This window comes from Coturnix japonica, chromosome 2, assembly GCF_054131305.1.
Source record: "Coturnix japonica strain WE chromosome 2, WE-NBRP24, whole genome shotgun sequence".
NCBI lineage: Eukaryota > Metazoa > Chordata > Aves > Galliformes > Phasianidae > Coturnix > Coturnix japonica.
In genome coordinates, this window is record NC_140664.1 from 35,677,271 (window position 1) to 35,821,449 (window position 144,179).

The window sequence follows — 144,179 nt, forward strand, 5'->3', positions numbered from 1 at the left end:
TACTGCTCAGCTCTCCAGCCTGTCCAGGTCTTGCTGAATGGCAGCACAGCCTTCAGGCATGTCAGCCAACCCTCCCAACTTTGTATCATCAGCAAACTTGCTGAGGGTAGCTGCTATCCCCTTGCCAAGATCATTGATGAAGATGTTGAACAAGACTGGACCCAGCACTGACCCTTGGGGAACACAGCTAGTTATAGGTCTCCAACCAGATTCTGCACCACCAACGACAACCCTCTGAGCTCTGCCAGTCATACAGTCAGCTCACCTCACTGTTCACTCATCCTCACTGTCACTCTCTGACACTCGTCCTCACAGTCACTCATCCTCACTGTTCACTTCCTCAGCTTTGTTATAAGGATGTTGTGGGAGATAGTATCAAATGCCTTGCTGAAAGCAAGGTAGACTGCATCCACCACTCTCCCCCATCCACCCAGCCAGTGACATCATAGAAGGCTGTATTATGATCATCTACATCACCTCTATCAACACCATGCTGCTAAACTGTGTGTGTATTTGCAGATTAGAGCTGTTTTCTGTATTCTAGTAAGTTACTGATTTCTACATCACTTGCTTATTTGTCAATACAGCCAGTTATTTTTCAGGTTTTTCTTTACTAATCCCTGTGATTTGATGTCCATGGGTGATCAAAAAACTTTCCTATGTAATACAGGGGAGAGTGGAAGGTGGAAGATAAGTTTTATTTTACTTCACTTGTTTCTGCCTTTTAAGACTAAGTTCTTAATGTGTTTCTTTGTTCTGTTTTAGTGCTTTATTTATTTATTTTTTTTAAAATGTGAGATCTGGTTGGGTTGCCATTAGCCTAGGGAAAGAGGAGCTAATTGTAACTATCTGTACTGGAGAATTGACTGTGAAGACAGGAAGAAAAGATTATAGTGGATCAGATAACTTATGGTTTGTGTTAAAGGTGGCTCACAGCTGAGGGAATGTTGAGTAACTTTAATGGCATGAGCTAGCTCTTTCTGTAGGATTGTTGATTGATATCTGAGGTGGTGAATGTGTCAATGGCAGCTCAGCAGGAACAGTGAGCATCTTACTCTCAGCTGAAAGTGAAGATAAAGGAGCAATGTTAGGAATAACCCAAGAAGCCCTGTAAGTTAAGACTTTCAGGATTTGTAAGTCTAGTCTAATAGAGCAGGTCCTCAGGAAGACATTAAAACCTATAGACCAAATCTATTTCTTGGTCAATGAAGTATGACCCTATTATGGCTGGTGGAGCTGTGCCTGCTGACAACTGTAGTGCCAGCTAGTCATTAGAAATATTAACATTATATTTTATGCTCTGAGAAAACACTATGTAATCATTATCTGTGCATACAGAATATCTCTAGCTGTGCTTTCTTATGAATACTTTAAGTAGCTCATGCTGTCCAAGTTGAGAGATAAAGAAAAGTCAGGGGTCTTTTTCTTTGAACGTAATTACTTCTTTGTGAAATTCTGGTATCATTATCTGCTGACCTAGACAAGTAGCAGACAAATAAAAATAGCTTAGTGAATTACCACAGCCTGCAAATCTTGTACCTTCTCAATTAGTCCATTTCTAAATTTCAGAATGTATCCCTTCCTCCTTCTGTCCAAAGTCATGAGACGGATCCCTCCCACTGGTAACTGACTGAGTCTTGAGGAACTTTAGTGATCTCAAGTGGGAAGAAAAAAGCCACATAAGGCATTCCTGCAAAGAGAAGTTATAAGACAGTGTGAAAGATAGCTCAGCAGTGGAGCTAGGATGCAGCTTCTGAAATAATAAAGCATATTCATTTTCTGCCTTTGAGACTTACTATAAAGTATACTTGATGGTGTTAGCAACTCAAGGAAGGGGAAGAATTCAAAAATGTTGAATTGTGAAAAGACTTTTTTTAATTCCTACTGTAAATCTATTAATCCATTGTCTTCCATCCATCTATTATGTGCAGAGGAATAAACCTGCCTGAATACAGAGTGAAATGAAGATCAGCTTATCCTTTTAAAAAGGATTCAGTGATGGCAACTTCTCAGCTCCCCCAGGTAATCTGCTCAGTGCAATCTATTCTCATAGTTTTTTTGCTATTATTTTAAATACATGAGTTATTTTCCTGCCCTGAACTGGATGCTGAAGACATCACTTTCTGCTATGATGAGCTATTCCGTGTCTGAATACTTTAGTACTGTTTCCGTAGACTTTTATATGTTCTCAGGAACTTAATGGCTTAAACTAAATAGTGTACTTCTTCTTCTATTAAAGATTAGTTTCATAAATCCCTCAATGGCTTTGTTTTAGCATGAGAATTTGAAATAGATTTAAGTAGGGTGTTAGGGAAAAGTAATCCACTTGCAGGACCAAAAGTAAGCTATGAAACTACAGTATGTATAATTAGAGATTCACCTGTTGAAATATGATCAGAACTTCTGAAAGACTTGAGTGCTCTTCTGACTACTGAAACTCAAAGACTGTAAGGAACATAAGGAAAAACAGGTAGTTACAGCAACTAAACTGCAGAATTATTTAAGTTTCATCTTGAACAAAAATAAAAATACAACAGAATGATGTCAGTTAAAGATGTCTGAGTAAGCTAGCGGGTTTGGCTTGTGAAAAGTACTGTGTCAGGGTTCACTGAAGGAAACTACAAAGAGTATCATAAATCAGTTGGGGAGTCAGACTCGATTATGACCACTCCTGTCTGGGATTGCTTTGCTTGTGGAATCTGAGAATGACTTTTGGTTCCTTTAAGATTAGCTGTCTAGGATGTCAGGATTTGTTCCTTAACTTTAGGAAACACGATTATGACCCCATCAGTATGGGGTTTTGTTCCATGGCTGTAACATCTATGCTGAAACTTTGAAACTTAAGTTGCAAAATGAAGAAAGGTGGGGAGGAAGACAAATTTCAATCCAAACTAGGTTTCAACATTTTTTAGTATTGTTATCTTTTATATTCTTTTTACTTTCCCTTTCCCCTGTTGACTGAATGTTCATCCATATCCACCTGTATAATAAGCCAACAAACGTGCATGCACTGTGGAATTCACCTTGTTCCCATGAATAGTTCTTCAAGAGAGAAGGACTCGATGGCATCAGATGTGACATGAATTAAAATCCAATGCCACAGTCCTGAGAGAAGAAATCTTATTTCTCCAAAACATGATAAATGGACCCTGGCAGAGCAGCCATTCTCCTTTCCCTTCCCCAGTAAAAATCATAGTGCATAATATAGACACTTTATCCTCTTTATTATGCATAAGCCTCATAGAACTGTGGAACTTGAAGTAGTAGGGTCACATAAAGCTCCATAATTGGAGGGAAAAAAAAAAGCCTCCTTCAAAATTGGATCAGGTTGATCAGCACCTTCCCCTGTGTTTTGAATATCTCAGGGATGAAGACTCTGTAGTCTTGCTAGGCACTTGTTCTGGTGCTCAATCACCTTCACTGTGGATAACTCCTTCCTTATATCAAATTGAGTTGTTATCTGTTCTATCTTGCATCCTATTCTTCTGTATACCTCTCTGAGGAGTCTTGCTCTGGTTTTTTTGGGGGAGGCAAAGGCTGAGATTACATTCTGCAACTTGTGTTAGGACTAAGCGTGTGGATTTTATCACTGTGTCTGTACCTTATGCTATAGATTAGAAAGGAATGAGTTACTGGAGATTATCCAGGTGGCACGTAGCAGTGTGACTTATAAGAACAAAAGCTACAACTGTTGGCATGTTGACACTTCTCTGGTCTTCTGTTTCAAGATGACACAATAGAACCACCTAGTCAGTTCAGTTGTATCATGCCCAATAACCTTTGACTGCAATTCATCCTGGAATGACTTCTGGTTGGATGGGACATTTAAGATTCTCTTCTTCCGCCTTCCTTGCCATAGGCAGGGACATCTCATTCTAGGCCAGGTTGCTCAAAGCCCTGTCCAGTCTGTGGCCTTGAGTCCTTCCAGGGAGATGGCATGGCATTCATAACCTCGCTGGGCCAAGCTGTTCCAGCGTCTCACCACAGCCATGGTAAATTATTTCATCCTAATATCCAGTCTAACTCTACCCTCTTCCAGTTTAAGGCTGTTTCCCATTGTCCTGTTGCTATCTATCTGCCCTTATAAAAAGTCCTTTCCCAGCTTTCCTGTAGGTTCCCTTTGTTTACTGGAAGGCCACTATAAGGTCTCCTCGGAGCTTTCTCCTAGTAAGAAGGGTTGTATTGAGCAAGTACAGTCCTTCATTTACTGTCAGTCTTGCACAAGATCCAAAAAAACTAGATCAAATTTTTAGCTTTGACATGCGAGATATCAAAGTCAAGTTATACTCTTTGCTTTTACTGTTTTCAGAATGAAAGCTCCTTGGGTAAGCTGTCTGAACTTTAGAAACTCAGAATATTGCTGAGCTTTTTAAGATTTCTGGCTTCCGTGTAGCAATCTTCCTTTTTTGCTGACAAGAACAGTTGCATTCTTTTACTTTTTCCTTCTGTCAAACTTATTGTCACATACAAGCTTGCTCTCTTAAATTTTCTTATTTGCTGTTAGTTTGACTAGCTCACTACTAAAATTGCTAACTATTTAATTATAGGACTGAATTAGGATAATGTTTAAAAATTACATTTTAAGATAAATTTTGTTACTGAGATGCAGTAATAATCTGGTAATATCAGACCAAAAAGGCCATAAACTTGTTAAAAGGAAGCATCATCACTTACAAAAGTGTTATTCATTAGTTGATAACACACCACACTTTCTTCAATATATTCTATAAATATACGTAGCATGCTGTTTATGTTGAATCATCTCATGTCTTTCACAGATGGTGCCCTCAGTTTAGGTTTTCATACTTATCTTTTTATTTTTGCTTTATTCCAAGTATGTCTACGTTAACTGAGGGTGTGATATTGCACATCAGAATGATTCCAGCACTTCTGTTGTAGAGGTGTTGTTAAGAAACTTTGGGGATTGTGGTAGAGGAGCTGCAAAGTCTTCACCCAAAGCAACTGCTGAGCAGTTGGTATCATGGACTGCAGCATCCGCAGCTGTGGGGAAAATGTCTTTGCCATTTTGTTTTCTGCTTCATGCCCTCAGTCTGACTAAGATGAACTTTGTTGAAATGATAAGATGAAAATTTCTAACAGTCAGGTAGGTCAGCCCTTATAATGAGGGAACAAGGAGTTAATTGTAATCTGTTGTAACTTTTTGGTGCTCTGATAACAAGTTTTCTGAAAATCTGGTGACCTCCCTCTCCACCATACATCTATTTACTCTGAGATCTTGGAATGTCTCAGTAAACATATGCTTAATTGTTCCTGTGTACTAAAGTATTTCTGTGACACTTCTTGTGATCTCTTGCATGTGATTTGGAATTTGAGAGTAAAGGGAAATGTCTTTCCTTTAGAGCATTTTTTCTTTTGCACTAAACAGCAATAAAAATGATTAAAACAGTAGTCATGGTGATGCGAGCTGTTTATTCAGAGGCTTATAACAGTACTTGGTCATTGTCAAATAGAGTTTTCCACAGAGACCGAGTGTAAAGAGCTGCTTATTGTTGCATGACTTGTAGCTATTAAAACCACTAAGCCAAAGTTTTATTTTAGCATACTTATAAGTGATATTTTTTAACATGTCAAGGTTTATTCAGAAATGCAATTTACTCACTGGCCATTTAGCACATGTACCCAGCTTTTACTTCTGTACTCATGCTTTTTATCTTCCTGATGACAGAAACAATCTCTTAAATAACTTTACTATGATTTAGATGGAGGAGAAGCAAAGGAGGCTGCTTGTTCTTGCTCAATAATGCAACTAACAGAGCTAATCTCAAAATGCATTACCATTCTTCTTGCTTCATCGCACTCTTCACTGAAAAATATCTAAAGGTCTGAGACTCAAAATACCAATGCAAAAATCCTATTGACAGAAAATCAGTATTGATTTTTCATCAGTTTGGCTATTCCATTCGAGTAACTACTTCTCAGGACAATGTTTTGAATAAAGTACATTCTAAGAATGTACTAACCAGTACATTCTAAGAACAGATTTATAAAGACTTTAAAGATATATATATATATTTTTTTCCTTTTTGGAAAAGAGAGAGGTAACTAGTGGGCACTATTTAGGGGTATAAAGTGCAACAGCATGTAACAACATCAGTCCTTCCTTTATAATATAGACATACTGTCTTTAGAGATATCTGTTGCCCACCCTGAAACCTGAAATAAATGGGACCATGCATTCACCTTCAGCTATGAAAGTGTAGAAGCACTTTTAAGGGGTCTATGCTGAAGAAAACCAGGGCTCAGCATCTGCCTTGTTTTGACACCTGTGTCCTGAGATCAAGATAAATGCATATTTGCAGAACAAGATTATTAGAAGACAAGTAACACAGAGATTCTTATAGAAAACTTGGATAAATTCCCTTCCCTTCTCTTTTTTTTTTTTTTTGTCACTTCTAGTGTTGTTGTTTTTTTAACCTCCCCCCATATAGCAAATGGTCAATGTAAAACCAATGCTTTCTTTGTTTTGTCACCCAAGCAAAGTGTACAGCTTTCATAAAACAACATCCTGTATTGTTTCTGCCTTGCCAGGCAAATAAAGTGAAAATAAAACAAATAGTGACAGCAGTATCTGTCTTTAAAATACAAATGTATAAAAACAAATAAATCTATGCTGCCAGACCTACAATGTTGTTGGGAGCAAGGTGATGTGATTAACTGCTCAGAGGAGGCTCTGAGGTAGAGCAATCCATACACATCACTTTAAAGAGCACACAGCTGTGTTTCTGAGGCCTTTACTGTGTAACTGCATTCCTCCTTTTCTAGCAATACTTTAGTACAGATTCTGCAGCTTCTGATCTCCTTATATTGAGCCACTGGGAGAGCTGGTCAGTTATATGTTGGGACCTTATTTAGAAAACAGATAGGTTAATTATAGACATAGAACAACCAAAAAGCTCTTTTGTTGCATGATTTTAGGTATTGCTGTACTTTTGATTTTATATTCACAGCACTGGTGAGAATTAATTGGGCTCCTATTGCCGAGTTTCCCCATGAATTTTGGAAAGGGCTCTGGTTCTTATTACCTGTTAAAAGACTGAATTTCCATACTTCATTTAATTTCTGTTTTCTGTATGATATGTCTCTGAAAACACAAAATTACATTCCTTGAAGTAGGCTCTGGAAACACAAAGGGAAAGACTATGAGGTGAGTTTCCCTTTATGTGAGAGCCTGGAAGCTTCTTCAGGCTCTTTTGTTGTTACACCTTCAGAAACTGCTTTGCTGGCAGGCATGGTCCCCACTATTTGAAATGAAAGAGGCAAAGTAGGGGCTCTGAGTTCCTGATGTAGCTATGTAGTCATTTTTGCACCTGTCTGTTTTCCACACAAGGTAGCATGTGTCCTTGTTTGTCCCTGGAAAAAGCTGAAGTCTCGGAAAAGCAGAAGGCATTAACTGGAAGAAGAAAGATTCATAACGAAAATTAGAGCAAGATCTATGTCACTACATGTCTCCAGCACATACAGTCCTCTGTCTGGAGATCAAAACATTGCATGGTTAAGCATTGTAATAACTGGAGGAATTCTTTTTTAAATAAGTGTTCTGTGACTGTTTGGGCCTGAAGATGAATAAAATCTTCTGTCTGCAGAAAACTTGATCGATGTGAAACTCAGGGAGTTGGGCAGAAAAGCAAATATCACTTACTGCATGCTATGATGAAGCCACTTTGTGTGTAATCATCTTTTTTTCACTCTTGATGTAGCCAAGTTATCAGTCTGGTAGAGACTGCTGAACCCTTCATGCCTTTCCCTCACCTCCTCTTTCCTATTACTTACCCCTTGTCAAAGTGTTCAAATGAAATACTTCCAAGCTTTTTCAACCACCAACATCTGGCGTTTGGTACAGAAAAATTTTTGTTCCCCTTCCAGAGGCAAAACCTGTCATCTGTTCTGAGGCCTGGCCAGCTCTCGCCTTAGGGCTGCTGCTTGGCCTTCATCGTCCATAGCCACAATGTGTTTATCACTGTGTTCAGGCTGCTAAAAGCATTGCTGGAATGAGGAGCACTGACAGTAAGCATATGCTATTCAAATCAGGAGGCATGAAGAATTTGCTTATGTACTTCTCAGCCAAGACAGTGGCTATTTGTGGACAGAATCTTCCCCTCATGCTGTTTTTTTTCTCCCTACTTTTATCAGGAAATCCAAACTCAGAGATGCTAAAAACAATCTAGAGATTTATTCTTTGGAAAAATCAATGTATAGGTGAACAGGAACGGAAAGGACTAGGAGCAAACAGGACAATGAAAACAAGTTATCACTCAGAGTCTGATTTTTTGTCAGTCACCTTTTGTAAAGGGCATCTACTAAAAGGTCTTAAAAGCGTTTATATATATATATATATACACACACACACTTATATATATACTTATATATATAATATATATGTGTGTGTGTGTTAAATATATATATATATGAAAAAAGCTTTAACTTCTGCAAAAGTAAAATGGGAGCTTAAATAGGGAAGAAAATCATGTTGCTTTTATATATGTAGGAATTTATATTTATTTATGTGCATACATTTATACTTCCTCTGTTATTTGCTGTCTAGATGCTGGCTAATGGAATATTTCTGTACCCAAGCTGAAATACAAAAGCTGACAGGCACTTGACATGAAAAACAATTTTTCTTCTTATCTCTTCATGCTAACTTTGAGTTCTGCTTAACACAAGTAACAAGCACAATACTCAGTGCTTCATGCCTCACTTCTGCGTAAGCTATGTTTCTAAGAGCGTTTCTGAAGTTATGGGATATATTAACCAGTTTTTGAATTGAAATGCTTTTCCTAAAATCAACCTTGTATTGCTTCTTGACTCCAGTTTCTTCTCTTGCTTGTGGCTACCAACTTCCAGCGAAGTAGACGTAAGCTCGACTGCTCTAGTAAATATGTTTATAGCCTTAGGCTACTCTGTTACTAGGTTTGAGTTAATTTTCACTGTTTTGACTAGTTGTGGTCTATGCGAATGATAAAAACTGACTGTCCTTCTACAGTTTAATATATCATAGAATGGCTTGGGATGGAAAGTCATCTAGTTTCAACCCTCATAATTATGAAAGCAGAAATAATATTAAGGAACCAACATATTAGATTTGAAGTGTTGCTCCTTTCTCAGAGGGCCTGCCTCAATGTCCCAGGAAATAAATCACTCCATTTGGACAAGACAAAATCAAGATTCTGACAAACCTATTTTGCTCTTTCTACAGAGAGCACTTTCTACACTTTGAGGAAGGAGTCTGTTCAAGCACTTTCTGCAGTGATCATGGCTGCACTAACACAGTGGGAGCTTTCCAAAACAGCTTTTGGAAGAAGGTGGTTTTATTTTTCCCTTGAGAAACTCATAACATCTTCAACTGAATCTGGATAGCACCAGCCAGCTAGAAATTCTGGAATGGGTATCTCACTGCTAACAAGCATAGATTGAATTTAAATCTGTTCTCAGGGCCTCTGATAGTGCCAGGCATAAAGAGGGGAAAAAAGCCAATATTTATAAAAATGGTTACGTAACTTCTGACATGCAGCAGAACTGAGCGTCTGCCTCACTGTGAATGCTGTGGTATGCTGTAACTTTTAAAATTATCTTTTGTTTTTCATTTCTTTAATATCTTTGTGTGTTTTTCTCCTACACCTTTTCTGCCTGCTTGCTCTTAATCCTTTCTTCACTGGACTGTTCCTCTTCAGCATCTCATCGCACAGACATTCTGACAAAGAAAAAAGTACCTGAAATTACAGTGTGTTTTTCTGTTTTTGTCTGTGTTTTGCCTCTTTCATCTTTCTTGTAAATATTGATGGGTCACTTATTTCAGTCACAGGACCTGAGCTGCTTCTATGCCTGGAATAAATCCATGCCACTGGGAAACAAGCAACATTAACTTTTCCATAAAAGACAACAACATTCTTATTATGCTAATCAAGAAGCATTTAATGATACATTGTTTATACAAATGCAATATAAAAACATTTGTTAAGCTTCCTTCCTTGACAAAGATGCCTGGGTGAGCAGCCTGAAAATAGTACAGCAGACAGTGAAGGAAGGCAGCCTGTGTACTAAAGAGCCAGGCTGGTTAAATGCAGGAAGCAGAAGGTGTTGTAGAAGAGTTGGTCTAGTGGCTTTTTTTATGCCTGAAGTATGTGTTTGCACATTTTTTTTCCCCCCCAAATGTGAAGGGAGCAATTGACTGGAAGGCAAAACAGCTGGCAGAGGGGCTCAGGGCCTAAGGATGGTGGGAATGTAGTGCAGTGAGCTGCATGACCTGGCAGGCAGCAGTACTCACTTCAGGTCCTGTTCTCTGAAGCATGTATGGCTGTTCTCAGTCTCACTTAAACACCTTCTTTATGAAATCTGGACCACGAATCCATGGAAGCAGAAAGTTGAGTTTGGCTGTGAAGCTAAGGCCCACTGAAAGTCTTGCCTTCACTCTCAGTTCTGGGCATCTGCTCATCTTCCTTTCCCAGTTTTTATTTTAGCACTTTTTTTTTCTCATGTAGCAAGAATATTTTTGTTTATAAGTATCACATTTTTATACAAGTTCTAGAACTTTAGTCTGTTCCAAGAGATGCTACGTAGGATCTTCTCTATTCCACCCCTATAGCATCACCATAAGAAATTCCTTATCAAGTTCCTTGGCTGATAATTCCAACCAGTAAAATACACTTGCTCCTTCTGAAACTTCAGCAGGAGCTAAAAAGAAAATAACCCAGAGACCAGGCAGGTGTTTGATCTACAGCGCAGTGAAACTGCTTCTGACAAGTTCTTCACAATAACAGATAAAGTATTATTAAGGATATCAGTAGTCATATATAGGAGTAAGTATGACTCACCCAGCTGGCAATGATGGTCTTTGGCTGAGGAACATGTTTCTAATGAAGCAATCTTTGTCCAGGAGATGTTTTCTTTTCAGAAACTAGCCCTTAGATGAGACCAGGGCCCACCCCTTCCATAATCCTTCATGAGGTGCTCAATCACCAGTTCAGTCCATGACATAACAGTTACCTTACAGAAAGCTTTTGAGATCTGTCTGATAATTGGTGAAAGGATACTGACAGAAATACATAAGTTGTTCATTTCTGATGCTTTTTAGCAAATTTATCAAAAAATCTCAGCTGAGGTTTTTATTCTGATAGAGTCTGAATTTATAACAAGTGAAAACAATGCATTGCATAGAAGTGTTTTCATGTTGACTTGGCTGGTTGCATACATAGTGAGCATCAGCGCTTTGTGCTCTGATACTATAGAATGTGATCTTCTACACTTCATTTTTTGCACACTGTACTTGTGGCTTTGCATAGATGTCCTCAAGAACCTGTCCTACAGAGATACAGGTTAGAAAATAGCTGATGAACTAACATTTTTCTAGGTGAATGGATTTAGGTCTGAAAAGGAAAAGTAGAAAATATTCACTTTGGGTGAAGTTGGAGAATTATTATTATAATAAATCAACTCTTGGGAGAGAACAATAAAGCTAAGAGAGTAGATGCCAAGAATTTTCTCTATTTCAAGGCTGTACCCTTTTTTCCTAGAGTCGGGATGCCCAATTCTCAAGAAGTCTTCAAAGAAAATTGTTACTTACTGTATAGGCTGCAATATCAATAGTATCACACAGAAGTAGATGAATAAACCTTTTATTTTCTTTCTTTTTGTCAAATTCACTATGAAAATACATCTATTCCATAAGAATTCTCAGCTGTGACACATTTTCTATGTTTGAATTTGCCAGCTGTAGGATGAGAACACAATCAAATAATTGTTTTGTTGTCTGATTTCCTCATTGCATCAGTAAATTACAGCTGCCTTGAGAGAGTGCAAAGGTGAAGAGACAACAAACAAACAAACAAAATACCCACCTGTGGTTTGGTTGATTTTCACAAAAAATTTTTAAAAAAATATTAAAAAATAAGTAAAATTCTGTGGCTTCAGTGGGGCACAGATGACAAAATGAAAATAGTCTCCCAGTGTATCAGCAGCTGGGCAAGTACACAATATTTACATCTATCAATCAAAACAGAGACCCTGACATAATCTAGTAGCAATGTTAAGGCCAGGCAAGCATAGACTCTTCTAGTGGAATCTGATAACTAATTAGCATATACTGAGAAGCATGAAGCCATTAGTAGCTGAAAAAATTGCATTGGATAGCATGTCCTTATAACCAACAACAAAAAATAAACGAGCAAGAGCTTTTGGAGCTTAGTCCTAATAAACTGCAATAATTCAAAACTCTTTGACAATCTCAATCTATTCTTTCCTCTTGGGTTTCTATTCATACTCTCAGCAGGCTTCAAAAATAATTGCCAGGACGAATTTATACAGTCATCAAGCAAGGCAAATAAGGGAAGTGATCTTTAATACCTGCAGGAATGCTGGCCATTTGTTAAGGGTTTTCCTGTCTTGTGGTTTTGATGGCGTAGTGTTATAAAGTATAGCAAGCCAGGGTCTGAGAAGTAAAACCACAATGATGGATTCATCTTTGCCTATAGTACAGTAACACATCATTTGAGATGGAGCTGTTAATGTGCGATTTCCCTGGAGATGAATGACTTGGCTGCATTCTTTTCATTTGCTATAAAAGAGACTCCTTTTCTGAAGGAATAAGGACCGAGACAATTTTATAAAAATGCTTTTAAGTTTAAATGGCACATATTTGGATAGCACTTATGCACTAGAGTCTTTGCCAAGCAGAAAAAGATAGATGCAAGTAAGTGTTCTTGAAGTTCAGTTATTTCATACAAAAGAAACAGAATGGCTCTTTACTACCATTTTCTTTCATAATTTTGTGATGGTCATCATTCCTATATATTCCTATCCTTAAAATACAAATAAAATAAAATAAAAAACAAACAACAAAAAACAACCAAACAAGAAGTGTCAACTACATTCTACCTCTCTAAAAACGAGGAACTGGCTCAGGAGAGATTCCTAGTGACTAAGACTGATCTTCCCTTTTTATTAGCAGCGTTGAGTTTTGACTCTGTAGTGAATTTTCAGAGGGAAATAATTTGAAATCTAGCCCTTTACCTGTGTTGCTCTGCTGTTTAATCTCTTCTAGCTGTAGAACACTGTAAGCCAGGTCCTACTTCAGCCTTGCAGGTTTACTATGCATGCTGTGGGCCCTGTGTGTAGTGGAAATGCTAAATCATGGCTTGAACCAGTGATTGAGCACCTGGTGGAAGTCAGAGCCAAAGCAGAGGAGCTCAGGTGCACACAATGCACCTAGGTGACCAAAAGGGGTGAAGCTAGAATCCACCCCTTCCCAGATCTCATTTAAGGTTTGACAGTGGAGGTAAGGGTATTTTGATGGAGATCCCTGCCTACCTGAGGTCTTCTTCAGGGTAAGCAGGTTCTCTCCCTTGCTTCTATGTCTTCAGCTGCTGCATTTGAGCAAATCTTCACTTGCTGCAGCCTAGGACTTTGCTACTGTGCTGTCATTGCTATGCTTTGCATTGCATTATAGCATTACATAGCAATCTTCCAGAGCTCTGAAACTGCAGTTTTCTAGTGTCGCATATATGCTTTGCTGAGTTATGAAAACTCAGGAAATTATAGGAAACCGTTATGGCTGGAAGGCCCTTACCTGCGTTATAGAAATTATTATACTGTACTAAAGGAAAAGAAAGTGGTTGTGAAAGAGACTGTCACTGTAAAGTTATTGGGTTTCTTTTTGTGCAGCGCTGTGCACTGGTAACTTTAAAGCATTTAAAGTTAGTGGGGCAGTTGAAATGAAAATGAAAAACAGGACTGTCAAAGTGAGAACATGATGCCTACAGATTTTTATACTCCAATCCATAAAAAGTCAGTGACTGAATTATTTCATAAAACAAAGTCTTCGTGAGAGAGAACAGCAAATTATAGCAAGGTTTAACTAATCCTCCACAGAACAGTTTTGTTACTCCAAACAAGGTGTATACAGAAGTATATATCCAGCTGTCCCTCACAGAAAGAAACAAATATAAGAGAAGAACCTTCAGCCTAAACCTGGGAATTGTAGAATTGTAGGATCTGGAAGGGACCTCAAGAGACTGAGTCCCACTACCCTGCTAAAAAGGTATCTCACAATAAGTCGCACAGGTAGATATTCAGACTTCATTCTGCTTAGTAATACAGTATAAGAATATTCTTGAGTAGAAATGTATGAATATTATCTCAATTTGCAAAAATTTTCTTGTTTATTTCAGAGATCTTCAGTTCTTAAGATTCAACTCAGATTACTCTATTAAGATGGACAGTAACTGGTGAGCGCATGTTGTTAGGGGTAGAAGACCTATCAGATTTTTGGAGTGTTCTGCAGAGCAGTACCATTCTACAGCCATTACTGTATCAGGAAACTTGCATTCAGTGCACTGTGCTGGCCAACGCCATTGGAGTTGTGAAGGAAAACATCAGACCTTCTTAGTGCCATTAGTAAATCTACACATCTTCAGAAGATAGGTATTATATTGGCTTTGTAGCTATGAGGGTCTTGATTTTAATTTAAAACAAGGTAAAACAAATATCTTCATATTCACCTATCCAAAATTGCAGTTACATTGTTTGAAATTTGAATCACAATCTGGAACAACAAACAAATGAAAACTCTTTTGAGACATTACTTTCTGTTCCATTCACCATAAAACAAATACTTAATAAACAAAGCTCAAGATATCTATTTTAAGAACAGCAATTCTACACACCTTTTAAAATCTCTAGAGACTCTTAAGTTTTAAATGGCTATTGAACTCATGTTTGTTTTATTCATAATGAGACAAGAGATAATAAAATCTACTCTTTCCCCAGCTTTCTGACATCAATTTTCCCTGGACAGTGTGCAGAATGTTGTGCCCATTCTTATTACCTTGCATGTGGACTGATGGATTGTTTCCAGAGCTGCCTTGCAGTATACTATTACTCCAGTAGAACAGTCAGATGCAATGTCCATCGTGTCTAGTGATTTATGCTGGCATTTGTTCTCTGTGTTACCGAGGACTTTTTAATATTCTGTAATTTGATTTTCTGTGGTTTTGGATTTTTTTTTTCCCCTGATTGTTCTCCACTCACTTTTTTATTAACGAATACTTTAGCTTCCTCTTCTTGATATATTTTTTCTGCAGAAGAAAATGAACAGCAACACAGACTTCAGTGGCTTCATGGAGTTTTGAGCAGGGTTAGTTTCAGATATAGAAAATCAAAGACAGGGTTTTCAAACATTCCTCACTTATTCTTTGTTTACTATGTGCAGATGCTGCCCAAGTGTGTTTTCTTTTCTATAACCAATGTGATAGAGATGAAATTTGCTTGCCTGTATGCACTGTGATGTAAAAGTCTGTATGTAGCTGGCAAAGCAGATAAGGTTGTCCACGAAAATCCATTTGTAAGAATCAGCTGTCCACAGACTGTATGCTGATCAGTATTTCCAGTGTAGGAACAGTAGCAAGAATCCTAGATTTGGGTAGGTGAGTTTGTGCAGAAGTGCCCTGTAAAACAAATGCCGGGCACAAAGCAGCATGAAACTTGCCATTTAGAAATTTACAGTTTGTCTTGTTCTTCTTATTTTTCTTACATCTGATTTTTCCCTTTTGTGAATAAAATAACAAAGGAGTCACAGCACTGACTCATACCCAAACAGTGTTGCTTACTTGTTGCCTACAGGTTCTACTTTTTCTGTTGGCTAATGTGTACAAGCAATAAATAATTCCCTTGCACTGAAAATACTGCCAGGAAAACTTTCAGCTGCTCGAACTGCATTATTCTGTAGCTGGAAGCAAATTTCTGTATTTACTTGTTGCTCTCATATACAATATAGTGGGGTAAGCTGTCAAGATTCAGTGTAGTGGGCTTGAGAGATCTGGCCACCATGTAGAAGATTTACAGTTCTAAAGTGAAACTCTTAGTTCAGTCACTGTTGACTGCCTCTGTTTTGCCAGCCCACCTGCTATAGGGAAACATTTGTGTTGTAAGCGTTAACAAGGCAGAACCCTGTTGTATTTGGGGAGGGTGAGATGTAGGCACTAACAAGGCAGAACCCTGTTGTATTTGGGGAGGGTGAGATGTTGTAGGCACTAACAAGGCAGAACCCTGTTATATTTGGGAGGGGGGAGATGTTGTAGGCGTTAACGAGGATTCGGGCTGTGACGTTGATAGTACCTCCCCTGTTCAGTCTTGTGATGTGTCTTGGGCGTGCATTTCAAACGTACACCCTAGGGGGCGTAGACGAAGTGATTAAGGTATATCAGATGCTATTTACTCCTAATAAACGCCATTTTGCCATCTTTCTTGCTGAGTCACGGTGGCTTCTTGGCCCTAGCGGGCGGTGGCGTTGGGGCCTGGAACAAGGGGGGTTTGGACCATGGGTGCACACGGCAACAGACTTGGCAGCTGAAAATCCTAAGTGCAAGGTACCAAGTAGCTCTGGCTGTATCTCCTGCATCATCACACTCACTGTGCACTTTTTATCTTTTCCCCCATCCAACTTAGGAGATCCATAGGCATGTGTACTCATGAAATAGTCTTGGAGAACTACCTCTGGGATTCAGTTTGCATGGGCAAGTACAGTCATATTCATATCATTGATTTTTTATCATCTGATTTTTGAAAAGCATAAAACTTTGTTTACTTTATCTGTCTTTTGTGGGCAGCATGGGATGGAAACTTACTTGTCAGTACAGAAGCTTGAAACACACAGATGTGGTGTTGTCTGGAGCAGAGCAGGTATCACTGGGATGTTGTTGGTTTCCCTGTTAATGTAACTGAATTGTATTGGGAAGAAATTTTATTTATGCTGAGATTTCAGAAATCCCTCTGCATCAATGTGCATCTTCAAGTGTCTTCAAACTAATAGTAATGATGATTTTCATACTCAAGACTTATTAAAGGCAATTGCCAAATTGTGGAAAGAACTTGGAATTCTACCCCTCATATACCTGGGTGTTTTGTCGGTAACTTTACAGTAAAAAATAATTTAGTCTTTAGGCTAAGAAAAGGGTAAGAATTTGTTTTCTCCCGAGGGAACAAAAACTTATATAATTTACACATTTGCCTAAAACTAAGGCTCATAAATCATAGAATGGTTTAGATTATAAGAGACCTTAAAGTCTATACAGTCCTTACCCCCAGATACCAGATAAGGCTGCCCGGGTTCCCATCTAACCTGGCCTCCAGGAATGGAGCTGTGCTCTCTGAGCAGCCTGTGCCAGTGCCTCACCACCCTGTGAGTAAATCTTTTGTTAACACCTCTCCTAAATTTCCCCTTTTTTTGTATTAAAGCCTTTCACACTTGTTCAGTTGCAATTAGACTGTGTAAAATGTTGGTGCCCCTTCCACCTATGAGCTGCCTTCAAGTATTGGAAGTCTGCAATGAGTTATTTCCAGAGCCTTCTCCAAGCTAAACAAGCCCAAATACACTGCATGATTTGCAGATTTCCATGGTGACCAGCAATTTCCCATCCTTTGTTCACAGCTCTCACTTCAGAGGAAGTAAAATAATGACTTGCTATTTTGCCTAATGACTATATTTTATTTTTATTTTTTAAACAAGAGAAGATAAACTGCAAAATGTCAGAACTGAGTTATAATTCAGTTGGCAAAAATATTAGCTAAACTCTGGCAAAGGGCAGTCTTTGATTTTATTGATGTCAATATTTCATTGTACATAAATAATAAGGTACCATAAGTTATTGTATAGGAAATGGTAAGTTCCACACGTAGCTCTTTGAAATCAGACAAGACTGAATCCCAGAGTCACCATAAGATCAAAAAATATCTACACGAGCATCAGAAGTTTTCTCACTTTTGCTGCAGAGGTCGTTGAGGAACATATTGACAGCAGATCTGAATTCTGCCTTTATCCTCTCTGGCTCCTGGTATCCCCAAGCCAGTGCTTGGAACAGTAGCATAAAATATCAAGTTCACTTTAATATTTTCATCCTATTGAAATTATATTCATGTATATATGATTTTACAATTTTGGTTTTCTTTCTGTGAGAAGTTCTTATTTTCTCTACAGGTTCTTCTGCAGGTTCTTATTTTCTCACTGCTGTCTCTGTTAATATTTTTAACTCTTACAAACACTTTGAAGGTACAAAGATATTCAGCAGATGGGAGTTGGAAGTCTTTCCTCCATGCTGCACCACTAACGTGTACAGAGAACTCACTAGGCAGCAGCAGTTAAATACAAGAAGAAACAAACTAAGCTATTTTTAACTGAAGAGAAGTAAATCCTGGAACAAATTGCCAGGAGTTGAAAGAATTTACTGCATAAGATTTTGCACAGACATCAAAGCCTTCTGGATTACATGGCATGGTTAAATTGCAACAGATTTGGAAAGTTCTCCCTGTCTTGAACTTTGAGGAGTGAAAGCTCCCAGTAAGATATACTGAGGGGATTTGTACATGTTGTTCATTTGCCCTCTTCTTGTATATACTGAAGAGGTTAGTTCCCCTATTTTCTAGCTATAGTGAGTGTCTCACTAACTATATCTCCCAGTGGTTAATGTCCACATATGAAGACTGATTTCCATACTGAAAGGACTTCTAGCCTGACTCCATACAGCAGGCTAAACTGTTCTTTTACTAGCTAATGCTTAAGTATTCAGCTATGTAAGCAAAACAGCTTCAGCTATTCAGTGGATCTGAAATGTTCTGCAGAATCATGTAACCATATTCATAATTTATTAGTTAATCATAAATCATCATTTAACCATTGGTTCATAACTTTACAATTTAAATGAGTAGATGGCAGTGCTAAAATTTCTGTACTGTCAAGGAAAAGGGAGCTTCCACATTTTACGTTTTTCTCACTTGTGTATAAAGCACTTGTGCTGCGCTTTTGTAGTAAGTACATGTGAGATCTGAGGATGGTTTGCTGTTCTTGGCTTGCACTGGACTGGAAATAAAATTAAAAAAGAGGTAAAAAACAGCTTGAGAAAACATTTGGGTTTCAAAAATATAATTGTCTTTCTTGATATTTAAAACACTTTGCTTTCTGTCATCTGCAAGATATTACATTGTCACTTTGTATCCATAGTATTGTTTTGAATTTGTTTGTTTTACCATTGCTTGAAGGAAAAAAATTTACACAGCTCTTTGCATAAACTAAAACCTGATAAAAACTGAGACTGATGTACCACAACTTGATGATTTCTAAAGGAGAGCTTAAGTTATATAATTGTTATTCTTCCCACAAGAGAAAAAAAAAGACTGGTGTTGATAACATTTGATGAGAATTCATTGCATCAGTGCATCCATATCAGTGGATGTAGAAAAAATAAAGTCATGGATTACCTTTTGATACTTTTGGCCTCAGGCTGCACCAGGAGAGATTCAGATTGGATGTTAGGAAATATTACTTATGAGGAAAAGTAGTCAGGTGCTGGAATGGGCTGCCCAGGGCTGTGGTGGAGTCACTGACCCTGCAGGTGTTCAAGGAATGTTTAGATGCTGTACTGAGGGACCTGGTTTAGTGGGAAACATTGGAGATAGGTGGATGGTTGGACTGGATGATCTTGAAGGTGTTTTCCAGCCTTGGTGATTCTATGTCTTTGATTTTAGCATTTCAGCATCACAGATGTTACAAGGAACCTTTTCAAAACTTCAGCTTGTTTTTGTCACAGATATGATACAGCCAGAATCTGAGTAGCAGCACCCAATAGTGAGGTCATTGAAGGAAGCTTCTGTTCCACACACCTACCTCCATACTGATGGACAGGTTTGGTGTTTCAGAGATGATAGAGATGGCTCCAGATTAATCTGGTTGATGCTTGAATAGTATTCTTGCCCTTCCTTGTCCTCCTCGTGGCCCCAGAAAGTAATCAAAAGCCTGCAGCATGTATAAACAATAAATTCACATGTTGTAGTGCTAACGAGGCAGAACTCTGTTGTATTTGGGGAGGGTGAGATGTTGTAGGTGTTAATGTGACGTTGATAGTACCTCCCCTGTTCAGTCCCTTACCTTGTGATGTGTCTTGGGCGTGCATTTCAAATGTACACTCTAGGGGGCGTAGACGAAGTGATTAAGGTATATAAAGTTCAATTACTCCCAATAAACGCCATTTTGCCATCTTTCTCGCTGAGTCACGGTGGCTTTTTGGCCCTAGTGGGGGGTAACGCTAGAACCTGGGGCAAGGAGGGTTTGAACCATGGAAGCACACGGCAACATTCACATGATGATGTTTCTTCAGAACATGTTAACAATGAAAATAAAAACCACAAAACTTGTTACTTTTAGTGAAAGGGAGAATGTGGAGATACCTGAAGTTAATGAATAGCGTACTTTTGTCTTCAGGACTAGGAGACAGAATACTAAGACAGTGACTCATTCTTAGAACAAGGGTTTGTCAGAGCTAATCTTCCAATTGTTGAAATAAATTATGGTTGGTTTGTTTTTTTAATCTAATTAAGTCCAAAAAAAGAAAAACACTTGGCAGAAAGGACTACTAGTTTATTGTACAAAATGCCAGAGCTTTAGGAATGTGGAAATATGTCTATTTATTTAATCAAGGAGCTGAACTTGATTCTGAGGTATTGCTCTGAGCCCTGTGGGAAGGCTGGTAGCAGGTGTAAGCTAGCAGAGCAATGCTGAATTTTTCCTTCAGCTTCAATACATTAATCACCTAAACATTTTACCCAAGGAGCTTCTTACTGATAGGCTATACCACCTCTGTGTTCAGAGTGGGAGTAGAAAAGACTCAAGATCTGGATTGTCCATGAATAATGTGACTGCAAACAGACAAATAAGTCTGGTTGGTTTCAGAAGTGCAGTGGGAATTAAGACTTGCAGCCTACTTGGCACTAGGTGGCCTCTTTCATTAGCATGAGTGCTGTTCCTCAGGGAACACCTGGTTTACTGCAATTGAGCTGTACAGCATTTATTAGCAGCATTATTTAGTTGTGGCTTGAATCATTATGCTCTATAATGATCCACATTAATCTATTTATGTGTTTTTCTATTCCATTTATCCTCTGGTTGTCAACCATTATAATCACACTATCACATTTTTCCTTTTTATCACTGATGATGTTTGAAGGGACTTCCATTAAGATAAACACTTCAGTCAGTCTGCCTGGAGTTTTCATATATTTTCTCATGCATTACCGTGGAGCTGTTAGGATAAACAGATTTTTCATTCTGGCTTGCAGGAAGAGGTTTTACTACATGGACTGAGGAAAAAAAATCTCTAAAATAGAAGCAAAAGTAGTTCACAAGCTGGAATTAAAGCTTCTGGTGAAAAATACCACCAATTTAATCAGTGCATTTGCTGGAGCAACCTGGGATAATGTCTGCCTTCATAAGTTGATTGTGATCAAGTCCTCGTCGTTTTCAGTTTTTCAAACTGGTTGGCATTTATAGAACCAAAATTATGTATCAACTGCCTTCCATATTCCAACAGATTATTTTGGTTTTATTCTGTGTTGGCAGTGCTCCTTGCCTAGTGTTATTAGCAGATACCACTGACCTTTAATCACTTAGTACACATTTTTGTGCAAAGATTCTGATGATAGTACTAAGATCCCATCAAACTCCTATTCCTCAAAAATTCTGGCGAAGAATTCTCTTCATGCAGATACCTCTTCTTTCAGCTGTCTCTTCCACCCTACAAAATAATTCCATTTTCTTCACCAGTCAATCCATGCCTTTTCTGATTCTTCATGTAAAGTGTGGATTTTCCTTCAGAAAATAAATGCAAGAAACATTTAACATTGAAAAGAAAAATAGTTTTCTAATTGTGGCTCCTGTTCTTTCTACTAAGTTGCCATATCTTGCTGTAAACTGAAAATGCAAATGATCCTTTGCAAAAGCTTAAATCAGAGAAGGCTTTCAACTTTCTCTGCATATTTATTTTCATTGATAATTTATCTGGAAGATTACGAGTTGGTAAATGTTCTCTGAAAAACTAAGATATTAAATACTGGGGAATTTGAATGACAATATTGATAATTTCTAACAGACAAAAAATAACTCGATAAACAGTGTATTCAATAGAATACTAATTAGTTTTAAACTACAGTTGGTGAAGCAGCTTGCTTGATGAGAGACAAACTTTTCAGCAGTTATGATGGGAAAATTCATCTGTTCACTGAAGAGCTGCCCTCTCAATATCTGAGATACTAAACTTATACTTGGGCAAATCAGTGTTAAAATATTGAAGTTAAAGGATATATGAATTAGTCAGAGTAAATGCAAAGAAAATAGTTTTCAAGCAGAACTGTGTGGGAGATATGGATGTACATGAGACAGAGTAGACAGATATTGCAGTTTTTCATTCCTGGATGAAATAATACATCCAAATATTTTATCCTGTTTTCATCTTTATGCTTCCTACTGTAGGAGACTTTAGAAGCACTGTCTACAATGTGGCAATCTGTAACATCTTTTGCTTTTACTGAGCAAAGTTGAAAAGGCATGAAAAAAATCTGTGATGCTATTTAATATTTGTTGGAAAATGTACCAGAATGAAGATTTAATGTTTTCCCACATGTCTGCTTTGATATGTAAATTCATTTCCAGAGGAATTAAGTTTCAATAAAGAATATGTAGTAAGGTTGGCTACAGAAATTCACAGGAGAGAAAATAATACTAAATACATAGTAGGATAAAAATTTGAGTTTTGAATGGAAAATGTGTCAGTTTCTCTCCAATTCTGTGACAACAGAGCTCTCTAGATACTTTCCTAGTAGTCAGCTTTCTTTTTTTTCTTGATGAATAAACTTCTGTAAGGTTTTGAGTTGCTGAAGATTCAATTGCAGTAACATCTTAGTTCAGCTGTAATTATTAAACTATTAAAGCAACATTACTATGCTGAAACCACCTCTTTTTCTGACAATCTGAATCTCTCAGTTGCATACATAATGTTTCTTGTCATTTAGATCTGTGCCAAAGCTATAAAGACCCTATTGTAAGTGGGTATATGTCAGTCTTGAACTTAAAAATCAAGCCTTCTTTTCAGAGTGCAGTGCAGGTAAATGCCTCTGCTGAGGAGTTGTGTTAAAGATATTTGAATAAAGGTTAGATAACAGCATCTGAGAAGTGTGAAGGGGGAAGAAGTGCTTTTTCCTCTCCTACCTAATGGTCTTTATAAATACAAAAATAATGGATGGGAACATTTTTTTTTTCTTGGGCAACCACTGAGCCCTCCAGCTTGAAATCTATTACTAGGAGAAGTGTTCTGCAAGATGGAAAGTTCAGTTGGAAAGTGTGACATCAGTATCGTCATATTAGATTGTATCTAATTGTTTGCTTCCTTGAGTAATAGAAGTAAAGTTATTGGGATATCTGCTTGTGAAGACTAATTACCTCTGTTGTGTTCTGCAGCCTTGGGAGCGTGATTGTTCCTTAGGTACTAGCTAGAAATGATTTGTCTGGAAATTCAGTTTAACTTTGGCCTACAGTTCAGAAAAACAAACAATACAAACAATGACAATAATAAAACAACAATATTTAAGTTCAATAATGATCAAGTTTTGGTTTTGAGAATTTCTCAATAGCTACCTTATTAGATGGAAGTGTGATTTTTGTGCTGCAGAAAATACACTGCTTGTGTGTAATTTCAGCCTTTGGGCTTACTGCTTTCTTGATTCAAATACCATCATCCCAGATAAATTAAATTTATTGCTATGAGAAGCTTTCCTCAGGAAACAGGGACAAAAATAATATACGGTGCCCTCATACCTTTTAGAAACATTCTAAATTCCAGCTTCCTCTGTGTGATGACTCAAGCCTTACAGCACTTTACAAATGAAGAATGCCAACAGGTTCAGCACCATGATGATTTCAAGGGGATTCTGTTCCAGTGCCTGACCAGCCTCTGAGTGAGGAGCCTTTTCCTCATATACTATTTGAACTTCTGCTGATGCAGCTTTAAGCTACTCCCTTGCATCCTGTAACAAATACTCAGCACCTCTGTCTTCACTTCCTCATGCAAGAAAGTTGTAGACAGCAATGGGTCACCCTTCAGTGTTCTCTTCTGAAATCGGAATGAGCCTTGTGTCCTCACGCTCTTATCTTAAATCCTGCCCTCTAGTTGTTTCACTACCTTTGTAGGACACATTCTAATGCTTGCATGTCATTCTAATATTTTTGCTGCCCAAAACGTTATGCCATATGTGGAGTGGGGCTACACCAATACTGAGTACCTCAAAGTTAACTTCTTTTGTGTTAAAAATTCTTAATCTGGTGTCCCAATCTATTACTATAGATAATAGTGCTACAACACTTCAATATTTGTTGGAAAAGATTCCTGAATTTAAGCTAAACTGTAAAACAGGAGCATTTTGCTAATGTTCATTCACATGTGGAAGGCCATAAGCTTTGACATAGAAACTGGGACTGCACAGACACTTCTGCAACCTCCTGAGAGACCACAAGCGGTGCAGGTTTGACACTGCTTGGCTAATTAAATCATTGGGCCAAGGACACTTCAGTCTGACAATACACTGGTGATGCTGCAAGAGAACTTCGTACAGCTTCTAAAGAATATCTATACACTGCATCTACAAGGAGGGTAGCAATGAGATAAACTGAGGCAAGTTTGGAAATCTGTATCTAAAGAATGTAGAAACACTCCTTAATTAAAATTACAGCAAGACAGTGCATGTTACGGCAGATCAGACCTGCCTGTGGCTAGGTGGGTCCTACTTGTATACAGTGGCTGTTTGTCAAGGACTCTGAATATCAAGCTGTTTACTTAGGATTTCCTAGATGGGCACAGCAGCTCTTTTTTACTCAGTTCTTAAACCTCTTACTCTCTGGTTGGTAGAGTTGCATTCAACTACAACAATGTAAAAGGTGTGCTGACTTGGTCTCAAAATGAGAAATTCTAATTTTCATTATTTAAATGAATTTCCTTAACTTTTCTGCATGAAAAGTGAATTTTGTGAAGGAAGATTTGGTTCAGTAATTACAGTCAGTTGAAGTTGGTGGAAATTCTGGTGAAGAAAATTTTAAAAAGCAGCTCAAAAGTTACAGAAGAAATCTAAACTAAAACTGCTGGAAAACCACTTAGGTCAGATGCAACTTGACCAGAGATGGACAAGGTCAGACCTGGCAGCCTCCTGGCACATGCAGAGTGGAATCCAGGACAGAAGCCATGACACCACATAGCAGGTCAGTGAAGAATAGCTCATGGATGAGCAGAGAGCAGGAAACAGCTGCTTTGCAAAAGTTGTACAAGTCTTGAAAGACTTGGAGATTATATTTGAAGCTTTGACTCTGAATGTGATTTTGACTACATAGCCATAGTACAACAGCATGCTTATTAAGGTTTATTGTCTGGAGAGCTCAAAATCTGTAAAAGGATTTTTTAAAAGGACAGTATCAACAAAAAGATTGGTATGGTGGATAAAAGAAAACAGATGCCTGTATAAATAAACACAAACTGCAACTAATATATATTACATTTATTAGGGAAAATCAGGGGAAGGTGCACCTCTCCCATGAAGGCAGGCTGAAGAAGCTTGGTTTGTTCAGCTTGGAGAAGACTGAGGGGAGTCCTCATTATGGCAATCCAATATTTAAAGGGAGATTATAAACAGGAGGGAAATCAATTATTTACGCAGGCAGATAGTGATAGTACAAAGGAGACTGGTTTGAACTAAAGGAAGGGAGGCTTAGATTACATGTTAGGGGCAAGTTTTTAACTGAGAGGGTAGTGAGATATCAGCACAGGCTGCCCAGAGAGGTTGTGGGTGCCCCATCCCTGAAAGTGTTTAAGGCCAGGTTGGATGGGGCCCTTGGAAATCTGATCTAGCACTTGATCTAGTGATTACAAACCCTGCCTGTGGCAGAAGGTTGGAACCTGATGATCCTTGAGATCCATTCTAAACTGATAAACATATAATGTCTTAACTCCAGTGCCTAAAATGATATCATTTCATGTTGCGTTCTCTTTTATGGTAAGTAAAGTTTTGTATATGAGATTAATCTTTCCATATGAACTAAAACAGCTTTTGAGGGTATTAGAAGTGTACACAGTGTGATTGAGATCCACCCCTCACTCAGCTGAGGTGCTACAAATGGACTGAGCCTCTTTTCTGAATCTATTCTGTGGTAATGGGTTAAAAGGTTCTCTGCAGGGTAGGAAGAAAACACAGGAGAATTTTTGTTGGCTGTGAGCTGAATGAGGTAGACCCATTTCTCTTTCTCAAGGCTTTTTAATTCATGATATGCTCTTTTGCTTTGATACAAATCTCTCAACACTGCTTGAACAATGAAGAAGAATCAAATAGATGCACCTGTTGAGAAGGATGGGGTGGTGTGCTGTTGCCGTGCAACCTTCAGAAAGAGCATTATGATAATTGGCCTCTCTCTTTGGACGTGCTGATCTGGGCTTGGAATGCAGAGGTTAGAAACAGGCTTTGAAAACAGATGCGTGATAACAATACGCAGTGATTAGCAAGTAACTTTATCGAAGTTGGCTGGAATGTTTTGGGGAAATTCTGTGCATGTCCTAGCTGTACTTTGGAAAGTTATAAAAATTATTTGCTGCTCATGGCACCAGCTTTGTTTTCTCTATTCAAAGAGGAAAAAAAAAACAAAAAAAAAAAACAACAAGGGATGATGGGAAGTCTGGAAACTGAAATACTTTCATTAGTTCACAGGAAAAAAAAATAAAAGGCTCTATTTTGTTGTCTGTGTGTCTGAGAGCCAGTGAAATTCAGTATATTTGTTTCCCTTTGTTGATGAGAGTCTACCAGAGAAATATCTTGTGGGGTTTGATAATCAATACTTTAAATGTAATAGTTTATATATAATGCATTGGTCTGTGTTTATTTATAAATGTCTTTGAAAACATATGCATAAACAGCTTCATACATCTATGATTTATTATCCATAAAAAAAGATAACACTTGAAAATAAACACAGACTTAGCAAAGTAATTTTTTTTAACCTAAATCGGTGGCAGATGAATTTTAGCTTGTGATGATATAAAATATAACAACATGACTTTGATCCCTTGTAGCCAGTGTGTTGTTGCAAAGATTTAATGTTGTTAGGTATCTTGCTTGGATGCTTTTCCATTTCAGGTTGGGCTGAGGGAACTCTGAGTCCCTGTGCATTGCAGTGAAGTTGGACTAAATGAACTTTAAGGGTCCCTTATGACTGAAATGATACTATGATTCGAATTCTAACTCTGTCTTTTTTGAAAAGCCAATTTTGCCAGGCCATCCGTTCATATGCAGTTTAAACTGGCAAGTATGAGGAAACTTTTAGAATGATGTAAAGTCAAGTGTTAATTGCTTGTTCCTGCATTTGGTTATTATGTTACATACACTATTCCTGTAAGAAGAAAATTACAAAATGAGAATAGACGGATAATAAAAAAAAGTTTCCATTAGGCATAACAGCTGGAGTATCAGATAATTATTCTGTTGTCATGATTTGCTGCTACTGGTTATTTTACATATAAATTGTTTTGCTCATCCCAAGTTGGCAAGTTTTCTTGGCACGACCAATAAGTAGCATCTAATTCTTTGAGCAAATACTAAGAAATATTTTCCTCTTAAACTGTTTATGAATTACTTGCACTTGGCACCAGAAAACAAACAAACAAAAAAACCCTAAAAAATGCAGACTTCTAAACACACAGAGGTTTTGGGCCCTGGAAATGATCAGAAAGAGGCAGGAACTGATAGACATGACAATACATAGCTAGTAAGGATGATAGAGAAAGCTTCCTTATACAACAGCTGACTGACAGTAATATAATAGAAGTCTTGATGCTCTGACCATAAGCGATGTAGTCAAGCAGAACAAATAACCACAGGAAATTTGAGGGGTCTGTCATAGTAGACTTCAAACCAAGGATAAGAAGTCCTCATGTATCAAAAGAAAGGCTCTTTCTGCTCTTTTTCTGCTCTTTCATTCCTCTCTGTGATAGAGAGCCTACAAGGCTTATCCCTTCTAGGAATGCACTCCATGAACTACGACATGCTTAAATGTCAGATATTTGTCCAGCGAGGTTATGGCTGGGTAATTCTGCACATATTTAAAATCCGAGGAACTTCAGAGTCTGAAAACTCTCAAGGCTAATTTCTATGGAAGCAGAGATCCCTTGGGGTGAGATAGCAGCTGGAAGGAGGCTTCTGGGTCGACTCTGTGTTGAGGGGGAAAGTTAAGTCATTCAATCTCACTTTAAGCACAGTTTTTATTTGAGCTGTCTGCTTGAATGAGGTTATGTAGATAGCAATATAATCAGCTGTAATTGTTCCTTCTGCCCTTTTAAATTAAACTGAAAATAGCAAACCAATTTAGTTTGTAAGTAATTACAATGGATTCTTAATTGCCTCAGCGCAGGTTGCTACTCCAGCGGATGTGCTGATAGTATCAGCAATAATCTGGTGACAGTTCTAAGGGCCCCAGGAGATATCTGACATGACTGGTGGCAGTAGCTGAGTACCCAGCTGACCTCCCCACTGCACTATGCCAGCTGCATGTTGTCCAAGTGCCCTGAGGGCCCATGTCTCATGGCACCATTGAACTACCCACTGGGTTCACTGCTGATCTCCACCATGGCCACAAAAATGATGCAAGGGGTGGAACACCTCCACTGCGAGGACAGGCTGAAAGAGCTGGATGTGTTTAGTCTGGAGAGGAGAAGGCTCTGGGGAGACCTGAGAGCAACATCTAAAAGGGGGCTATAAGAAAGAAGGGGACAGACTCTTTAGCAGGGTCTGCTGTGACAGAACAAGGGGAAATGGTTTCAAATGGAAAGAGGGTATATCTTGACTGGATAGAAGAAAATAGTGAGACAACAGAACAGGTTGACCAAAGATGGTGGATGCCCTGTTCCTGAAGACATTTCAGGTTGGGCTGAAGGGGCTCTTAGTAACCTGATGTAGCTTTAGTTGTCCCTGTTCATTGCAGTGAAGTTGGACTAGATGACCTTTAAGGCTCCCTTATGACTGTAATGATTCTTTGATTCTATGAAAGCTCAATTAGAACGAATGGTGTGTTTTATTTAATGCAATTTTGAATTAGACAATTGTGCAAGAGAGGTGAGATTAAAAGCTGATTGACGTGATTGCCTAGAAATCTTATTCTTCATATGAAGAAATGCATAAGAAATTACTTTTATCATATATCTTTGAATATATAATTGAAATTGAATATATATTTTTTCCTTACTATTTTACTATTGTTATAGGGTGACGGGAATAGAAATTAACGAACACCAATCAAATGAAAAAGAGTGAAATATTTTGTTTCAGGCTGAACATGAAATAAAATAAATGTAAATAAGATTGGAAGTAAAAGGAGGGAAAAGATAAACATTAATTTTGGATATATTTTAGTATCAAGGTTTTTTTTGTTTTGTTTTGGTTGAAGTATATTTCATTGAGCCTTCTATGTATTTAACTTTCCAATTTGAACAAGAATTTCCCCAAATATTTTTGAGTAGCTAATACAGAAAACAGCAATTCTGACTGAATAATAAAAAAAGTGATGTTCTGACTCAGCTTTCTTCCTCTTATATTAAAATGAAAATGAATTTTCAAAAGGGAAAAAGAAAAGCTAGAATAAACTTTATTCAAAAATAGACAACTGCCTGTCATTTGGATGCAAGTTCAAATCCTTAGCCTCTCTTGTTCTCTAACCTTGCATTCTATTCAGAAAATTTCCACTTTTACTGCTGTTATTATTTTAATGGTAGACTTCCACAGTAAGTCTTTTTAGAAATTTCATTTCTTTATGTCTTTGTGTACTCATTTGTCAAATAAGCGTCATTAAAATGAAGCATATGCTTTATTTGAAAACCTAAGTATGCTGGACACATATGGAAAGTCCATTGCCTGTTTTATTGAGCTTATCCTTTCATATGTTCATGCCATATTTCTGAACGCAGCAGGACTACATAAAATATAAGGGCTGAGTAGAGGCTAATATTGAAGGCTATCATTAGTGAAAATGAAATTAATTGGGTTATGCATTATGTGCTGTTGTCTCTTACAGAAACACTGGAATGAAACAGCAGGCTTTCTTGAGAAAGGACGAAATCATGTAAACAAAGCATCAAAAACCTCACCAGGAAGCATTAAACTTCTGAAAACTAGAAAGAAATTAACTGTAATTGCCAGCCTACTGGGGAGGTTATTATCAGAGCCTCTTAAATACTGCCTGTACTTTTGCAAGAAAACACACTTTTTTCCCTTTGGAGATTAAGTCTGCAGAAGTGGCCACCTATGCCTGTGCTTATCTACTTCTGGAGAATTCCTGTAGTCAGGTATTATACAGAGAGATAAACTATAGCATTGATTGCAGTTTAACTCAATATATGATATGTGTAAGCACCAACAACTTGTGGCATGACAGACACAGACCATGGACAACGTGGTGCCGTGCTAAGCCAGGGGCTTGCTGCCTTGTGAGATGCAACTTCTTGTGTAAAGGCTGCTGGATGCAAGTATGCTTCTGCTGCAGCTTAGGGCTGCTGCCACATCACTGTGATAGTGAAGTCCCACATGCTGGACATTCGCACATTCTTTGAGAACTACTACTTCAGTTGTGCCATGTAAACTTGATGCTGTCACTTCCACGCTCTGGCTACAGACTCTCACCTTGTTTTTTAAGCTAATCCAGCTTTCCTCAGACATATTCTAACACTCTGTGAAGTGCTGCTATAATTATCCCAAGTACAGACCGAGATTTCAGTGTTTCAGTTGCTTATGCATACTATCTTTGGCAAAACTTGATGCGCATCCTTAATCTGCTCCCTCCAGAAGGGTTTTGTTTTATATGGTCTTTCAAGAAAGAGTCGAGTACTGAAACACAGCAAGTGATAAACTGCTCTGGGTGTATGCCTAAATAAAATAATGAGCTACATTGGCTCAGATGATGCTAATGGTGGGTACAGATCATTAAATTTACCAATAGTCTGATCATAGCCATATAAAGGTAATTGTCAAAATGCTTTTCTGTTGCATTTCTAAGGCTGCATAAAGGTAATTCTGTAACAATTTCAATTGCACAGAACTGTAGTTTCATTTTGAGATTACATTTTCTTCTCAATTCGTGAAAATTTAAATGAGGTTCCATTCATTTTCCTTTTTCTCTTCTGTAGATTTGAAAACTCATTTCGCCATTGCCAGTTCCTTAATGTTAGTTTTCTCCCCATACATGTGGTGCTGCTATTACACTTGTTCGCAGGTACTTTAACAGATGGATTAAAGCAGGTGGACGAGCTTTCTCTCTTTCTTTCCACCCCCTTAGTCTCTAAATAAGGATAAGTTTCTTGCATGTAGTGAACTCTGTGTACTTTGTATGGGGAAAAGAAATCAAATTCTTTCATAAAATAATTATTTAGCAGGAATTAGTAATTTCTACCTGAAAAAAATTAAGGTTCTAAACATCTGAAATAGAAGTTGACTTGGAAAATTTATAAATCAATATAGGATGTGTTTTTCTTCCACGGAACAATAGAAAACAATTGAAATTTTTAAGAAACACTTCATCAACTTTTAGTATTGCCAGCACATTTCAAAACTTGACACTATATTTATTCCACTTAAAAATACTGCTAACCTAAAGCTGTGCAAAAACCTCATACTTTTGTTGCCCGTAAATTCAGGCATATACCACTGAAGTGCTCCTGTTTCACTCCATAGAGAGAAGTAGTAAAGCCAGCAACATCCTTCATCCAAGGCACTTCAGGCACTAGTGGACAGCTGTGCATGTAAGGTACATTTTCAAATATCTCAGCTGCTTTTTTTCACTGAATGCATCATATTCCAAGCAGAAACAGATGTGACTGATTTTCTGCTCCAGCCAGTCAAAAGCATTTTGTATGGCAAAGCCTGGGATGAAGCTGCAGGAAGCTGAGCATTGTCACATTGCCAGAGGCTGCCTTTTCAACTACTGGGAAAAAAAGCAGCTGGGATGAGCCACTTCCATATCTGCTTAAGGGAAACAGCAGTGTAAGCAAAAAATTTAAGTAGAGGCTAAAGATTGATACAATTGAGTTGGTTTTGTTGTTGTTATTTGCTTGTTTTAGCAAAGTTCTGCAAAAGAAAATGGAAAAAGATGTCATAACAGGTGATAACAAAGGGTTTTGGGAAGGGCCCTGTCTAGAGGGGCTTGAAATGAAACAGACCTTTCTCAGTCCGTGCTCCTTGTGAAGAAAAAAGGCGTTTATTTATTTATTTATTTATTTAAACAATAATAAATAAGGTAACTTAATTGCTTGTGTTTTTTTGTTTTGTTTGTTTTTTGTTGTTGCTGATTTTCTTTTTTGGGGCTGGTGGGTGTCTATTTATTTATTTCTTTATTTGGAGAAATTCAGACGACCTCCAATCTGGCTTAATGAGAGGACTTGAAAGGTGGATAGTAGAGATGAGTTTCACATATAAGTGAACACTCTTCAGAGCAGAACACTTACCCAATAAAAGCTGCCTTTTATTGAAAACTTGAATGTATATACTGTACTACATTGAAAGACTTCAGCTCTGTGGTGTCACTGTGATCTTTCTTTAAAAGTGTATTTAAATTAATGACTGTTAGGGTTTATTTTCTTGTGGTTGCTCATGTTCATTTGCTTGTTTTTACAGCAGATTTGATACTTGAGTATCAGACCCTGCTCTCCTATGGACTACTTGGCTGTTATTAAATCTTATTAACCTACTTGGAAATAAATAAATAATTCAATCTTTCATGAACCAACTTTAAGAGATATTTTTCTGGCCTTGCAACTTCCCTCTGAATTCTCTCCAGCTGGTAAATCTCCTCACACTGTAGTTATAAAGCTGGGCACTACTGTGATACAGTTAGACTGTAGTGATTCTAATACTTTAAAATACCTTCCTGGGCTTGGTTTTTATATATTTCATATATCTTTTATCACTCTCACCTTCATTTACATTTCATTTCAATTTGTCATATTTGCCATTTGTTATGTATAGGTTAGAAGGACTGGTTTTCTTACAGTGCTCGCTTTACATTCATTGTGAACTTAAAATAGTATTCTTTCTCTTGCATGTTTAAAATGTTTTCAGCTAATTCCTCTTTATTGTTCACATTAATATATCTGTACTTCTGGGGCTAGAAGATCTTTAAGGTGTCCTTCAACCCAAACCATTCCATGGCTTTCCTCTTCTTTAGCCTTTTAATGTAGTCTTCCATGGTAAAGGTTTTTCTCCTTTTTTACTTTAATCACCTTGAGTTGTTACGCATCTTTCTAAACTGAAGACCAGCCATGGATTCTGTTTGTAAACATATAAGCAATGGAGTAATTATTTCACAACTACTGATTGTTATTTCTTGTCATAAACATATGCAGGAAAATGCAATAGGAATAATTTGTTAAAAATGCAAAATGCAGGCAGAAAATTAAAGGTTTGATCCACTTGTCTACAAATGTTAATAAAATTTCCAACATGATGCCTGTTCAGAAAACAAAATCTAGGGTTGGTTGTAAGTCATTTTCATCCCCATCATTTTCAGTGACAGAAAAAAAGTCAACAACAGTCCAAATTTGGTTCAGTACATATAATTTCTCTCTCTACTCACACTCAATTAAACAGCATACATTGAGGCTTGTCTAATTTTCTTGTTCCAAAACACAGACACCCACCGTTGAAGTTAATGGTTTATATTTTATTTTGCAAAGGTGTCGCTATTCCAGCTATGCTAAATTAGTGGGAACATGTTAATCAAAGCTTGCAATGGATCACGCAGAGGGTGTGTTTGCTTAAACACATCTATGCACAGACATAATGGTCAGCTCATCACATGAACATAGACAGACTGGCTGAACTATAATACCTGATCATAACTGTAACAAGCTTAAATTAGTGTCTCAGAATTAACTCTATTGCTTTTGTGTAGTTTGCAGAATAGAATTACAATCCGAATATTTGCAAAACTATGCAGATGGCTGGCATTTGGAGAATTATAGAGCAAGCACAGGTAAAACAAAGCTTGAATCATGGCAGCTTCTTGCCTTCTTGACTCACAGTAGTCTTTCAACCAGAGAAACATAATTTAGGTCTCAGTGTTGTTGGACTGATTGTATACCATGAAACTTTATGGTAATATATTGGAATACATTCCCTCAGTAAAACATCTAATTTTAATATTCAGTATGTTGATTGTTTTGTTGGTTTTTTGTTTGTTTGTTTGTTTTCATGACACGTTATATTTTCCAATACTGCTTTTCGTGATGAGTAGAAAAGATACAATATCATTCCTCACTATAAATAAAATTGGCTTTGGTTAAGGTTTTAACAAATTAACCAAATAGCACTAAATATCTCGCAGTCTGATGTTTTGGTTCTCTGGAAATGTCAGACTTACTCTTTGTTATTTTTGTCATCTTAATAAACACTTCAGTGAATTGGAAAATTGATTACATTAACAGTATGAAAAAAGGCATATTTTTACACAATCCCCAGGCCGAAAACAGGTTTTGATGCACATGTATAATACCTTGGATAGCATTATGAGGAAGACAGAGCCCGGCTCTTTACATAGGAGCACAGGGCAGTGTGAGAGACCACAGGTATGACTCAAAACAGAAGAGGTGTCAATTGGATGTAAGAAAAACCTTTTCTCCCATGATGGCTTTGTCGGTCACTTATGCAGGTTTGATAATGCATGTCCTCTTCAGCACCACTTAGTGGATTAAGAACCTATACAATTGACCTTAAACATAAAATCAGGATAGATAAAAGCTGCTGAAGTCCTTTGGATTATCTCAGATCTTCCTTGAAAACTCTTTGAGTAAGTTTCCTATTGCAACTCTTTCCTAATTGAAAGCTAGCCTGATTTATTGTTCTTTTTTATCCTTAAAACCTTATTTTTTACACTTATTTATTTTTATCCTGCTTTTAACAAAAGCTTTTAACAATGCAAATTCTTAGTAATTAAAACATGTTAGAAAAAAATTCCAGGTAAAATGAAATTCTATATTCTGTATTGCTTGGTTTCATTGAAAAAAAATTGCATCAGATGAAAATAAAGGCTAGCTTTTATTTTGATCTGCTTTTCACCACATTTCATTTTCACTGTCTATATTCAGTGTTAAAGGGACTGTTGTATTTTCAGTAACATTTTCTGGAAGGAAGTGTTTCTCTGGGGTGAGTTTATGTTCTATGAGCAAAAACCAACAAGATTCATTCTGCCCATGTGTCATGGTTTTGTGGTGTTGCTGTCAATATTCCACATCATAACATCATGTGCAGTATGGATCATTGGAAGGTTCATGCTCCAGTTCTGTGGAATGGCGGCGTCCCGAATACTTAGCTCTCAGAGGAGAACTACATATCCCACAGTAGGCCTCTCAGTTTTTGGGGACTCTCTGTTTTGTTTGATTTATTAGCCTCAATCATATTGTATTATATTGTGTTATCTTGTATTCCGATATCGTATTTAGTAAAATAACTTTTTTCTTCCTTAGATTGCTGCTGCTGTTCTTTTTCCCATTTCCCTTTCCCCTTCTTTTCTGGGCTGGGGGCCCTATGGGGTGGCTGCCCCTGTCACGGACACAGGTAAATCTAGGTAACCTGTGACACCAGGGACTATTGGTAGTGTCTCACTCTTTCCTTGACCTGTCTTTTGATTTCTATGTACATCAGCAGCATTGAGGGCCAGAAGCACTCCACTTGTTCCTTGTGTGGTTCTGAGTGCTCAGCCCTGATGTTATCCATGGTAGTGGCTACTCACTGTTACAGGTGGCAAATAATCCCTAAAAACAACAAAAACAACATTGAAATCTCTTTCAAAGCAGATGGATCAGACACTGTAAGAGCAGAAGTCTCCCCTGACCTTGTAGCTGACTTATATGCTGCAGAGTTAAGGACAGCAAACTTCACAATGTAGGTGAACAGCGTGTACAGTCCTTAGCTCAGAACTATATATACTTGTTCTTCCCATTCTCCCTTCTGACCCTCTGTGGTGAGAGGGGAAGTAGCTGCTAACCATGGCAAGTTTAAGTTATATTTTGATTAAATTTTATGAAATATTCTGAAAGAAAAATAGTCAGAGTTGGTTACTACCACAGATCTAACCAATCATTTTTCCACTACGAGGTGAGCTTATTTGATCTCAGTTACTCTGATATAATGAATAGTATACCATATGTTTCCTTTCTCCCTATAATGCAAAGGAGAGAGTGATATTTTTTTTTTCCTTACAAAATAAGAAATGCTTTGTGCCTGATACAGACATAATGCCAGAAGACAAGATGATCCTGCAAACAATAATAGATATATACTCACCAATAAAAGATATATACTCACCACAGTAAGATTTTGAGGCATCTACCTCAAGTATTGTGAGGTATTCTCTGTGAGATACAAGCTCACCTCTGCCTTTGTACAGTTAGGCACAGTTATAGGACTTGCACTTGGGTCTGTAGAAATATCAGATATTAAATATTCTACTGGCTAATGCATGGGAGTTGGGGAGGAAAATGTGCCTAATAGTTTTAGTCCTTTCCTTTATCACTTTTCTGTCATAAGAGCTGAGAATTAAATCACTGTTTACTAGACATGTTACTTAAAAGAACGTATGCAAAACAAGATTTGTAGTGTAGGTGTTTGTGACACGATATCACATACAGTTTTCAGTAACAGAGCTACACAGAAAATTAATGAATGCTGATTTATTTTTCCTTTTCTAACATCATTCTCCAAACACCAGTTTTTGCTTCCCAAGAAAATAATAACAGCTGCGTGTCTGTCAGGGAGCCCAGTTGGCTTGGATAGAATTTTTAGATGCCAAAGTAGAGAGTGTGTTTTGTTCTCAGTGATCTTGGGTCTTTGCTTTACTCTTTGCCAGTTATTAAGAGGGAAAAAGCTGAAAAAGTTGAATTATTTTGATCTAAAACAATGCTATGTTTCAATCGTGTTTTTTTAACAAGAAAAGAAACAATTTCTCCCCTTTGCTCTAGGGTCTCTGATGGGGTATTCTCTTAAAACACAGGATAAGAGTTTAATTGTAAACAGTTTCATGGGAAACAAAGCATTTCAGTTGAATTCCTCTGAAAAAATCACATAGATGTTAAAATGTATTGGCCCAAAATGTGCTTCAAATTAAGTTTGTATCAATATTAATCAATATGACTAAGTCAGCTTCTGTAGTTCACTCACACTGTCTCCCACAAGGTCAGTTTGACTCAGCTAGCCAAGTATCCAACACAGCTGGCTCCTCAGTGCTGTAGCCCTTCCCTCTTGTTGAGCTACAGGATATGATGTGGAATGAAAATAAAGGTAGTTAATACTGGAATTTTCTGTGAAATTTGACTTCCATTTCTTCAGTCACCCATGGATTTCCCTCTTGATCACATTCTGAGAGAGTTAACAAGTTGATCAAATTACATATCTGGATCTCAAGTGGTGAAAAAAAATGAAGTGAAAATAAGGTACCAGAACTGAGTCTGTTCCTCCATCCGGGATTTCCCATTCCTTGTACACTTCAGATGCCAAACTGTGCTCTGATTTCTAAGTACAGCTATTTGCTTGTTTCTTTCAGTGACAAGACTAGAATGAGCTGCTTCTCAACACGATCCTTGCTCCTGTCCTACTCTCTTATTTATATATGATAAACTGGAAGGGGAAATTAATGGCTGATAATTAAACCACTCATGAAGAAAAGGCTATTTTTAACCTGTCTCTTTTCCTTGTTTAACATACCATTCCACAATCTATTGTAGTTGTGAAGCTGAAGCAGTCATACTGAAGCAGTAGCTGATACGGGTTTTCAAAGCAATGTAAGTCTAAACATATGGCATTTTTTTCCTTCCTCTGTCAAGATGATCTGGGTGCAAGTGCTTATGAGGCTGCTTAACCTTTCTGAAACTGTCCTTGAGGGCTATTTAATAAGATGTTAGCATGAAAGTTACAAGTGCAAATTGCTTCATCATTTCTTATCCCAGCAGAAGCAGCCAGCATAAAGGATCCCCTGATCTAAGCACTTGGAAAGCACATAAAATGTTCCACATAATTATCAAAAATTTTCCAGGTATCTGTTCCCTTACTCAACTTCTACTCACACTTCTCATGGAAAAAAAGAAAAAAGAAAAGAAGAAAAAATGATGCTTTCCATCCCTTTAGTAGAACAGATATTAATATTGGTTGACATTTGTTTCTCCACTAAGCATAATACTGGCTGATGATGGCTTCTCTCCCAAGCATGTTTTTGGGCAATTATTATCACAGAATCATAGAATTACCCAGGTTGGAAATGACCTTGAAGGTCATCAAGTCCAACCACAGCCTAATCATCGTACCCTAACTCTAACAACCCTCTGCTAAATCATATCCCTGAGCACCACATCCAAATAGCTCTTAAACACATCCAGGGATGGCAATTCAACCACCTCCCTGGGGAGCCTATTCCAGTACTTAACTACCCTTTCTGTAAAGAAGCGTTTCCTAATATCCAACCTAAACTTACCCTGGTGCAACTTGAGGCCATTTCCCCTCATCCTGTCACTATGGTTGTATAGATATCGTTCTACCCTGAACTTACAGAAATAAATAATTTGTTTTTAATGCCTTAATTTTCCATTTCTTGATACAGTATTTTTCCTTTGTTTTGTTTTGGCAGCTTGTCTGTATGTTTTGTTTTTCCTACTGTTTGATACAATTATTGAAATGTCTCGAAGACTGCATATTTCAAACTACCAGCAAGATCTTGGCACCAAGTGAAAGATGGAAAAAGAAGCTAAGCTAATTCCTTTCTGCTTCTACTAACTTGAAGCTATACAATCCCTTCAAGCCCACATTAAACACTCACCAGATGTATTCAGCAGACACCCAGAAAACACATGAATGAGTCACTAGTTAGCTCATTGTTGTGACAATATATTTGTTATTAAAAAATGTAGAAGCTATTACACAAATAAATGCTTAAGTACTTTTCTGCTGTAGAAATTATTTCCGATTAGAAATGGACAAGATACAGTTCTCACTTCAGCAATCTCATGCAATTCCAAAAGTTCTTTCAACTGTCTTTTTGCTGTAAAATTTTAAATTTAGAATGTTATGGTAAATGGTCAGTTTTATAACTATCAAATCAAGCATATGCAGGAGTAGGAGCAGTTTTTAAATTGTTCCTGATTGAGCTATTAGTTTCAAGGGAAAGCAGTCTGCTTTGCTCATGGTTCATGGAAAATGAAGGTAACTATAAAACTGTACTTAGTGACCTTTTGCAAAAATATTGCATGTTCAATTTATACTCCACTTATAGCTGTACGGACTAACACTCCTGTGCTTCTTCGAATCTTTTCTTCTCCCCATGCTTCTTTCTGCATGCTCTATGTTACTGCAGTATATCTCCCTTATCTCTCTCAGGTATTCCCTTTCTAAAGAGAAGATCTGACAATACTTTCCCCAATCATTTCTTTAATTTAGGAATTTGAAGGATTTGTTTAATATTAATGACTCTCAAAAGATCCTGTCAGGATGTTGGAACAAGAAGCTATCCAACTCCAAGTTAAAAGCTACAGAGGAAGAATTTTAAATACTTTTACTATTTCAATATTTTTCTTCATCTGTATCTAATCAAAATCTTTTTAAGCAACTCATTTTCACTGTTCCCTGTTTTGACATCTCTATACAAATTTGAGCGTGGCTTTCAGCACTAAGAAGTTGTTCTCCACTGATTTGAGCCTTGTCTACATTTAGAAATAGCAGAATGAATATCTGGAGTAGAGATGTGAAAAATGAAGTTCCCTGTCATTTTAGGTATTCTACTAGCTCAAGGAATTTTTTTTTCAACTTTTATTCATATCTTCCATTCGCTTTCTATATCAAGACTTTGGCTCTAAATAGAGAACCTGCCTCTACTTCATATACTTACATGACTTTGTTTTTCCATTTCATTCCCTTCAGGACTACCACTTTCAGTAACCTGTGCTAAGCTACTATTATTTGGTTATAGGGTTGTTTGGGTTAACAACCACGTGTTGCTGATACCAACCCAGCTTGTGATGTAGCCTCATTGCTGAGCACCTGGCTTGGAACAGAGGTTTAATAAGCTAGACCACAAGCAGCTGTCTTGGTTTAAATATATGTTTTACGTGATAATTCACAGATCCTAATAAAAATTGCATTTCTACATTTGCTGAACTACAATGCAAGTGGTTAGACCTGTGGATGTAGTTTGTCTCTAATTCTAGAAAGTTCTCCATTTTAATGGTGTAATTTCCAATAATCTGTATTTATGAAAGCCAACTAATGGAATGCTGTGTTCTATGATCAGACTTCCCACTTCCACTGATATTCACGATCTGCTTGGAATATTTGATTTTTATACACAAGCTGGAGAGAAGCCTGATTGCCTTTTACACAATACTCTTCCACCACCCAGTATATGATTTGAGAATGAGACAGTATTTCCTGTTCTCAGAGCATATTTATTTACACGTATGCAGACATTTTCCACTATTTAATTTCTTAATAAATGATTTAGTTTTATTAATGCTATGTAATAAAGCATGTGCAATGACCAATACAAATACTACTCTTTGATGTGATTCAATTTGTATATGCTTATCTAGCATATTTTTTAGTTAAATCAGATGAGTAGTTCTATAAATTCTGCCATCACCAATGCAAGCATAACAATTAAAACTTTAATCTGAGAACATTAGAGGGTTGAGAGAGACTTACTCATATTTTTTCCATTTCTTACCAAGAAGTATTATACAGGTTAAACAGTACTGAAAGAATGTTTAGTTTCACATAGCAGCTCCTAAAGAAGAAGCAAAGTAGTCATACAGTTTTAATAGTAAGCTAGAAATTGAATTCTGAGGAAGCAAGAAGATCACTATTTTTCTAGCCTTCAAAGTGGACAGCTGGACAGGTTACACTGGTGTAGGGGAACTGTTAGGTCAGGGCTTGAACTGGTGATTGAGCACCTGGTGAAGGGGTGTAGATGGCCAAGGTGCACAGGCAAATTGTTTGCATCTGTACTCCCCAGGTGTCCAGAAGAGGTGGACACAGGGTGGAGCTACACTGGGCTCTCATAAGGGCCAGCCACTGAGAGAAGAGTGTTTCTCAAGCCGAGGTTGCTCCCTGAGAGGGGATGCTGCAGGGCCAGAGAGCACCCTTCACCAGGTGGGTGAGTTTGACTGTTTTTGACTTTTTTTTTCTTTTTTTTCTTTTTTTTTTTTTTTTCCCCCTCTGTATATCTATTGGTCTGTCTGCAAGTACTTTATCTGCTGTCGCTAAGAAACTACCAGAGGTAGTTTTGCTCTTCATAAGCAGATTGACTGGTAAGACTCAAATTCTGAGAATGTTTTTGAGCAACAGAACCATGTTCCTTCTATACCTTGAGTTGTTATTTCTTAAAAACACTTGTTGGGGGGGAAAATATAATTTTGATTGTACTTATTTGCTGAAGTTCGGTGTTGAATCTGAGTAGCAAGAAACTTGTGCTTTTTAATCTGGGTATTAGCTGGTTGAGATAATGACCCACAGAGATGCTGATGATACTTGTTTTGCTAGATTGTGTCTGGGCTGCTGATCAGAAAAAAAGAAACTAATGATAATGGAAGGGATTAAAGAACAAGAAGCAGAAATTGACAGCAATAAGAGATCTTTTTTCTTCCCTGTTTTCAGTGAAGGATTAGTAGAAATCAATGAAGCATGTAGGCATGCATCTTTGAAGCCTTTGGTGTTAAATTTAAGTTTTAACCATTTCATAAGAGCCCTTTATCTTCTGTAGAGTCTCCAAGAATTACCCCTGCTATTATGGAAGTGTGATACACAGAAAGCGAAGCAGCCCTTCAGAAAAGCTGTGCTGGTAGATAAAGCAGATATGCTGATTTCTTAGGATGCCCCAAACCTTGTATGTGATGGTGCCTGATGCCAAACAATAGAATTGAGCTCTGCTTGGTCTAAGACCCAGGCTCACAGACCCCAGTTTTGTCCTTGGGGTGGTGTTCCTCACACCCCCCTGCCACCTTCTCTGGGTGAACTTGATTTCAATTTCAGTTTGACATTCTATGTAATTGTTGATGTTTTCAGAGTTTTTCATTGGTATGAAAGGTTAGGAGGAAACTAATTGAAAGGACTAAGTGCTAATAAAAAAGCCATGTGTTCATTCACTAAAGCAGGATGTCTAAGAGAATGGACAGGCTAAATATCAAGAATTTTCATGTTTCAAACAAGTTCTCAAGAAGTATTTGTATTTTTGTAAAATAGTCCATATTATTTCTTGAGTACTTGATATCATTTTTGGTTGTGAATACTTTTACTGTATCCACTGAAACAGGTTTTATGAATATACCTCATGCTAAAATGTGGTATGCAAATTCTGTTTCTGAGAATCTGAATATACCAGGATAACCTTTTTACTCATTTCCTTCTAGGAAAGGCAAAATTACATTATAGACTTCAAATAATAAACGTGAAATCCACTTCTACACTTTGACAAACTTTGTGCCCCTTCTGTCTAGTGAAGGACTCAAGAAGTCTATAGAAACTTGTTTTTCCTCTTTTTTTTATTCCCCACATTGAATGTGTTTCCAGTATTGCTTTTGTGCTGCAAAAAATTGTTTCTGTACTATGAATTTGTAGGAATGCTTTAGTCTTTTTTGCCTTTTCTGCCTCTATGAACTGTGCGTGCTCCAAGGGTACTTCCTTTCCTGATAGATTTATCTACTGAAAATGAATGAAGATTCATTCCATCTGTCAAAAATACAGTGTCCTGGAATCCATTCCTATGGACTTATGTAACTCTTCACAATTTTTATTGTGAACAGTTTATTTCTTTTGTATCTACTCTTTCTTCTTCTTTTTTTTTTTTTCCTTCGACACACAACTGTTTTGCCACTTTGTTGGCTGTGCGGTGTTTTTAACTATTGACTCTTTTATTTTGCTCCTTCACAAAGTAGATTCCTTAGAGGAATCTACTTTCACTAGATTAAATTTCACTAAGAATCTACTTTTACTCACCTATTCTTACACTTGCTTCATTGCTGGTAACAGGAATTTGCCAATAGAAATATCTTAAGGCAAGAGAGAGACTACAGAGATTAGCAGTATGTGAATTAAAAAATGAAGTACCTATTTTAATCCAGCTTCCAAAGTCTTTTATGGTAAGACTGTCAGTAATGCCAAATATTCAGTTTTCTTTCCTTAAATATACAATGAAACATTGATGAAAAACTACATGACAAGGACTTAAAAGCAGATCTCTTACTAGCATAGTAAAAAGCATAGGTTCACTCTATTCAAAAGCTGTGACTTTCATAAATATTCAGAGTAAGCAAAAACTCTCATCTCATTGTAGAATTCAGACTCGGGACAATGTTTCACCGTATGTGACAGGTGATGGCTTAGGTTCTGTAATGGAAACTTCTATATTGCCAAGTATCTAACTCTATAAATGTTATCGGTGGCTTATCAACAGTGATAACATAATCTTACTGAATATATCTCCAGTGATGTTCTACTTTAATAAGAGATCCGTTGCAGTCTTTCGCTGTCATCTAGTGTCCAAAGAAACCATCTGCAAGCATTGGGCGTTTACACAGAAGAATGAAATGCTACTTTTTCCTAACTTTATTTTTCCTGATTATTTTTATTTAGCTCTTTCGGACTGAGCCTCCAGTCATAGTACCAGACTGTAAAATGACATACTTAACTTGGGGTGTTCAAAAACAGGGTATCTATCCTTGAATGTAAGGTTGCTGTGAAATGTATATTGCTGATTGACTTTGTAAGTATAGTGAAGTAAGTATAGTTGAAGCATTCTTAGTGTCCATAAAATTTAAAAGTTAAAAAAAAAAAGTTCTTAAGAACTTAAAGTATTTATTTAGAAGTTTGTTCAAGCAAAAATAAACTTGCTGTTCTTCAGTAAAGCAGATACAGATTTGCAGCAGCTAAGGGAAATAAAAGCTTCAACCTACTCAGCAGTACTTGTCCTGAATATACCAAGATGTAAATAATCAATAGCATTTTCCAGTTTTCAGTCAGCAAAAAACAACAACAAAATGAACTTACTGTCAATCTCTTCATATTTGGCTTACAGAAATTAATGATAAGATTTCAATGATAGGTTTCTAGCTAATGATTAAGATTAATATAAAAGACTATGTTTAAGTCTCACCCTGCCCTTCAGGGAGGCCCATATGGCAAATGCAAACAACGTTTGTAACCCGACAGAATTAGTGTGCCTTATTTTTTGTCCTGTCTATTGCCTTACCAAGTAACTATATCTATCTATCTATCTATCTATCTATCTATCTATCTATCTATCTATCTATCTATCTAAATAGCTTGGGGTTCTGAAAGTGTTTTAATGCATTTACTATAAAGAAAACAAGTAATTCCGTAAATCTGAATTTACTTTGTTCTAAAATACTAAGCCAGAGATGTCTATCCCATCTAAATATTGCTTTTAAAAAAAAGAAATTGGTCCAAGTTTTTTTTGTTTGTTTGTTTGTTTTTTTGTTATGAAATTGTTATTTTTGATCTTTAAATATAGTAATTTTGAAGTGGAACGTAACACTGAAACCATGCAATGCAACCTCAGTCCTTTGTGAAATTAAGTCTCTGTGTGTCTTGATGGTAAATTATCTATACCTTCCTATTAAAACATTTGATGTAATGCTATATTAGACCTCTGAACTGCTACTTTTTTGTTGTTGTTAGAATATTAGATATATTCAAGGATATGTCCTTTTGCATATAGAAAATGACTCTCAGATAACTTTGTACTCATTGGACAGTAAAAGAAACAAAAGATAGAAGTCCTTCCTGATACACTGCCTGAGCAACGTTCTACATGCTAGACACAACTCAGTAGTAATTCCTAATATCTATCTTCAATGAAAAATGCTAAAAGAGAAAATTAATCCTTGCTAGATTAGATAGTGGAAAAATGGTTATGTACAAACTAAGAGAAATATTAAAAAAAACCAAACACATATAGGACTAACATGCAGGTTGTTAGACCGCTGTGTTGGTTTTAATGTATGCATTCCATTGTCTGCTCTGGGATTGCTGTCCTACTCTATTTCCTAAGAAAATATATATATATGTTATATATATATACATAATTAAAAAATCCAGAAAAGGAAGTGTGAAACCTTATGAAACTGTGTATAGCGAGAGGATTTAATTCCCAAATATACTTCACAACTTGTACATTTAAAGCTCTCCAGCTCTCAGGGAGTGAAACCTTGCTTTCAGCTAGAAAAAAAATGTAAAGACTAACGATGTCCCCTAGTGTTGCTTTGTCAGAACTACAGTATAGCATTGCCACCAATAAACCCCAGCATCCATGAAATAGGTAATTCTAGACTGTATTATTCAACTGAGAGGTTAATGTACTTCATATTGTTGCTGGCTATGCATCCTATAGATTTTCTGTAGGGAAAGGACTGAGCAGCAGTGTTTTCTAAGATGAACTTCATGCCAGGAGAATGTTACTGTGCCTACACAAATACTCCTGTTGCATATTGTCTTCAACAGCCATAAGCCTGAACAGAATAAACTTAAGATACACAGACATGGTTAGAAAAAGAAGTAAATTGATTGCTCATTTGGGTCTGAGAAGAACGCAATGCTTTTGGTAATACCACGTGTACCAAGAATTGTTGGCTGAAGCCTTACAGCTCAGGCCTTGCTTCCAGATCTGTGCACGGTAAGCTTGATCAATTTATTTCTACTAAATACTGAAAATACATATTGATTCAGAGAAATAAGGAAAAAAAAGTCTGCCACAGCAAGATGGCTTAAAAATATGAGAAAAAAAAAAAAAATTCCTCTGAGATACCCCCAGTGCATTTCACAAGAGGACTCCAGAGGACTTCATAAATATAGCTAAAAAGAAATCACTAAATTATCTCACCAGGTTAATTCAGGGTTTGCTGTGGTCACCAGGAGCTGAGGAGTGCAACTAATTCCACTTACAGATCTGGCTTGCTCTCACTTGTCTCACTTTTCTTCTCTCTTTCTAATTATGTTAAGCACGCTGCTGAGCTTACTTCTTAAGTAAGTTTTCTGTGGTTTCCTTTACTTGCCTCCATTTAATGGCTACTTCCTGTGTCAACATAGATGTGCTTTTCTTCAGAGTATGCCTGAGTAGTACTCTAGCCACTCTATACCTGCAATTTAAGATTATTTTTATTGTAATGCTGTCATTACAAAAAGTGACTTTAAAGCTTACGGTCAAAGGTTCTCCCCCTGTCTTTCAGAAACACTCTCTTCTAAGCAAACTGGAAAAAACACCTTATCCTGCAGACAAATCTAGATTAACTAATTCATGAAGGTAAATTTATGGCTGTTTAGTGACCACCAGCAATGTTTGTTTCACATTCAGAATGGGTGTACTTTGGTCAGGTAAGATGATGCATGTAAACCTAGTGCTTCCTTTCACGTAAATTTCCAAAGGTAAAACTAATGAGCAGAACTGACTTGAAAAGGTAAGTTCAAAGATGAATGTGGATGAAACTGTTCTTACAGTGGGTTTATAAAGCAGAACAGAATCCCCAACTCCATAATCTAGTGCAGGTTAGCACTAAGAGCCTATCCAGATTCAATACTTATATGGAGAAAAAAAAAAAGTTAGAAATTAAACAGCTGCAACAACAAAGATAACCAGTATCATGTGTCAGCTCAAAAGGAAAGGGGAATAGATAACAGCAAAGTGATCTGGAAGTTAGAAAACGTGAAAAAGTAGAAACCTGAAGTGTGTAGCCAGTCAAGACAGAGGTCAATTGCTCATTAGTTCCCCAAATCCTACAGCTAATGCTCAGCTTATAACAAGCTGCTGAATATGCTAATGACATAAAAGTTCTCTACTGATAACTATGGAAATTACTAGACCCCTGCTATGGATTAATAATTTGAGTGAGACATCTTGGAGACATACAATATGTGAAAAGCAGGAAAACTTCAGAAGACTAAAAAGTAGAATTTTAACACTATGGCAATGTTTGAAAATGACAAATGGATAAAAGAAGATAAAAGAATCAAATCTATAGTTTGATGTGGCAACTGCGCCATAGTTTTCATCAAAATTCCAATAGTTCAATTCATTTAAGATGTCAGAATCAAATAAAAACACTGTTCCTTCTCTGAATGGTTCCATGAAAATGGAGCCAAACCAGTAAGACTTCATTGACTCAGGTTATGTATTTGATGAAACAACACAGGCTACTTGCAGAAACTTGTACCTTCACAATCAAATTGAACATGCAAAACAGTGTGCACAAATCTCATTCTGCATATATGCACAAAAAAGGGTGAAAACCCAAACCAGTCTTCAAGAAAAGAATCCTATTCACAATTTTGATGATGGTTAGGTTATGCTTTTAACATATTTTTCTTATTCTCCTACAGAGCAAATTCCAAAGCTGAAAAGCTCTGAAAGAGGATTCTGCCAGCACCCACGCCTGATCTCATCAATGAATATAAAAAAAACCTCCTAAGAATGAGTAATGAATGCAAGTGCACTCAGAATAGTCAGATTTTTTTTAAGTGATTTAAAACTTAGTTTAAATCAGTGTACTCCTACAGAATATTTTAAAATAATTTAAATGGGTAATTAAGGATGTTTGATATGTACAGCCTCTTTTAGAGATGAAGAGAATAATCTTTCCAGTTTATTCCATTAACTGAGGTCAATGACTAATTCACTGAATTGAGACTCTGAGAGCTAGAAGAAAATGATAGTTTTGTTTCCACTTCATTCAGGAATAAAAACGAAACGAAAGGGACTGAATGCTATAGCTTGTCAGAGCAAGGGAAAAAAGTTTATTCAATATGTTAATAGATAGTATTTTCTTTTCACAATCCATCTTCATACAGGCACAAAGTGAGTATTATGTTTTATTTTAAAAAGGCTCCTATTAATTTGAATATAATTAATAAAATTATTTAAAAATGTATTAAAGGGAGAGTTTCTGCATCTTAAATTGCTAGTTTATCTTAAATTGCTAGTTTATCTTAATAGAAAGCTTGTGGGTGGAGGGAGGTTATAGGCTAATATAAAAGAGGATCTGTTTTTTTTTTTTAACGTTTTAAAGAAAAAAGGAAAAAAAAAATCCTAAATTGCTGACTTAGATTATATGTAATTACACTTCTATCTTTTTAAAAACTAGAAGACTACACATTAAAATCTAAATACAGAAGGAGTGGACATAGACTTGTACACTTCTAGACTGTCTTGGGGCTGTCTGTTATGAGAGATCTTGCTGCAGGTAGGGTGCTGGGAGCTTGGCTGACTTGAGCCTGGGTTTCCAGACGGTTAAGCTCCAAAATCCTGTTCCAGGTCAATTCTGCCTCTTGAACCTCCCTTTCTGTGCTGTTCCAGGGGATACAGTGAGAAGTAAAGCTGGTTGCAAGGAGCTGCAGCCTAACAGATAAGTCTGCACCCCTTCATTTACAAATTAATGGTTACTGATCCAGGGCAGTGACTGATACAAATCACCTAAGGATGTGAACAAGAAGACCATTAGGTATTTTGAACTCTGTTCTGCAAGTGTGGACAACATATCCTGTGCCATAGCTGTAAAATGAAAAGAGCTGTCTCACACATTTAAAAACAACAGCAACAACAACACCAAAACCAAAGGAAAAACACAGCCACCCAGCTTTCTTGGAACATGGGCCAAGTGAACTCCCAGTATAATTTCTTCAATCCAAATATCTGCTTACATAAACTTCCTTGTTAGTAGGAATTAGACAACATTTAAAACTATAAATGTATAATGTAAATATGACTTAAGTGCTTATATACGTGTGTGTATAAAGCTGCTACACATTCAAAAAAAGTTTTATTCACAATAACATGAAATACTTAGTAATGCTAATACAATATTGTCTTTATATAATTGCAAATAGTGATACTCTTGTTCTTTTAGTGCATTACTTTCTCGGCCTTGCTGTGTTCAGCATCCCTTGTGTGTTGTGAAGAGGTGGTAGGAAAGTTCATTTGTTATGTTACACATAAAATGAACTACAGAGGATTTTTAATGTGATTATTCAGGCAGCCTGTGCCCCTTTCAAAGCTCTTCTTCTTCACCACTTCTGAAGGTATGTCCATTCTGACTATTTTATCTGAGTTTTAAACGTCATTTGCGCATCTCTGCTTGCGATCAAAACCTGATCTCATGATCCAGATGTTAAATTGAAGCTAACTATGCCCTCATGCATAAACCTTGGGTAATAAACTAAAAAAAAATAAAAAAAATTAAAAAAAAATCAAGTTACTCACTTATGAATTCAAAACCTTCTGATTGTCAATCAGGTTCACTGCTAAATCAATGTCTCCATGCACTATCTGATCTTCTGCTAGCTGAGGTTCCATTTTGTGAATAGATGATGAATAGAAAGAATTAAAGAAACATACTGGGAAGAGTTGCATGATGTTTAAATTACTGGTTAGAATGATCATAAAAGGTCCAGAGGGAGTGGCGGGCTTTCAAAAATGGCATCAGCTGCTCCTGAGTCATTGACTGTTCAAAAACAAATTACTGAGGACTTATAGACAGTCAGTGCTCTGGAAAAAAGCTAGTGACCAATCTGGATTTGGTCACCAGACCTCCCTCTGGTGCTGTGGAACTGTGCCCCTTGTCCACAGTGCTGGAGCTCCCAGCTCACTTGCCCTTGTAGAGTAGCCCATTCATTTTGCTCCCCAACTACAGCTACACAAACATAAGGTTGAGGAAATCGATCCCTTGATTGATTATTAAAAGCACATAGTGAAAACCTCCTTCAGACTTCTGGTCAATTTTGCAGAGTGTAAAAAAAAAAAAAAAAAACACCAACCAAACAAAAAAATCCCACAAACAAAAAACCATAGGTGACTGTATATGTTGAAAGAACAATAGCCTAAACATGGCACAGCACTTTGTAATGTGAAGAATTATCCCCTTTCGTTTGATATATCCTGGAGCAAAAGAATATTCATAAAATACTTCTTTTCAGGGCAGATGTACTAGATATAATGTTAAACTTTGGTTTGTTTTTTTGTTCAGACAGGCTCATGAAAAAGCCCGGTAATTAGCTGCTTGACACAAAGTCTCCTGGATCGCTTTGAGAGGAAGCAACATAATGAAATGTTACAAGAACAAGCCAGACTAACCTGCTCTGCTGGCAGTGCTTTGCTGACTCCTGTTCCTCCTTCAGTCCTTCCCGAACTGCACTGAAATCAAGCTGTCCTGCACGTGTTGTCAAAGACCAAATAGTGCCTCGGTACCCTGAGCCTTCCTTAATGCAATTGCTAAGAGCATGAATTGCAAACGTGTTGTCATAAAACTACCAGGCCTAGTGGCACTGCAGCTTGTGTTAGAATACCTACTATCAGCTTTTCTTGCTGATGTGCATCAGGTCACCTCAGTAAGTAGTTCCCTGGCCAGACAACTTTAATGAGGACCTCTGGTGCTTCAACTACCTGAAAGGAGGTTGTGGCAAGGTGGGGATCAGACTCTTCTCCCAGGTAGCGGCAACAGAATGAGAGGGAATAGTCTTAAGTTGCACAATGAGAGGGTCAGGTTAGATATGAAAAAATTCTTCTCAGAAGGGGTGGTGAGAGATGCGCAAGCTGCATGAGAGGAACACCTCCACTGTCTCTGGAGGTGTTCAGGAAACATGGAGATGTGACACTGAAGGACTTGGTTAGTGGTCACGGTGGTGGTGGGTTGATGGTTGTACTAGAAAATCCTAGAGATCTTTTCCAAATTTAACGATTCTATACATTTCAAAGTTATGTTTTAACCTTGGTTAAAGTTCATGCCCACTTAGAGCATGGACAGTGCTTGTTCAGTGAAGTTCTTCATGTTACAGGTGCATTGCACTCAAAGAGTTTATGAAAGGGAAGAACATTTTAAGAGATACACAAAGCAGAATTTAGCATCTGTAGAACTGGAGCTTGACCACTGGGACTAAAATTAAATCTGCCTTGAATTGCTGCTAGAAGCTTGTACGGTAGTTCCCATTAAACTGTCTGCTCCTCTCAGTAACAGTGCTTCTCAGCTCCATTCACTGCTGTACTCTGAGGTGCCAAAAGCATCTTTCAGGATATGGGTAACTAGGCCACGCTTCCCAACAGGATGCAGCAGCGAGAGCATGCTCATCTACCTGGTGCCACAAGGCAGCACCTGGTAACAGTGATGCTTTGTTGCTTTCAACATCCCACAGCAGCAATGTTTTCCAAGTACAAACACCTGCCTGCATAGGCCATGGGTGCTTATAGCTGCCTGTAACAGGGAAGGCAGATGGGCAGCTCTTCAAACCAGCAGCAGGAACTTCCAAGGGCTTCTGTGAGAGTCAGAAACCTGTCCCAGCTTGTGAGAACGGATAATTTACAAGCTGATGAACTAAAAGCAAAACAAGAAGTTAGGTGAAGGGCTGTGTGTGTGAGGTTTGAAAAGGCCTACGAGAAAATCTCAAGACTGAACTTTGTATATAGCCTATCTAGTTATTGTACTAAATAACTGTGCTGCCATGTCAGATGCCATTTTTCAGAGTGCTCCTCTGCTGCCATCTGTCACACAGCAAAAACATGTAATGGACTGTTGGTGGAAAGGTTCAACCTGTACTGCCATACCACCAGCATCTGCCTCAGACACCGCAGACCAATAAAATAAAACAGCAGGCACTACTTTTGCAGCAGCCCTCATAAAATATATACTATAGTTCACGTATATGGGTAACAAAAAGTATTTTAATCTTTAACATTTTTTATTAAAACACACTGACAAAAACACAGAACTAGTGGGTATGTGACCCTGTTGTTGTGAAGTTACCACATCATTCTGGTTCAATGGCAGTGGCTGCAGTTCTTAGTGAGCTTTCAAGGTGCTGGTCAGAGATTTTAGATGAAATTTTACTCCTCCTGTACTTCATCCTTGAAAACAGTTGTTCACAAACATAAGTGATAACACAAGTAACACATGACTGTGAAGCAAGGACTCTTTTTCTCTGGTAAGTGAGGGCTTATAAAAGCAAAGAGGCACAGCCAGATCTTTGAGTTGAACACCTGATTTCAACTCTATGCACTGCATTAGAAAATTCCCATGTACTGTATTTATGTCAACTGAAGTTGCAAATTGTCCAAATAAATAAATAAATATATTCGCAGTCTTGAAACCTGCTCCCAAATTCCTCTATCAAAACAAAAAGCAAGGCTGTATAGTGTTTACCGTTCACAGAGCTGCGTTTAGCCGATGAAGGTATAAAACTATTAGCAATAACTTGAGCTGGCACTGCGCTGCGCCCTCCCCATGCCCTGGCTCCAGCTCAGACAGCAATAATAGTGCACTGACATGTTGCAGGTGCTCACGGGGCCAGGCCGCACTTTACTCTACTTTACTCTTTACTTTACTTTACTCTTTACTTTACTCTGGTAAAGCAGAGGTCGTGGCGCTGCAGAACGCACGGCCCAGCCACGTGTTGCTCTTTAAGGGAATATTGCACAGAACACCCCTAAACCCATCTACAGTTCAGATCGAACCTTCCTTACATTTCTCTAATCTGCTTTTACGTGGCTAAAACCCTTCAAGGAAGCCTAGAGTAAAAGAGAAACCCGACAGCAACGTGTGTAAAGTTCATTTTCGCTTTTACAAGACAGGCACAAGAGGCCGGAATACAGAGCAGGCTCACAGACGGCTGTGTGCTAGAACCCCTCCACGAGCCCAGGGGCCTCAGCCCTTCTCTACGACCCCCACAAGGAGGCAGTGCCAAGACAGCGAGGAGAGCGCACCCTTCAGCCAGGGAAGAGTTGAACACACACACGTTAGCCCTATAGAATACAGCCTCCCACACATCAACCCGCCATGGAGAGAGCTAAATCCGGACGGGCCTCGGGCGCTCCTCACCCTCCCCTGCAAGCGGCTTTAGCCACCACCGCGGCTTCCGCCCCACGGTTCCTCCTCCGGGCCGCCCTCTCCCGGCATGCGCCGGCGCCGGAAGCGGCTGACGACAATAACAAACATCGGCGGCGGCTGCGCCTGGGCTCCCCGGTCCCGCTCCCCCCGGCCGGCCCTGCGCCGCCCGCCCCTCCGCTCCGTGCTCTCGCCGTCCACCCGAGCTCAGCGCTCGCCGAGGCGGCCCACACTCGGGCAGCGGGGCCTGGCCGCGCCGGGAGGTGGGCTCCGCCGCCGCAGGATGCGCGGGGCCGCCGGACCCTCGGGTAAGTGGCACCGGGGGAGGTGAGGGCCCCTCCGCTGCCCCGCTCCGCCTCCTCCGCGGGGAGTCTGGTTGGGGGGGCTGCCGGCGGGGCTCCTTTAGCGGGGCTATCGCGAGGGGCGGTGGTTCAGGGGTTGGCCGCGGGGTGGGCGGCGGAGCAATAGGGGCCGGGGGCGGAGCGCGGCCCGGTGCTGGCTGCGGCCCCGGGGCGGTGGGGGAACCCGCGGGGTGGCGGCTCCCGGCAGGGTGCGGGCGGGCCGGGGCGCTCCCTACCCGCGGTCCGCTGGCACGGGAGGGCTGCGCTGCGAAGTTAGTCCGGGGAATGACTCAGCCCGTGCGGCAGCGCCGTGTTGGCCGGTGCGCTGCCGCCGTTTGCAGTGTTTGATTATTGCTGCTCCCGTGGAAGCGTGTGCCGAGCTTTCCCATTGTTTTCTTATTATTGCTTGTGAGCGTGCTGTCAGGCGGCTCTGCGGGGCTGAGCTGCTGTTCGTCCTCAATGCCCCCCGGAGTTGTGAGTGACTGCTGGCTGAGGGTAAAAGGGTGAGTGGGAGAGCTGCAGGGACAGGTCCTTGTGACGCCTCAACTTTATCTAGAGATTTAAAAAGATAAATTGTGCCTAAAACCAAAATACTCTGAAACAACCTCCAAATATTAGGGTTGTTTTTTTCCCCCCCTTCTTTAAAGCTGTAATTATCTCAACCTTTTTATTGAGGAAAAACTCTTTTTGTTTGAAGAAGGACGTTCTATCAATGAACCATTTGGTGAGTTCACATTGAAAGTTTCACCTTTGCCTCATTATGGGAGGGACTGAGGAGGCTGTGTATTGTTTCTTCCCTTAAGTAAATGTGTGAAGTAATTGGCATGGCAGCCTTTAGGGAAGTGCTGTGCTTCTGAAGTTGGTTGGTTCATCGCGCCGTGGAAGATATCTCACCTCTGTTGGAAAAATAATGCTGGGGCAGCTCCCTGTTGAGGTTTGTGTTATTGGTCAGTGTTTTTAGGATTACTGGGTACCACAAGGACTTCAATAAAGGAAACATTTACTCTTGTGATATATTTAAATTGCAAACTTCTTAAAAGAACAAAAGCCTAAAGCAGTTTAGGACCTTGGATGTTTTTAGAAGATAAAGCAAATGAACAAAGAACTGTGTTATCTATTTTCACATTAGCTTTAGTGCCAAAGAGAGCACACAAGAAAGAAATGAGACACATAACTCACTAAGTTTAGTTTAAATTAAACTCTGCAGAGGATCTAATGGTACTTATTTGAAATGCTATCTAAAAGTCAAAATGGTTTGTAGCAGTGAAGGAAAAATTAACTTGTGAATGTGGAGTAAGGACCTTCAACTGTGCCAGTTATAGATCCAGAAATACGAGCAGGAACTTTTGGGATAATGCATTAATGTAAGGTAGACTTAACTGCAATTGGGAAGTATATTACTGTTATGCAGTTTGTATGGTTTTTTTTCCTGTAAGCAAAGCAGAGTTGTGCTGTAGTCTGTTGACCCAGCCTTCTGCTTGACACAGATTTGGGTTAGTAGTCTCTGGATCCTACTCAAGGGGCTGGCTCTGTCCCCATGTCATGTTACCATATTTATAATTAGAAGCATATGAGGCAGATTTGCATTTACGGGAGAAGAGAACATTGGTTATTTTGAGGTCTTTTGTGGTGTCTGGTTAAGACATTGCTTGTCCCTGTGTGGGATCTGAATTCAGCTAAGGTTATGTACAGCTATGTGAGAGTTAAGGTGAAAAATACAGTTTCTAAACCACGTGTAAACTTGCAGTTTCAGTTATTGTGATTAAATGGGGTAAGTGTATGTGAAAGGAGAGGAATAGCACGTGTCTTTCTCCTTTTGATAGGACAGTGACAGAGTGGGATTGCTTGACAGAAATTTTCACTATCTTAAACTGTAGTGTCAGTGGTTGTCAGTGTGTTCCTTAGTCTCTGTTTCTAATCTAGCAGCTAGTTTCAGTAGAAGGCTGGCTTAGGACGGTGTGAGGATATGGAGATTTTTATTGCACAGGTGGGATTTGTTCGTATATTGTGGTTAAGTGAAACAAGTCGAAATGAAAAACCGTTGTCTAAGGTGGGTGCTTTGAGCCATAGCGTGCATACCCGGCTGTCATCTGAGCTACTCCACAGTCATTTGGATACTGTCCCAGCTGTCATGCCTCTCCTTCTGCATGTGTATTGCACAAGGGCAGTTGTGCTCCCGATGTTGGGTTCACAGCTACATGATATGACTTGAAGAATTTCTGAAGAGGAAAAATAAATGGTAGAAAGGTGAAAACTGTCCAAAAAAATTACTAATTTTGCACTAGACCATAAACTATTGATATTCTCAGCACTGGTGACCGATGAAGTAGCAAACACTTGGCTATAAGAGACATGTTTACAATAAGATTGTGTTATATCACCTGATTGAATAAACTGATACCCAGCAGGCAAAAAAGTATCACTTATATGGAAATTACTAACCTAGCTGCTAGAGTTAATGTGTGTTTTGTAGCTGATTCGTCAGAGTAATGATTTGGGTGAACATGCTGAAAGGCTCTCATGTGTTCTCTTAGTCATAAAGATGATTGATGATTGAGAAATTACTGACAATAACTTATTTTATGAACTAGTTAAGGATTCTGTGGCTATTGTGAAAGTCACTTGTCTGTGAGTTAACTTGTATTTCAGATATGTTTTTAATTTAGCTCTGAGTTCAGTTGAAAGATAAGTTAGAAAACATTCGCTATTTTCTTCTGTGGGAACAACTGGAAGTGAATGTACTTCAGCAATGCTTTCTGAAGCCAGTGGCATTTTAAAGTATCTAAGTCATTAATAACAATATCTAAGTCTGAATTGTTGGTAGTTGTTGATAGAAATATCAAAACAGAATTATTGATATAAAATTTTCACTCAGATTCAGGTGGGGCTGGTCACTGTTGGCTGACCAGGAGAACTACAGGCTGTGAGGAAAATTCTTGCTTGTCTTCTGTCTATCTACAGGTGTGTGTTTTCCAGTAGGGTTCTGAGCTCAAACTGTGTACTCAGGCAGCGGCAGTTGCTAGTGCAGCTTTTTATGTGTGTCCAAGATGTTGACGTTTTCTTCTGGGAACTGATTTTGCAGCCAGGCCTGCTGCCTTTATCACATCAAGGTGAAGTGATTACCACGTGCTATATATAATCTATAGTAGTTGGTGTATCTAGAAAATTTTTCATTTTCTTGCTATCACAGAATCACAGAATGACCCGGGTTGGAAGGGACCTCAAGGATCGTGTAGTTCCAACCCCCCTGCCTAGATGGGCCACCAAACATACTATGAAATAACTCATTTTCTTACATCCTAAGGGTTATTTTTCCGTGGTATTTTTACATTTTCAGGAGATTAAGAAAGGTTTGTTAGCATGTGGGGAGCAGAATTATTAGAATTGCCTGCTTTTATTTGGACAGAGTGACTGTGTGATAGAGCCACAGTACAGCAGTCTTCATTATTAAATGCACTTAAAAGGCCAATATTGTGCTTTCAGTTTGAACAGGTTGAAGGCAGTCACAGATTCACAGAGTCATAGATGTATATGCAGTGTGGCTTTTTGAGGTAGAAATTGACACTGGAGAAGTAATTGAACAGCAAGTTTTACTTCCATTGCAAATTCAGAAATCATAACTTTCAGCAAAACGATCAGTTCTAAATGGCACTTCTGAGGTCTGATGTCTGTGAATAATTGAGGTAGCCGCTCAAATTTTGATTGTGCTCGTGTTCTCTTTTTTATATGATGGAACTTATTCATACCAAAAAGATGGCAGATGAGTATGTTTGTTCTATGCTCTGTCAAATATGCTCTTTTGTCTGTTATGGATGTTGCAGATATGGTTGCAGCAATTTTTGTTCTTTCAGCGTTTTCTGATACTTCAGGGATTATGAATGTTAGTGTTTTATCTCACATTCTGTTTTGGGTTCATTTGTGCCTGCTGTTAGTGCTGATATGTCAAAAGTGTAGGCAATCGATCCTTATTTGGTGTAGTTGTGTTTGGCCTAGGCAGTTTATACTGATAAAATGGTGTTTTTAGTGATAGTTTTAGTTTCATCCTCCAGAGTGTATATTTCTATTAAATTCAGATGAAATGGAGGTTCTTATGTAAGAATACATTGTGTAACTGGACTAGCAGTTCTTTTCAAATATATTATGCTTATGTTAGATTGCAGGCATTCTGCTTGTAAACTCAAGATGACTTATTTGTCTATTCTAATTTAACATACTTTGTACGGGTACTTGTATTGCCTACTGATCGGGTTTGCCTTAAGTTCCTTTCAGTAAACATTTCTTTAAACAAAAAATGAAAATATAATTAAGGAATTCTCACGTCCCAATCAGAGCGAGAAGAGGGGGTGGAGTGTGTAAGTTTGCCTTTACTTATGTCATGTGAAAGACTCGAAGGCAAAATACCATTAAGCTGAACAAAGCATGTGTAATACAACAAAGCAATTTCACATGAATGTTCTGACTGCAAACACCACAACTGGGGTTGAATAAGGTAGAGGTGCAATTTTAGTGTATAAATCCTTGTGGGTGTGGGGTTGGGTTTTTTGTTTGATCTTTTTTTTTTTTTTTTTAACCTCTGAGATTGTCTATTTCTTAAGTTGGTAATATTCCACAGAGGGATTTATTGATGTGCTTTGTTAGCTGTTTGAAACTGCCAAAGATTTATCCAGGAAAGACAAAGAAGGCTGGTTGAAAGCTACTGAATGCTTTCTTGAGATATTATGTTCTTTATGCCCATCGTGCAGTTGTTGTCATTTCTCAATATGTTGCTCTTATCTTTTAGATTGATGTTGGTAGAGACATGACAGTTATTTTTAATTGTGTAAAATGCAAATAGCTGATGTGCCAAAATCGCACAGAATCACAGAATGACCTGAGTTGGAAGGGACCTCAAGGATCATGTAGTTCCAACCCCCCTGCTTGGCAGGGCCAACAAACATACACCTTTACTAGATCAGGTTGCCCAGGCCCCTGTCCAACCTGGTCTTGAACACCTCCAAGGACGGGGCATCCACAACCTCCCTGGGCAGCCTGTTCCAGGGCCTAACCACTCTCCTAGTAAAGAACTTCCCCCTGACATCCAACCTAAATCTTCCCTCTTTTAACTTAAAACCATTTCCCCGTGTCCTGCTATTATCAGCCCTTTCGAAGAGTTTACTCCCCTCCTGGGAGTAAGTTCCCTTCAGGTATTGAAAGGCTGCAATGAGGTCACCCCGCAACCTTCTCTTCTCCAGGCTGAACAAACCCAACTCCCTCAGCCTGTCCTCATAGGGGAGGTGCTCCAGCCCCCTGATCATCTTTATGGCCCTCCTCTGGACCCTTTCCAAAATCTCCATGTCTTTTTTGTACTGAGGGCTCCACACCTGGACACAGTACTCCAGATTGGGCCTCACAAGAGCAGAGTAGAGAGGGACAATCACCTCCCTATCCCTGCTGACCACCCCTCTCCTGATGGAGCCCAGGATCCCATTTGCTTTCTGGAATCTAGTTATGATTTTCTTTCAATGTGTTCGTAGGGAAGTTGTGGTTTATGTCAATTCTGCATGTTACTGGTTCTTTGCTCGTCTGTTTCATGTAGTTGTACTTCCAAATAGAGTTTGATAAATAGGAGGAGGTTCATAGGTATAACGCTAACTATGAGGAAAAAAGTTTGAAACAAGATTGGAAGCTGCTTAATCAGTTAATGCTTTACCAAGACTGTGGTTGATTCCTTCACTGCTGGAAAACTTTAATGTTATTCTAAACATTTACCACTTGTAAGAATTTAATTAGTACCTGATAATGGCATGTGTAGTTAGGAACTTGAGTGATGCCTTTTGAAAATTTTCACTTCTCTTCTTAGGTGACAGTGCTGACTTGGTTATCCCCTGTATCCATCAGTTTTTTTTCTGCCCTTAGCTGTGGAGTAACAGTTTGTAGGGCTGTGTGGCAGACAGCAGTTGCGGAATCATGGGGGTTGGAAGGGACTTCCAGAGATTGAGTCCAACCACCTTGACAAAGCAGGTTCCCTACACCACGTCACACTGGTAGGTGTCGAGGCAGGTCTTTAATATCTCCAGAGAAGGAGACTCCACAACCCCCCTGGGCAGCCTGTTCCAGTGCTCCGTCACCCTCACCGTAAAGAAGTTCTTGTGCACATTTGTGCAGAACTTCCTCTGCTCCAGTTTCTGGCTGTTCCCCTTGTCCTGTCTCCACACACTGCTGTTGCTCTATACACTTTCCACAGTCCTGGAAAGAGTTCCTTTTCTAAGCTGTTCCAGCAAAGTAATCCAGTTTACAGCATATAAATGGAAAGCTGCACAGCAGAAAGTTGGTGCAGGGAGAGGATCAGAAGAACTGGCTGAAGAAAGGGATTCATAAGGCTGGTGCTCAGGCTGTAATCAGTGTTTTTGATTGATCTTGCTTAGCCAGAGAAAGGGTTAGTGAAGGAGAAGCATTGATGCTGACTAGTCTGAACTTGATCTAAGAAGGAAAGGAATGCTTGTTGGCTGGTCCTTGCAGAATTGTTTGCAAACACTAAGATTTTACATGCTAATTATTTTTCAAAAGTTCATTTCTGCAGGGGAAACCTTCCCACTTGTATGGAGTCAGTAACTTGAATAAAACCACCTGAAGCTTTACATACTGAAGAGCACCATTTTCGTAAAGTATTGATCATTGTAATGTAAGGGAGATATATAGTCTGCGTTTGCTTTTGAAATGGCAAAATTACACATTTTAAAAACGAAAAAAACTGGCTCAACCTTCAATTAATTTTTGTCAAAAGCACAGTTGCAAACAGCTGTGGAAAGACTGTTTCCACCAGTTAACAAACTACTACAAAAAAAGAGTGCTTCTAAAAACTGTAAGCTGTTTCCTAGCAATAAGAATGTCAGAAAACCGTGGCTTGTTTTCCGACTTGTATTTGTTAACCAAGGTGCAGACACTTTGCTTTCTAACAGGTAAGAGATGTGAGGTTTGGGGTTTTGCAAAAGCTAGTAAACTTCACCCCCTCTTCCCCCCTTATTTTTTTTTCCAAGTGTTGGAGGGGAGAATAATTGTCTGATTCATACATGAATTGTATTTTGGCAGCTCCTCAAATACTGTGAACAGAATCATATAAATAGATGCTAACCCTCAGAACTGAAGTTTTATAATTATATACATATGGAGTCGTGATATAATGTCTAATAATATGCTTGTTGCCTCATAAATGTGTTTAAAACTATTTCCTAGAATACATTAGTTCTTGCAAGTTGTTTTGGACCACATAAATTTTAAAGCTACTCCTTAATACAGTGTTTTCTTACCTGCCCAAATGTAGTTGCTTTTGATCTCTTGCTCTTCCACCATTGATGCTGAGGATGGTGAAGGTATCACTAACAGGGAGAGCAGAGGTAGCTTCCATGTAATTCAGAGTTGCTCCTGCATTCGCGTGGTGTAAATTGTATTTCCTGAAAAGCAAAGGATGAAGGTGGTGTTTTGCAAAATGCCTAATTCAAAAACTAAAAATAAAAATCAACCCTCAGAAACCAGAAAGAAAAATAAGGAAAATTGTGTCGTACTTCTGAGTTTTCAAGTTCCTCTTTAGTGAGCTGGGAAGTAGGGAATTGCAGTGTCTTTCCTGTTTTAAGAGCAGAAGAGACTTGCTTGGCTGACCAGTCAGTGAGTTTGAGAACTGCTAACAATGTAGTGACTGCTGGAGATGCTCTAATTGACTGCTTCTGTGCCTGTGTGCATCTCAGTGCTGAAAATAAAACCACAGGTGGCACCTTGCATATATTGGGTTTGACAACCTTACATGAAGATGACGCTGAGCAAGGTTTTAATACTTGTAAGGTGGTGAAGGGAGATCGGATCACCACCTACACTAAAGTGTATCTTGTCTATTAGATATGGCCTGGTTAAAAGCTTTTGGAGGGATGAGCAATGAATTTTCTTTCCCGTGTCCCATTCAGAACTGGCTCTTACTGGTGTTTACCACATAGGGAAGCCCACCACATCCTGGGCTATATCAAAACAATGTAACTAGCAGGTTGAGGGGGGTGGTTGTCCTCTTCTCAGCTCTTGTAAGACCCTACCTGCAGTACTGTACTTAACTCTGGGTACCCCAGCACAGGAGAGACTTGAAGCTGTTGGCAGCAGGTCCAGAGGAGAAAATAAGGGTAATCAGAGCACCTCTTTAAAGGGAGGCTGAGGGAGCTGGACTTCTTCAGCCTGGAGAGGACTAGGCTCCAAGGGGATCCTATTAGGCCCCTTTCAGGTCCTGAAAGGCCACAGAAGAGACCTGGAGAAGGGGCTCTTTGTTAGGGACTGTAGGGATAGGACAAGGGCTAATGACTTTAAATGGAAATAGGTGGATTTAGATTAGATCTTAGAAGTAAATTTTTCTCTGTGGGGGTGGTGAGGTACTGGCACAGGCTGTCAAAGCTGTGGGTGCCCTATACCTGTAAATGTTCAAGGCCAGGCTGGATGGGGCCCTGGACCCTGATCTAGTGGGCAGAAACCTTGCTTATGGTAGGGGAGTTGAAACCGAATGGTTTTTAAGGTCTCTTCCAATCCAAACCATTCTATGATATATTAATTTAAGTGCATTTTAGGGAGTGTTATCTTTGAACAGTAAGTTGTCTAGATAAGGGTATGCATTTTCATTGTGTTTTTCTTAATATTCATTTATTTATTTATTTTAAACTAAACTGCTTGTGCTACTAAAAACAGTGGTAAAGAATGTTTGCTATCACAGTGAAGACATCTTGTCTGTTCTAGGTGATGGTAGTGGCCTTTTGCAAAATGAAGATGCTTCTGATTAGAAGCGTTGGTAGCAGTACTGAATGAAGCTCCTTGGAGTCTGCTTTTAAACATTGCTTTACGTGAAGAGAGCTGTTAATTTCCTTATCTTCAGCCTTAGTCTCTATGTTCCTTTTCCTTTGATATTAGGAAGTGTGCTGTAAAATCCTTTGCTTGTGAAGTGAGGTGTCGAAGTTAGATGAAGAGATCACTTTTAGAAGGGCACCTGAAAAAGCAAAGGAAGTATAGATAAAATACAGATTTGCAAAAGAAAGTAGACTCAGCTGGAAGGAACATTAAGTGCTAGTCAAGTTCTTTGGTCTATTAGAGTTACCTGAGTTGAAGTGAAGTAGGAAATTCTGCTTAGAGGGAAAGTAAAGTAAAATCACAGAAATTGTGGCATCTCAAAGGCAAAACTGAAGTTTTGCTGCATGGAAATGAGACAGCTTAATAAAATAATTGTGTCCCAAGGTTGGTTCTCTATCCCCAGAGGTAATAAAGGCCTGTTCTCCTTGAAAGGAGGTGCATTCTGAATGAGATAACTCAGTGAGTGAGAAATAGCACACAAGGTTACTGTTGTTGGTTTTTGGACTTGCTAGACTGCCACTGATGAATTACTCTTTTGGCAGGTAAGAATTCTATCTACACTGATATCTAATGTGAGAAACTGGACCCATGTAATCACAGGTAATAATTATGATTCATACTGGAGGCAATATCTAGTATTGCCTGCAATGTAGCCTCAACAGATCCTCATAAGAAAACTTTCCTTTATTAGCATTGTGCAGGTGATGTTCCCAAACAGCTTTATGAATGCCTGATAATTAGTGATGTGGAATTGCAAGCTTCTGAATGAATAGTGGGGTTCTGATTTGCTTGGCTACTTAAGCTAGTTCTGTCTGTATCTCGAATTGTATTTCTTTCAACCTGGAGATATGTGGGGGTGGGGTGGGAAGGAAGGACTTTGCACATCTTGGTCCTCTCTGATCTCAGAGATGAAGCACTGATGAGTACAGCACTTTGCAGATATGAAGTAATGCTTTCCCAGGCACTAAAAGCAAGGTACCCTTAAATGCTGATGTGTTTCTGTAAAAGGAATGTAAAACCCCTGGGATTAAAGAGAAGCAGTGACTTTGGCATAGTTTAGTTTAAATTCTAGGTAGTTAAATAAAAATGTTTTGGTAACTTGGATGGTTAAAATTTGGTTTGTAATGCCCCTTTAAGCACAAGCAGTGTAGATAAGCATTGACTTTGTCTTTGTCCTGCTCTGAATGCTGATTTTAGTGTTTCGAGTTTGTGAAGTTGGACAGAATTGTGCTGTGAAGCAGTGGAACAGTCAGAATTGGATAATGGAGCAGGGATTCTGGACTTAATGGCAGGAATGGATGGCTAATGTAGCTTTAGGATTATTTGTGGAGTGCTGTGAAACCCATGACGTCTGTGGTGTTTTTACAAAAAGGAAAGGTCTGTAAACAGACATTCATTTCCTTTTACAGATGTAGAAACAATGAATGTGTTCTGAACTAAGTAAGCTACATTTCAAGATTTCTGAACAGCATGCATTGAAAGTATTGATCAACACAGCCAGTTGCTTCAAAGTTTATATTGGATAGGACAGTCTTGTAAGGTCAAGCAGATGTAATTCTATTGCAATGTAAACACAGTACAGAGCAATGAAAGAAATGTTACGTTGTCAGCATAACATTCATGTCTGTTTTTGGTGTTAGGTAATACAACAAAATACACATTTGAATTAGTTCTTGAAGGTTTTTCTTCTTGGTGCTATTCTTACCTTTGCTTCAGTCACCTCATTCTTTTTCTTATATTCATTTATACCATCTTCTGTCTGTTCTGGGAGTTGCTACAGCAATTTCTGTTTCTAAATTCTCAGCATTTAATGATCTTGCTGGTAATTCCTGGCTGTCGATCATATAGCTTTCTATAATTTGAAAGATAATATATACTATAGACATAATGCTGCAGGACAGTTTCCAATTATACAGTTATCCTCTTTGTCTTTGGTAGTTGTCAAATGTTGTCATTTTTCAACTTCTATTAAAATAGTTGTAAATAATTTCAGCAATGAAGCACTGAAGAGCTTGGAACTTATGTTGTGTCATAGTATTACAGTAAAGATTGTGAAATTCTCTTCAGAATACTGAAATAATGCAAAAAGAAAAGAAATGAAAGTAATGGTATATATTCTGTTGAAACTTGATAGTTGTTGACTTTCACTCTAGGATTAAGTTAAGGATTAACTCAAAAAGCAATCTGTGGGATATGTAGCTGACTTGGCTTGAGTTGCTCTACTTTAACCTGACTTCTCAAAGAAAGGAGGCTTAGACAACTGTGAATGAATTTAATATATCTCCTCCATTAACTAATATTAGGCTTTGTTGGACGCGTTCAGCCAGGCTCTGTCCAGAGAAGAGAAGGGCAGCAAGAGCTCTCAATATTTTTCTTAAAGATCTGCGAAAACAGGCAGATGAGATTAGTAGTGTCCTCAGCAGGAAGGTACCTACTGGAGGGGGGGCTGCAGCCTGCTCTCAGTAGGCAACAGGAAATGTACAGGGGAACACAGCGTTCAAAACATATGTTCTTTGAAACTTTGCTTTACCTTACTCCTCTGACTGTGGAAAGTACTTAGTGAAATTTGTGACAACCTTCAGAGTGGGTAAGCTCTATTTTACTTATTCTTTTCTAAATAGTAACCTAGCAATGACAGCATGAGGAAGATTTAGGTTGGGTGATGGGCGGAAATTCTGAACACTAAACACTTGAAGGGCAGTGAGGTGTTGGCGCAGCTGCCTGAAGAAGCTGTGTGTGCCCTATCTCTGGGGGCACTCAAGGCCAGGTTGGATGGGGCCCTGGGCAGTTGAGCTGGTAGGGGGCAGCCCTGCCCACGATAGGGGGTTTTAACTGGATAATATTTAAGGTCCCATCCAAACCCAACCCATTCTGTTATTCTTTGAGTACACAAATTTGTTCTGCCAGTCAGCGTAGCGCAATTCCCTCAGGACTGATTGCTAACTTGTTTGTTATGTGGTAGAAGCAATGCTTGATTTCTAACTTTTTAGTGGTCTCAAAGAAATTAGAAGGATAGTGGTTATAGTACTGGGGACTGCCTCTGTGGTAATAGTTTCTTACTATTTGTGGTAATGTCTGTTACTTCAATCTAAAGCAAATACTGCTAGATATACTTTGTCTAGATACAACTATTCCCAATGGCCAAAAGAGGGACACTTCTGTTAGTAGTTTTCCAACTGTGATACTTAAACACACTGCATTTCTCATTTTATTGCACCTTTGCTTCTGAGTAGGTGATGTATGTACCTTTTGAATAGGTGGAAAGAAGGAGGCTCAGGAGGGAGGAAGATAACTAAAAAGCTCAGATAACTAGCTGCTGACAAAGTGCCATCTGTTCTATGCATGTAAAATACAGTTGTGTAATTTTCTCCTTGATCATAATGTTTGCAAATTTGGGATGGAGAGAGTTTGTTTTCAATTTACCCTTAGTCACGAGTTGTGTAAAATGAGTTACATGTTCTAATGGTTTTTGGGCTTCAGCGATCCTATTTTTAGTGATGGATTATCACCCTTTATAGTGTCTGATCATCTTCTCAGAAAGCCTGCTAGAGCATTAACAGAGTAGAAATAGTATTTGTTGCAATTCAGAGTTTGAGCATGCAGTTTGCTCACTGCTGTTGTGGCACTTATACTCAGTGGGTTACTGAGCCCAACTGCCTGTCACTGCCTTCCCTGCCAAGGGCTCTTTCTCATTCAGCTCTGTTATCTGACTGATAACAGTTAAAATGAGCTAACTTAGTTTTAAAAGACTGCTGATCTGTCTCACTTTGGTTGTAGTTGTAACAGCAGTTCTGGGAAGGGAAGCCTCTGGCGAGGATGCCACTGACGAGCAGCTGCGTCTGGTAATATCTTCAGCTTATAAGAAGAACAGAAAAAAAAGAAAAAAAAGATAACTTATGTATTACAAATATGTGACTGGCTTAACAAGGTTATCTAAAGGAAAGGAGAGTTTATTCCTAAAGGTGCCTGTTGGATTCACCTGCAAGATATAACTATTGATTACTCAGCATAGCATACGCGCTGTTTTTGTGTTGCTGTTAGCATCACGTAAGAATTCTGTGCTGGTTCTGAAAAAGTAGTTAAAGCTAATGGAAACTCAGGCAGTTCTTTTTGGTGAACTTTTTGGTACGTACTGAAAATTGCTACAGTGATTTTAAATGTAGTTAATATGAAAAAAGACTCAGGTGTGTAGCAGTTTTGCGTGGACTTGTAACTAGAGGACATTGTTAATAAACAAAGATAAAATAACATATCTAAGAAAAACCCAGGGGTCTGTGCTGGGTCCGGTCTTGTTCAACATCTTCATCAACGACCTTGATGAAGGGATAGTGACCACCCTCAGCAAGTTTGCTGATGACACGAAGTTGGGAGGATTGGCTGATACACCTGAAGGCTGTGCTGCCATTCAGCGAGACCTGGACAGGCTGGAGAGCTGGGCAGTAAGAAACCGGATGAGGTTTAACAAAAGCAAGTGTAGAGTCTTGCACCTGGGTAGAAATAATTGCATGCACCAGTACAGGCTGGGGGAAGACCTGCTGGAGAGGAGCTCTGCTGAGAGGGACCTGGGCGTCCTGGTGGACGACAGATTAACCATGAGCCAGCAGTGTGCCCTTGTAGCCAAAAAAGCCAATGGCATACTGGGGTGTATTAAAAAGAGCGTGTCCAGCAGGTCGAAGGAAGTGATCCTCCCCCTCTACTCTGCCCTGGTGAGGCCTCATCTGGAATATTGTGTCCAGTTCTGGGTTCCCCAGTACAAAAAAGACAGGGATCTCTTGGAAAGAGTCCAGCGGAGGGCCACTAAGATGGTGAAGGGCCTGGAGCATCTCCCCTATGAGGAGAGACTTAGGGAACTGGGTCTGTTTAGCCTTGAGAAAAGAAGGCTGAGAGGGGACTTGATCCAGGTTTATAAATACCTGAGGTGTGGGAGCCATAGTTGTGAGTCTGGTGTCTTTTCAGTAGTGCGTGGGGATAGGACTAGGGGTAATGGGATGAAAGTACAGCATAGGAAGTTCCGCACAAATGTGCACAAGAACTTCTTTACAGTGAGGGTGACGGAGCACTGGAACAGGCTGCCCAGGGAGGTGGTGGAGTCTCCTTCTCTGGAGATATTTAAGACCCGCCTGGACGCCTTCCTGTGTGACATGGTGTAGGGAGCCTGCTTTGGAAGGGGGGTTGGACTCGATGATCTCTAGAGGTCCCTTCCAACCCCTACAATTCTGTGATTCTGTGATTCTGTGAAATAAAAGAGAATACCACATCATCTTCCTCTATGGCATTGTCATACATATATTGCAGTGATGGCTACAATAGTAGCCATAAAATCCTGATATTTTAATGTTATGTATAGTTATATTCTGTACATTTTCTTTACAGATCTTCTCTAGTTTTGAACAGCCATGCTGCTCTGTTGCCAGAATCCAGTGAAGCAAATGCACGTTTATTCTCTTGTATTTGAAGAAGGTGATAGCTTCGTGTAGCGCCTGAAGGTAATTCTTTCTTAAAGCTGGCAACTATGAGACTGCTGATGCATGCATGACAGATGCTGCCATAAATATATTTTTTATATATATATATATATTCTTTCAGTGCTTTAAATGGTTAGTTGTGGTGTTGAGAACGGGAGGATTGATTGAAATTTCTCTTTCTATACATGAACAGAATGATGTTTCCGCACAGATTATCTATTAAATAACACTGGATTTTGCGAAGTAATTTTTATCTGGAAACTAGATATAGTGCGATTATTTGACTAAGTGGGGAACAGGTGCTCCCTGCTGCTTGTTTCATCATTATATTTAATGTTTCTGTTTCTGATTTTACCTAGAGCATAGTCACAAATAATGCCTTTTGGGAAAATACATTTCTGTGTATTTTTAGTCTCATTTATTATATAGCTTAGGGCAGAAAAATGAATAATAAATTACAGCTGGTTTATTCTTGAGATTTGGGAGTTTTTATCTGTTTAGTAAGTTTCTTTATGGAGTGTATTCTCTACTGAGGCCGTTTCTTTTATTTGACATGGTTCTCTTTTCAGTATGATGGTCTTTCTTGATATAGTATGTGTCTCTGCTTGTTTCAGTGCTAAAGTCATTGAAGAAAACTAATCACTTTCTGTAATTGCTCATCTGGTAGAGCAACCTTCCTAGCCCTGCACAGTTCAATAGTGGTTTGTTATTTCCTGTATGGTTTATGAGGCTTTTTGTTCTGTAGACAAAGATAAATGCAGATTCAAGATCATTTTAGGATAGTAGAATTAGATGTGTAGATCTTGTATGTGTTCTTTTCTTATTTCAGGGAAAGGGGCATCTTATACTTTCTGTAAAGTAATTTAATACAAAAAGTCATTTCTGTAATGGTAAAGAAATATAACTGAGGCTAAAATTTCTACATCTTAGCTTTTCATAACTTTTTCACATAAAAAAATGCATTGCATTAGTGATTGCAGTGATACTGTACTTTTGCAGCTACTCCATTAGCACATAAGAAATTATTCACAAACTTAAGAGCTTCTGTGGAGCAGAAGAGAAAAAGACACAGAAGTATGAAGCCTTTCAAAGATAAAATAACATATCTAAGAAGGACTTACAAAGCAATTAAATGTTTTCTTCTGATACGTACACTGGAAAAGTGCTTACTTATAGACGTTCATCTAGAAATTTGTAGGGCACAGGACTGAAAATATTCTGAGATGCACTGTCTTTTGATCGCTGATAGTGGCTAGTAGTAATTAAGGCTATAAAGTTGGCTAGTGCTAAAAACAGAAAAATCTGTAGATTTGTTGATTGCTTCTGTTTGTAGTTAACTAGTAGTTTTTAAAAGCTATTTTTAGGGGGAGTTTGATGTTTCCTTTTATATGAGTGGGAAAAACAGCGCCCAGGAGTATTGACCAGTAGCAAGACTTTGTTGCTGTACGTTGGGACTGAATACTTAGAGCACAGACCATTTTGGTATTTGTAAAGAGCAGAAGATCCCCCCTGTGGCACAAGTGGTAGAAGTGCCGCTCTGCTACACAAGAGGCTCGAATCCTGGGGGGTTGGACTCGATGATCTCTAAGGTCCCTTCCAACCCGCATGTGACTATGATACTATGATGATGAAAAGGTAACTAGGAGTAACTTTATCAGGGGATTTAAAAATGTATTTCATAACTAAGTAAAGCTGGGTAATGATCTGGGATGTTGCCCCTCTTCAACTGAAAGTTGTCTTCCGCTCCCTTCTTTGTCCATCCCCAGTGCAATTTTCCGTGTGTTTCTCTAGCCCGCTCACAAATCAGAAGGCTTCTTGTGCCCATGGTTCTTGTAGGAGAAGCATCTGTGTGTTTAGTAACAAAGAACTGGAATATAAGTGTGTTCACCCTCTATATAGCTAAAAATTGTATAGTACATACTTCTTATAACTCCTATGTGAAACTGACCCTTTTTTTTTTTTAATTTACAGTTCCTAAATGATTTTAGCAGTGGAAGCGATAAAGTTCAGAAACTTAAAGAAATCATCATGAAGCTATATGTATTTCTGGTCAACACTGGAACTACCCTTACCTTCGACACAGAGCTTGCAGTACAAAAGTAAGAAAGTAAAACAATTACTTTTGGAAATCTGTCAGAATTACATCTGTTCTTCTGTGATCTTTTGCTGAATAGCGTTATTTTTCACTTATTGGCATCATAAAATTAGTCATTGTTTTTCTACTCACAGTATTTTACACAATCTGAATAAAACGTGTGTTTTGTATAGGCTGAGTGCTGAAGAACAGACATGTAGTTTTTTATCTTACGCCTGCAGTGGAAAAAGTTGGTTTTGTCGTGTAAGTTTGTAATGTGTAATGCAATTCTGTATGTAAAACGTGAACTTCCAAACTGCCAACTGCTTGAAACAGGAGCAGCAGTTTAGATTCCCACGGAAGTCCCAACAACTTGACCATTTCTGTTTTGTTTGTTTTCTTTCCACTGCACAATAAAAGCGTATTGTAACCTTAATAATGTTTTATAAAGATCTAAGCGTACTAGGTATATTGAAACATGCTCCCCTGTTTCATACAGAATACTGGTCTAGTACAGGAAATCTTGTACAGCATTGTCATAGCTCACATGCTTGGTGCCAGCCTTACATGCTGTTTTCATATTCTGTCAGTGATGAATGACTAGCAAGTAGTGAATGTTTATGCTGAGATGTGGGCTAGATAATGGTGCTTAAAAGGCTTCCATGGATGTGCTCACGTCCATTGTTTCCTTACTCCTGAATTTCTGTTCATAATTTTCATGACTAAGCAAGTGAATTTGGATTTTAAAACATTGGAGTGGAAGGGCCCTAACAGTGTACACAGAGTGATTTTGGTATGCTTTTCTGAAGGCCTGCTGAGGGTATTACTGAGGATGAGATAGAAGTATTTTACCTTAACCATTTTGCTTCTACTGGGTCATGAAGCTTGTGAAGGAGCTAGAATACAAGAAATGTGATGAGTGACTGAGGGAACTGTGGTAGCCTGCAGGAAAGGAAACTGAGGGGAGACATCAATGCTGTCTACATCTACCTTGAAGGAGATTGCAGTGAGGAGGATGTCAGTTTTTCCTCATGTTGCAAGTGATAGGAGACAAGGAAATTAATTACCTCAGGTTGCACCAGGGGAGGTTTAAATTGGAAATCAGGAGAGGGTAGATAAGCTTCGGAATGGGTTGCCCAGGGTGATGGTGGTAGTGTTGCCATCCCTGGAGATATTTAAGAGATGTGTGGTTTGTTTCTATGATTGATTCTATGATTTGCAGATATATCAATACCTTTGTATGTTCTCTGGTACACTGAGACATTCTGTCCTAAATTACAGTGAGGTACAACATCTGAACTGCCAGGCAGGGTATCTAATGGCCTGACGTGAGCTGACTTTTCTCTCGGTCTAATAGTTTTTTGAGGAAAAACAAGTGGACAAGACAAAATGCAAGACTGTTCAGTTGAGCAGTTTAACTTCTTGTTCTCTGTGTCTATAGAGAATTGTTCTTTTTAGCAAGGCTACCTTTCTCTTACGTTTTTTGCCTATCTCTGTACATGGTTAGGTTAAGCAGTTTTCTTAAAGAACACGGGAATGATATGTGAGTGCTTGTTTTAACAAAGTAAGTGAATACAAGCTTGTGCTCATTAGGTGTTTGTAGTGAATTAATTTTGTCTTATTAAATCATTGTAATTTTGGATAACTGATCTTAAGTTTTCAGATACAATATAGCCGTTTTCACATTGCCTGCTAGTTATATCAAAAACCTTGGATGCTTATATTGGTTATTTACTTAGTACTCTTAAGCTTTTCAATACCTCCACACAGTGGTGACCACACTGTGTTACAGTTTTGGCCAGTTACTGTATCATATTAGTAATTTGTTATTTTGCTCTTTACCTGTATAAAGACAAGATCTAGAATTGCTTAAGGTAACAGTGCCATGAAGATGTCATTACCTGAAACTAAAGCTGCTAGGAGTGTGAATGAAAGCAAGGATGATGGTTTATTTATCTACTGTTTGCACAGTAAAAGTATCTTTAATGTTTGTGTGTTTGTTGCATACGTACAGACTGTTGAGCTCTGTCAGTTGAGCATTATAGTGTGCTTCAGAGTTGATCAGATGAAGTTTTGTTTATGCAGTGCATAACAAAGGATTAAGTACTCCTGCTGTAATCTTATGGAGTTTGAGAAAGTCAGCTGTGTGTTTGTGCGGTAAACATTCAGAGAACATAATGGTTTATACAGGTGTTATTCTAGAAAGAATGATTTAATTCAGAATTTCAGCACGCTATCAGATCGTATTGGAAGAAGAGCGCTGATGATATACCAGTACTGTACTGGCTCTATTGCTTAATCAGATAGCTGATCAGATGGACATCTAGAATGCAACACATTGCATCCCTTATAAAATGTAAATATATTTCATTGTGAAGAAATAAAATGTAACAATTTTTTGAATAGTCCTGCCTTCTTTGTATTACAGGAATCTGTGAAATTGAGAGACACATGTTGATGTTATCTTCTTGCCCCTGTTTTTTCTAGTGTGGCTGATCTGAAACATGCAATACAAGCTAAGTATAAGATTGCCATTCAGCACCAGGTATTGGTTGTCAATGGAGGAGAGTGTATGGCCCCTGACAGAAGAGTGTGTAGTTACAGTGCTGGAACAGTAAGTGCACACTGCATTCATAATCTAAACTGTCCTTTACACATAGGAAGGAAAAAAGTAGTTTTCAAAGGGATTTTTAAGTATTCGTTCTTCATTTTGCTGTCTTTCTTTACTTAGAATTTTATTTTTTTAAATGTGTACAGCTTATAAATGTAGAATGTTCTGAAAACACGTTACATATATGATAGAATAATTGGTGATTGAACAGTGTATTGCCTTTACTTAATTCTTGGTTTCATTTTCTTTCTGAGTGTAGGACACCAACCCAATTTTCTTATTCAACAAAGAAATGATCTTGTGTGAGCGTCCACCAGCCATCCCCAAAACCACGTTTTCAGCAGAGAATGAGATGGAATTGAAAGTAGAAGAATCTCTCATGATGCCTGCAGTTTTTCATACAGTGGCATCACGAACACAGCTTGCTGTGGTAAGTAAATTCTTAGTGTACTTGAACAACAAAGAACAGTAACCTTTTTTGACTATCAGATTAGTAGGTTGATACAAACTTTGAAATAGTTTGTTCAAAAGACATAGCTTGTTGGTGATGATGTTATTCTTCAAAGCCTTTGTCTCTGAGATTCAAGGTAGGTACTAAAACATGCTTGCTTCCTCAGCATCTTCAAAGCTTCTTTCAAAAGCAAATTTAATACAGCTTAATTGATGCATGTGTTTTAAGTACTTGCAAAATAGAAGCAATCTGGTTTCTTTGGGCTCCTGCCCTAATGCTTTGCCTTGTTTTCATTGTCTTTAGTCTGCCTCAACCTGAAAAAAGAAAAGTTAGTTTGGAAATGCTGTTAACCCAGGTAGAAAATTTGTTGTAATTTTTCAAACTTCTTTTCTAACCTTTTGTTTCATTTTATGCATATAAACAGCTGGTGAGGAATTTATAAAATTAAACTTCCTTTTCCCGTAATGTGTTCAGGTCTTTTCTTACTTGAGTACTCACTTCTAATTGCATAGAAAGTAAACCCAGAATTCCAGTGTGATTATTTCCATATTATTCTGATAAGAAGGACTTAGTGCCCTGCTACAAGGGCAGTAAGATCCTGTGTGTATGCACTAGAACAGCTACATGTTCAAGAATGTGGCACAGTGTATTCAGTAGCTGTACTAATTGATTTTTGATGATGGTTTCCTCACTTAACTTTTCAAACTTGATGTTTCAAATTTATTAACCAGTTTCGTTAACTCTAAGGATTATTTAAACTTCCAGCTTGGGGGAATTATTTAAACTTCAGAAGTTATTTAGACTTCCATTTGGGGGAACGGTTATGTTAGCACAGACTGAATAGTACTGTATGGCTTTAACATGTTGTCTTGGTAATAGTTTCTGAGTTTCAGCAGTAACTTCAGTGTAATCTGAAAGAATATCTAACACTTGATGTGACTGTTCTTTCTTTTCTAATTCTGTACAGCTGAATTTAGAGGAAAGTGTCAAGTCATGCGCATAGTACAGAAGTTCTGTGTTTTTTTTTCTCTTTGCTTTGCTTTTTCTTTCCCCCCCTTGGTCTATCGTGAGTGGAGGAGTGGGAAAGTCAACCTGAATAATCTAACACTGACTTTCTGATTTAAGGCAAGGATCAAGTCCCATAAACACTTTCTTCTCTGTCACCTGTTGACAGTTATTGATGACTTAGTAAATAGAGCCTTGAGTAATTAGGAATCTATGAATATATGACTCTCATATGGAGAAGAGCAGTGATGTGAATTCGTCTAGGTTTTCATCTGTACTACTGACTTGAGGAGTGTGAGAACTGTGGGTTTTTTTTCCAGCAGCTGAGACTGAAAATGAGACCAAAAACTTTTTTTCATGGGGTGTTAAGACTTTATGAAAGTAATTAAGACAAGTATCTGTTAAATGTTTAACATATTGATGGATTTGACAGAGAAAAGTGTAGCATCCTTCACAGATGTGCTTTACTTGGTGTAATGGAAGTGAAAGGTGATGTTACTATCTCTCATTTCTCATTGTTGATATTTTCTCTACTTCTTTTATCCCATCTCTGAAGGGGAAAAATTAAAGTGGCAGTTATGAGATCTTGAAGATTTCTAGTTTTAATTTTGGCCCATTGAAGTTAGTGTACATTGGTAAATAAATTGATTTAATTATTCTGGATTAAGCTTTTTGTATTCCAGGAGCTGGCATTTAGTTTTTGCTTTTTGTAAGTGTGAAAAGAATTAATATTTGTGCTTTCTCTTCCCCTTCAGTTATTAAGGTTATATTAATACGCAGAACAAGCAAGTTTATTGCAGTATTTCTATGTTAAAGTAGTTCTTTGTATGTTAACTTGTTTTGGTGGTTTGTCTGCTGTAAGGGAAGAATATATTTCAGAAATAATCTTGAAGTCTGTGTGTGAAGTATGGATTTTTATTGGTCAACAGGAGCTATAGCATTTAGCTCAAACCTATAAAGTGTGCCTGGAGATTTTATTTTTTTTTTTCTTGAGCCGATTTCCACAAAGCAAAGAAGTCTTTCCATGCTTATTAATTAATATTTTTGATGGGGGAGATAATCATAATATTTGGAAGGTCTTTAGTTCTGCTGTAGCGGAATGGAGTTATTCTAGCATTCATGTTAATTTTCTGAGGAACTGTACTCTGTCCTACCCTTTTGAAGAAAAAAATTAAGACTGAATAGATAGTTATACTCTTAAATCAGTTCTGCTGTTATACTGTCAATTATTATTTATCCAATATTTATCCAGTATTTGAAAATCTTGGGCTCTGACTGTAAACATGCACCAGGTACTTTTCTGGGAGTTCAGGGGAATAAGGAAGCCATCCTGCATGATAGTAGATGAGAAAATAGGCTCTTTAACTTAAGATATATCAGGGTGAGTAAATGCCACAAAGAAGTGTTGTAGTGTTTTACTCAAGTGATGTCTTGTAGCTTGCTTGAAACACATCGAGCAGTAATTCAGAATAAACTGAGGGAAGGCTATGAATGCTATGAGGAAACTTAGTTTCTTTAAAGTTCTTTGGAAGTGTGTGGTTTGGGAGGGAGAGGAAACATGGGAATCCTTCTCACAAGTGATTAAGATATGGGGAGAGGAAGAGAAGCTCTGAGCTGTCATAGTTGTGAGAATGATGCGTACAGTATACTTAGTGTAGTTTTTGTTGCTAGACTTAAAATGAAAAATCTGCAGTATAAAGATCCAAGATTTGCCTTATTGTTGAGAAAGATTTCCCATGTTAATAGAAAAGCAGAGTTGCAGTAGTAAATAGTGTTTTTGCTTGTTGTAATTATTCAGGGGATTTCACTAATGTTAATTTAATAATAGTAGGTATTAATCACAGTGAAAGATATTTTGTGTAAGAATAACAGAAGTTCCAATCTAAATTGTTTCTTGTAATACAAAATCTTCTGTTGTCAAGAATGAGATGTTGATGTGCATCTATTTAAAAATAGTGGAGAATATTTTATAGCTGCCAATTTAATTTTTATTTAGAATCTGTTCTGTTCAGAAGACAAGTAGTAACAATTTAAAATCACACTTGATCAGGAAGAGTAAATGTAGTTGTAAGAACTGATTAGAAGTTGGCTTCCAACTTACTTTGCAGAACCTCCTGTAGCTCGTGGCCTACTTCTAATTTAGTAATTGCAAACTTGTTTTCTTGTATGGAAGGTTGTGTGTTTGGAGTAATGGCTTTTGTTTTTGTTTTGGTTCTCCTTCATTTTAGATCTATTGGAAAAATATTGAAATTAATCAATTTTTTCAGCATCTGTGAGTTGTACTGTACTGTAGAACTGTGTCAGAGGGTTTTTTCATTCTTAATTTGAGCTGTGTTTATACTGTAGAGAGCATAGACGAGTATTTCTGATTTACTTTCTAATCTGTACTTTGTATATACTGGTAAATAGTCTGTTACAGTTTTTATTTGCAAAACCAAGTAGTTCTACATTCTCCTTTTAACAAAGTATTTTTCATATTTTTTTATTTGTTTTCTTCACATCGTTTGTTACTAAAATCTTATTTTATAATAAGATTTTAGTTATATATTATGGAAATTATAATTATATAATGGAAATTATATATTTCCATTAAATGGGCAGCCATAACTGACCAGCATGGATTTTAGATTTTGCTGTTGCTATCTGTGCATCTTTGTCTCAAGTTTCTGATATCCTTGGTTAATGTTTCAGCTTAAAAGTTGTCTTCTAGCTCTCAGAGGACGCACAGTTCTCCTTTCATATAGGTAGTTAAATCTTTTGAATGATTAGTCATATTCTGTGCATTACTTTAGGAATATAGACAGGTACAACAAAATAGCTATAACTAAAGTCATTGCTGAAAAAACGGTCTTTCAAGATACCTACATAGATTTTGCTACTTCATGGTTTGTTTTTTCTTCTAGTTCATCAATTTAGAAGCATGGGAATTAAAAAAAAAAAAATCAGCACAACTCTACCATTTTTCCGTAATATCCATGGAAGATTTTTGTTTCAGTTTTTCTTTCATGGTCCTATGTGAGCAAGCTGTTGTCACCTAAATAGCTTGACTGCTTTTATGATTTGAGTGAACCAAATTAATTCCACTTACAAGTACAGCTTGTTGGGTTTTTTTTTGTGAACAAGGAACCTAAAATGAAGGGATGTCATTCAGAGGTACCTTGAGAGACTTGTAAGGTGGGCCTGGGTGAACCTAATGAGGTTCAACATGGCAAAGTGCAAGGTTTTGCAATTGGTCTGGAAGAACCCCAGGCACCTGTACAGACTGGGAGGAGTGGTCCTTGAGAGCAGCTCGGCAGAGAAGGACCCTGGGGTCCTGATGGATGAGCCAGCAGTGTGTTCTTGCAGCTTGGAAAGCAAATGGTATCCTGGGCTCCATTAGGAGAGGGGTGGCCGGCAGGGATAGGGAGGTGATTGTCCCTCTATGCTCTGCTCTTCTGAGGCCGTGTCTGGAGGTGTGTCCAGGTATGGAGCCCTCAGTACAAGGAAAGACAGGGAGCTGTTGGAGAGAGTCGAGAGGAGACCCATGAAGGGGGCTGGAGCACTTGCACTATGAAGACAGGCTGAGGGATCTGGGCTTGTTCAGCCTGGGGAAAAGAGGGCTGCAGGGTGACCTTATTGCAGCCTTTCAGTACCTGAAGGGAACCTATAATCAGGAGGGGAGTAAACTCTTTGAAAGGGCCAATAATAGCAGGACAAGGGGAAATGGTTTTAAGTTGAAAGAGGGAAGATTTAGGTTGGATGTTAGGGGGAAGTTCTTTACTAGGAGAGTGGTGCGGTCCTGGAACAGGCTGCCCAGGGAGGTTGTGGATGCCCCGTCCTGGAGGTGTTCAAGGCCAGGTTGGATGGGGCCCTGGGCAACCTGATCTAGTAATTGTGGAAGTTTGGTGGCCCTGCCAGGCAGGGGGTTGGAGCTTCATGATCTTTGAGGTCCCTTCCAACCCAGGTTGTTCTGTGATTCATTCTGTCTTTGTGAAATGTTTGAGTTTTCTTTTTTTTTTTCTCCCCATATGTATAGAGTGATGTTAAAGCAGCTATTTTTCTTTGTTTAACAATGTATATAATTTTTTTTTTTTTAACTTCTACATAGCCTATTTTAGATCTCTATATCTTCCAGCCATTACCTTCTAACCTTGCATCTTGCTTACATCAAGTTTATTGACATCTGTTTCTTTTTCCACTGTTTTCTGTGATTATTGTACCAAGATAAGTTGTTTTTTTTTTTGTTTTCATTGATTTGATATTTACACAGATGCAAGTTGTTGTGTTGCTTTTTTTTTCATGTTTATCTCACTATGTGGAATTCATAGGATAAAAAGAGGCTTTTAAAGAAGCTACATCAGTTATGATAATTTGTTCCTTCACTGGTTAAACTGCCATTCTTTTGTCAAATGTGGTTATTAACCTTTTAAATTTTATTTATTTATTGTCAGATAATCTTTCTTTTAGTGTTTTTAACATCTACTGTCTGGCTTTTAAATCACAATTAAAGCAGATATTTCCATTTCCCGTACAAGCATCTTAGTGATAAGGCAAGTGGGAATGGTTTTAAATGAAGGCAGGGGAGGTTTAAGTCGGATATTAGGAGGAAGTTTTTCACATAGAGGGTGGCGACATGCTGGATCAGCTTGCCCAAGGAGGTTGTGAATGCCCCATCCCTGGAGACTTTCAAGGCCAGGCTGGATGTGGCTCTGGGCAGCCTCGTGTAGTGGTTGGTGACCCTGCACACATAGCAGGAGGTTTGAATCTAGATGACCTTTGATGTCCATTTCAACCAGGCAGTTCTTGGTTTCTCTTCAGCTAAAAAATTGCTGAACAGCATGTCTTTTTTGCAGCTAGTCTACTTTCTCACTTCCACTTCAGCAGTTTGGGCCTTGAGCTCTGTAGCATGTGGACAGTGAGATGCACAGAGTGCTTTCAAAGGTTACGGAATCACAAGCACAGGAGATGACAAGCTGTTCTCTACACAGTTCATTGTGTGATAAACTGTGTTCTATGAATGTTTTCTAATCTTTCAATCTTTTAACACGTCTGCTAAAAACTTCTTGTAGCTTGGCTTTTAGAACACTATTTAATTATTTCTTCTTAAGTAATTTAACTGAAATTTCCACATTATTTGTCCAAGACAGAGTTTATTGGAAACTTGGACTTTCTGTTAGGATATATGTTTCACATCTGATCTGACACTGTTGTTGTCATCATCAAACTGTGAATTCCAGTCAGTTTTTGTCTTAAAGATGAGAGTGAGAAACTGGTTATTTCATTTTGATACCTAAAACCGTGACTGTAGTCATAGCGACTACATCATTCTTTGTTCAGTTCCAAATACTTTGTAACTCTTAGTGAAGAAATACAAGCATGCTTGAAAGCTATGTAGTTTCTATTTAAATAAGTACTCTCTTGTCTTGACTAGGAAGTCACTGTGGCATCCAGTGGAAAACAATTACTTTAGAATTTTCTTCTGGAAGGTCTTGTAACAACTGCGTGACTTAATTGTTCTTATTCCTTCTTTTTGGCTGAAAGGTCTAGTAGCCACAAACACTTCTAGCTCCTCCATGGAAGTCGAGACTTATTGTAACTTAGATTATTAATCAGTCTGATTGTCTTTTAATAGAATAGATCTGGGTATGGTTAAAATAAAAGATCTCTTATGATTAGATATGTTTGGTTGGCCTTTGTGAACAAGCTGTTTGATAAGTCACCAGTAAGGAAAAAAAGAATGTTTAAGTGGCTTGGAATCAAGCTAGTAGAAGTTACTTCTTGTCTTGTGCCCCACTTTGATTTATTGGCTGTGTGTTTTACATCAGCTTCTCATATCCTTTTCAGTGCTAATTGGTCACTTGACTTCTTGCAGCCTGCTTTTAGGATCATTGCCAAGAGCAAGTGAAAACAGGGCTAAGAAGAAGTCACTAAGCTATGAATAGCTTGGTTCTGTTTTGTGCTGATGGAAAAATACATACCTTATGAATGTGTAATTAGTCATTAACTTTATGGACAAATGTCCTAAGGATGCAGTTACTAAAACTGACAGGTTTTAAAAGGGAATGGAATATCAGCTGCCTAATGAAACAAGAGAGATCAACATGAAATCTCGAGTCTCCGTTACAAGTTGGCTGTTGCAATTGCAAGTTCTAAAGTTGCAAAGGGGTTTCTCTGGTAGCATTACTGTTATTTTCTGATGAGGTGTATGAAGAGGAATGTTGGCAGTCAAGCTATTGATTACCTTTGGTTACCTTTTCTAGAAGCACTTATCTTCTACTGTATGGTGTGAATGTTTGTAATTTCACTTTCAGGGATCCTTCGTGGTGGCCTGAGGTTGATTTTTTTTGTTGTTGTTGTTGACTTTTTTTTTCTTGTTGCTGATGACTTAAACCTCTAAGGAGTCCTTTTTACAGAATTCCAGACACGTGGCAATAGAGGACTTTGATGACTTGTTTCCTTTTACCACAGGGTTGTAGAGAGTGGAAAGAATCCTGCATTTCCTGAGAACTTTTGTTCTATAGAGGTAAGTTCAAAGAGCACTTAAGACAACTGGACCTTCCCAAGATTTACTTTTTTCCATTCAGTTGAGCAAAATTAGGATGATGGGATGCAAGGACAAAGTCTCGAAATTAATGAGAAGTTACCTTTACAAGTTAATTACAAGATTAAGTCGTAGGAGAAAATTGTAAAGTGAAAATTTTGTTAAAACATCCAGACAGAGTTTAAGAAATCTTTCTAGTGGGCTTGTGAGTTTCTTGACAAGTACACAAGTGGAGATGCCTTCATTTACTGTTCAACATAAATGGCCAGTCTGGGTTTGTCTAGTCTTTTCTCAGTGGTGGTGCTTCTTGAGGTCCGCATTCCAGCAGTATGATGAAACTCTCAGTATTGTAGGTGTACCAGCATGTCTGAGTAAGATGGACATAGCTGTGCAAGTTGAATATTTTAATTCTTTGTGAATCCTTGGGTGTCTCTAAATTACTCCTGAGTTAATCTGTGAAAAATCAATGACAAAACCACGCCAGTTGTTAGGCAGGCCTCATTTTTCTGTGCTGGAGCTGGCAGTTTTTCTGAGAAGTGTTAAAACTTGCAGGTCTATGTTTATATGTCTGACATAAATGAGTTTTTAGACATTAGTGTATGTGCCTGACGTAATACAGTTTTTAAACATCATTAATTTAGGAAGGAACTATTTCTGCACGCAGGTATACTGATTTTGAAGTGGGTTGTTCTCCTAATGTAGCTTGAGAATGTCTCCCCTTAAAAATAGCATGTGGATAAGTCAGGGAAAATAAGCCCAATCTCTTGTAGCTGCATTCAGTAGTAATGACATGATAAAAAAGATACACCTAGGCAAGTTTCTTTTTTTTTCTTAACTTCTTCTGAAGTACTGTGGAAACATTAATTATCTCAGAATTATGATTGCATTCATAATGGAATTTTTTGTTTTAATATGTGTCTTGTATATAGAACAAAGAGCTGTAGGTCACCTCCCAGTCAAAAAGAACTTGGTTATATAGTTAGATGGTATTGGAGTATTATTATGTAGCGATTTCTAAGCTGTTATGTGACAGATCTTGACAGTTAAGCTGTTGTATTATGTGTTTTCTAAAAATTATTGGTTTGCTTCTGGGGGAAATACTGTTATTTAGTCTTTGACTTTTCTGTGAGTCCAACCTCTAGGACTCAGCTCATTGGCTTGGGTGAACTTGGATAAACCATCACAGGTCAGATGTGATGGATGGTGGATAAAAATTGTCAGTACTTGTTGTCTCTGGCCATCTGTAGTGTACCGAACCGTCTCAGTTGTAATTTTTTTTTCCTTTTCTTACAAAAATTTTGTAACTTGCAATATCTGTTTTGATTAAGTATTGTACTTGTGAAAACAATGTTGCTGAAAGTAATCTTAAATTGACAGCATTTAGGTGAGCATCCAGAATGACAAAGAAAACGTAATAGGACAAAGCTAACTTAACAACTTCTTACTATGTTGAATAATGTATCTGGCTTAAAAATGCATAAATAAAGCCTGAGTTGAGAGTCATAGGGGCATAGTTGAGAGTCATATCTTGGGGCATAGTATCTGAGCTTACTAAGCCTAGTATAAGCTTTTCCTCATTATACAGTTAATTTGTGCAATGCCGAGCCAGTTTGTCCAAGGGAAAATAGAACCAACAAAGGCCTCTACCCAGGACTTTTAAAGAAATGTATTTCTTTGGTGATGAGATAAATCCAGTCTTTATTTTCCAAATCATACCATGATAGTCATGTGAAGGTACTGCTGCATGTAAGTAAACTTGATGGTCAGTGTAGCTTTTGTAGCTTGTTTTTGTTTTGCAAACTAATGTGTAGTTCTGCACAGGCTCTGGCCTTTGGTATTCTTGCCAGTAGCTTGGTTGAATTTAGGAAGGGAATAGTGTTTGTGGGTTGAAAGTAGACTGCTCATTTACATTTGCAAGGCATACATTCGAACACAATGGATAAATTTAGTTGTCTTTTCAGCTTCTTGCTTTTGGTATATCTTCAACTACACTTTTTAGCAAAATAATCTATTCTTCTGGTTCTCAGTATGATAATTAAAAAAAAAATCTTTTTTTTCTGACTGAATGCAGAAATTGCATTCGAGAAAAGGTTTTTTTTTTTGTAATTTTTCAAGTTGTCAGTATCAGTTTGCACGTGTGTGTTTAAATTGTATAGATGGACTGGATATAGCATTGATGTTCGCAAGTCATTATCTAGAGTCTATCTGGGTGCTGTTTAAGTTGTGTTACTGCTTTGTTGACTTGGGAAGTGAGAGCTATGCTGCAAATGTAGTAGATGTTCTTTTTAAGCTTGAAATCCTTCTTGTCACATGTGCTGAAGGTGAACAGAGTTCAAAAAACAAGACATAGCATCCTGTTGAAGTAGTAAAGAATTTGTAATAGCTTTTTATTTCCTTGGTGTTTCGTGTATAAATACTGTATACGTGTTGTTTACCTTCTGATTGCTGATATCAGTAATTTGAAGGACAGTGGAATCATGTGATGCTGCTGGAGAAAAGGCTTGGATTTTCAAATTTGTTTTTAGTGGCTTCATGACTTAGGTATTGTTCAGATTCTGAAATATTCTGATAAAGGACTCTGCTGTTTTGTGATTTGTTTTGGGAAGATGAGTGTTGGATTTGAAACTAAAGTATGTTATGCATATGTGCTTTTAACCATGTGTTCGTAAGCAAACATATTCTGTCATAGAGTCATAGGTTTGGGTTTTAGTATTGCTTGTTCACCGTAGATAACTAACTTGTTTCTCCATATATAGTCTCTCATGTTTTCTTGTTTGGTGTTTGGGAAGCATCACTAGGGGATGAGGGTGGCAGTCTGTTTTCTTAGTTAAATTTAAATGGATTTTCTACTAATTGTTAGAACTCTGGAGTTGAACACAAGAAGGCATTGCTATTAGTGCACCTTTAACAGGATATAGTACTTGCCCTACCTTGATCTGTGTTAAGATACTACTTATTAGAGTTAGAATTCTCACCTTCTTTTGGCAGTTAAATGCTTCTTCATCATCCACTTGTTTAACAGAAAAGCTTCTGAGTTGGTTTGTGCGCACCAAGTTTTTGTATGTAATTTAGGGTTTTGTAGGCACTCTGCATTACTTCTTACTGTGTTACATCTGGTTTATTAATCTCTGGAAATATTTGAGTGATGTATTGCTCAAGGCAAATGGAAATACCCTCCCATTTTCCTTATGCATCTCTCCCTGCATTTGACGCACTGTGCTTCTGCTGGCTGATGCTGCAATTCTTTGTCTTGTTCTGAGTTTGTGTTTGGCCCATCAGTAATTTTCTCCTTAAATGACATTGTTTACTGACTGTTGGATTACTACAAATGCAATTATGAATTATGTGGGTATCAAGTAATTTATATTGGCAGCATTTAATTAATTCCATGAGGTTTGATATTGTGTTCATTTTTCTTTTTTCTTTTTGTAACTGCAACTTTAATCTGCTTGTTCATAAGAAAAATAGTTATCAGTAATTTCTCTATCTTCTGATATGTTGTTTTTTTTTTTTGTAATCTTTTGTTGTTCTTGTTTGAAATTTACAGGTCTCATTTTAACACTGTTCATCTTAATATTTTCTCGGTCTCTTACTTTTCATTGATAGCAATATAAAACATCACACATCTATCTAGAGTGACTTTTTTGTTGTTGTTGGATTTTTATTTTTTCAGGAAATGTATGAAGTTGCCAAGAAGCTTTGCTCGTTTTGTGAAGGTCTTGTACATGATGAACATCTTCAACATCAAGGCTGGGCTGCCATAATGGCCAACTTGGAAGATTGTACATACTCTTATCAAAAGCTGCTTTTCAAGTTTGAAAATGTATATTCAAGCTATTTGCAGTCCATAGAAGATATTAAGTTGAAACTTACACAGTAGGTTTGCCATTAAACTTCATTCTGTGCCTCCAAAGCTACTGTTTTTGTGTTGTATATGGCTTGCTGGTTGTAATTGATCAGGCACATATTTGATTATGTCTCTGAAAATATTCTGTCTGTTGTATACCAGTCATTTTTTAATTAACTGTTTTCATTAATACTCAGAAACTACTACTGAGTTATTGGAAAGATGATGGTCATTAATGAACAGCTATTTAAGAGCTGGAGTCCTTACAAATGTGCACTAGAGATGTCTAGATAATAAATTTAGACATTAAACAATATTTTGACTACAAATTTGTACTTCTGCACTTAAATGTGTATTAAGAATGATGATCTATGTTGCAAATTCAAAGCTATTTTTAATGCAAAAATTTTCATATGTACACTTTGAATGTGTGTATAGGTAAGTATACTTAAATGCTCCAAATTTTAGATGTTGCTTGATGGAGAATATTTGACATATTTCTTGACGTTATAGTATTATGATATTTTTCTGAGTGATGTACCTAATAGAATGTCAGGTACTTAAACTGTATTTATGTTTTATTTCTTTACTTTTTTAAGGAAAAATAAAAAAATATGAACTCTATAGCTTTTAACAAATAATATATAGGAACTATCAAACTCCACGTGTGTATTCAGCCATAGGGCACTGAGTCTTTGCTGGTAACCATTGGTGTGTACCTGTGCAGAATGCAAATGAGAGTCCCAGGTGTACATTTAAAATGTGGGCACGACTCTGTTTATTACACTGTGTTTTTGTTTTCTTTTTTGTGTAATTGCATTGTACTCTGAAGTTTATATTCTACAGCGGAAGAGAGCAGAAATAGTAACTTCTTATGAAGTTGATACTAAACATGTTATTTGAAAGGGTAGTCAGCAAATTCATTCTGAATGTAAATAACATTTTATGAGTGTTTAGTGTTTGTTTTTGTGATTGGATAATGACGGCTTTTTGTTTTCACCCTTTTTAAAAAAGCTTGGGTTCTGCTGTCTCTGTCATGGCCAAGATACCGCTGCTGGAGTGCCTAACAAGACATAGTTACAGGGAGTGTTTAGGAAGACTGGATTCATCAGCAGACCATGGAGGGGCGGAAAGCGAAGAAACTGAGAATGGGAAATCTTCTGAACTGGTGCATTATTCTGATGTATCTAAAGTGAACAATAAATCCGTGTTAGCATCATTTTGCAAGTCAGTTGAACATTCAGCTTTGGAAGGCACAAATTCTGAAAATGTAAAAGATGATAAGGAGTCTGGTCAAAATATTACTGTCCAGGACAATGAAACATCAGTAGAACTGAAAGATGATGATCAGCCTTCCTTCAATGTGTCTTTATTAGACTGGATAAATGTTCAAGACAGACCTAATGATGTTGAATCACTGGTCAGAAAATGTTTTGATTCTATGAGCAGGGTAAGTTAATAATTTTGTTTATGCTCAAATTATATTGGGAATTTGCTGTGAATTTTTTTTTGTTTATTTTCCAGATGCCAAACCTTTTGAAGTGATTCAGCTGTGTGTAGCTTATTGTTTCTCAGATAACTTACTGATGGAGATCAAAAAAAGAGTGAGGGCACGGGAAGAATTTAACCTTTAAGAAAAACTGTTATTTTGCAACAAATGCTCGTTATTGTAGTATGTTTTTTGTTTGCCTCTGGCCAAACGTAGCCATTCTTTATGATTAGCTGGTGGCTTCTTGGAGCTTTTAAACAAAACAACTTCAAATCTTAGTTGATTGTGTTTTTATGCTTACAGTGAAATATTCATGGGCCAAGCTCAATATTATTCTAATAAATACTGAGGTATTTATTAAAATGTAGGGCAAATTCATGTGCTTAATCATGATTTTATTTGAATACTGTGTGTGTGTATATATATATATATATATGCATATGTATTATTCATCAGTCGATACAGATGCACTTACAAGAGCACAGTATATTATGTTGTATTTTTGTGAGTAAGAGAAGAAAAAATTACTCATTTTCTTTCCAAATATCTTGTAACCGCTGTAACATTTTACTTTGAAATTCCCTCCTTTCTTCTATGCTTTCCTTTTTACTATGGCTTATATTTCTCAAATAATTTATCTTTGTTTGCAAATGTATCATATTATTGCAACTCAGTATAGCTGTAACAAAGAAAATTAATTCTATTGACTTAACACTTTATTTTGTTTTTAAGGTAGGTCTGGAAGACTGTCAGTTATGTCTAAGCCCTATCTGTTATAAGGAGTGTTATCATGTAATTGGTTTTACACATTGATTTTTGTGAGTTATACTTTAAAAGTAATGGTCTGTCTCTTAAAAATCAGTGTTTCAAGAGAAAGGCATTAAACAGTCCTTCAAAATAAATTATGTAGGCAATACTAAAATAACAAAAATGAACAACAAAAAATTTAAATCATTATTGTGTGTTATTTGGATCAGCTTCTAGTCTTATCTGTCATGTGCCACATGTAAAGAAGAGATTATCTTGCAATTGTGTGCTTTCCCAGGACTAGGTAGAAAACCTTTCTTTCAATTATTACAGTTGTTCTATAGCATAAGTTGCTTTTTTAAAGGGGGAGAGGAAGAGGATTGCTCCTGCTCCTTTGTTTTCTTCTCATAATTAGAACTGGAAGGCAGAAATGATGTTCAGGCTATTCTGACTCCCAGTGGAACAAATAACAGCGATTCGTCAGTCTTAAACTGTTTCAGTTCACAAGAACCCAAAAGCTTCAAAGTCATGTGATAGTTCCTAGTCTTCCTTATGAAAACATTCATATCCTTTTTTGATGGTAGCACATAGGATTCAGTCTTTGTGACATTGGATTAGGATTAGTTATAAAACAGAATTGGCCTATTTAGCTGAAAAGGAAATGAAAAATTTACAAAATAAATATCTACAATACAATTATTCTCTTAACATTTACTTGAAATGACACTTCCAATTAGGAGACTATACAGCCAATAATTCTGTTCTTTCTCTTGTTCCCTACCTTTCCTTCTTTGAAAATTGAAAGGCACTAATGGCATATGATTACAATTGATGACCTGAATTTAGTTTCAAGTAATATTTTTATTAAAATGTAAAGCATCAGAGTGTGAAGCTCATATCTTTGATAGTAGTAGTCTTGATAGAATTGCAGAGCACTGTTAGGTATGTGATTTTTCTAGCCTCTGCACATTCCAACTTTGATGCTTCTAATTGCAGAAACAGAGGCTGCAATAAGAGCAGAGGGTAAGTAGGAGCTAACCAGATGTTTATGTTAAGTGCTGTCGTAACTATTTACAGTAGAAAGAGAAAAGACTTAAAGATGAGGACAGCGATATCTATCTAGTAGTGAGAGTAGAGCAGAATGCTACATACACAATTGGGTCAAAGATGGAGTAAAAAATGAATGGGAGAAATAAAATATAGGATGAATTGTAAAGGGAAAAAATGGGATAAACCATGCTTTATGGTGATTTAAAGGGATGGAAAAAAGAGAAACAACATGCTCTTCAGTATTTTTTTCTCTAGGAAGAAACTGTTTGGGTTGCTGCAGTTGATTCTTGGGAAAGAACAAGATTCATAACATAATAAAAAGAAACTTCAGAAATTTTGAGGGAAGTTTGAGGATTTTGTAAATTAAAATGATTTCTTATGAAAAATTCTGGGATTACTAGGTTTTAGTGTTTTATGTAGTGGTTGTTTAGTTCTTCCCTCCTCCCTCAACAGAAGAGAATGAAAAGCTTAAGTAGCTGCTGCTTAATCTGTAGTACTTTTCCTCTTCAGGTGCCTCTTTCTATACCTTTGAGGAGTGCTTCTAGTTAGCATGTATTGTGGTAGGAAAGGTGAATACTTCAAATAAATTGATGTGGTGACTTGTGGTATTCTGTGATACTGCCCAGACTTACTGCTTTTGGAACAAATAAATAATAAATAAATAAACAATAAATGATGTAGGTGCACATTTGATTCAAACAAAAATCCTGGTGAAAATAGTATTGGAAACTAGATAATAGTGAAGCTAAAACAATAAAGTTATAAAAACCCATGTAGTTACTTAGCATTATCTTTCAGTACAAGTGCATTTATTTATCTATTTATTTATTTTCCCAGCTTGATCCAAGGATCATCCAGCCCTTTTTGGCAGAATGTCGACAAACTATTGCTAAACTAGATAATCAGAATATGAAGGCTATTAAAGGCCTTGAGGATAGGCTCTATGCATTGGACCAGATGATAGCAAGTTGCAGCAGACTGGTAAATGAACAAAAAGAACTTGCTCAGGTAATACATACATGTGTAGTTGTGTGTATGTGTGTGACACTGGATGATGTTTATGTTTGATATATTTACGCTGATGAAAATGATAATGAAACAACTACATATCTTCATGCAGGATGGTTTTAATTATGAATAATAATTAGAGATTTAGGTATTGGTAATTTTTAATCTTATATTTTCAGTATGATTCTCATTTTCTATTAAGTACTTTAAAGTATTGTTCTGTTACGGTTGTTTTTGTGTGTTTTGGTTTTTTTTTAAACTGAGGAGTAGAGACACCACTGCAATATGCCAGTAGTTAGAGAACAAGTGTGACCTTCAGTTTTCAGTTGTGGAGGGATTTATTGTTATCCTTGTGGCTTAGAAACAGAGAAACAGCTAGAAAATCAGAACTTGAGAGATGAACAGATTCCCTTTCCCTAACACTGAGACCTTAATAACCAGTTCCTCTATGAAAGAGCCTAAGAGGTTACATGCTTAATGGTTGATCACCAGCCTTATAGTGAGGGGAGATTGGTGTGTGTGTGTACTACATATACAATACCTTTTGAAGTGATACAAAATTTGATTTAAAGCCTTTTCTAAATTAAAAAAAAAAAAGTAAGTACATAAGTACAGAATATCTTCTGTGGTTTCAAATTTACAGATAGTCTTTTGGCACTAAAAGTAAAGCTGTATCTGCCTTTACTGCCTCTTCTATGCGTATCTATGTATGTTCTGTAGTCAGCGTTCTAAAACATATTTAGATGTATTAGGTTGTTCATCTTTGCAATTCTGCCCTCCTTCCCCTTTAATGGATTGCCTGTTATCATCCACAACAAACAACAGGTAATTCCTTACCTTGCTCATCACCTAGTTGCAAATAAACATCTGTCTGTACCTACTGTCTATTGTGAAGCTTATTCGTCACCGTCCTACATTTTCATGTTGTTCTGGTGGTTCAACAGAAGGAAGGAAAGTTCAGAGCAAATGTTGAAGATCTGAGAGACTTTTTAGCCCTTGTCACTACCAATAGGACTTATTAGGGGACCCTTTTGCATTATTAGAGGTGTTTCTCAGCTATGGCTGCTTGACTTTTCTTCTTCAGCTTTTTAGCTCACATCCTCTGCTTGGTCTCCATAAACCTTCAGCAAATGTCAGTGAAAGTAAATTGGTCCCATTGTTTTTCTGATTGGAGGAATTCACTTCCACACCTTTTCTTCATGTGCCCTTCTGTGTCAGATACCATTCTGCCAGACTGTCCCTCTGCTGCCATCTGTTGCACAGCAACAAAATGTTATGTGGTATTAGTTGCATGGTTCAGCCTCTGCTGCTATACTAGCAACATCTGCCTCTGATGTAGGCCAACATAATAAAATAGGAGGCATTACTTTTGGAGCACTCCTCATATTACCAATACAGTTGGCAGCATTGTAATTTTTTTTTTTATTCATCTGGACAACTGGTAAACAGGAAGACTGTTTCAGAGAATCTGTATTGCCATCTAGGTTCCAAAGAAAATGATGGTCATAATGGTCTATTGTCTTTTCTTACATCATAGGTACCCAAGATAAATTTCTCATTTGCATAACACGAGTACTTCTGAGTTAATAAAAAAATAAAAAAATTTGCAATTCAACATCTTGAAAAAGCACTTAATGTTTCTGAGACTTACATATAAATTATTTTAATGTTTCAGTAATGATTACACTCAGATTTTTCTCTGAAATGCATGTCTTATAGAATATGGGGGAGCTAATGCCAGACAGTTATTTTTTTAAAAAAAGCTTAAATTGGTTCTTCTAATATTTCAGTATTGGGCATCCTTAATTGTCACTGTGTGTATTTGGTTTGCTGTTTTTATGGTTATACATTCTATGGTGCATAAAGAAATTGAATGATTTGTCTTAAGTGGGATTTACATGGCTGAAAACGTAGTGACAATTATGATGTACTGCTAATCAATCCAGGAGGTAATGACTGAAGATTATATTTGAGTTTGTACCTGTGTTCATAGGGAGGAGAGGGGAAAACAGGTTTCATAGAAGAATTTTAATGTTTAGGAGGTAGATTATTTAGCCCACAGTAATACTGAACATGTTATAGTGTTAAGTCTTTGGTATGCTTGAATTTACTAAGTTGGCTGTTGAAATCAGACTGATTGTTCATTGCTTTAGTATTGGTATTTTTTTCTTCGGTATTAAAATTACAGTCTTTCACTGATGTCAGTTTGTGTTAAGGTCTCACAAGGTTGTGATGGTAGTGTTTGGAGAAGAAAATCTTAGATGAGATCCAGTTGGATTAGATTGCAGTATGAAAGGTGTGCAAGTTGGACAGTGACTTCGCGATGTATGATTCTGTTAGCTCCCAAATATTTACAGGAAGTTCTAATAAACTTTTCCATTCTTACAGAGATGATGATCACTTCAATGCCTTTTTGTTGTCACAAAGCTTTTTTTAACAAATGTTTTTTCTTCTCCAGGGATTTTTGGCTAATCAAAAGAGAGCTGAGAACTTGAAAGATCCTTCTGTGCTGCCTGATTTGTGTTTGAGTCATGCAAATCAGTTGATGATTATGTTAACTAATCATAGAAAGCTGTTGGATATTAAACAGAAATGTACCACTGCCAAACAGGAGCTTGCAAATAATCTACAAGTCAGACTAAAGTAAGTTACGACTTTTCAACTTGATATTGCAAATTGTATTTGCACTGGGGCTTTTAAAAGAATTTTGTAAGGAGATCTTCAGTAATAGTTTTTCTAAAGAGCTTTTTGTAAATGAAGGAGAAAATAGGCGTTGGGTGAACTTTGAAACTTGCTTTTGCTTATCAAATCATTCTTGAGTATGAAATAAAATCTTAAGAGAAAAAGTTCTTAGGATTTTATATGACATTCATATGAGTGAAGCAGTATCCTCAAACCTTCCTTATGCCATCAGCCTCAGAATCCATCAGTGTCTTATTTAACATTTGACTGACAATTACACTGATGTTTTCATAGGGCAGTAGCAAGTATATGAAAAACATCCATCAGTAGCTTGTGATCATATCAAAGCAAAATACATGCTGTTAGTTTGTCATTTACTAGCAGTTGATGAGAAATAATTATATTAACTGAAAGAAAACATTGTTGCTGTATGACACGGCCAGTAAGTATTATATACTGCTTAGCAATAAAGTTTTTCACTCTACTAAACCTTTTCAAACTACTAAACAGCTCAAATTTTAATGTGTTATGCCAGATGTATAGGGAACATACCCAGTTTAATAATTTTGTTTAGTAATTTTGTGTTAGCAATTATTAATTAAGCAATATTAGTGAAAGGACTTGTTGCCTGTTGGATTCATGTAATGCCTTCTTTTTCTTTCTTGCTACTCACTGCTGCAAGAAAGATAACAGGAGTGACTTCTTTGGTGGAAAAAGTTACTGTAATGTTTCCTTTCAGTCTCTCCGTTTTATCACTGTTTCAGTAGTTCAAATGTTTTTCAGTTATTTTGGTAACTGGTTGAAAATTGTGTTTTGACCGAGGAAGAAATGTTCATATTTTCAGTATAGGAATTTGAATGCTAGAGTGGCTGTTATTTGTAATGAGTGAGTAAATGGCAGTCTTTCAGTCTTAACTCTTAGACAGTATCTGCACATTCAATTTTTCTTACTAATGCTTTTCTGTGAATATTTTTAAGACTTAGAAGCAAAGACTAGTCTCTTCTGGGCATAGCAGCTTCTATTTAAGTTCTTCTGGATAAAGTTTCATTATAACTTATAAAGTTATGTATGCTCAGGCTTACTTATCAAAAATAGTACCTTAACTAAAATGCTACTAAGTGGTAATTATGGAGTACTTTCAGGGCTTTCTTATGTGAGAAATTAATGGAAAAGACTATTAGTGAATTCTAAATTACTTGGTTCTTACAGATAGCCTGCTGTTGTCCTATGTAAAATGATGTAATCGTTCAGTTGATCCAAAGATGCTGCTAATTTCAGTGAAATAAAAATGCAGTAGAGATGACTAAGTTGTTGAAGATCTACTAAAGTATAACCTACTTTTGTAGGTGGTGTTGTTTTGTAATGCTTCATGCTGACCAAGATGGAGAGAAACTTCAAGCATTGCTTCGTCTTGTGACAGAACTCCTAGAGAGAGTCAAGGTTGTAGAGGCTCTCAGTACTGTTCCTCAGATGTACTGTCTAGCTGTCGTTGAGGTTGTGAGGAGAAAAATGTTCATAAAACACTACAGGGAGGTGAGTAATCAAGCTGTCAGGTTCCAAACTTTTGTGTCAGTGTATAAATTAACAACTAACTATGTATTTCCCCTTTCACAGTGGGCAGGTGCTTTAATAAATGATGGGAAACACTTATATGAAGCTGAAAGGGCAAAAAGAGAATCTTTTGGTAAACTGTTCAGTAAGTACTTCCTGTTCTGTGATCTGTGGCTTAGACACGTTTGTCTGAAGACATTTGTTCTTCAGAAGTAGTTAAAATACTTCCGTTATGTTTTAGTTTAAATATTTGTATGATTATGTTTTTACACATAGTTTTATCAGAAATACTGTAAATGTTCTCATTAGTTTAATGCTCCTGAAAGGAAAAAAAAAAAAAAAAAATTATTACACCTGAATGCCATTTCTGCTTGCAGATGTTCTGCAAGCTTTATGATTCCTTTAAACACTTTTGAAATCATTACTGAGTATTTGGGTAGTGGTGTAGTATTCTCAGTAATTCATTTAAAAATAAATAAAAATGTGAAATTGCAGAACCAAAACCAGAGGTTTTTTCTTTAAATAAGAAAACTGAGAAAAAGGTTATCAAAAGTTTTGGAAAGGAGATTAGAAGGGTTACAAAGAAGGAACTTTGAAAAATGAGCTGTGGCTTTTGAAAAGGTGAGCAAATAGAACTCGTCCCACCATTCAAGTCTCCGCTTTTATGGTGGATTTTGTATGAGGTGCTGACACCGCATTTTTTAATTTTTTTTTTAAAGAAATGGCGTATTTGGAATAATTTCAAATTTAGTTCAGCTGTTGAACTATAATAGCTCAGTTGTTTTTTGCTGAGGCATTTTTTGTTTGTTGCATTTATTATTCCTTTTAAATAACCATTTTTTCTTTGCCCAGGAAAGTCTTTTCTAAGGAATCGCTTATTCAGAGGACTTGATTCCTGGCCTCCATCCTTTTGTGTATGTACTTGATATCTTTTTGTTGTTTCTTTCTTCTTTGTGAACAGAGTTTAGTAATTTAAATGGGGCTTAATTCGTGTTGTATACCTGTCACATTGTCCTGACAGATGAGATAGCTAGACAGTGTACTTTTTACTATTTAAAGGGGGACCTACATTAACGTTGTTTACTAACTTGTATTGTGGTGGGAAAGTGTGCATCATCTTGGTATTCCTTTTTAAGCATTAAAAAGAAATATATTTGGTATTAATGCTCAGAAAACAAAGGCCAGGAGGAATAATTCTTTATTTAATCCAATTTTCTGAATAATGCAGACATAAAATTAATCGTGTGGCCTATTTAATTTCTCACCGATGGGTTAGTTGAGGTAAAATATTCTAATATTGCTGTCTATTTTTCTGTATTTTAAATAGTGGACTGTGTTAATATTAAACTGTATATAAGTTAGTGTAATAATAATAATAAGTTAAGTTTCAGAGTCATCTCTTATCCCTTAACGTTACTGGTTTGTTTAATAGCTTTAGTAAGTTTGGTGATAGGGAGGAAGTGCTGTTGCCAAGGGTGCTACAGATAATAACTATAAATTTGAGTTTATATATTTATTCTTTAGGGTTGTGAGAGTGTGGCCAGATGCTGCCTGTTTAAAAAGAGAAATAAATCTTTAATAAATCATAGTTTAACTTATCTGTTTTCAATTAGACTCCTTTTGAATCCTTTAGTTGTCTTGTTATCATTTTCAACAATGTATAAATAAATTTCTTCTTGATACAGACAAGAAAACCTCGCAGATTTGACAGTGAGCTTCCAGATATCTCATTAAGTGACTTGCAGTTTTTGCAGTCTTTCTGTCCTTCGGAAGTTCAGCCATTACTCAGGTAAGTCACCATTTTAACCTCTCTCAGATACAGAAGCAGCTTCCCTTTCTGTCCTGCTCACCCTGATTTAGACTCACTCTCCCTCCCTATCTTTTACGTAAGGAGGAGACTGGGATATTTTGTAAACTGATGTCATTCTTAGGCGGTGCTTTTAGCTGACATGCCACAGATACGTTCCTTATATGCTTCATGTACTCAAGTTTAAATGACCTGAACAACTGTGTATTGAGGTTTAATGAATGTTGTGCATTGCTATGACGATTAATAAGCTTTCAAATTCATGCATTTAAACCTGTAGTAATAAGATAGAGAAACGTTAAGCAAGTTAGTGAAGTTAAGCAAGAAATAGGCAAGAACAAGTCTGGTGTAAGGTCCTGTGTCAGTAGGGATCTTTTTCCACGTCACCACAATGAAATGTTATATGTGTAGGTTATTCTTCTGTTATAGCAAGCTGTAGTTCCATTTTCCAGCTTTAAGGCTAAAATCCCACAGAGGGTAACAAGACAAATCCCGAGGGAGATGCTCTGCTGTCATTTGTTAGGTTCACCAACAGCATCAGCCTGAAACCTGTAACTGGTCTGCAGTGTTGAAATTCACTGCATTGTTCATCTTTATGTTCTATTGGTATTCTTTTTGACTCTGAAGTCCTGCTGATCCTCCTGGTACTATGTCTGCTGGTGTTCACAGTAAGCATAGTGAGCTTAACTTACTTGACAGTGGATTTGCCATCAATTACGATTCTGTTGATAAACCATTTTAATTTCTCTTGCTACACTGTTAGACTTGCTTCTCAAGAATTCTAAAAATAAAATGTAAGCTATCATTTTATGTATTTCTGATATTGGCATGATTTTGGGGTTTGTGAGTATTTTATAACCTTCTTAGGAAGCTTTCCTACGGAGTTCAGTTTTGTCTTGCTATTAGAAAATATTCAGTAATAAAGCTGTTCATGGCTGATGTAGTGACATAGCTTTCCACTTGATGGCAATAGAGGTGGGATTATGTCATATTCGCCTTGGCTTCTGGGTTCAGACTTGCAAATGATGGTAATCTTGATGAAGGTGGAGAACAAATGAAGCCTTCTTGATGAAGGCTTCAGAACAAACTTAAGAGCAGTGGTCTCTTCAGTGTTTTAATTGAACATCCCAAAGAAAACAATTGACAAACCAGCAATCTGAGGCTGAGCAATGGGATTCTTTTCTGTCACTGCTGATCCCTTGAGCTTCATGATTAAAAATGTGCCTCCATTTTCTTTCAGTGCTTCAGTCTTCTCAGCTTCTGATTTTAAGTATTCCACGTGCCATGTATTCTGAATAGAGAATGCAAAATACAGTGAAACATTATCTGCTCTTACTGTATTGTTAGTCTAAATAAACTCGTGTTTCATTAATTCAGTAGAGCAGTTCCAGACAAATTAAGTATTCTGAAAGTACAAGCTCTCAAGAAAAATGAAATAAATCTTTCTTTTTCAAATGTTTAGGAAACTTGTAACTTTTTGGCATTTGCAATGTGATCACAACATGTTACTCAGTCTTTTCAGTGATACATAACCTAAATGAAATAGAATAATATAAAAAATTAATTGCTGCTTCAAAGTAGGAGCTGGACTGGAGAGAATCCAACTGAAGAGAGAGTAATTGAGCCATTTGCAATAATAAGTGCTTTAGTTAGAGATTTAATCACCATCAGTTCTGTTCTGTTATGTTTTGAAAGGAAAAACCTTGATGCAGTACTTCCCCATTATTTTTTTATCATTAAGTGGTCCTTAAGATCTCTCAAGTTCTTAATTTAAAGCACAAATAAAAGGTACTTTCATGGGTTTTCCATGCTAAATATTTGAAATGGGGAAAAAAAAAAAAGCATCAAAATCTTTATACAGAGGGAAGCTTTGTCTCTCTGGAATATCTACATAAAAACTTAATTATTTGAATATTAGATGTAACAATAAGATTTAATCATGTATTGTTTTTAAGGGTTCCGATACTTTGTGACTTTGAACCTCTTCACCAGCATGTACGTGCTCTACATAATCTGGTAAAAGCAGCACAGAGTTTGGATGAAATGTCACAAACCATTACCGACCTGCTGAATGAACAAAAGGTATTATGTTCTTTTATTTTTCTTAACTAAGGAAATAGAATATTCTCTTGAAAAGGAGCTCTGTATTTCCATAATGTTGTTCTAACAGCTTCATGAAGATACTTTGTTTTTCCAGATATTAAGTTAGTTGACCACACAACTTTGTAGTAGTAATTTACTTCCTAAAAAGTAAAGTCTATTTAGAAAGTAGTCTAAAGGTATTAAACACCGTCAACAGATCAGATGCTTGTATTCAACAGAATTTGTAAAACTAATAAATTATAGTCTGGTGGAATTATTCTGTTCATATTTTTATGCCATTTTTATAAGCCTCTTTGCTGAATGTATTTATTTTTTCTATGTTGTTTGTGTTTAAATAATCTTGTTACTTCTTTAGATGTTTTCACTGCTTCTTAAGTCTTTCTGGCCCAGGAAGATAAGGGAGAATTCAGGAACCCCATGACTGGTTGTAGCCATTAATCTGAAAACTGATGTGTCAGCTACTCCTGTGGTTGCAGTCCTGCTTTTTGGGGAAGTCCATTGAGTACAGTGGGAACAGATAACTTTAAAACAACAAAAGAAAACAAACAAACAAACCCTCTTCCTCCTTTTAGTTTGTCTATCAAGCAGATTCTTTCCCCTACAAAGTATACCCTGTCAGTCACTTTCAGTTGCTTCTTCACATTCTGCTTCTAACTTTCATTATATACCAGATGGGATCTTTTTAGCTTCTGACTGTAACTTGTCCTAGGGACTTAAGTAGTTTTTAACATTTTATGTAAAGTTTACTGCTTCAGATTGTGCTGCTCCAGCAGTTGCATTTTTTGCAGGATTCCATGTTATAATCTACAACATAAATGATCAGATGGATTTTGATGTTGTCTAGAACTAATCTCTTGCAATTGGCTTCACAGTGCCATGGTCCTTTTTAAATTTAATATATACTTTGAATTGGCTGTTACTGTTTTTATTTTGTACTCATGTCATGCGTATGTGAAATTTTGAATTAGAAAGTTTCTGTTAAAAGCAGATACATGAAGTCCTCTGCCTTTTTACCCCTGTGTCTGGAATGTGAGATTTACTAGAAGTCTTTGATTCATTCTTTGGGTAAGAAAGGAACTGTCTAGAGAGTTGCTTGAAATGGGTAGTAGTTAATGGAGTTAAGTCCAGCTGGTGACCCGTTACAAGTGGTGTCCCCGGAGGTCAGTACTGGGGTTGATCTTGTTTGATGTCGTTACAGAGTACTTAGATTAGAAGGTAGAATGTACCCTCAGTAAGTTTGCAGATGACACCAAGTTAGAGGTAGTGTGGATCTGCCTGAGGATAGGAACGCCCTTCAGAGGGATCTAGATAAGTTGGATCACTGGGCTGAGGTGAATGAGATGAGGTTCAACAAGGCCAAGTGCTAGGTCCTGCACTTTGGCTACAATAACCCCATGCAGCGCTATAGGCTTGGGGCAGAGTGGCTGGTGGACTGTGAAGAGGAAAGAGACCTGGGGGTGTTGCTTGATGCTCGGCTGAATGTGAGCTGACAGTGTGCCCAGGTGGCTAAGAAGGCCAATGCCATCCTGACCCGCATTAGAAATAGCCTGGCCAGCAGGAGCAGAGAGGTAATCATCCCCCTGTACTCAGCATTGGTGGGGCTGAATCTCAAGTACTGTGTCAGTTTTGGGCTCCTCACTACGAGAAAGACATTGATGCCCTGGAGCGTGTCCAGAGAAGGGCAATGGAACTGGTAAGGGATCTGGAGCACAAGTCTTATGACGAGCGGCTGAGGGAGCTGGGATTGTTTAATTTGGAGGAGACTCAGGGGAGACCTCAATTGCACTCTGCAACTTCCTGAAGGGAGGTTGTGGTGAGGAGGGTTTAGCCCCTTATCCCAGGCAACGAACAGGACCCGAGGAAATGGCCACAAGTTGTGCCAGCGGAGATTTACATCATATAGAAGGGAAAACTTTTTCTCTCAGAGAGTGGTCAGACAGTGTTATGGGCTGTCCAGGGAGATGGTGAAGTCTCTGTATGTGGCAGTGTTCAAGAGGCATCTGGATGATTAGCTACAAGATATGTTTTAGTGGCTTGTGGTAGCAATGGTAATGGGAAAACAGTTGATCATCTTGTACGTCCTTTCCAACCTTATGATTCTATGTAGAATTTTAGATTTGGCCTTCTTTTTGATCTGAAGTTTAAGAAAGCGTGTCACTTATGTCAGCTCTTCTTTCTTAATGAAGATTGATTTATTTATGAGCAGCTGTTATGAATAAGTATTTTAGGGCCTTTTCACTATATTAGACAATGAAATGGCTAAGAATGGTGGCAGCTGTGAGTTTTCTGAACATATTCATCCAACAGATCATGCTGTGATATGTAAATGTCCACTCCCAGCTGAAAGCATCCTGAAATTTCTCAGTGACACATTTCCTAGGGAATTTATTATTCACTGAAGCTTACAGTGTGAGGAAAATGTAAAATCAGTCAAAACAGTAACTTTAATTCAAAATACATAACATTAGAACAAGAAAAAGGAAAGTTGCCTTAATTATTCCACCTTAATCATTTCTAATATTCTGAAAATCTGACTAGAAATTGGTTCAGACTTATTTATCTGAGACATTTTAATCAGCATATGGCTGCACAAAAAAAGATGTTTGCTAAGTCAGGAGAATCTGTTCTTTCCATGCATTTCTTTTGCTGTGCTTTGACCACTTTGGATCCTTGGCTGACTCAGAAATGTCAAATGCCTAGACAGATTTGGGTAATTGTCTCTTTCCTTAGAGTAAATTGTATTGCACAATCAGAGCTGGGACACTCATGATGTCATCTTGAAAATGCCTTTTTCTGTCTGTGATTTCAGTGATTCATTTGAACACTTTTTTTGTACTGGAGCAAATAGGTCTATTGAAATGACTTTCTCCGTGGTGTTGTTACCACCTGAAGAAAAGACAGTAGGTCTCTTCTCTATGCTGCTTTGATTTACAAACAATCTAGAAGTGTCTCTTTTTTTTATTTATTTGTACGCATACTGCTTTTACATATCCTTGTGCTTTTGCTTAGAATTACTGAAAGATCATATGAAGTATCCTTTTCTTATCCTTAGCGTTGCTGGGAGTTTACACGACATAACTAGCAAAATAAATAAATAAACATTTAATAATCGGCCTGAAAGTGACTTCACCTTCACGCTCCTACAAGCTGTGAAATGTGAAATCTTCCTAGCTTGCCAATGACTCTGTGGACACTGAGTTTTGCCTGTGTAGCCCATGGTATTTGCCAAGGGAGGCCCATTAGACCACTGGGGATAGGAACTAGTTGATTTTTAAGGAGACTTCCAATCCAAGTCATTCTGTGGTTCTGTGACCCCAGCCTTCTATTCAAAACACGTGGCAGTAGAAGCCTGGTTCATCAAGTTGGACTACAGTAGTTTTTTCCCATGCTTGTTGTTAATATAGCAGTTTTGCTGTCTGATTTGGAGAGGAGTTTAGCTTTTGCTGATGCAGGAGGATGGTCTTCATGCATTTGCTTTAGGCAGGCGATAAAAGCTGTGATTGCAGCCAGGTGAAGAAACGGTAATGTTGTTTTGGGGATATTAGTAATGTGTGTTTTTTATCTCCTTAAATCTTATGACCACTTTTAAGTTCATGGAATGCTAGTGATGAAATGCATCTTTGTCTGATGAGCTTCCTTTAGTATCACAACTGAGTAAACAAAAATGAACAATGTTTTAAATGATTTGTTCCTATTTTGAAATGCATTATTAGTGCTTTCTTCTTATTCTGTTTAATGGCTTCGCACCAAAGAGATTGCTGTGCCCTTTCATTTTTGTGATACAGAGTTTAATCGGATCAGCGATTAGGTTAAAGGTATCTAGGAGAAAGTGATGGTGCCTGTAGGAATGAGGTAAGATGATTAAGGTGTTGTCTTTGTGAGTAGCAGGTAATTAACATCTGCAATCCTGTGGTATTAAAAGTTGCTCTTGTAAGAGAAGCTGGCTTTTCAAATGAGATTATGAATCTACAGCTTGTTCTAGTTGAGTTCAGAATTCAGCACTGTTTGTAATCCTTAAAAGAACTGCCCAATTCCTTGTCCATGAGTCTACCTAGTAATGTAACCAGGACAATGTATGTAACCCATCAGTGCTGCAGAACTTAAAAATTAGTTCTGCCACTCTCTCTGCTTCCTAGTTTTTTTTACTTGCTCTAAACTCCTTTTCCTTCATTATCATGGGAATAACAGTGTATGACATGTATGTTGATTGCTGCCTATAGGCTGCAAATAGACCACAGGGTAGACATCAGGTTCTCAGGGGAAATAGGCAACAGTTGACGAGTCTTTCATCTAGTTTCAGTTCCTCAAAATGTGAGGTTTTATTCTTTGTGAGATTGTAATCTAGTAATGCAACTAGAGATCCAACTCACAACAGCCATTGCAGAGCATGGAGTTTTTTACAACCACTAATTGTGAGGAAAATAAGCTCCCTACAGAGTATTGCTCCACACAGCGAAGAGTTGTGGTTTATTTTACTCCTCGTGCTGTATAGCTACTCTCTACCTTCTTTGTAATCCTGAAAGGCCACACTAGAATTGATGCCATCTTTGCTTTGTATGTAGAGCCTTAGAATATTCACTCCCTGAAGTGTTTGGTTTTTTTTTGTGTGTGTGTGTGTTTACTGACATCTGTGTTGTTAGCTTTTATTACAGTTGAATCTCTGGTTTATCAATATTAAATGCTTGTTGTTTAAAGCATATAATTTGAGTCCAGGCATTTATCATCATATACCCGATCTTTCAACGTGTTCTTCTCTAAATTTCTGTAGCTAAAAAGCAGGTGTTGAAATATGGACTAATAATGCCATTAACAGAAGGAACATTGCTCTTTAAGTTGTTTTTTTTTTTTGTCTCTTATGACTTGTATTCATTTGTGATGACTAAAAACAGCATGAGAGACAGCACATGTTCTTTGGAAAAGACACGAGCAAGATTATTATTACTGGAGCTGGAGGAAGTGTTGACTTTTTGGAAGACAGTGCCATTCTGAATGATGTCCATTATTTGCGACTGAACGCTTCATGTGAATCATGTATTGTAAATTTTCTCATGAATCTTTGTCAACATCTCCTATGGTCTCATTCTCAGACCAGTAAGATCAAATAAGTTCTTCAAGGAAGAATGGATGAGTATAGTTGGGCTATACTGTTACTAGCAGTGCACTTAAGATCTTTTACAAAACTTATCCACTCTAAAATCTTAACGTCTCCTTTGATTTGCAATCCTGATGGTCCTGCTCCTGTTTTTCTGTCCTGCACTTCACGTATGTTCTCCTAAAGTATTTTAACTAACTGTATGTATTTCATTGTAACTTTCTTGAGGAGAACTGCTTTGCCATCCGTGCTGTTATATGAGAAGTACATCCTTTATGGCTACAGAGGCTGGATATTACTTTTTGGCTTCCTTGGTGATTGTATAGTTTACAACGGTTGTATCTATAAATCAAGCATCAACCAAATTCACTTAAAGTATTTGTTCAATAACAGTATAGAAAAAGCATTTACACTTCTGAAATGTTCTGAAACACTTTTAGTATGTCTGTGGAATTACTAAGATTTGTTTTTAAAGACTGTACATTAACTTAGACTTCTCAGTAGTGTATGTAGAGCTTGAAATCTTGCTTCACAGTTCTTAAAGTATTAAATAATGCTGATTAAACGTTATCTAATACCAACGAACTGGAAAATAGGCATGAGGTAGGTTTCTAGCCTTTTAAATATCAAAACCACTGGGGTCGGTCAGTTTTACTTGGGAATAGCATCATGAAGGTTTAAAAATAAATAAGTTATATAACCTTTTTGCTAAATTACAAACTGCTGCTGCTCACAAATGATTGTGGATAGTTATTCTAAACCACAGTCATTCACTTGAAGACTGAATGATCTGGAGCTCCAGAATCAGATGTTCCAGTGTCTCTAGGCAAAATGACAGAAATTGATAGTGTTGGAGGCGACATAGAAGAATCTACTCAAAGTCTGATGTCATCAGTTCTGAAAAGTGAGAATGTTACATTTAACCAGAATGTACCCTTTGTTGTGTTAACCTTCTTTTACATTCTTTTTACTCATTGATCTCAGAAGCAGACATATTCTCATTAAATACTTTAGATAACCATGTTAGAAGGCAACAATTTTGTTATACTAAAGTTTTTGCTAAACCTTCTTAATTTAAATTCAGTATGAGTGACTGAATTTACCCTGTTATATAAAGCTGTTTTAGCAAAAAATAATTCAACTGACAAAATTATTAGGAAAAACAAATTTAAGAGGTTGCAAAGAAAGAATGTCTATTTCTGACTAATTACATCAGGTTGTTTTTTTGGGTTTTTTTTGTTATCATCCAAACTTATGTTTGAGTTCTTTCAAATACAATTGTATGGGATTATTGTAGGATTTTTATATACAAATGGACATTTGATAGCTAGGTATGTGAGCAGTTTTCCAGTAGTTTTCAGCAAATTTGCAATTTCTGCTATTTTTAGTTGAATTTTTGCCAGCACTTTTACCTATCACCTTAAATATTTGTTTTGCATTTTTCAACTTACAGGCCTCCAATAGTCAAACATCACCACAATCTGCTACTACACCAAGGATGGAAAGTACAACAGGAACCACAATTGCTACCTCTTCAAGAACTCCTCCGTCACTCAGTCTTCAGGGTCCCCTATGTCCTCCTGTGTGTCCCCCTGCTCCACTAGAGGAATTGTCACCAGACAGCATCGATGCTCATACATTTGATTTTGAAACTATTGCCCACCCAAACCTGGAGCAAGCTCTGAAGCAAGGATCATTGGACTTGGATTCGTTAGCAGAAAGTCCGGAATCTGACTTTATGTCAGCAGTAAATGAATTTGTAATAGAAGAAAATCCAGTCTCTCCTAATGTTATAAGTGATCCACAGAGTCCTGAAATGATGGTGGAATCTCTTTATTCTTCAGTTATCAATGCAATAGACAGTAGACGTATGCAAGACACAAGTTCTTGCGTAAAGGACGTTTCAGTAGAAAACGCTTCTCGCAGTGTTTGTGTGGAGAAGTGTAAGGTTATTGCTCAAGATTCAAAAGTACATTTAAGAGGTATAAAAGAAGATCTTTGCCACTTTAGAACACTTGTACAAAAAGAACAGTGTGACTTTTCTAATTCTTTGAAATGCACTTCATTAGAAATAGTAAATACTATTGAAAAGGTAAAACTTTCACTTGAAAAAACACTAAAAGATAAACATCAAAAAGAACTGCAGTCTTTGAAAAGTGAATATGAAACCAAAATTAATAAATTACTGGAGGACGATGAGGAAAGCAAAAAAAAGATTGTAAAGTTAAAAGGTGACTTGTTAGGCCTTGAGGAAGTACTTCAGAATAAGAACGATGAATTTGCAATGGTGAAAAATGAAAAAGAAGCTGTAGTTTCCCTTCAGAATGAAAAAGATCAGAAGCTACATGAGTTGGAATGCCAAATGGAGACACAAAATACTGAAATTAAGAAACTGAGACAGTCACGTGAGATTGTACTCGAAGACTTGAAAAAACTCCACGTAGAAAACGATGAAAAACTACAACTCCTGAGGGCAGAACTCCAGAGTTTAGAACAAAGCCATTTAAAAGAACTGGAAAGCAACCTTCAGGCCAGGCATTTACAGGAATTTGAGAAGGTGCTTGCTGAGCACAAGGACAGTTTAGATAAATTAAAAACTGAGAACCAGCATAGACTTGAACAAATGCAGGAATCTCATGCAGCAGTTGTGCAAGAGAAACAACAACAGGTAGAAGAGTTAAAACTCAAAGTTTCAGATCTGTCTGATTTGAGGTGCAAATTAGAAGTTGAACTTGCCCTGAAAGAAGCAGAAACTGATGAAATGAAGCTTCTCTTGGAAGAAAGCCGAAACCAGCAACAAGAGACCTTAAAATCTCAGATTGATAAGGAAACTGAAAGCTTAAAAAAAGAGATAGAGAAATTAAACAGTAAGATACAAGTTAGCAGTGATGAATATCAAGTGGGATTATCAGAACTAAGAACTTTGATGACAATTGAGAAAGATCAATGCATTTCTGAGCTAGTAGACAGATATGAAGAAGAATCAAATTTGCTTAGGACTGAACTAAACAAAATAACGGTTCTGCATCAAAAAACCTCTGAAGCAGAAAAAAGACTTTCAGATCAAATAACGGAACTGCAGTGTAAGTTAGAGTTGGAAAAGAGTGCCCTAGAAAAGGAAAAAACAGAAAAAATGGCACTCTGTGAGCAGCAGGAAAAATATGAAGCTATTATCCATAGGCTTAAGGAAGAGAAAGATCTGTTAGTATCTAACCAAGAACAAGACAAGCAGTTGCTCATTCAGAAGCTCAATTCTGAGAAAGAAGATGCAGTACAAACTGCTTGTAAAGAATTTGAATTACAAAAGGAAGCTGCTGAAAAGGGGCTTTTGGAAAAAATACAACAACTTGAGATGCAAGTAAATCAGAGGTACTGTAAGGATTGAGTTGCTGTGTTATCTTAGTATTCTAAAGTAATTACTGCATATTGCATCATAAATACACCAGATTAACTTCTTTGTATTTGTAATAGTGTTTATCTGTTTCTTTATTCAAGTTACTTTCATTTTGTAGGTAGTGATACTCCTGTGTGTGCAGTTAGTCACAAAGTTTGTCAAATGTCTTAAGTATTATTTTCAGACAACAACTAAGGTTTTATATTTTAGTTTTCGAATGCTGTGCTGAAGGAATATTATTGCAATCTCCTGGAATTCAGTTTTTGATCTTTTCCTGTTCCATCCTTTGCTCTGGCTCTAGGACTGTGAGACCATGTGGTGCCTGACTTTTAGGTTGATAACGTTCTTATACTGTTTAACTATATGTATATGGAGTTGCTGATGCTGCCATGAAAAACTGCGTGAGAATATATGAACAGCTGAGGGCAGTCCACTTGGACTGCAGCTGACTTTAACTTCCATAGTTACATATTTCAGGGTCTTCAGTGTGAGCTTCATAGTGAAACACACTTGGGCAGCATCATTTTAAAGAACATCGTAGCATGACTGTTTTTCATTGTTAATTTCTGCAATATTCTTCCAACTTGGGGAGAAGAATTCCTTCCCATGAAAGCTAAGTTATGCCTCCTTACTTTCCTGTTTTTAGTCTACCTGTTAGTTCATAATGCTGTCAATGGAGTAGATAGTGATATTGTGTAATGGAAATATTAGAATTTTTCTCCATGGCAGTGTCTTAGAAGCAATACTGTAGTTTGAAATGCTTAGATTTGTCATTAATATTCTTGGATTGTCTCAGAATTCCAAGGTTAAATCTTGTTAGTACAATACCTGAGGTTTTTTGTTCTAGGTATTTGATATATCAAGTATTTGAAGAAGAGTGATAGAATGGGTATAAGAAGAAAGTGCAGAACATGATCACAAATTTAAGTTACCATTTGACTTTTAAATGTCCGTGTAATGGTGGCTTTTTTTCCTAAGTTGAACGGAAGGAGGGGCTATAAAAAGAATCCTGTGTACACACAATTCACTTCTGTGGTGCAAAGAAAAATATAAGCATCCACTTCAGTTCCGGTTCATCCCTGTTACCTCAGGATTTAGGTTTGCTAACATATCTGTCATTGATGTTATATCAATGTTGACATTTTATGTATCTCTATACAGGAAAGGTCAAAATAGTGGTACACTTTTTGAATTAAGATTCAATGATTGAGTTACAGTTAAGACCTTTCTTAAAGTATTCTCTAAATTTAGTAAAATATGGTGGAACGAGGAAGGGAAAGCATCAAATGCTGTATTCAAACCTTTTATTTGTATTAGTGCATGTAGAAGGTTAAAAATGTGACTCAGTAGGAAAGAGATGCAGCTACGTCATCAGACTTAAAACACCAAAAAACACACAGCAACAACAAAACCACTACCTCCATTTAAATTTCAACAACTGAGCGGAGCTCTGTGTATTTCTATACAAACTGGATATTACCGATACCAATGTATTTCAAAGAAATGTTGTCTGCTTCAGTCTGATGAAGCATTCGTAGTTTTGAGTTTTGTCAAGCAGCTTTTATTTTTGATGTGTAATGTTAAAATATGTATTGCCTCCGAAGGTTTCACTTCATGCCTTTTATCTGCTGTTATGTTTGTTGGGTTTTTTTGTGTGGTTTTTTTTTTTTTTTTATAGGATGTGTTTCATCTCCAGAGGGCATATGTTATGTGAATCTGTCTTAATATTTCAAAGTCACTGTCTAGCTGTTTGGTTTTATTTTTCAGTTCCTAAAACCTTAAGCTATGTCAGTAACTCCAGTTGACTTGTTGTCCTCACTGAATTGTTGATTAGGAGTTAATTTGTAATGTTAGAAAGAAACTTTTTCTTGTCACATAAATGTCCTTTTCTGCAAGGTCACAATTACGTTAACACTCCAGAAGGCACTGGTGATGACTTAAGTTGTTAAATTTGACCTGAATATTTTGCTGGTATCGAGAGTTTCAGTTTTGAACTTAAATGTTACCCGTGCACTACCAGTATATGAAGATGCGTGTTTTGGTTATGAAGTGCCTGGAAGGTATCAAGAATTAGAAGAGGTGGTAGAGCTACAAGGCATTTGTAACTCCCACGTCATCTTACATACGTAGTGTGTACTGTGCTCACTGGGATTAATGGAGATTAATTCAACAATGCAATTTTTATAATGATTGTCATTTAGCAGTTTGTTTAATTTGATGTATAATATTTGAAAACAACAGGAACAAAAAAAAAAGAAAGAGTATGGTAGGACTCCTGTCTGCTTTGTAAACTAAGTTGGAAGTTGGTGTCTTCCAGTCTTGGTATTTTCCTGCCAGTTCCATAAGACTACAATTAGTAGTGAAGCTTCACCATAAAGAGAAACTTTGACATGCACACACACACACTCTTACAGCTAGAATTTATTTATAAATAAATTGTGGTTCAATCCAATACAAAAGAGAAGAATGAAAATTTAAAATAGTGTAGGTTTTAACAAAAGTTGCTTAATGAAGGGATTTGTCTGTCCCGGTACTTTATAAAGTGATGCTTCATAATAACTCATGCCAGACCACAGAAGAGGGTAGGTAGTGCTTTGAAATCAATGATTAGAAAATATTTTATCCATTGTAGATCATCTGTTTCAAAGACACTTACGGCTCTTGTTCTTCCTGCTTGAGTGACAGTTACTGCTTTTCTTTCTGATCATTACTGATGTTCTCTAGATTCTGCAACCCACGGTGTTCCTTTACATCTGGATTCCTTATTGCTGAATTGCTTACTTTTGTAAGAGTTCTGGAGGCATTACATTTTGACACAGTAGAAGTCTTCAGGGAGTTGATCTGTCATTGTTTCTTGTTTTTCTGCTTTGCATTCTGTCTGTTTGAATAGTAAAAACATGTCTTCTCCCTCAAGCAGTATTTAACAGTATAGACACACTAATGGACACTAGCAAACAGAATGCCCAAGAACAAGAATTTGGTGAGATGCCTGTGTTTAAAAATAAAATTGAAGACTAGGAATGACTTAATTCAAATACAGTAATCTCTAAATATTTCTGAAAAAAAAGTCTCAAAACTGAATTCTGACTTGCATGTTTACCTTTATCATATATTCTGGAACTTGTATATGCTATGAATTTAAAGTTTAAACATTTTCTTTCAAGTCCTCCCACTGAATCATCTGCTGAATCAAGCTTGGTTGCTGAGCTTCAGGAAAAGCTTCAGGAAGAAAAAATGAAATTCTTAGAGCAGCTTGAAGAACAAGAAAGAAGAAAGAATGAAGAAATGCAGAACATTAGAACATCTTTAACTGCAGAACAGCAGGTAAAGCTGATTCTTCATTGCTCTTCCTCCCTTGAGAAGGATGTGTTCTTTTCCTATATGTAATTTATGGTTTTTTTTTTGTTTGTTCGTTTTTTGCTATGTAACACTTGTACATTCTGAATTTGCATTATGCTATTGTCTAGAGTTAGGATATGGCATAGGAAAGGAATTCAACATGCTTATGACTTCTCTTTTTGCTTAACTGTTTGTAAATTGAGCAATCCAGATTCATTTTTGGTTTTGATAGTTTCCCTAGTGTTGTTATGTTAGTGCTCTTAAGTTTTACCTGTTAATCTTCTGAACTCCAGAAAAATGCCATTTAAGTACAGTTTAAGTTAATGGTATTATTTTTGGACAACACAAATGTAATACTAATTGATTTGGCATGCTTCTTTAGTGCCTTTTAGACTTCATTAGTCTGGGCAGATGGTGTTTCGGGTTCAATACAAATGCGATGTCTTTCTTTTTTCTAATTCAGATTAAAATTCAGATTAAACATCTCTGTGTACTCCTCACCTCCATACAAACTCACCCTACACTGGATTAATTATTACTGCACTGAATTACTTATTGCAGTATCTTTGCTGGTTTATTTTTTCTTTAAACACTGAATCTCAAATTTTGTAGGTGAACGTTCACCTCTAAAGTTAAATCTCTAAGTAACAGCTATTATCTACAGCTTTGTTGCATTTAAATACTAAGAAAGGATTTTCTCTTCTAAGAACCTCAGCTATGGCAGGATCAAATGAGGACAGAGAGACAGTGAGTAATCAACCCACTTGGTGAAATGAATGCTACAAATCACTTGGTTCAGGGAGCAGAATATCACAGGCAGTTCTAAAGACAGAAGTTCTGAAAGTTTTAGAGTGCAGACATAAATACTGAGGAGAACCTTCTGTAGTTAGTCTAATAGGAATATTTTATAGATTACATAGACAACTGTAATAATTATTTTTCTATCAAATTGGTCTTGGCATGCCATTTTCCTCATCCAGTAATCTTCATTTATGCTGCAGAGTAAGTTAGGAAAGGTTCAGAAGCATTGACAGCAGATTCTGATGAAGTACAGAATCTATTAAAAAGAAAACATGCCTGAATCAGTCATTGCTGAAGATTTACAAAGCTGTTGCTGATTGCTGAATGTTCTGGATATTTAACTTTACACTTCTGTCATTTTTGTCCCTTTGAGATGTTACTTATGCTTTTGGAGTATTGTGTTGGCTTTTTTTATGCAGACATTTACCGAAGTCTACAATGCACTATGTAAAGTTTATAATTGTTCAAGTAGCTCGTGGTTTAAGGCAGGTGAATAGGCATGTTTATAGGCATAGAGAATCTAAAGCTAGTCAAGATCATGCCTGGCTCTTAAATTCCCTGAAGAAGTGAAATTGTAGCTTAAAATATCCTTTTGATAGACAGTTCATAGATTTTGTCTGTTTCATCTCCCTAACCTCAGAAGTTGTAATGGTGAGTGCGTAATGTTTAATATAAGGATTCAATAAGTAAAAAGATCTGTCAGACTGATACAAAAGCATATAGTGCTGTTCTTTATGTGAAGTAATTCAAGATAATTCACCATGATTCCTGTATAACTTCTTCATTAATAAATTCTTCAGCAAGGAAATAGTGCAAAATTTGAAAGCTATTTTAATGCAGATTCTAGTATATTGTTCTATTTATAATTACATTTGTATTTCGTATTACATATATTGATGCATTGTAGCTTTGTCTTAGTAGCCTATTTGATTCCCAAAATAGCTTTTTAATAAAAAACAAAAAACAAACAAAAAACCCCTGTGACTGTAGTCTGCAAATTGCATTATAAAATGTGTTAAAAAGTTAATATTCTTTTAATGATGGCTTGTTTAGAATCATATGACATGTAATGAATGTGGGAGTGATGTGATATGAGGAAAAGGGCTGTTAAAGAGAATCCTCAATACAAACTATCCAGCAATATGTTTAAAAGTGTTTGAACAAGCTTGTTTCCTTATTTAATTATAAACTAGAGAAACACATGTAATACCTTCTGTACTTCCCTTAGTTTTGTCATTTGCATTTTGTTTATGATGTGCATTTTATGTTTCAGTAGTACTCCTTTCTGTTTTCAGACCAACTTTAACACTGTTCTAGCAAGAGAAAAAATGAAGAAAGAAAATATAATTAATGATCTTAGTGACAAATTAAAAATGCTAACACAGCAGCAAGAAAAAGATAAGGGTAAGCTAACTTCTGTGGAACTTTGTCTTTTTCTAATAGGATAATTCCATTTGCTTGTTTGGTTTCACTCCTTAATCATGCTGTTATTACAGCAGTTGTTACTTACTTGTGTCACAGATTTGATTGAAACACTTTCTGAAGATCGAGCTCGTTTACTTGAAGAAAAGAAAAAGCTTGAAGAAGAAGTCAGTAAGCTGAGAAGTAGTAATCTCTCTCCATCAACCTACTTAGCAGCAACCTCAGAAGCTTGTGGAGCCTGTGCAGCTGATGTTCCCACTGATACGGAGAGATTGGCTTCTGACATTGCACTTGAAGGGAGGATGGACTCCACCATGGAAACGAGTATGATGGCTGTGCAGTAAGTATGGGGCATTGCAGTAGGAATAGACAGAGCATACTCACTGTTTTAGATGTGTGCTGTTGGATGTTCTGGGGTACAAATGAGCTTATTTAACACTCCCTCTACCTTTGACATTCTTGCTAAAATTATTCTTCCTATAGCATACACACAATTGTGGCATCCCAATTGACAGAAATGCTTGGTTTTCATAACATAGAAGTAGGCAGCTTCAAAGTGAAACTTGATTAACAGCTGAAGAAATATGTCTACATATGTGAAAAAAATAAGGAAAGTGGGAGAAGAGCAGTTTTGATGGGTCCTAGGGTGAGCTAGGTGGTTGTGCTATTAGGATATCTTTTGAACAGTGGCTGATTCTCATATAAAACACAGAAAAATTTGTGATTGCTTGTTTATGTGACTGGTGTAGATAGCATAATTATGTTTCTTAGTGAGTGGGGAAGCGCTTAATAGAAATGAGACCAAATCCTCTGAATTAAAAAAAACACGCTTATTAGAAGGTAGTAATAGGACTAAGAACAATTCTGCAATGTTTTAAATCCTTACTTGAGGGGAAATACCAAGGGCAAGCAACTTGCATGGAAGGTTTACTTTTAAGAACATAAAATTGATCCTTTAGTGTCTGGTTCTGTTGTACACTGGCATTATAACAGATTGGAATAGCTTTCAGAAAATATTGTTCACGTTTCACTGTTTATCACAATTTGCAGAAGCTAGTCAATAGATAGCTGTGGGTAGCTATGTTTGAAATACTGAATTGATTTAAGCGCTCAAACAGGACTCTATAAAGTTCTGTTGCAGTGATCAGCTTCACTATATTCTGTATTCCTGTTCTCCAGACCTTTTCCCATCTTGTAACCATCCTTTGGATGCTCTGTGGTAGTTTTATGTCCTTCCTATATTGTGGCACCCAAACTGCTCACAGCACTACCTCTCCTCTTGCCTGGCTGGCAGTTCTAGGCCTGATGCACCCCACAATAAACTTGGCCCTTTTGCTGCCCGGAAACACTGCTGACTCGGGTTGAACTTACTGCCAACCAGAACCCCCAGATCCCTTTATTGGAGCTGCGCTCCAAAACTTTTAATCATGGTCTGCTCCATCCCAGGTGCAGATCCCAGCACTTGGTCTTCTTCATGGTGGCCACCTTCAGATTTATCAAGATCTTGGTGCAAGGACTCTCTGCGTTCAAGGGAGTCAACGCTCCTTCCAGTTGATCATTGTCCACGAATGTACTTAATATAACTTCTAGATCTTTATTGGCATCTGTAATGTTGTTCGTCAAGACAACTAGTTCAAAAATATAGCCCTGTGGAATCCTACTAATGAGCAGCTCTCAGGCCTTCCCTTGCCCAGACATGTTTTTGTTGTCATAGAACATTCATAGAGTCAGACCACCATGGCTTTATGATGTCATGAGCCACCTTCTTGACAACAGCTATAATTCTGGGGACTCTGACAGCAGAGCACCATTTGCTAACTGAAATGCATCCTGAATTGTAAAGCTGAACTGCAGTATCAGAGGATAGCTGCCAAAGGCCTTAGATCTGAAATGCATCCTGAATTGTAAAGCTCAACTGCAGTATCAGAGGATAGCTGCCAAAGGCCTTAGATCTGTAGTTTTCATACTAACATTTTGAAAATAGTGCAAAATATACAGAAATGGCTCTATGCAACTTCGTAATTATTTATCAGAGTGTGAAAATTCACTGAGTTGAAAAAGAAAGCTATTTTTAATAAATAAGATTCTGTCAGTCCAGATTCTTAAGGTACCTTTCTGCATTTTATTTTTGTTTTTCTCTTCCCTCTTACTTTCTACTTTCCTGATCCTTTCCTTTCGTTGAATATATGCCTTGTCTACATATGATAGAATGCTAGGATCCAAAGTATTCTGTGAATTCCAAGGTAAGCTCTCTATCCTGCTAGCAGATAGCAGAGGAAACAACAGATATTGTGCTAGCAGATAACAGAGGAAAGAAAAAGCATTTTTGTGTGTGTGGGAGGGGAACTACTTTTAACGTATCTGTTTTCTTCTTTCTATTTTAGTGAAAATATCCACATGTCTGAAGAAAAACAGAGAATCATGTTGTTAGAAAGAGTGAGTAGATTGTGGGATTAAATGTTGTAGCTAGTTATTGTAAATAATGCTATGTACTCTGATGCAATATAGCATCTTTGGGCTTTGGTTGTACTAATTTCAGTGTAAATGAAACTGTTCAAAATGGGTATTAGTGCACTCTATTTATACTAGGTCTAGTTCAGTTCACCTTATATGAACGTCAGTATAAATGCATCAGTTGTAATACTTTTATAAGCGACAGGTCATTAATCTAAGGAATTCTTTACTGGGGAGAAAAATATGCAACTTTTTCAAATCAAAGTATCTGAACCAGTTGGTCAGCAATGAAGATTTACTTGTTTCTTTGAGAAACAGATATCTTAAACTTCAATCATATTAATTCTGACTGAGATGCATTATAGCCTTGATGATTTTGCTTTAAGTAAAAAAGCAAAATTACACCTGTTTTGAGTGTTCCTATATTACCAGTATTATTAAGCTTCTGTTGTGCCCTTACGTTAAGTATTTATTTAATGTGCAGGCTGGGATTTTAAGCTTATACCTAGGTGCTCCTGCTTCCACCTCACCCCCCCCCCACCCACCCAAAAAAAAAAACAACCACTAACAAAAAAACACAACAACAACAAAAAATAATAACAACAAAAAAATAATTTAATTTTCACTTCTGTTACAATTTCTATTTCATGTCTAGCTTTCAGGCTGGATGTGGCTCTGGGTAGCCTGGTCTGATGGCTGGCTGCCCTGCATATAGCAGGGGGGTTGAAGCTAGATGACCATTGTGGTCCTTTTCAACCTAGGCCATTCTGCAGTTCATTGTACATTGAATAATGGAACATGTTTGATAAAGTAAGTTTTCTCTTACTGGTGGAAAGTTATGAATCCTCAGTAGTTACAATGAAATCCTTAAGACTCTAGTCATTCTAACAATCCAGTCATAATTAACTCCATTCTAGTTGCCTTCTTCATGACTACTCAAAGTTGAAACTTGAGTTTCAGTCCTTATCAGGGCAGAACAATTCTCTTAGATTTAAGTCTGAGATTAGCAGGAGAAATTGAATATTGAACCATATAATGCAAGTGACTGAATGTTTCTAACTGTTAGCACTTGAATGTTTGATTCTGTCTTGTTTGCAAAGAATTTGTCATGGTTTGTATCTGGCAGCTACAAATACGTATAAATTAATTTTCTCTGCTTGGTGTAGCAGTGGTGATTACTGTCCTTCAAACTTTGTATAGATCTTTGAATTATATTTTGATTCTATTTTAAAACTACAGCAAGTTTGTGTGTTGTGCAAGAATTTTATCTCTGGGCATATTAACACTATTTAAGATGTTTATACTGCATAAGTTGTATTAATTAACTAATTATGTAAGTTTTTCTCTCAGACTTTGCAGTTGAAAGAAGAGGAGAATAAGAGATTAAATCAAAGATTGGTAAGTGTGTAACATGTTTTAAGTGCCTTAAAAATGAAAAAACAAAACAAAACAACCCACAAATGTTAAATTTGTTAAAATTTGCAAACATGGTTTTAATGCAATGGCAAATTGGTGATCTGATAATCTTTTAGAGTTATCTCAATTTAACAGTTTTCTTATGTGAACAATGAACAAGGCTGGAGAGACCTCTTCCAAAAGAGCACAGACCGTCCAGATGTGAGAGGAGTAAATTCCAGTGGCACTGTGGCTCAGGTCTTTCTAGAAGTCAGTTGAAAGTCAGTTTATAAGATTGCATATATGACTATATATAAGGAGCACTAGCGAACTTAGAGATTATTTTGGGGAAACTCTTTCTTGAAGTTAGCATTTTGAAGGTTTCTTCAATTTTCAGAGTATGGATGTGACATATTAAAATCAGTGCTTATTGTCTGTCACTTTTCTGATTTAAAAAAGTATTTCTAAGTTACAAGCCAAAGATATAATTATCCTAATAAAGAGTCCAGAATATTCTGAGGCCCTTTAACTTGCGCTTGTATTTTTGTCAAGTGTGAAACTTCAGTTCTGCTTAGCTACTGAAAATACTTAAGTCATCATTTTTAACACTGAAGTCAGTGCCTAAGGAAGAACAATGAAGATGCTGACAGTTATTGTAATTCATGAGCTATGAATACTTCTCTATTTGTTTAACTACAACTTAGCCTTGCTAACAGTTCTCAACCTTAAGCTTAAAAAAATAAATTACTTTGTGTATGGGAATCAGTTGTTTCTCTCAGCAGTGTCCTGGTTGGACTGGCCATGGATATCTCCCATTTCCTTAAAGTGATAAATGGTATCTAGTAATTTACTAGAAACTGGTACCTCAGTTCTTGGGTGAAGTTGTTGCAGGCCCAGAGGAGAAGATGAAGATGATCAGAGGGCTGGAGCAGCTCTCCTGTGAAGAAAAGCTGAGGGAGTTAGGCTTGCTCAGCCTCGAGGAGGCTCCTGGGAGACCTCATCTTGGCCTTTCAGTACTTAAAAACAGGAGGGGAAACAACTTACACTGTCTAATAGTAGTAGAACAGGAAGGAATTGCTATAATAAAGAGGGGAAATATAGGTTAGATGTTACAAAAATATATATCTACTTAGAGGATGGTGAGGCATTGGCACAGGCTGCCTTGAGAAGCTGTGGGTACTCCATCCCTGGAGGTGTTCAGGGCCAACCTGGATGGGGACAGCCCTGGGCAGCCTGTGTCTGAGTTTGTGGGGCTCAGCCCTGCTCACAGATCACGGTTGGAACTGGATGGACTTTAAGGACCCTTCCAGGCCAAGCTGTTGAACAACTTACTAAAAAATAAAATAAAAGGATCTTGTGGAGTTGGAATACATAAAGGAAACTTATAAAAGGGTCATTAAAAGTCAAGAACTTTTTATTTTGGGCTGCGTTCAGTCTGAACTAATTTTCTTAAAGTTAAAAAGTGGTAGTTTGATGTGAAGAAAGTAATCTATGAATGGGCTTCGAGTTGATATCAAAACTGAAGAAACGTATGCAGTTTTCTTAGGTGAACTGATCTGCAAGAACAGGCAAGGTTTGAAATCTATAACAAGGAATTTATCTTAACCGTACATTTAACTTAAATTAACACTTCATCGTAGCTTGCCAGTTCTTTATAGCTTTTCTTTTTTGCTTTGTTTAATACAGATGTCCCAGAGCATGTCATCAGTATCCTCAAGACATTCTGAAAAAATAGCAATTAGAGAGTAAGTACTTAACAATTTCCTTATGAATAGGTGACCATGCTGTCATTAATAACTACACAATTAAAGAGTGTCGCAGTTCTTTCTTTCTTTGTGATAAAACGATGTACAGATAATCTCAGTAGTTCACGTCAGTTATTGAACAAAACCTTTTTATGTAAAGTCAGTTACCAAAGTGTTTTTTTGTTTTTAACCTTTTGATAGAACTCTGACAAATATTCCATCCCTCCCTTGTGCTTAAAATTTCAAGATTAGATACTTAAATGCTTTGATGTATTTTTGTGATCAAATCAACTACGGTTGTAATTTACTGTCGTAGTACTGTGGTATGATGATCATCATTATTAGTATTGGTGAATAAAAATCAGTATCAGTAGACCTTAGTGTTCTGTTAGATATTCCTCTTTGTGTTTTAAAGCAAGATTGTCAGTTGTTTTAGTGGCAATAAATAAATAAATAAATAAAATGGAGTATGGATATAGGAAAACATGTTGACAAGCAGAAAATTTTGTACAGAAGTGTCATCCTGGGCAACATGTGGAAATACATTTTGTGTAATTTACGTTGTCTTAAACTTTCATGCTTTTTTAGCTAAATTCCTTAATTTCTTTAGTTTCCAGGTTGGCGATTTGGTTCTTATAATCTTAGACGAAAGACATGACAACTACGTATTATTTACTGTTAGTCCAACCTTGTATTTCTTGCACTCAGAATCTCTTGCTGCACTGGACCTCAAACCAGGTGAGTGTGGTAAGTGTCAGATTACTTTCTATTACTTCATCTTCTTGCAAGTTAACACTTTATGATGATATTCTGATAGTAAATGATATTCTGAAAACATCTGTGGTAAAAATAAAAAGCATGTAATACAGATAGCTATTAGCTATCTTTGTAGCTTTTGATATTTAATATTAAATGATATTCAGTACAGAATATTTTAGATCTAGTTGTGGAAAATAGGAGAAAATATCTGTGTCTTTCAAGTAAGCTTTAATAAATTCAATTTCATCCACAGCCCATATATGTAAACATAAAATCTTGGAACAGCACAAGTTAGAATGGACCTCAGAAAATCATCAGTTCTAACCTTTTTGTAGGAAAACAGAACCTGGATAAGATTATCTAGCACCTTGTCCAATTACATCTTGAACACCTCCAACGATGGGGAGTTATACAACATCCCTGAGTAAATGATCCTTCTCACTATTAAAAAAAGTTCCAGAAGCTTCTGAGCCTAAGTGCAGTTTGTACCTGTTGCACATTGTCTTCCTTACATAGCTGCTTGTGAAGAGATCCTCTGTCCTCTTTGCATCTGCCCCTTTAGTTCTGGAATGCCATGATGAGATTCTTCCAAGCTGTTTGTTCTCTAGGATGAAAAGACATGACTGCTTTAGCCTTACCTCATAGAGCAGGTTCTCCAGTTTTATTTTCTATGGAAAACATTCCTGTTGTGAATAGGTTCCTAACTGTTCAGAATCAGGAATTATGATGTACGATTGTGTATGTCACTGGCCTATTTTTATGTAGGTTTATATTTGTAGTGACTCCTTTGGCAACAACAAACACAAAACTCGTAACATTTCTTTCCAAACTATGCATGCTCAGTTCTTATTTCAGTACCTGTTTTTATGATATTCTTTAAAGATTGTCTTTCGATAAAAATTGTTCTATTTGTATATGGAATTTAGAAATCTAAATACATGTCAGAAATTAAATTCTAACTTTAGTGTAGAGGGATTTGCAAGCAATATTTTTGCTGATAAATTTTTTTCATCGTATCCACTTGTGTTTATCAGGACTCATTATTTTTCAGGGAATAATTTCTGTATGTTCTGCTTATGATGCTGCTGAATTTGGTGGTGCATTTGCTTCCCCCCTTGCCTGTTTAACTGTATTTTCTGATTTAAATGTTAGTTACTGAGGTTTCAGGTCAGGTATGAATACTTGACATACTTCACACACAACTGTAGAAGTCTGAAGCAGAATGGAATCTGCTTCCTTATTGTTGTGGTTTAACCTGGCCAATGGCTAAGCACCAGATGTTCAGTCACATCCCCCCCTCTCGCTTCCAATTGAGTGGAAAAAAAAAAATAAAGCAGAACTCGTGGTTTGAGATAAAACTATTTACTAATGTAGAGAAAAGGATAATAGTTATGACAAAGGTATGTGTGTGTGTATATAACAAGAGATGTTCCCTGACCAGTACTCAGCATCTCTCCTGGGTAGCTGAAGAGATGATGAACTCGCACCGCTTTCAGAACTCCCCTATTACATGGTGTTATATGGTAGGGAATATCCCTTTGGCAGGTTTAAGTCAGCTGTCCTTATTCTGCTTCCTCCCAGTGAGGAAGCATGAGCTGAGAAACTGAACAGCGTTGGCTCTGTACAGCATTGCTTAACTGTAACTATAAGTACTGATGTGTTACCAAATTTTTCTTCTAGAACCAAAACATAACATCATACCAACCACTCTGAAGAAAATAGTTTTGTCTGTGCTGAAACTAAGACAATTATTGAAAATGACATTCATTTTTAAGAGTAAGAATAAAATTTCAGACTCTGATTCAAGTGATCTATGTTCTTATCATGAGGTAGTTTTTTCATAGTCATGCTTAGAAGAGTACTGATTATACACAGCATATTTGAGCTGTTCCTTCAGTCTGTTTTTGATGCTTTATCCATACTATGATCATTGATGCTTTGAGAAGAACAAAGCAAGTAAAATAGATACTGTTTTGTAGACTAGAAGAGAAATAAACGTTTCCTTACTGTTATAGAAATTTATACAAGTTGAAAATTTTGTGTGGAGGCTTTCAATCCATTGAAATACATCAAGAAATAATTATCTTAAATCAGACCCAAAGATCAAGTTGGGTTGACTTTAAGTGAAGCCGTAGAGTTTTGATTTGCTTTTGTTTTTTCTTATTTTCAAATGAAATAGTGTTACCTGTAGTTGAGTATCCATAATAATAGATATGTTGTCTCTTAAGCTTCAGGTGCGTCTAGGAGACCTTGGGTGCTGGGAAAAGTGATGGAGAAGGAATATTGCCAGGCCAAAAAGGTAAGGAAATAGGAGTAGAAATATAATCTGATTTAAATTAGAGAAGAAAATCAGATTCTTTTTTAAAAAATATTAGAGTAATAAATGAGAGTTCTTCAGGATGAAAATTGTCCAAGGTTCTGCCATTCCAGCTCTATTCTTCAAGTCAGTGAATAGCGAGAGAAGGGGAAGCAGAAAAAAGAGCAAGTGTCTTGAGTAGGATTGCCCCTGGGAAAACTGCCTGTGCAAGAAAACTTTGCTTTCTCTGGATCCTTCTGAGCATTTCTGATAACCCCATGCAATCATGTTTCAGTGACTGCAATTACTAAAGTTTGCTTTGATTCCTAGAAAAATTGTGGTACCTTTATGCATAAGGGGAAACAATAAGTCATCATTGAAGGCCCAGATATAGAAATCATTTAGGATGAGGAAGTCTGGAGAAACTTTGCCAGACTCTCTTGAGCATGGCAATCTTGGAGGGATATTGACTTAGAGTCTATTTTTGCTTGAAAATATATTAATCAGGGGAATGGTCTTCTGATCACATTTCTGATTTGTTTTGTTTTTCTTTTTGATTTTTATAGGCTCAAAACAGATTTAAAGTTCCTCTGGGTACAAAATTCTACAGAGTAAAAGCAGTACCATGGAACAAGAAAGTATAACACAACAGAATTTCAGTCCGTTCTGTCTCCATTCTTTTTTGACTTGTCCTTCAGTGCTCATTCATCGCTCCGAATACCAGGCCATGTTTTTATACTGAGTTCATGTGACAAGATACTTCACTGATGTACTGCTTTTACTTTTTAACAGGTCATGTTTTAGAAACAAGAGTTGCGTCAAAGTCTCTGTTCGTTTTTTACCCTGATAACTTTAGGAGTGTGGACCAAATGCGTTCATTTTCTCAAAGGGCAACCACATGCAACATGGTTTGTCAGCCATGTTTATTGCCTGTTAAATATACATTAGCTTGTATTTAGGTGTTAAGTGTTAGTTACCATTATTACCAGCATATGTCCTTTTGTGAAATCATTATCAAAGTACTTGCACTCTTTAACAGATTCTTTATATGTGTAAAATTCATCAACTATTTAAAGAGGAGTGTTCATTGCATGCAGATAATCATATAATTTTTCTTCAACATGAGTTTGCCTCAGTAGATGAATAAAAATAACTACTGCAACTTGTTTCATTACATGAAAATGCTCTTTAATGTTATTAAAAAAAAAAAAAAGAAAGAAAAAAAAAAAGAAAAAAAATGACAAAAAACCCTTGTAATTTGATGGACTGATTTTGGAAATCAGTCACAGTTAGATCTGCAATCTTCAAAAGCACTTTCAATGGATTGATCACACAGATTCTGAAGGGAAGAAACCTGTGCTGTTTGTTCAAAGTGAAGCACTCGTTCTTCCTGACAAACCAGAAATCTTGTATTAATCTATTTAGAAAAATCATATTGATGAAATTGTATTTCATGGTTGAGTTTCAGGAAAAAACTCATTGTACATTAACCATACAAGAGTCATTTAAGTAACAAATTATTGTAATTGTAAAAGACATGTAGAATTTTAAAACAATAAAGATTTGAAACTGTATGTGTTTGAAGCATTTGTGTGCCTTTTAAATATTAACTTTCTATAATGTTTATTTTATATTAATCTCTTATAGCTCTTCTCTGCTTACTTGAGCAAAGTTTCGTTACATAGAAATAACAGTTTTCTCCAGGAAGAGTTTATGTTCGTTAACATTCAGTAATTACAGGGATTGTCTTGTAATAATAATAATAAAAAAAAACCCCTCAGTTGAAATAATTTTTTTCAGCAATTCAAACTGATAGGTGACATTTTTTGAAATGTAGTTATTTATTCAATTTCATTTTTAATAACACTATGAAAAGATACACCATGAGTAACTAGTTGAAAGTGAAGTTCTAGATTCAATTATAAGCTTATGTCTAGGACATAATGGATAAAATCATGTAACTATGGTTTATCTTCAGGAGGTGTAGAGATAAGGAAGAGAAAGGTAAAGAAATTATCAAAAATGAAAATGTTGAAGCTTTTGCCCATTTGTTGCAAATAATATTCCTTTAGACTAACTTGTTGGCTTGAGTATCCAGAAACTTCTGTATATACTTTACGTAAAAGAAGATAAAGAGTTATTTCAAGTTATTTTGGATGTTTTAAGTTGTGAAATGCATGGACTTGGAATTGTATCTCATCTCTGATTAAAATAAAACTGAGACAGTTGATCTCTGGAATATAGGATGTTATTTTTGTCAAGTTGCATTCTTATCTATTTCTTAATTTTACTAGTTGGTGTATTGGCTTTTTTTAAAGTTACTTAGCAGAAAGTATCTTATAATATAGAAAGGAATAATATTGCCATTGCTGGAGTTTATCCAGTGTCATCTGTGTAAAAAACAAATATCTGTAAGACAAAGAAAAAAGAAAGAAGAAAAAAACAAAACAAAACAAAAAAACCAACAACAACAACTCATGATGCATTATTTCTACTGAATGCTTTACCTTTAAATGCATAGGAATTCAGTTCTGTCTGGAATATGCCTGCAGCCTCATTCCTTTACTCAGTTGAGTTTAAGACAGTCAGGTGTGTAGCACTATTCATTTTTTATTTTTCCCCTTCATACGCTGTTTGTTCATCTGCACTAATATCTTTTACTCCAGTGACAAAACTTGTTCTTCCTGAGGCAGTCTACCTACTGCTTTGAGAATACTTGTCTTCCAGGTACCCAGAAGCACCAGGACCATGGGTCTTCCATTCCTGGGAGGACAGTTACTCCTTGACTAGCAGCAATGGATCTGCACAGCTGTATTCAATCCTGCACAACCTAAAACCCCATGCTGCCATCATTGAATATTGTACTCCAATGTTATCTCCCCATGTTCTTTCTTCGTGAAGAAGAGGATGTGTCTGTAAAGAGTTGGAGAAAACTTCTGCTCTGATTATGGCCCTACCAAACTATGCATCTACAGGCAGAGTCCTTTTAGGGTATACAGAAGTTAAATTGTGTTTCTGGTACTGTGATCTCAAAAATCCTCTGCATCTTACTGCTCTGTGTGATGAAGGTCATTGCAGGTTTGGGATCATCTTCGTGAGTGCAGAAGTGAGGTCAGTGCAGAACTCCATGCTGAGAATTAAAAAAAGAGAGATTGAAGCTTTCATATGAAATAAAAAATGCCTGGATTAAAATGTATGTATGTATTTAAACTTTCATATGGACAGTAGCAGTAGTGATATATGATGCTTTGAAACTTGGCTTGATTCCCTTCTGATTTCTGTCTTAACGTAGATGGAAACATGACTGACATTTATATAACAAACACACAAGCAGTTTATGAATGTGAACTTGTGAGGCAGTTAAATACCTTGATGAAAATAAAGTGCTATAATGCAAACCACGAGGGAAGAGCAAGTCCTTCCCCGCTGATATATGCCACTTAAGAGAATACCAGGATATATCTGTTATTCTTTCGTGACATCATACTTACAGATTATAAATAACCAAAAAACCAAGCAGTGGCGTTGGTTTTGAGGAATATTTGTCATGTGTTTCATCTTATAATCTTTATGTATATTCAGAATGGAAATTCTGTCAAACAAACTCCTAACATATTCAGTAATGATTCTGAACAGTCATTGAAAAAAATTTAGTTTACATATTTTTTGTATGTCACAGCCTTACTGGTTCTTGAAACTATGCTTGTTATGCACCACCTATGTGTCTCATCTTGCTCCATAATAAAACTTTATATATAGCTATATAACTTGGAGCGTATTCACAGGGTTGGGGGAATGCTGAGAGTAAGTTAGGTCATCAGAGATTTCTCTAATTCTGTTCTGTTGGAAATGTCTTGGTTTAAAGAAAAAAGAAAGGTTTCTTTTTTGGTGCTTTGATATATTTATTCTGTAAGTCCTATTTCAGATAACAGCAATGATATTTTGAAGTGCAAAATAACATGAGCGGTGGAGGAAAGGTGCTTGAAAGCAAAGCTTATCCCTTACACCTAAACAAAAAGGATGAAAGGGTGTGATGATTTAAAAGGGCTCTTTTTACTGTTCTTGAAAGTACTCTCAAAAGTATGCGGCCTTTTGTTCAGCTTTGCTGCAGCAGGTCTCAGTCTGGTGCTTGTGCTATTGAGAATTCGGTCATGGTTCTTTTGAATCTTGTTACGGTGAGTAAAACTGGTTTCATATATGCTGAAGTATATGTGTTTGTGTTTCCTTAAATGTAGCTGGTATACATATATTGCATAGCAAGACTGGGAAGTCAGCCCTTTGCAAAATTATTCTCTGCTGTTCTCTGCTGTATGAGATTTTCTCCATGACCCAGTGTTCTACCCCTTCTTGTTTTGTGGAGTTCTAGCTAGAAATCCCATTGGCTGTGAACAGTAAAAATTGAAAAGTAGTTTATAGTTCTTACTCATTCCTGTCATTTTTTTCATTGAGAAGTTGTAGTTCAGATAATTATTTTTCCTTGGAATGATTAATGTTAGAAATGGAGCATTCGTCGCTCAGCGATTGTTGTCTTTTCATGCTACGGTTTGACTATTAAACTTCAGAAAGCTGCCTCTGTGCTGCGTTTTAAGGTCACGGTGTCTTAATATCACTTTACAAGCCATTCTGCAGTCTTAAAGCAATGATGATAAATTATAAATGTTAAACAGTTACTTCCTTTAGCACTCACTGTAATTAAATCACTTGTATTAACAACATCCATATATAATACTGAAGAGTACTGGAAAGTCTGGTCACGCGTTCCAAGTAGCTACTGGCGAAGAATTCAGTTCAATGTTGACATGCTCAAGTGGTCTCAGAATCACTGAACAGTTGAGGTTGGAAGTGATCTCTCAGATTGTCTGTGTGCCTGCTCAGGCACAATAACAAGGACTTTTTCACTAAAGGATTGGAGATTACAACTAAATTATTATTTCTATGTCTGTCTCCAGCAAATACGCTGTATTTTATATTTTAATTCCTTTTCATAGTTGTAATAGAATGCTTCAAGCCTTGAATTTATGGCTTATTGCTGCACTGCTGAACAGTTGCTGTTCTGTTGGAGTTCAGCACTTAGGAGCTTATCTGTTCAATAATCACCACAGAATTAAAAATATCAAGGATGAACGTAGATGATCTAGATATCTTGGACATTTAAGCAGAAGCTGTTTTCCAGGAAACACCTGGAGTGTTTTGTGGATCACTTTCTGGTCCAGGTATTAGTTAAACCAACAAGAGGTGAAGCACTACTGCTCTACCTGATGCTCAGCAAGGTAGAGGAGATCATTAAAGACACTTAGTTTGGAAAAGTTTGAAAGCAGTGTGGCAAAGAGCAGAGTTAGGGTTTGAAACTTCAGAAGGGTGAATTTATAGCTCAGGAATTACGAGATGAGGTCCCCTGGAAAACTGTCCTTAGGGTCAAAGGGACAGAGCTGAACTGAGAGCTCTTTAAGGATACTTTGCAGCACAAGAGCTCTCCATCCACCAGTACATGAAATCAAGCAGAGGTAGCAGGTCTTCATTCAGCCATGCTGGTTTCCTGCTGATCAAACTGGGGAATAAGGAAATGTACAGGTAATTTGTTTGATAGGTCTTCAGAGCAGGTTATTAGGCCAATGCTGAAGTTGTCTGCATCATTATGAAATTATGGTATTGCTTCCAGTAGTACCATGTTGAATTGAGTAATCATTTGTGTCAAAATGTTCCATTCTACGTGATTCTTTAAACCTCAAACAAGCATCCTGCTTCATTTCTTCTGGAATTTAGTTGGTTTCTGTACTGCCGACCCCAACCCTGTCATTGTAAGCTCTTTGAAGTGACTGAGGCAATTGAACGTAGGAGGAAGCAGTTTTTGAGTACCAGCTGTGCACAGTAGGCCATCCTGGGAGCAGAGTTCTGTTGTTGGCCCCGACCATGCTCATGATGCAGGATCAGCAGGTGGGACCTTTGGGATGATACCATTTGTCTCAGACTTGTACCAGACATTTTAGCTCTCTGGCCTGTAGTGGGAGGGAGTATTAAACTTCAAGCTTAATCCTTTAACTGAGTGCAGCAAGTCGTTCAGGATGGCAGTCTGTAGAAGAGGTAGTGAAGTTGTTCCTGCAAAGGTTCTCCAAAAAAATGTTCAAGACAGCATTTAAAGCTCACATCCTTCCTTAAAAAGTGCGGTGCTGCAAGAGAATAATGATTCATGAACCTGGTGGGGAAAAAAAAGTCTTTATTCTTTTACTTCCAACTGTCAGAGTCCCAACCACTTGCAGTAGCTTTCATCTATCTTTAATACACCTCCAGAAATTAGTGTTCATGCTTTTAGCTTCTCACAATGAATCAACTGTTCCTGCAGGATAATGTCTGTCTCTGTTGCATTACCTTCTTTGGGTTCTTTCTGAGGGAGTATTTTTGTTAGGTAAATGAAAGAGCAATAGTAGCACTTATTTCTGCGTTCATAGTTGCTCCTTTTAAAACAAGCATATGATTATAATCTGAAAGGCGGAGTAGTTGGTTAGGTAGGTATGTTCACATCCAGAATGCATTGAAAATGCAAAATAATGTGCTGGAATTCAAGTGCAAACGAAGACTATTATTAAGTTTTTAAAGCATAAAATGGCTCTCAATAAGTTACTATTTCAAGTGTGTCCTGGCAATCCAGGAGTCTTTTTATAACATAAAATCCGTGGGTTATTTCAATGAAAAGAGACAAAGCAAGGTATTAGTCTGATGCAATTTTTTTGACATAAGTAATGTTTAAATCTATTTTTAAAGAAAGAGAATTAGATGCTTTTTTATTTTAAAAACCAGGGGAAAAAATAGATTATCACTAAACTGCATAGAATTATGTTTGCAGGATAGTTAACAGTTTCTTTTCTGCTTCCCAGACACTTCTTGTTTATTCGGTGAACAATAAACGCATGCAATAAACAACATGTTAACAGCTACAGTGAAATTAATTGCTTTCTTTCTGCTGCATTTCATCCTTTAGGAAATGACTGTGCATAAGGCAGTAAGCCCAAGTTGTTTTCATGCCCACCTTCTAACCAGTGTTTCTATAGAGGTTACATAGCACAAAAACAGCAATACGGTGTTGCTTTGTGAGTAGCTCCATGTGTGTGATGTTTCTGGATGGCTGTGATGTGAAGCGGGTAATTCCTGCTGTCTGTTTCTGTCTGATTTAAGATTAGACTTTTCATAGATGTACGTCCTCCAGTCCTGCTTTTATAAGTTGCATGTTTTGAAGTAAGACAGCAAAAAAACAAAACAAAAAAAAAAACCACAAAAACCTAAGTTCATGCAGGGCAGTACTTTAAATAGTTTATATTTCCTGTCTTTCCATTAAGTTCTACTTTTGACTTGTGAATGAACGTATCTCCTGCTTTAAATATGTATATACACATTTCACTAATGTTTAGCATTAGTGGTTACTCATAATCCCACTTTCTTCTCTGTATAGCATCTTGATAAATGGGAAGAAGGATCTTGGCGGAGGTGTTTCTCCAGGTCCGTGATTCACACGGCTGACCCTTACAACCTTTGGCTGTTCTGCATCTTCTTTCCTCCCATTTTTGAGTTTTCCACTTTCCTTTGTATGTTTAGCCCTAATTCCTTTCCTTGTTGATAGTGAAAATGAGAAATCAGGAGATTACTGTGGGAAAACATATAGGTTGTTTTGTTGTGTTATTTTTTCCTTAAGAAGATTTTATCATCTGCTTTCCAAAGTACTGACTGAACCTTGGAAGAACAGAAGGGAGCAGGGTGGTGCCAGATAGCTAAGTTATCTGTCTACTCTCAACTGAGCTTTCAATAGTTTGTGTCTAACCTGAAGACTTCACACCTCCTGAGTGTCTCTTTGATGGCAATTTTAAGGAGGAAATGACCACTTCTATTTCAGGAAGATATTAAAACTACGAAGAAGCAAGAAAAATTTTGCTGTCTTGAGAGTAAGAATGAAAATTGATTACTCGTTTTTAACTTCTGTAGAAAGCTTCACTGCTTGTAAGTAGTATCTTAGTGGTAATGATGTAATTCAATTGTGAGGTGGAAAATAGCAATGTGACATAGTTTCGAGAATAATACTGAAAGTTCACAGTCATATAATAGAAATAGCTGTCAGCTTTGAAGGAGGGAAGGAAAATTCTAGTTATTGCCAACAGGATGAGCAGCTGGAGGACTGCTGGCTGCGTACCACTGGAGGAACAAGCTTGGCAGTGGAGTAATTACTTTGACACAAGAAAGCCAGTGGGTTTCTGGGGAGCAAGTTCTGCTGGCGTGACATCATCAGGGAGGTATCTGCTAATGTGCCTTTGAGACTCATGAGAGAATTATATGCCAGTACTGTCAACTGCATACACAGACATAGCATGGCTCAGTGTAAGTTCATTGAATAACTATCAGAGGTAAGAAGGCCCCTCTGAGTCTATCAGGTCCAACCCCTGCTCTGGAAAAGGCTCACACAGCCTCTGGGCAGCCTGCGCCAGTCCTCCATCACCCGTACATCTCAGAACTGCTGTCTGACATTCAGAGGCAGCCTCCTGTGTTTCTTGTACCATTGTGCTGCTTGATTTCTGCTGAAAATAATGGATATTTTTGAATATGCTTCATCTAATATTCATATGGGTTCTGTTCTTCCCAATATCTCTAGTTTTCTAGCATGGGTCTTTGACCACTTCAAACATTGGAGAAGGCCTTTTCAATGCTGCTTTGACTAGATGTAGTCCAGTCAAGAAATGTTTAGGGATTTGCAGTATATGCTATAAAAAAAACCCACTATAAAACTATATATATATAGCGTTTTATATATATAAAACTATACTCTCAAGTAACTGTGCCATTTTCTGATGTGTTTAACAGAAAATCCATAATAGCAACATTATAAAGCAGTGTTAAAGGAACTGCGTACAGGTAGTATCAAAGTATCAAAACATACAGTGGTTAAAAAAAAATCCATGGTTATTTCAGATGCCAGCCAGCTGACACAGCATTGAAGTATGATGCTGTATTTGGAACTGGTTTTGTCAGTTTTGGAAAGGCAGGGTTTTGATTGTTTCCTTTTTTCCTGTGTTAGAAGATGGTGATGGAGGCTTTAGCTGAATATCTTCACTGGTGAGAGAAGGAAGTAGAGGGTTTTGTTTTGTTTTGTTTTCTGCCTGTGGAAGCAGCGGTAACTGAGTGAATATCAGTGAAGAAAGCAGACCTTTTCCAGTACTTTGAGTCCTTGAATATGTGACCATAAGGATGGTAAATTTCTCTGAGGTTATCAAACTAATCAAAAACCTAGTGTTGCTTTGAATATTTTTTTCCTCAATTATGAAGTCATCTGTAACCAATATGAACCAAAAGACAATTGAAATGTCCTTTTTTTTTTTTTTTTTTTTTTTTTTTCTCCACTATTCATTAGAAGTCTTGTTTAGTAAGAATGTTTTTTATTAGTTTCTTGCTGAGATGAACCTTTGACTCCTCTAATATTTGCAGTGCTGTGGACAGGGTATTCTATTAGCTGATATAGAGTCTTCTGCGAGAATTCAGTCAGCTCTAGATATTAAACACTGTGGGAGATGTTGCATGACCATGTGGTGGCAGAAAAATATTGTTGTAGACTCTAACCAGCATATTTCTTTAAAAGAATAAGAGGAACCAACAACTTTCTGCAAGGAAAAACATGCAAAAAATTACATTTCAGGTGACAGGCTGCTTTTTGGTATTTTGTTAGAGGTAAATCAGTTTAAAGGTATAGTTTTTTTTAACTATGTATGAGCCAGAGATCCCAGTATCTGTTCTAATTTAATGTTTGGAGTTTATATCCAACAATTTTTTTCCAATTAAAAAAAAAATTAAAAAAATCAACAAAACAGAAACCAAATCCTCCTGCCCAAGGAGATTGTGGATGCCTCATCCATGGAGACATTCAAGGCCAGGCTGGATGTGGATCTGGGCAGCCTGGTCCAGTGGTTGGCAACCCTGCATGGAGGAGGAAGGTTGAAACCAGATGATCGTTGTCCTTTTCAACCCAGGCCGTTCTATGATTCTGTGATATGATTCTCATCTAAAACGGATTTTCACAGGTTTATGTCAAATGTTTACACCTCTAACGTTTAAGGAAAATGCAGCTATTTTTTAAGAAAGGAGGAAAAAATGAGCTGCTTCTAATTTATATTTGTAGTACTAAAATGGCTGTATTAAAAATATCTTTGCACTGCATGGTGAGACTAAACAAATGTATGTTAATAACAAGCTTAATCATCTGGGTAAGTATTCTGGGAGTTGCTCCTTTGGTCTGGTCTTGCATTCCAAACTAATTAGCTTGGAGTTCCGTTAAGAGTAATTTGCATGGAGATAAAGTATCTCATTTATGCATAAATAGGAAATTATTTTACATAAATTATTAGGTTTTGTTTTGTTTTTTTTTTTAGAAAAAGTAATTGTTTTGTTTAGACTGATCTATTTTTTGTGCAGAGCAATGTCTTTAAATGACTCTACATTCAGCCAGTATCAATTCTTCCATCTGTCAGGAATGCTGGTAATAGTATTTTTAATGCTGGTTTCCTGGTGAGTGTTTTCATGTTTTTCTATGTATTAATATTATTTTTAAAATACTGTGTAATTGTGTAGACTTCAGAAGTCAGAAAGCTGATTTGGTCACTTAGTTTGACCTCAGTTTGACATTCTAAGCACAGAATATTTTTCTCCACTAGGAATGAATTGAACACAATAACCTACCTAAGTCAAAATAACAGGCATGAGCCTGTTTTCCATGAGGATAGTGGATCTTAGTGTCAAGACTCTCAGCAGCACCTAACAATTTGTTACAAAGATTTAAATTGCTATCTTAAAATAAAAACAATATAAAATGACCTTAATTTCTAAATCAAATGCACATGGCCCTTGGTCACATTCTGGTGGTCTGTTGCCCTGGGCATGTTAGACCTCGTTTAGTGTGAATTGTAGCTTGTACAAATGCTTTAGTGACCGTGTATCTACTGGACCATGGGGGAAGCAGGAAAACATGTTCCCCTCCTGAAGATACTTGCAACTTATTCTTCTTTTTGATTGATTTGATATTGATCAGTCAAGAGAGGTTCTTCTTCAATCTGGAGAGCAGCAGGAGAATCAGAGGTACCTTCATGAAAGCCTGCCACCCACATCCACGCTGACCACCCTAATCATGTTTACCACCAAGGGCAATGACTCCTCAGTGCTAACAAGAGAGCATGTGCTACCATTCTTTCATCTGCTATGTGTATCTGTATGTGTGCTACTTGGTGTTGGTCCAGCCTCCATCTCTGTGGCTAGAAATCACAGGGCAGATTGCCAACTTGAGGATGACAACTGTTAAATTGCCTCTAGGATGTCGTTGCATTGGCTGAGTTCAAGGAGAGACAGTGTTGAAAAATAGATGGTGTTGAAAAATAATGTGGGTTGTAAAGGAAATTACTTAGTGGTGACTGGTATGAAACAACATTTGTGATCTGCTAAACAAGGAAAAAAAATCCAATCCTGATGCCTGTATCTGGCACTTCTGATCTCTGCTGAGCATTCTTTGTTCCTGTAAATGCTGCTATGAAAACAGCTGCAGAATGGCTAATTGCAGACTAACAAGATTTTAGCCTCGTTACTTCTCTGTGGAACAAATTTCCCCTTGAGGACTGCGAGTTTCAATGTGAATAGATATTTAAACTGTTTCTTCTTCTGTGTAAAAACCTGTATATTAGAAAAGGCAATAAGGAGGCTTTGTATTTTTTAAATAAAAAGTGCATGGTCCTGGTATCAGATACAAGATTTCATCAAGATCTGCCATCTAATGCAGCAGCATTTTCAATGAGAAAGGTAATATTAAATGTCCAAGTAAAATGATGTAGGCATCAGTACACATAGAGATGCAACAAAGCTTCCAGAAGATAATTCCTTTGGCATCCTGTTAGAGATGACAGCAAAACATGCTCTAGAAGATGGTGGTAGATGTGGATTCAAGTGCACCCAAACATAAGCAACAATTCCGCTTTTCCTTTATGTTTTGAAGTTTAATGACTAAATTGTTATAAGACAGAACTTTGTAGAATTTTTAATACGAATTTTTATTTTCCCTAGCCAGAACTGGTCAACAACTTGATTCATCTTCGGACTTGTTCGTGGCCAAATACTTAAGCATTTGATGTTCTGTCAGCTGCTGGCCTGCAATGGCTTTCCTTATGCTAGGTTATTTTCAGTAAATAGTTTATCAAATGTATTGCTCATGTCTCCTCAGGACCACAAAGGAATTGACTTTGTGCCTCCTGTTATCTAGGCCTGTGATTTAAACCTCAGTACACAAGGTGGGGAGGTAGTGCTTCCTCTCATAGCTGTTTAGTGAACAGTTGTTTGTTTTAGATATCCTGAGCCCTTTAGAAATGGGACTATATGGTTGGTGTGAGTTCTTATGAGGGATCTCAGGTTTGCCCAGCTGCTAGTGTTGCCTAAAGAAAATCTTTCCCAAGACTCTTCATGCTTTTCTTCAACTTCTAAATGTGTTTGGAACTCAACTCTATAAGCTGACCTCTGTGAATATATTTTAACTTATCCATATCTCCTTAGCATCTTTCCAGGTTGCCAGATGTTAAGAACACAATGAAATCATTTTGAGAATCTAGCTCTGACAGATCTATCTTCTGTGTCCCATGCTGTGTAGATCAGGTCTCTACTAAATGGATCGACTGACTGCTGCTATTCAAAAGCTGCAAGGACCAAAGGTAGGCTTTCTTTAGGGGAATGAAGTTCTGGCTTGCTTGTGTTGAAAGAGAGAGCAATCTGTTTTTAAAAATCATTTAGAAAGCAGTTCATGCAGGTTCTCATGGCCTTAGGGAGGATAAACAAGGCAGTAACAATTAATGAAAAGTATCACTTCTTAACTTTCACTGCTCAAGTAGACACAATAGGCCTTCAAAAGCACTTGTTGGTCCAGCAAACCAAAACCTGATTGGATTTCCTCTTTCCAGATTCCTTCAGATTGCTATTTAACATCTCTTCAGGCTGGCCTTCTTGAAATAAGATGTACTCAGTAGAGGGTGGGGCAGTTCTTGTAGCTGTTTTATGGGGTTTGGTTTTTTTTTTTCTTCTTTTTTCTTTGTTTTTCCCCAACTTGGTCTGAAACCACTTCTGTAACCTCTCTGTGCTGTACACCTATTAAAACAAAATGGTTACCTAAGCACTTTGGTGGTTCAGCTGTAGAAGATCTCACATACAAATTGCATATTTCTGACAGCTGTTGCAGAAGGCAGAGGCACCTTGATAGCAAACGCAAGCAAAGAGCAGGGCTTCCTGCGCCTTGAGATTTGTGCCTACGCACAACACAACATGAAGCCCAAGAAGGAGCAGCTGAGTGGGAGGTACATTTCAGTGTGCAACTTTGCAGCTGCTCCAGCTGCCTGGCAGGAGGAAATGTGCAGACAGATTACCTCTCCTGTGCCACTCTTGCTCTGAGAGGTGGGAAATGCCCAGCATATCCTGAAAGAGTCATGAAAGATAATAAACAGATAGACTTTATATATTAATTGATTTCTTAGAGATTAATTCAATGAGTGAATTTATCACTGAGGTAGCAACAGCCCTATTTAGCAAGGTATAAGCTTCCCTCTTTCCAAAACATCTGAGGCATTGAGGAATTTGCAGCTTAAACAGCAGAGAGGAGTGCAGCTGACGTATTCGGGGAACTGCATTACATAGACAAGTAGGGTCATAACTTATTAAACATTTGCAAAACACATTCCAGTGAGATGAAGTTAAACAGCTATAGCATCTTCTCACATAGAAAGGAATCGGGGAGCACAATCATGAAAATCAACTGCCCAGGTGCATTCCTCAGATGGCTGAATTCACTTTTAATTACTCTGAACCACCCAGCACTGCCTCAGAGGGCAATTTCAATTTGTGTTGCAGTGTAAGTGATTCTGCAGCTTGTGTAAGGGTTTTTTTTTAAATTTCCCTTCCTACACTCCACTGTATATCTATCTGTACATGATCATAGGCTGCTTTTCAGCATATGCTTGGATCAGAAATAGATTGGCATGTTATATTCCTTTTCCTAAAAAAAATCTTTTAATATAACAAGTACAGGTGGGAAAGATAAACCCAGTTGGCTTCCAGTTCAGTGTTGGTCTGAAAACTGGGTTAGCTGTCCTTGCGGACTGATGTAATACTGGCAGTGGTAAGCCAGGACAGACAGTACTAAGACGTACAGAATTAACTCAGGCTCATTCAGGCACCTATGCTGGCCCTGGCACACTCCTTACTTAATGAGTCATTTAAATGGAGGATTAGTAATTCTTAAATATTCTGCAAGGCTGAGGGCTGACTACTATTGTATTAATTGAAAAAAAATGTATTCTCTTTCAGGCTTCTGGACTAAACAGCAACTAGCCCAAAGGAGCTATCAAGGTGATATGATAAAGGCCCTGTTGTGTATTTAACTTAATTATGTATAAATAGTAATGTACCACTTGTTCTACAAGGAACATGAAGGAAAATATGACTAATACATAACAGCAAAGATTAGTTTACTTGCTGGTTCATGATCATGATATAGATGGAATTTCCTTTCATAAAAATAGCATGACAAAGAATTCATGAATATTTTCATCGGTAGCTAATGTTTCCATTCCCAGAGGAGAACTCTTAGCACAGAAACAAGAAAGTCTGCTGCATTTAAGATTCTAGAGGATATTACAAAATATAAACTATATGCAAGAAACTTCTTTGATAATATTATCACATTGGAGACAAGTGCATCACAACTGTGAAGTGCATCATAGCACAGATGTGACCTGTATTCACAAAAGTATGTGACTAATGGAACACGTTTTTATTTATTTATTTATTTTGCATTAGATGGCTGTGCTGTACTGCAACTGAGCACAAACCTGGACCCCACTGAGAGCAATGAGAGTTTGGAGATGGAGGGCAGTATTGCGTTTCTGTTGTGCTACTGTTTTAAGGGGAAAGATGCAGCTTTTCCACTGCTACAGGTGTGTGAATGCATTTTCCGAGGATGGCATAGTGAATTTTTATGCATTCACCATGTGACATTCAGAACTGTTTGAAAAATGTAATAGATTAAATTAAAAACTAGTGAGTAAGATGTGGATGCAGCATATGTATTTTTCATATATATGTTTTTGATGTGTATATTATGTAAATGATTGACCTTGCCTAAAACAATTTATTTCCTAGAATAATGATAGTCCTCACCAGTGAATACAAAATAGATATAATCTGACTTTGAGGGACTGTGTAAATAGTTAACCAAACAGATTTAAAAGAGTAGTATTGATTATTTGGAGCTAACTTACTGTCTGCAGAGAAGAATTAAGCATCAGTTTAGTCATTCTTATGTATCTTTCCCAATCTTTTTATCTCTTTTTGAAGTTGGATGGGACAGGTGAATGACAATGGAAGAAATATTACCCCAAAGTGGGTAGTAATAATAATAATAATAAAACATGGGAGAAAAAACAATAACATTCAGTCAAAACAAAAAGCTGATGATGCAGCAGAACTGTAGGAATTAACATACAGGACAAAAAGTAAGCTTAATGGTAAGTGAAAAACAAGGCTAGGGTGAAGTTGGAATAATAGTCTGAAAAATGTGCAGTTGTTAAAATGAGTTAGAGAAGTCATGGCTGGGGGGAGTATCTTGCAAAATGTGTTGTGGGAAGTGACTTGCAGCCTGCAAAATGTGCTAGATTAGAAAATCAGCAAGTCTCTATAAAGGGAAAGAAATCCCACAAATATCTGAAAATACATATATTTTTTAGTTGAGTGCTGTGACACCTTTTCCACATAAGGAGAACAGATATTCAGGAAGTTCTTATTATAGCTGTGGAACAAACACAAGTGGTCAAACAGATTTTTCCAAGCGTGCGTGAGTTCTAGTGGCAAACTAGTTCTAAGAAAATAAGATATGTTAAAGGATTACAGACCTTTACTTCTAAGAAAGTCTTAAAAAACATTTTACTACACTTCTATTGTTTATATTATTTCAACATCTCTGCTGAAGAGACTGTTGGCCTTCGTTCGTGGGCCATGTAATAAAATCTTCTGTTTAATATGCAGAACAGTCCAAGAAGCAGCCAGGGCATATATGGAGCAGGAGTGTGAATGATGCCTTCCAACGGCTGAAAGCAACCTGGGAAGAGCAAGGATTTGATGCCATCCCAATGCTCTGTGCTTAGCCCCCAAGTGAAAGCAGACACTTTGCTGCATCGCAAAGTGAATCCTTGACATCAGGTTTGGTGCCACTGCCCTGTGGAGTGCTGCTGCATGATCAGCCACAAATCATGGTACCTGAATATCAGGAATCACAGAATCACAGAATTGTAGGGGTTGGAAGGGACCTCTAGAGATCATCGAGTCCAAACCCCCTGAAATGCTACTTGATGGTCACAATGAAAAATATCACCTCTCTCTGTCTCCAAGCAATAATTTCCCCAATATTTTGCCATCAACTTTTATGAAATATGACAGTGAGAAACTATTTGGACAAAGACAAGTTTATTCTACTTTTGCATGGAATTCAAGGACAGTTAAACATAATGTTGTAAGAATGTTCAAGGCTATGGAAGGAAAAGAGTTTTAAACGAGAACAACAGGATGAGTATAGGAAAGATCAGTTCTGCTCAAAAGGAATAGATGTTACATCAGTAACCAAACCAAATATGCATCAGCGGTGATCACTCATCCACTGGTAAAGTAGGCCGTGCTCTGTGTTACTTGGCGCTTTTGAGGCTGTTGCAGCGTACCATCTTTTGAGTCCTCCAAGAAAGTTAGACATGTCTGCAGACATGCTATGTATCAGATATTTGTTTTCAAATGTTGGAGGGAGACTGCTCACTGACCAAACCAAAATGCCTATTCCAGGTTCCAACATGGCCATGTCATTTTAGAAGGACTTGGGAATACACATAGGACAAACTTGTGGTTTTGCTGGCAAAAAAAGATGTGGGCTTGATGAACTACTATGATGTTATCATCTCAGGAAAGGAAACATTGAAGTTAATAGATATGATTGGAAATAGTGACTTTGAGCAGAATGGTGCTTCTCGTAGGGTTGCTGAAATATGTTGTTGCTAATATTGTGGTGGGCTGTTGAGCAGCAAGACCTCAAACCACAGTGTAAAAGAACACAGCAAAATTGCATTAATACAATTAGTATGCATCAATGCATTTTATACTAATATTTTGTTCAAAATAAAATAATTATAGTGAAATTAATTGATAACTTGATCACCGTCATTTACTTATTTTTTAATATGAGAAAGGTGTTGCCTTTTGCCTTGTTGAGTAGCCAAATTAACCTAGGTTCACTACAGTTCCATGTCCTTTGTAAACCACAAGCACATGCACTGAAAATATATCTTATTTAGGCAATCGGTGTTGTTGAAGCATCTCCTGAGAAAAAGCAGAAACTGTCTCTAGTTGCTGTTTCTACACTTCTTAGCCTAAGCAGGTAGACTGTTCTCTTCCTGAAACAACAATATATGTTACTGCAGAAAATCAAGTGTGAAGTATACTAGCAGTCAAGAAATATCAAAGGCACAAAGATGAGTTTTCAGCAGCTCCATAGGCAGTAAGGAAATTGGAAAAGATGACAGTTGCCACTTGTGCTTGCAAACAGAGTGCAGAACAGGGGAGAAAAAAAGATATCACATGAATTATTTAATTTGGAACAATAAAGAAAACCTCCAGGAAGAAAAATACAATATTGTATTCATGCTTTTGTTCTCTTTAATCACATTCTTTACTTATAACAGAGCTGATGACTTAGGGGTTCCCTAGGAATACTTTCATGGCTCTGTATGCTGATTTACACTAGATCTCACAGGTTTGCTATCAAGGGGATGTTGAATTAGTTGAACCATAGCTGGGTATAATTCTTGGCTGTGTTATAGTAATTCATAAGATGAAAGTCTGGCTCCAGGAGATCAAATAGGATTTTTTTATTTGATATCAAGGCTTTACCCAGTATTTTCATTTTTTTTCACAGCTTGATCAGAGTTGAGGGAAAGAAAGAAAATATAACTGGTATGCTGGCTGTTTTGTAGTGGCATTAGAAATGAGAAGTCCGAGTCTTTTTAATCTTACGTTTTTGGTCTTTTTGTGTGTGTGTGTTTTGTTTTGTTTTTAGGCTTTGAACCAAGCTTTAAGTATGTATGAACTTGGAAAAGCAGCTCAACTAAATGTTTTAATTTCAGAAGAGAAACTACTTGAAAGTTGATAGTTTAAAAAAAAAAACAACACAAAACAAAACTATGAATCTTTCTATGCCTGTCATGTGATGCTTTGGGATCTGACCCATAGTACTGTAATGCTTGGAATAACCAGCTGTGGACCTCCCTAAGTTTCTTAAATCCTGGTGTATTTCAGACTGAGCTTCTAAACTTTTCAGGAATTGGCTAGAGGTCTTTGCCCTTTCCCTCCAAATCCAGCATGAAGAAGGTGGAGCTGAGAAATGATTAAAGAGGAAATACAGTTTAGCCAGCATAGCAGACACATCAGTTCTATGTTTTCCCTGAATGTTAGCTTCTCCCTTTGCATTGCTAAAAGTTATAGAAACTGGGAGGCCTTTTAATAGAATGCCCTTTCTTAGAAAGAGGGATTTATTTCCTCACCCTTGTACAATGTACTGTATCTATGGGGGGGTCTTTTTGAGAACTTTGCTCTAAGATTGCAAGTGCAGGCAGTGTGCAAAAGTTGCTTTCCTTCTGGGCAACTTAAGGGGGGTTAATGGAAAAGCTAAAAGTAGCATGGATCAGGCATATAGGAAATACCATCCTGGATTAGGCTCCAAACGCACCTAATCCCATACCACATCTTCAGTAACAATTACTTCAGAAGAAAATGGGATTACGTGGCCTTTGCTCCTTCACAGATATTTGCAGGCTTATTCTGAGTTGCAATCATTTGAAATTGGCTTAAATCCTGAGGACTGTGACTTCATGTCTCATGCTCTGAATCAGTTGTAATGAATTACGATCCTGTGGATGTTCTTGTCATCCACGGAAATGACCACTTTTTCCACGAACTGCAGATTTTCTGACCCTCAGTGCTTTTTGTGGCTATACATTCGTACCCCATGCTTAATTAATCTCTCACGAAGGGGTTGGAATAACCAACAGTTCGGAACAACTAGGCAACTCTTGGTTATTCCATGTTTCCACAAGTGTTCTGTCAGCTGTTCACCTGCAGTCCTGTGTATATATATAAAAAAAAGGGCACAAAAATAAACTGTTAATCTGACAGTACCAGGTTTAACAGTCTTTTCAAGGTGTGAAAATGTTTGTGGATGATAGAGGTGGAAATATTATTTTTTTTCATATATCTAATCATATGCCATATGCTCTTTGGAAATGGTTCAGTACTGAGCAATTTACAGAGGAAATTGTTTCTTCCCCACAACACATTCAAATAAGAAAAATAAGATATGGAGGGAAAGAAATTGCTTAAAACACTAAATTAAATGTTACTTTTTCTTTTTTTGCTCAAATGTATTGCTCTTATGGCATTTTCAAATGACTCTGAGTGAAAATTATTGCATCCATATGTTCATCAAATATCTTGTTTTCACTTCAGAGTCAACCTTGTGCCAACCTTGTACCACATCAGTGGTACGTTCAGTTCTTTCAGACAAATGCAAGTTTGGTTCTGTAAGCTCTAGGCAGTAACGAGATGGGCTGAGTTTACTTCTACCCAGAGTTGTAGTTTAAGCCAAAAGTTCTCAGATCATCAGTCAAGAGGGTTAGAAGAACACTGAAACACTGGGATCAGGCACCAATTTTGCACCCAGTGGCCCAGTTCAGGCTGATGGGATGATGGGAGTCAAGCTGGAGATGAGCTGTGGGTTGAATGAACAAGCTTCAGCTCTTATTCACAATAAAGGAATTTCAGGGGAGCTTTTTGAAGAATCATGACAAATCCCATTAAGTCTGATGCATCGATTTCCTCATTCCTGCAAGCTTTCATCTGGGATGGATATAATCTGAACAGTGTTGCTTACAAATGTTACCTACTACTAATTCAGCACTCAGACCACATGTTTGCAAGTGACACTTTACTTCATTCAGTGTGACAAGTTCATTATGTTTGAGCAGAATTAATCTTTGTCTTACTTAAAACCTTCATGCTTTGTTTGTAAGTTGGACCAGCACAGAACTGAAGAAACAGGCTGGAGCAAGGAGGAAAGTGGTCTGTAACTTCTGTGGAGAGATGGCCCCGATTTGTTTGGATAATATGTAATTCAAAATGTTGTTATGTAGGATTGCACAATTGAGTTTCCACCTGGTGGAGTTACAGGTAACATCTCTCATTGACACAGGCTACTATGGAGATGCTGCCAGAACTGGTAAGATGTAGGTATGTATTAGTGATATTCTGGGTTTCGCTGTGGATTGTACTAAAACGTAGTTTGGACCAAGAGGGAAAACATTTGAATGTTTTTCCTCATTTTATTTTATTTTTTTCCATGTAGGTGTAATTCTGACCAGATTTTGGGCAAGTTTATACATATAAAATAAGTTGGGAAATCCATATGGACTAGAGACTATTAAAGGCTGAAGAGCTTAGAGATATCCATTAAATGCTGAAATTACTGTACTGCATCCCCAATATTAGCGACCTAAAAGCCATGAGGTCACTTGGAGAAAAAAAAAAAGAGGAGAAAAGTGAGGTAAAAAATAAATAAATAAATAAATAAATAAATAAATAAATGCTACCCACACTTTAACATGGAATAAAATGATTCTAAACCTGACTTTTTAGAAAAAGCAGCACAAGTGAAAGTAATTATGTCGTTGTTTGAGACCCAAGATATAGCCTACAGTGCTGTTTGATATCCTTTCTTAACTGTTTGCCTGTTTACTTGCTGCGAACACAGCCTTGTCTTTGGGACTGTTCAAGCTCTCCTGTACATGTGGTGCAGATCTGATGCTGAAGCCTTATGATTTATAAATGGACTAGCAGAACAGCAAGGAGACAAACTTAATTATTACTTTCTGGGAACTGTATGTGGTTTAGCAGAAGCTTGCAGGTTTGTTGTTCACCTTTGTATGGACAGTGATTTAAGACTCCTTATTTCTATACAAAGGCCAGTATTAAATCCTGACTAATTCTAGCTGAAATGTTTTTCAGCTCTAGTAGTAGCAGATAGATCAGGCTAAAATTCAGCTATGTGCACTTAACTGAATTAAAATCTCTTAGCCAATTTTATTGGATTTTAGTTGCTCTTGTAAACATACTCCTCCCCTCCTAACCACCTTAAGCTGTTCTTTCAGGGAAATTAGAATATTTAATGGTACTGTGATCCAGAATTGTTAAGGCTGCACTGGGGGCTTGAGTGAATATTCAGAAATGGTGGCTGGTTTTTATGTGTAAGTGCAAAACAAATAAAAAATCAACAACCAAACAAACCTATAATTTAGAGAAAAGAATAAAAAAGTGTGTATGGTTAAAGGAAGGTTAGTAGCAGTGACTTCAGCTGAGCTCTGTGTACCTTCACTTGCTTGAAATGAGAGCCCTTTCCAGGCAATCCTTTAGTATTTCATTTCCTTTACCTCTCCTATAAGTCATAATAAACCACGTAATTTCCTGCCAAAGCTTTGGCTGGTAGAAGCTTCTGAGTTCTCTGGCTGTTACCTGAAGCAATTAAACACTTCAGATTAATGGCTGAACTGCCTAAATTGACATCTAAAAAATATTTCTTTCCATATGGAGGTTTTTTAATATTTATCATTAAAGCTGTGTTTCTTTGAAGACCCTCCTTATCCTAAATGCTAGAATAAGGAGTCAGAGAACAGAAATATGCCAAAAAAACCAGCATTTTTTTAAGTTAATTTTTTTTCCAAAGAAGTTTTAAATCTAAACTCTTGTTTTTTTCCATTCAGCTGAAGAATTTGTTGATTGCTAGAGGTCACCAGTACATCCAGTGCAGATAGTAGAACTGAAACTTTTCAGTACATTTTGTGCTTTGAAATCCCAAGCATTTACCATCAGTAATGCTCATAAATGCATTTGAATTTCATTTGACTGGTGAAGCGGTAAAAGTTTTGGGTTTGTAATAATTATTATTTTTTTTTTCCTTTCATTACAGTTGTGATACTTTCTTTTCCCTGGAATAAATTCATACCTTATAATAGCTGAAGAAGCTGTTTGGACTTCTGGATGCGAATAACTGAGTCTTGCTTTCAGGGCTCTCCTGGGAGTCTGTCTTTGAATTGTCCCAATTCGTGGAGTTAGGAGGAGGAGCCATCAGGATGTTTTCTTTTTAGTGGGGACAGACCAATATGTTAACTTAGTGAGATAAAACAATTAATGTTATTAACCCAGTGTGGCAACAGAATATAAACCAAAACTCAGTAAGACAGCTTGACTTGCATATGAGAAATATTATATATATAATTTATTTATCTATGACAAGTCTATGAAAACTCTATGTTGTCTGATATCAGTGAATTTACATTTAAATACTTTTGATCATCTGCTATATTTTAATGGGCAGACAAGCACAGAAAATGCACAGTTGCATTTTGTAGAGGAAAATTAACCAAAAAGCAGGAACCCTGAGCACATCACAAAATCATTTGCCAAGTGTAGCTGGTGGTAATAAGGTTTAAGGTTAGTCATTAAATGTTTTACACTGATTCATTTGGTACCTGGAAGATGTAGACTCATCCTAGATTATATGCAACTTCACAGTTACTCTGTGACTCCAATCACTTCAAGAAAGAAAAGGAAATCCATCTGAACAGTGTTGCTAATGAACTATATCAAATGTGCAAGAATTAAAGTAGGGAAAAGAAGTTCCAAAAAAGTGGATAACAGTTAATCTCTGGCGTGGTGCATTGACTGGCTACATTTTAATGGCAAATTTGAAACTGATCTTTGCTGAGAATTTGGGTACTGATAATTTTAATGAAGACGGGTTTATAGCTGATTCTGGGGAGGTATTTTTATAAGGGCATGTAGCAACAGGACAAGGGGAAATGACTTTAAACTGGAAGAGGGTAGATTTAAAGTAGATATTAGGAAGAAATTCTTTACTGTGAGGATGGTGAGACACTGAAGCATGTTGCCCACCGAGGTTGTGGATGTTCCTTCCCTGAAAGCACTCAAGGCCAGACTGGATGGAGCTTTGAGCAACCTGGTCTAGAGGAAGGTGTTCCTCCTATAGCAGGGAGTTGGAACTACATGATCTTAAAGGTCCCTTCCAACCCAACCCAATCTATAGTTCTATTGTTTTGCCTGATTTTTCTGTTTGTTTGTTTGTTTTTGCCACTGAGATAAATGATTCATTATTTAAAATGGTAAATAATTTTCTTTGTAAATTTTTAGATCATTGGTTCCTTATGTCTAAAGCTATGTGTAGATTTCAAAGATGCTCGCTTTCATGTGATTTAAGAAATACTTTTCTTTGTCTTTAGTATGGAAACCATTTGTCTTCTGGCAGTTAGGAAACCTCTGTTGTGGGAGACCTTTGCATGCAACTGCAACTAAGGGAGCAAGGTTTGTATATTCCTGCTTAGCTACTTACTAACATGCAGTGAACTGGTATGTGACTGAATATTTCTTGTCTTTTAAGTTCTTGGTTCCACCATGAAAAAATACAGCTGGGTTTGGAGGTTTACCAATATCTCAAGGAGTCTTGATGCTGCAGTTCCAGGCAGCTCATGAAAAATGAGTAATATAACCGGCAGCTTCCGTGGAGAGCTTGCCGAAAAGAGGAGATGGGTAGCAATTTCTTCTTCCACTTTGCCCCACTACCTACCTCTCAAAAAGAGAGGATGATTAGAGTATTCAGTTAAAGGACAAGTGTACTAGCACGAACAGATCAGCAGTAACAAATGCTTTGAAATTACATGCTGACAGTTGCAGAAGCTAAACAGCAGTGGCCTAGAGCTTTCAGCTCTTTGCCATTGTAAATCAAGGCCAACAGAAATGCAAAAGAATGATCTAAAGTCATTCAGTATGTCAACAGCCATGCTTTTTGGAATAATGCCACAAAGGAATTAAGAGTACTGTAAAGAAAATATATATATATATATACATATGAAATCATTGCTTCACCCTGAAAAAATAAGGGTTTTATTTAATTTTAACTGTTTATGCTATTTATTCTTCTGGAGAACTGTCTGTGTGCTGTTGACAAAACAAACTGAATGTATGCTTCTGGAATCATCACAATGAGTCATTAAAATAATTAAAATGAGTCAATGAAATGAGTCATCCAATGTGAGAGATTTACACCTGCAACCAATTCTTGTCCCTGTGTTACACAATGGAGTTCTTGATGATGGGTTTAAAACTTCTGGCTATCACGTTTAAGTGTTTTCTTCATGGCTCATACTGTGGTCTGAGTTGTAATATTTTGTACTTTGAATGAGTCTTTGTAATTGAATTAACTTGTTAGTCACAGAAAGTAGAATCTGAAAATAGAAACAGAAGGGGAACACTGCTAATTAAAAAGAAGCTTCCTTTCAGGTAAGTTTTTATAAGTGTATGCTTGAGAAGATAATATCAGATTTAGCCTTCAAAAGCAGTAGGTATACATGTTGCATTTCAGATTTGGGTTTATTTTCATCTTGGTTCTTGTGCTGGTCAATTTTTTATTTATAAGAATGAAAATGGCTTTTGTTTTTTTTGGGGGGGGCAGTGGAAAGTGATATTTCACTGTGTAAATAAAGCATGTGAACTATTTAAGGAGGGAGATTACATACTGTGGGTATCTGCATAATGTCTGCTAGGCTTACTTCTCACTGTTGCAGTTGCTAAGTTTATGAATTAAAGAAAAAACTAGTCTCCATTTTCCTTAGGTATTGGAAGTTATTTATGACATACCAACAATTAGAAAGTGTTTTATAAATATCAATGACTGAAAATGCTATTTTGAGGAGAAATTTGGTAAGTACATTTATATTTTTAATTGACTCTAAGGTGTAATTATCAAAGCTGAAATACTGACTTCAATTCTTTTTCTCTTTCCAGATCTGTTAAACATTTGGCTTGATTTTACGTGCCTAACAGTATATTTGGCTGGCTTCGTGTACAAAAAAACAGCTGTGAAAATGTTGATCCTAGATATTGATATCAGGCTATAGGCAGGTTAGACTAGAAGGGAGAAACTG

At 37.2% G+C, this 144,179-nt stretch overlaps 1 protein-coding gene and 1 long non-coding RNA gene across 16 annotated transcripts; both read left to right on the forward strand.

Annotated features, from left to right (window-relative positions):
* The first annotated feature begins 461 nt into the window (after positions 1–461).
* On the forward strand, positions 462–30,815 carry LOC107310164 (uncharacterized). 5 transcript variants are annotated; one of them, XR_014942535.1, is made up of 4 exons: positions 1,015–1,110; positions 1,932–2,022; positions 13,885–14,053; positions 14,184–16,014. It is a non-coding gene; the product is annotated as an uncharacterized LOC107310164 (long non-coding RNA). The 5 variants fall into 5 exon arrangements; XR_001553502.3 differs by lacking the exons at positions 1,015–1,110; positions 13,885–14,053 and adding an exon at positions 462–543; XR_014942536.1 differs by lacking the exons at positions 13,885–14,053; positions 14,184–16,014 and adding an exon at positions 29,927–30,815 and having other exon boundaries at positions 1,008–1,110.
* A 22,013-nt stretch (positions 30,816–52,828) lies between these two features.
* Positions 52,829–120,623, forward strand: RB1CC1 (RB1 inducible coiled-coil 1). Of its 11 annotated transcripts, none has more exons than XM_085537377.1 (25): positions 52,829–53,059; positions 56,054–56,202; positions 67,316–67,428; positions 69,379–69,506; positions 71,969–72,095; positions 72,352–72,522; positions 83,742–83,944; positions 84,930–85,365; positions 88,039–88,209; positions 90,668–90,852; positions 92,238–92,424; positions 92,506–92,587; positions 93,295–93,356; positions 94,128–94,231; positions 96,205–96,331; positions 102,898–104,813; positions 108,003–108,162; positions 110,274–110,382; positions 110,500–110,740; positions 112,785–112,836; positions 114,205–114,252; positions 115,936–115,994; positions 116,605–116,741; positions 118,982–119,052; positions 119,616–120,623. In XM_085537377.1, the coding sequence occupies exons 4-25, from the start codon at positions 69,436–69,438 to the stop codon at positions 119,691–119,693; spliced, it is 4,797 nt and encodes a 1,598-aa protein (XP_085393503.1). In that variant the 5' UTR covers positions 52,829–53,059; positions 56,054–56,202; positions 67,316–67,428; positions 69,379–69,435; the 3' UTR covers positions 119,694–120,623. The 11 variants fall into 11 exon arrangements, 9 of the variants coding, with proteins under 9 accessions (XP_085393503.1, XP_015711091.1, XP_085393506.1 ...); XM_015855605.3 differs by lacking the exon at positions 56,054–56,202 and adding an exon at positions 62,485–62,542; XM_085537380.1 differs by lacking the exon at positions 56,054–56,202 and adding an exon at positions 79,996–80,050.
* The last annotated feature ends 23,556 nt before the right edge of the window (positions 120,624–144,179 follow it).

What these genes read in the sequence shown, in the direction of transcription:
- RB1CC1 (XM_085537377.1), top strand. Translation starts at nt 69,436, where the DNA reads ATGAAGCTATATGTATTTCTGGTCAACACTGGAACTACCCTTACCTTC. An exon ending in GTAGTTACAGTGCTGGAACA is followed by an intron (nt 72,096 to 72,351) that starts GTAAGTGCACAC and finishes TTCTGAGTGTAG; the next exon opens with GACACCAACCCAATTTTCTT. An exon ending in GTTTTGATTCTATGAGCAGG is followed by an intron (nt 85,366 to 88,038) that starts GTAAGTTAATAA and finishes TTATTTTCCCAG; the next exon opens with CTTGATCCAAGGATCATCCA.